General features: G+C 35.6%; 5 protein-coding genes across 7 annotated transcripts; 2 read left to right on the top strand and 3 right to left on the bottom strand.

Moving 5' to 3' along the window:
• Positions 1-35,106: 35,106 nt before the first annotated feature.
• LOC139698778 (uncharacterized) lies at positions 35,107-55,020 on the bottom strand. Its single transcript, XM_071597688.1, has 10 exons — positions 54,750-55,020; positions 54,546-54,611; positions 50,122-50,223; positions 47,709-48,021; positions 46,514-46,711; positions 43,940-44,059; positions 43,007-43,165; positions 41,889-41,978; positions 36,916-37,004; positions 35,107-35,792 (listed from the first exon to the last, which is right to left on the bottom strand). Exons 1-10 carry the CDS (start codon positions 54,765-54,767, stop codon positions 35,580-35,582), a joined length of 1,368 nt encoding a protein of 455 aa, XP_071453789.1. The 5' UTR covers positions 54,768-55,020; the 3' UTR covers positions 35,107-35,579.
• A 1,252-nt stretch (positions 55,021-56,272) lies between these two features.
• Positions 56,273-61,552, top strand: LOC139698631 (solute carrier family 25 member 3-like). 3 transcript variants are annotated; one of them, XM_071597484.1, is made up of 8 exons: positions 56,273-56,404; positions 56,494-56,650; positions 58,868-59,034; positions 59,226-59,300; positions 59,380-59,541; positions 59,643-59,821; positions 59,976-60,163; positions 61,003-61,552. In XM_071597484.1, exons 2-8 carry the CDS (start codon positions 56,512-56,514, stop codon positions 61,161-61,163), a joined length of 1,071 nt encoding a protein of 356 aa, XP_071453585.1. In that variant the 5' UTR covers positions 56,273-56,404; positions 56,494-56,511; the 3' UTR covers positions 61,164-61,552. The 3 variants fall into 3 exon arrangements, with proteins under 3 accessions (XP_071453585.1, XP_071453586.1, XP_071453587.1); XM_071597485.1 differs by having other exon boundaries at positions 56,278-56,404; positions 56,508-56,650; XM_071597486.1 differs by lacking the exons at positions 56,273-56,404; positions 56,494-56,650 and adding an exon at positions 57,325-57,349.
• A 2,888-nt stretch (positions 61,553-64,440) lies between these two features.
• Positions 64,441-65,413, top strand: RpS26 (ribosomal protein S26). The gene is made up of 4 exons (XM_071597672.1): positions 64,441-64,497; positions 64,798-64,975; positions 65,058-65,188; positions 65,274-65,413. The coding sequence occupies exons 1-4, from the start codon at positions 64,495-64,497 to the stop codon at positions 65,307-65,309; spliced, it is 348 nt and encodes a 115-aa protein (XP_071453773.1). The 5' UTR covers positions 64,441-64,494; the 3' UTR covers positions 65,310-65,413.
• Positions 65,414-70,622: 5,209 nt separating this feature from the next.
• LOC139699112 (proteasome activator complex subunit 4-like) lies at positions 70,623-119,695 on the bottom strand. The gene is made up of 33 exons (XM_071598139.1): positions 119,364-119,695; positions 119,037-119,177; positions 118,809-118,925; positions 118,683-118,727; positions 118,365-118,578; positions 114,217-114,408; positions 111,518-111,666; positions 110,928-111,134; positions 107,249-107,570; positions 104,819-105,034; positions 102,947-103,045; positions 102,732-102,869; positions 102,040-102,258; positions 101,642-101,799; positions 101,469-101,558; positions 100,581-100,767; positions 98,573-98,836; positions 97,717-97,845; positions 97,436-97,627; positions 97,159-97,346; positions 93,249-93,378; positions 90,723-91,024; positions 88,463-88,658; positions 85,846-85,960; positions 85,600-85,742; positions 84,118-84,206; positions 83,734-83,865; positions 79,638-79,969; positions 78,007-78,212; positions 77,053-77,163; positions 74,105-74,224; positions 73,276-73,506; positions 70,623-72,398 (listed from the first exon to the last, which is right to left on the bottom strand). Exons 1-33 carry the CDS (start codon positions 119,579-119,581, stop codon positions 72,264-72,266), a joined length of 5,727 nt encoding a protein of 1,908 aa, XP_071454240.1. The 5' UTR covers positions 119,582-119,695; the 3' UTR covers positions 70,623-72,263.
• Positions 119,696-125,346: 5,651 nt separating this feature from the next.
• On the bottom strand, positions 125,347-137,853 carry LOC139699088 (maltase A1-like). The gene is made up of 10 exons (XM_071598096.1): positions 137,194-137,853; positions 136,859-137,035; positions 136,616-136,779; positions 134,754-134,879; positions 133,901-134,127; positions 132,446-132,644; positions 131,731-131,905; positions 130,390-130,582; positions 126,301-126,450; positions 125,347-125,544 (listed from the first exon to the last, which is right to left on the bottom strand). Exons 1-10 carry the CDS (start codon positions 137,717-137,719, stop codon positions 125,460-125,462), a joined length of 2,022 nt encoding a protein of 673 aa, XP_071454197.1. The 5' UTR covers positions 137,720-137,853; the 3' UTR covers positions 125,347-125,459.
• Positions 137,854-144,179: the final 6,326 nt, after the last annotated feature.

The following is a 144,179-nucleotide window of genomic DNA, read 5'->3' on the forward strand; positions in this document are numbered from 1 at the left end:
TCAGCAGGACATTTACTTTACAGAGGACAATCAAATGACTGACACTTAATTTCTACTACATCTCTGCCCCATGCGTAATTTTGCGGAACACTACATACTTTCTTTCAATGCGACAAATTCAGCTTCCACGACCGTATTCCATGGTACAATTCCAAATATTGTACCATTGGACGAGCACGATGAAATTGTAACGCCCGTTCAATATATCCAATTGCACCACCTTCCGGTAAAACAAGGGTAAATACCGTGAAATGTACTAAGGTAACTCATGTTCCACATCCTCTACAATATCAAAATGCATAGGATTTTCCTGTCACATCAGAAGGGAACTCCTATGGTAGATTTGAAACATTCAACTGTACAGGAAAGATAGACAAACTTTTGTTTGACCAGCAATGTATAAAAACACACTCCTTTTCACGTAAATACATGGAATTGAAATTTGGATACACCAGGATAAGCATATATTTCGAATATCTGCGGTGGATATGGGTCATTTGCGAAGTGTTTGTGGCATTAAATGTGAGGGATAGGCTGAGGGGTTAGTGGGTCATGAGAAAATGCGGATTGGATGTAGCCTACAATAGACAAGAATTCTATAAGTGTACCACTCTGCAGCGTACTAAGGAGCTGGTTTGGTCAAGGATAATTAAATATTTTTATTTACATATTTTGGAATTGTTAGGTCTGTTCATGCTGATAAAATGAATGATAGTCGAATCATCAAACGGGAAATAATAAATGCGAGAAGAAGAAAAGTGAACTAGCTTGAGATAGTGGAAAGGTCGTACCGAGGACCGAAAAAGTGGTCAATGAATGTGGTCGAAGAAAACTTGTCAAGACAAGGAATATATTATGAATTTCAAGAGCAGAAGAGTGTGTATGAAGCAAATTATGAATAAGACAGAGGCAAAGGTATGGAGGTTAGGAGGAAATCAGTGAAACGTCGTAGGTCCCCTGATATAATTAAAAATCAGGATTATTGAATTTGTTTGTCCTTGAAGGGAACGGCTTTAGCTTATGAAACTCTTCAGCAGTTAATCTCAATTTGTATGAAGCACCGTCTGCGATGTATTAAGATTTAAGCATTACATGAGTGCAAATGAACTCCCATCCCGGGTTGGTTCCTGGTGGCTTGGCGAAAAATCGCCGCCGCAAGGAAATTTTCCAAGAGCCTCTTTCAGTGGGCAATTAATTAAAATCTCTTTAGCGTCGAAATGGATGTTATCTACGCGATCAATATGGAAAACCGAAAAACTGCGCAAAAATATTTTATTTGGTGCGTGCGATCCTACACTGGCTTGGTAGCAGTACGATAGAGCTTAAAAATGATTTGAAAGATATCAAACACTGTTAATTCCACATAAAAATCTATATCACACAACACAGGTTCCATTTCTGTACAACATATTCAGATGTGAGGGATCCTCATGAAGTTGGACTGATTGCCGTTTGCGTCCAGCTTAGAGGGGATGGATTTGTAAAACGTTATTATGATGAACTGAGAAGAGTATCAAAATTATTGAAGTAGCTAGACTGGGTATCACGAAGCGAAGACTGAATAACAGATTAAATCTCTTGCATAAATTGGAGGGATGTCTCTTTAGCAATGATGTTGAAAATGGTTTATTATCCCCATCTTACAATGATAGGCGAGATCATGTCAATAACATGAGAGAGATTAAGTGCAGAACAGATAGGTTTAAGACGTCATTTTTCCACCAACGATAAGGGATCAGAATAACTTTGTCCGAAAGGGTAAAACCATTCGGATCAAAATTAGTCTGTGTATATTCACCTCCTACCACACACCCTAGGGTACTTAAAATCCTAAATTCAGAAAATTATCCGTAAGTTTATGTACCCAGTTTTTGAGAAAGTGGAGTGGATGAATGAAAGTGGATGTTAGTGGAGAGAAGGGGATTGGTTATAATGTTGCTGTTGGGGAAAGTGTGGCGAGGGGTTGTGAAAATTGAAAAATAGGGAGCGCACAAACTGAACTTGGGTCGTGTACTTATGATTTTTGTGCGGAATAAACAAAGTTTTTGAGTTCTTTTTAATTCATGAAGCAGTTCCAAGGAATCACTCAGGAAACAATTTCCTGAGCGGTATTGAATGGTATAGCGCTAAGCAAATGGACCGAAAGTCTCAGGTTCAAGCCATGAACGACATAACACATCTAAAAATCATGTGGTGCGATTTCCTGGTATCTAGGACTTCTAGTAAAACTTCTTGGGAAAGCGAAGTTGGCAGAGGGAAAGGAAGTGGCTTCCCTGCCATGATTGAGTAAACTGAAAACGCCGTAGGGTTTAAAATTAATGGAGTCAGACGTAGCTGCATTACCAACTACTATGGATGATGGATGGATATTCATAATTAACGCACTGCCTCAAGAGGTTCTGCAAGTTCTATTGGTGGGACAGAAAAACGGATTTCGCATAGCTGACATGTTAGAGAGTAGCGAAACTCAGAGTACTGTTGCCTTTAACTTGTGGAATATGCAAAGCCAGCGTTTTAATTAAGGCCCTGGGATATAATTCGGGGTGTTTACTATTCTCGTGTATCAACGCCGACCTTATGTTCAATTAATGTGAAAAAAGTGCATCAGTTAAAGTGGATGGAATGCAAATTGGTGTAGCAAGGCGCTGCGTTGGGCAAAAAGCATGTCAATCGCCTTCCCAATTTTCGCTAAGAAAGCAAATCATTTCGATATCACTATAGATTCTTTTCAGTTTATTTTTTCTCTTGGCTGCATAAATAGTCAACAAATGGATTTTCAACTGTTGATGGAAGCTATCCTAGTCCTAAATAATCTATAATAATACAATGAATATGTTCTCACGATTCTCACTCATAATAAACTACATTTATTTCCGTCCCTAATTTCAAGTTTTAAGATATCCCAATTGCCTGAATGCCCTTACTCACGTGGATCTTATTTGGCCTTAGGTGTGAAGTGGAACGACCAGGATTCGTCCTCTTAAACAATCGGTCGGAGACGTGGTGAAAGATGAGGTCCAACGTTTCCTCAACGGCATGGCGGCGAGCTGGTACTCTATCGACACAGGCATACAAAAACTGCCCCAGCGCCTGCAAAGATTCATCGACCGAGACGGTCATTACGTGAAAAAATAAATCCAGTTCAAGCCATAAAATAGTACACAATTATTGAAAAAAAACGTTTCTTTCATTTTCTAAAAAATGTAGACCTTACTTGTGGGATTACCCTTGTACATATATTGAATCTAAAATGGCTGGTCGTCCTAGATTTAAAGAAGAGCGATAGCCGCAACAACGAGGAACATTTGACGTGCTAAAATTACTTACATCTAGAATCTTATGTAGGATCCTAGAAAAATTCATTTTAGCAAATTGGTGTTCCAAATAGTTACGGTCATTGCAGTACTTTTTACGTAATTTATCTTGCGTCAGGTTGCAGCAACTGCCTCTCCTTATTATACTTAAGAATTTCCTGCCTGAGGAAGCTGCAGGAAAGCTACAGTTTCCTCAGAGCTGCAGTCTGCAGGGTAAAAAAATAAAGCTATTACTGCTAACAGAAAATAAATCACAAAATTTTCTGAGCTCATTCATTTTATCGATATAAACTGCAGCAACCTACATCAGAAGTAAATATGCATTACAGTTATTCCGCTTATTTAACAAAATTGATATATCATTCATCATTGAACATCTGAATGTTTCCCATGGATAACTTGCCGAGCATAAATTAGCATATGCAGCAGGTGAGATATGTAGACGGTGTTTTTACAGGAGACTCGGTAGGAAGAACGATTGGAGAATAATCACGCCGAAAAACGATGATCTGAGGAAGAGGACACATTTAATGAAGATAAGCAAAGACAAGACATAAAGAAAAGTTGGTAAAGACTTAATTAAATGTAGAATCTGAGGTGAGAACGTCGAGGTCTGATCTTTGAGTGATGAGGATATGCGTAGATAATTACGCAAATGGGCTTTTGAGATTTCGGTATGTTTAAATTCCTTCTCTTCCTTTGCCGTAAAGGAAAAGGGAGAGAAGATTCCAAGTGATACTCTAAGGAGGAGGAGAAAGCATATGAAGAGAATAGTGGGATGCTGAAGATGTAATAACAGACAGAGTTTTGGATAACATCTACATTTTAGCCTACCAACTGACAGAAAGGTAATTGAAAGACGGTAGTAGGAGAGTAGCCATTAGAGTGAAAAGCGATTTTTGACATTTTATGAATCGTTTTATTTTCGGACACTTCGAATAGTAGCACGTGATTTTTTCTACTGGTGTGGTCACGGATTGGGTTGGGTGGGAGAGGGGTTCACTAATTCCTCAATTTGGTCGATTTGGGACTCATTTTCCGCTCCCAATTCAACTCGAGGCTAGAATTTTCACTTCTGCCTCAGCGATAAACGCATATAATTTATATGTATCTATCACCATGAGTCGTGCATACAGTATTTACACTCAGAGTCGGTCCCGACCAAGGCTTTACAATAAAGTGCGACACTTTCTCTTTGTTCATAAAGATTTTTCACGAAATGGGCACCTTCGCTCAACATCGTGATCAATTCAGAAATTAGGTCCTTCTGCGCAGGCTCCCAAATGCTCCATGCTTGTTCAAGGTGAGGTCAAATTAACATTATTAGAAGTGAGGAAGAGAGAGATATTAGGTACTCGGTCGACATGATAGAAGGAAGGGCATATGTAGAAGTGAAAAATAAAATTATGCAGAGCCAATAAGGTTGGATAGGAAGGTAAACCAAGAGGATGTAGGCTTTCTTTAACATACATTCATAGGCCGCTCCTACCTCTCAATAATCAATAGAGACTCCTGTACTTAATTTGTGGTCTCTTACCTTACCCAAAGAGTAAATAATTTCTCAACATAGGTGTGGGAGCTATATGTGGAACGATATGGTGAAAAACAACATCTATAATTATTGAAACCAATGCTATTTGTTCGATTTCAGAGCAAGTACGATATTTTTCGCCTGTCTTCGTGCGGCAATAAATCAATAATATAAGTTTCATCAAGCCTGGATAAAATTTGGAATGATCTAACAACAAATATAATATAACATCGTTTTGCGAGAGTTTCAACTGTTTTAACGAATAAATGAGTCCCATACATTCACATAATACATAATTAGAGGACATTCGTGAACATAAATGGCAGGAAAGAGGAAGGGTCATTGTTCAGAATTAATCAATTGGAGATAGAAGATGATATAGAGAGACCTGGACGAATTGGATTAACGGTAAAGATTGAGGAGGGAAGTAACTTCTTCGTGGGTAAAAGGAATAAGAGAGGAAGGGAGAGGAGGTCCAGGGTCTTTCATCTACGTCTACATAGTACCCCGCAATCCACCACAAGGGTATGTGGCAGGTGGTTTTAGGTCACCACCCATAATGGAGAATAAAACCGCATGCAAAAATCATAAATTAATGCCAATCTAAATACACAAAAACGCATACATGTATATTCATCCAAAAACCTTTATAACGCACACATAGGCTAATATAGGATAATACATATGATATCAACTAACGTACTCATACACCTACGAATATACCTTATGTCTACGCAAAGTTTAATCTTGTAAATTAAATGTCTTAAATACTTCTATAGTGACTTCGGTTTTTTACTATTATGGTTCATTATTTCCCGGGGAAAGAATGAGTATTTTTATCTATCTGTACTGGAATATATTTCCCTTATCTTATCTTACTGGTCTGATCTACCATAGTAGAATCGGGCCATAATAATAATTCCTTTAGTGTCATTGGCTAAACTCGTTTGTTCTGAACCTTTCTAAAAGTCTCAGTCTGGCTTGTTCTCTTTGCATCTCAAGTGGCTCCTAACCTAATTCCCCTTAAAGCCTTGTCACACTCGTCTTCTTGCAATAACAATTGTTCACGAATCTAGCGGATTTTCTCTGAACTTTATCAAATACTTTTTGCCAAATTTTCTCCCGTATATCCCAAATATATCTCAAATATATCCCAAATGACGTCTATCTAAAACAAAATAACAACTCTCTTTTACTTTCTCATTACATTTTCCCACCACCCGTTTAATGAAGTCCGAGTTTCTTTAAAGCGGATCCGCATATTGTCTTGATATGTGCAGCCCATGAAAGGTGTGGTGTGTTAAAACTACCCCCGAATATTTAACTTGATCGGTTGAACTTAGAAATTAACCCTCTATTTCATAATTTACGTCCTGTTTGCCTCTTCTTCTATTCGAACATTTCAATACTGCGATTTGGCTATGTTAAGCCCTAATCCCCATTCCTTGCACCAATCCGATATTGTGCCTGTCCCTAGAGAGTAGCTCGCAGTCTGATGGACGGACCTTTCAAAGAGATTAAATGGAGGAGAAACGGGAAATTAAAGAGCCCTATAAAGCTCTTCGTCAGGAACCAAGGGAAGTACACCCGAACGAAATATTTGCTCCAAAACAACACAGCTCTTGGAACAAAAAATCAAAAAGATATGACACGTTGCAATAGTTCAGGGAATAGAGTATGGAGTAGGTTAATGATAGCTCTCCTTTGACTTAGCGAAGCATAGCGGCCGGTCCCAAGGGCGAAATCTTGGAGGGAAAGGGTGGTGGCTTAAGTCGACATAAGTGCGAGTGCAGAGGAGACCGCAGATCCGGGTCCATTGGCTGGCACTAACCGGAGGAGGGGTGAGAGATATGCTCGGATGGGCAAGGATTCTTTGGATTTACATGGGGAAACGGGATAAATGAATTAATAGCTGAGGAAACCGACGGGGTAGACCCGATCTGGAAGGAAGATCCCAAGTTCTTAAATGGATGGAGTAGCTGGTATGACTCTTTTTGGAAAATGAACCAGAGCGGCCAAACTAGAAATTATAGCTCGTGTCTCGTACTTTCGGAGAATTATACAAGATAAGTAAATACACAAACAGTCCAAATGAAATTTTTCTTGTTGGTACCTCTGCCGGTCACGTGGCTTTCAACGTCCCCTCGGCTTCTTCCTGAAGCTTCCGTGCTTGTTTCCCCAAGCTTTCCTCACTCCTTCGCTTATCGGAGTGATTCCAGTTTTACATATGTGCAGGCATGGCTCGCATTACCCGGAATAAGAGGTGGAGAGGAGGTAAAGGGCCCTTCGTCGGGGTTAATCAGAAGAGAAGGAGAGAGGAGCAGTCTCAAGTCATGATTGCCTGTTTGTAATAAGGGATGATGAGTGAGATTTATGGAACACCCGTCGGGATTGAATGACGGACTTAGGTTGAAAACGGAGGGAATGGAGGAATTTTTGAACGGTTGAGTGACCACAAAGAGACTCTATCCCTCTCCATCCCCTGCACCACTCATCCTCAATCACCACGAATCTGTCAATAAAATTATCGCATCCCAGAGCTCCTTATATCCATACGCCCCGTGGTCAGAGACGTGGACGGGGATGGATCTGAAACGGATCAATCACGAACTCGGAATAGGTCCATATTAAGGGGTCATTCGCTAGTGAACTTTGCTGAGCATTGCGGGAAATATTCGTGGAATGAGTGGGATAGGAATGGGTAGGGGTACGCAATGCGAGGTGGGATTTTCTTTGATGAAATCGTCCTATTCATTCCCTGGCCCTCGTTTGCTTGAAATGTATATACAGGTATATATATATATATATATATATATATATATATATATATATATATATATATATATATATATATATATATATATATATTCTCCTATTCCTCGTTCCTTACTCACCTAAAGCTCTGTTCAGTCTAATCCTTCACGACCCTCTCCACTTTAATTTACCTAAGTACCATTCACTTATTTCACCCACTTCACTCCACATTTCCTTTCATAAGTAGAGTAGGAGCCCAAAGACGCATAAGTGTGCGCATATCCTCGTAAACATTCATGAGTAACGTGCAATGCATTACCTTAAGTGTCAAATTAGTATGGAATCACCGTTGTAAGAAAGTGTGACTTCCTTGGGGAACCCGATTCCTGCCTGAGATATCAATTAACTTCGCTCAAATCAACTATTCTGTGAATGAAAATAAACAATGTATTTTATTTCCGCGTAAAATTTACGCGATATCAGTTTTCCAAACTTATCACCGATTCCCCATTTTGCTTGAGCGAAGTATAGACAATTTAAATGTTTAATAATGTATTTTGTTTCATGCTAAACACTGTAAACAAAAAACTGGCGATGTCTATCGCCCCATGGTAACTGATACAACAAATCAGTGTTCATTGGTGATTAGTGCTGCAAGTAAGTCGTCACGTTGGTAAGATATATTTGATTGATATTTAACAGAATCATTTCATAGTGTTCTATCTAGTTAACAAGGTTTATGAGGTGATAGGAGGTTCAAGGAATGGGAGACCGCCAAATTTAAATATCTCTTGGTATGGTACAGCCTGGAATAGCTGTGATAATGGAACAAGTTTTGCGTAGCTTATTATTAATTAGTATTTTCAATTGAAGAAGATGAATTTTGATATATATAGAGTGCATGTAATTTATAAAGACCAATATTTATAAGTAATCATCTTATAGCCACATCCATAACTATCCCAGAAGCGCAAACGTAAAAAGATAAAAAGGTTATTAATGTAAACGGATGTATTAGAAAACAAAACATACAGTGGAAAACAACAAAAATAAATAGTACCTACCGGTAAAGGTAGGTTTATGGATGGATTCAGCTACCAAATAAATATGCTGTGACTCCTAACAAAACACAATCCAGCAACCTACTCTTCATCACGTCCCTCTTCATCTCCAAGTACTTCCTACCTCTCTTCATCCCATCCAGCACCCCTATCCTGTTCCTGCCCTTTCCTCGTTTGCCTAACCTACTTTAACCGGTAGATTACCTTATTATAAAATAGTACCTGCGTATTTTAATGGTCATCATGCACTGAAATGAAGCTTTTCTTTCTTATTCTGACAGAAGATGAGGAGACAAAGTTATAGCGAGGATCATTCAGAGGTAAGGAGGTAAAAGTTTATGATTAATGTTAGGAAATCATATGATTGATTTATTCTGTAGCCAAATGCAAGTAGTAAATAGGTTTCTTCAAATATCAAATTCAAAACTGAAATGTTATTTAACCCCTCAAAATATGCACCGAAATTAAGCTTTTCTTTCTTATCCTGACAGGAAGTAAGAATGCAAAATTTTGCTGAGGACAACTCGGAGGTAAACGAAAATAATTTACTTTTAAATCATATGATTCATTAGATTTTGATAAAATAAAAACTAATAACAAACAAATTTATTCAAACATCAATAAATAGAAACAGAATTCAATCTATTAACTGAAAAAATAATGCACGGAAATTGAGTTTCTTTTTCTTCTTTTGATAGGAAATGAGAAGGCAAAGTTATGCCATGGATCAATCTGAGGTAAACGGCAATAATTATTTTTTATCATAGGATTAATTAATTATGAACAGGAACAAATTTTAATTAGGAAAGAACTTACTGCAATTTTCATACAAAATCAAAACTGAAATTATATTTAATGTAAAAAATGTTTAAAAAAATAAAACCACTGAAATTAATTTCCCTCTCTTCTTCTGACAGGAGATAAGAAGGCAAAGTTATACTCCAGATCACTCCCAGGTAAAAGGAAATAATATTATATCATTATCAATTTATTATTTTATCAATTATATTATTCAATCAAACATTTTATTATTTCATCAATCATACTATTTTAATATGATTGAATAAATTTTCATCTATGAAAACGCAATGAAAAATAAATTTCCTCAAACGTCAAACAAATACAAAAATAAAAGGAAATTCAATCCAATACCTTAAAAAAATAATGAGCAAAAATCATTTTTTTTTCCTTTGACGGGACATGAAAAGGCTAAGTTATACATAGATCACTCTGAGATAAGCAACAATAATTATTTTTTTATCTTAGAATCAATTCATCATGTATTTGAATAACTTGCGATTAGAAAATAATCCTTTTTCAACTATCAAATAAAGTCAAAACCGAAATGATATTTAACATGTTGAGTGATAAAAAAAATAATACCTGCACTGAAATTAAGTTTTTCTCTCCAATCCTGACAGGAGATGAGAAGGCATAGTTATAACCCAGAAAACCTTGAGGTAAAAGGAAATAATATTTTTAATCATATGTTTGATTAAATTTGTACTTTAAAAAAACATAGTTTAGAATAATGTCCTTCTAATATTAAATAAAATCAAACCTGAAATGGCATTGGACCTATAAGGTCTTTCCTTTGATCCATTTAGTTGGTGTTCATTTTTTAAATCCAACTTTCATCCACAGAGAAGAGATTTATCAAAACCAAAGTAAGTATTAAAAACATCTAAACAAATGATGTTTCATGATTAAGTCATGTGCTTACAAAACATGAATTCTTCTTCTTAAGATCATCCTACACTTGGTATGACCCATTTGTGGCAAGATTTCATCCAAAGGAAGACCTTCTTACGTAAGTATATGGATGCATGCATACTACTGAGATGTTCATAGTTACAGTATTTAGAAGGGTGTCTAAGAATCGCTACCCACGCAACAAGGTAGCATCTATTTAAAATTCAAACATTATTTCTCTTGAAAATCTAGACAGCTTCTTTGCCCTATGGGATTCTTCTTTTATGTCCCATCTACCTTTGACCTTTTTGGTCCATAACACCTCCAAGGTAGTATAAACTGTTCCACCTGCTCTAGATATCCCTTTCTTTGATGTTCTCATTTTGGCTCTGGAGTACCCAGCTCCATTTCCTCTCTCATGATTCTCTGTACTGCTGATACTCCTATTCTGGTTAATGCTTCTATATTCCATTTCATCTTCACTGTTCATCCTTTTAAATCTGATGTTCAAAAGGATGAAAGAGTGAAGATCAGAACTGATTAGTTTTTGGAATCTGCTCCAGGGAAACTATGAACTAATTATGCCATTCCTAAATCTGGTCCTCTCCATAATGTAGTCTAACTGATATACTTCTGAATCTGTGGGCATTTTCCAGGTATACCTGTTGTGGTATCTAAATTCAGGTGTTTGTCATTATTAAGCCCTGTCTCCTACATAACATGCTTCTTTCACCTGGTCATGTATTGTTCTCAAATTATAATCCCCTATGAACCCTTATCATTTAAATGGTAGGTTGCTTTTTTTCTGCTCCACTAGTGATCTTCTTCACAACATTATTGTTTTTAATAAGGTTTTTGAAAGATGTAAAAAATATCCAAAATGTTTGTAAAACTAAGTACTTTGTGCTCTGTACTCTTTGTACTCAGCTGGAAACAGCCCAATAAACACCTCTGAATTATTAATTGAAAAACATTTAATTAAGGAATAATGTTGAACCATTTCAAAAAGAGAGAGGCACATTTGATACTAAGGAAATTAGATAACTGAGGCCAATTCTAATTCATACAGTATAAGAATCATGATGAGAAATGTAAACCCAAAAACATCATCAGCGGAATTACAGTTTCTAGTGATATATCCAAATGCTTTCAAAGCATCTTTCGTGATTAAATTAATATGAACTTAATTGGAAAATTTAGAATCAAGGTTAATAATTACTGATGGTCTACGCAGACAACTGGAGTTTACATTATGAACTATTTTCAAATTCAAGTAACAGTTATGAGGGGAGACAACCAACAGCTAAGGTCATTTATGCCGCAAGGGTTATTTGGATAATTTTGGGTTAAGATATTCAGGGAAAGGAGGAAGCGTGGATAAAAACTTAATGCTCAAAATGAAAATTTAATGTTCTTTCCAACGGACAGCATACTCCACTTGAATCTTTCTCCAAATAGTTCCTTAAGTAGGGATCGGGATACCAATGAAAAATCCTGTTGCCTCCCCCAGAATTGGAACCCAGGCCCTCTGAGGGGTGGAAAGCCAGTACGTACACCAGCCATTTCACCATCCCGATCCCTTTTTCAGAATCAAATGGGAGAAAGTGGCGACTGCACACTCAATAGGTGTTCCTGCAGACAACACTGATATCTCTATTAAATAAAGATTAATTGAGCACAATAACTGAATTATTGTGCTCAATACCTGATACAACTACTGGAGTTGTAGATAAAGAACTCAACTTTTATGTCATTCTTAAAAACAAAATAAGTGTAGCCTAGAAAAAGGAAACTGTGGAATTCCATGAGAAAAGTATGAGTGTTACCTTACAATGAGGCAATGATGAACTAATCTACAGTGAAAGACACTATCTTAGTAATCATGGAGTCCAAAAACCATCATCAACAACAGTATTCGATCCTAAGGTAAGTATGATAGAAAGGAGGGAAATTTGTATTACACAATTACCTGTTGGTCAAAGGACATATAGAATTCATAGTTTCAGAGCATTGGGCTCAGATTCTTCATCCATTCTGAAATTGCCCAGAATTCTAGCAGAGAGAAAATCACACGCCTTGGTCTTGGCTGAGGATGTTACCTGAATTTGAACTGTAAACCTTTCAATCAGTCTGTGTAAACTAGGTTGTCCTAAATAATATGCATATTGTTTACATATTATATCTTTATGTATATACACATTGAACACGCTGTCAGAAAATATGAAATTTTTTCATCTCATATAAATGTTTTTCCACATTGAAAAATTTGCATTTTACCCAGCTAAAGAGTCCAAAAAGTTTTTAAAAAATTTTCTTCATTTCAGCGACATTGAAGTATTTGTTATACTAACTAAATTGGTGAGCGGTTTTAATTTCCTGGCCTTCCCACATGCATACAGCTCATCAGGCATCACATCTGGTTTATTTTTAACCATTTTAACAACTATAGTTACAGTACATGGTAACTTTTTGTGGGTAAGTATAAAAAAAAAGATGTTTTCGAAGGAGTTAAAATTATTTAAAAAACACTTATTTGGGGGTGCCTTTACAAATTTTATTCTATGGGTATAAGAGCACGTGAGGGAAGCATTTAGTATGAACTTTACGTCAGTTTTTGCCCAACTCTTCAATCGATTTTCATAAATTAATAATTATATATCAATTATGCACCTATGCATTGTAGTTGTTTGATTTATGAGTACAGCCCAATATGTATCAAGCATGCATTTAAGTATTTAAAGTTCATTTGTTAAATTGGCTGCCAGGTTAAATGTTCACATGAAATGTACTATCGCTGCCGGGTGCCACAGCTAACTTATGAAGAAACTGTTATCCTAATTTTTACAAGCCAACATAAATGGCTGAGGCGATTCACTTTCTTGATAAAGTAAGTTTTCCATTTAGTATTTCAAACAACAAATCTATAATGCCCTTAATTTTCTTTAAATTTAAAGTGCCTACCTAACTACTTCCAAATGTTCACAATAAAATGTTATTGAAATTTTTCAGACTTTATGTGCAAATTTTATTGGTCATCACATACTTTGCTATGTGCATTTTGTACCTTGAGAAGGCCAGCACCAACTTAAATGAAGTCATTGCATTTATGGTAATGTATTTTTCTCATTCACTGCACAAATTTTGTGACCAATATTTGTGATCACATACATGTATATCAGATATAAAATATCTCATACTGGAAACCACATCCAACCCTTATCCTAAAGTTTAGCCAAAGGACCTGGTGAATGAATAAGTAGATTATAATCATATCATAATGTTCAAGGACCAGATTAACATATCTCTCCAATTGACTCTCCTTCCTGCTAATCTCATCATGAGTTCATATTTTACTGTCAATAATCTCATTACCAGTTTCATCTAAAATCCATTTCATACATTTGGAATGCACAGGCTTCCACTATAATTTTTCTCATTGACTTAGTCTAATTGACACTCATCTTCAGTAAGATTTCATACTTTAAAATATGCCCGATTGATTAACCTCTCCTGTGTTTGCTATAGGTTCATCTCTTGATTCCTTTTTCATAAAACTTATTAGTAAATCGCTACTTTCATTTTATCTTTATCGGCCTCCCATAGCATCAAATTTCCATTGATCCCTATATTATTTTCCCTGCTGTCACCACCATTCATTCCTCAAATCCATCTTTCCATCATTGGGAATCTAGAGTTGGACAAAACTCACCAGATTTATGAAAAAAAAGGTTAGAGGAAATAGAAAGGTGGTGACAAACAAGAATGAAGCAAAATTAGATTTAATGGCAACTAAAGAAATACTGCAAACAGAACAGATAGTGTGATGAGAGAAACCTATGGATGTCATTTACAAGAAGAAGAGATAAACTTAATCAAGAAAATAGTTTACTGAACATGATCAAAGGAAACATAGCAAGGAAATCATACAAGAAGCCCAAGAATCAATGACAAGGAGAAGGAAGTAACTAGCTCACCACTTTTTTGTCCCCCCTTCATTTTTTTGTTCCTCAATATCTTCAACTCTACATCAAGTCAGCATAGCATGTTTTATCTTAATTTTTAAAATTTTATTTTTGATACATGATTTGACCTTCACTTTCTCTTTCTCCTCATTCTCAGACTTTTGTTGAATGTATCAAATCACCTAGCACTGAATTATGTAATGATGAGTTTTGAATAGGCATCTCACTACCCCATTAGAGTTTTGTTATGATCTAGTAAATCTCTATTGTCCCTAATTGGGCATGCTTATCATCTCCCTTCTTTCTGGGAATAGGCATTATGGCATTCTTCTCGAATTTTATCACTATATTTTACATTTTGAGTCGGCATCTATCACCCATTAGAGCAAGCAATTTGACCAGTCTTCTCTCATAACTTTGTGATTAACTTAATATTAATAAAATTAAGTTCAGATACATTATTGAGACAGCAAAAACCCCTTATTTATAATTTTCAATGCAATATTTCATTGAATAAAATCTTACTGCAATCAGATTTACAACTTTTCCCAACAAATAGGGCTTTTAATTAGTAATTAATGATAGACTGACATTTCTAAAGATGCATAAAGAATAAAAATTAAGCCTTTACTATGTATTTGAACATGTAAGTACAAAGCACTTTTATAAACAATCATTTCTTCTTTACAGATTCAATGTTTTTTTTCAATTGACATTGAAACTTAATAATTTCTATTTCCTCCTTTCATTGAACACAGGGATTAGAAGAGTACAATGCAGCCCAAAATATTCCCACAACTATCATCCTATCCACATTGGTTGTTTTGCTGGCATTCATACCAAATTTGAAATTAATATCCAAATTTAGTATGTACAGCTTTGTGGTGGCTGGCATTTGCTACCTTTACATACTTATTAGCATAATGTTGGAAGATGATCCCTATGATGAAAACCAAAAGGTTTATCCACAGTTTCAAAATCGTCATTTCATTTCTTTGGTAACGAAATCTCTTCTTTCGGTTGGAATTGTAAGTGCATAATTCTCTTTTCAATAGTGTTCTAGTATATCTTGCCTTTCAGCAATTTACTTAAGGCATTTTACTTTGACATGACTTAATAATGATTCCAATTCACTAACATTCATTTAATTCAAAACCTCATTTTAGTAGAAATAATGTACGAGGGTCATCCGGAAAGTAGTACCCGTTCGTGAAATAAAGACACAAAAGTAAATATTAACAAACATAAAAAATTTTATTTGAAAGAGGATACTTTAAACTACTTCTCAACATAATCTCCAAGCAAATTAAGGCATTTGTCATAACGTGTGACAAGTTTCTGTATTCCTGCTGCATAGTCCTTCGCCGCCAGCTCATTGAGATACGCGAGGGACCCATCTTGCACAAATTTTTGCATAATGCAGATGGTGTTTAACAATTTCATGAACAATTGTTCGAGAAACATTGGGAAAATGCTCACAGATGTCATCAATTGTGACGCGCCGATCGTTCCTCACGAATTCGTCAACTGAGCTCACCAGTTGGCCTGTAATGACAGACGGTCTCTCCGAACGCTCATCGTCGTGTGTGTTCCCCCTCCCCATGTTGAAGTTGCGACACCACCGCCGAACAGACGACTCGTCCATTACATTGTCTCCATACACCTCCTTTAATTGGCGATGAATATCACATGGGCGAACGTTTCTTGCATTGAGGAATTTAATCACTGCCCTCACTTCACAACTGGCGGCGTTCTCAATTTTTTTAAACATTGTAAACAATCACAGAAACAACACAGGCAATGCTAGCGTCACGCAACTTGGCTCAGAGAAGGCAGACAAGCCACTGAAGCTATCTGACCTCGTCCAGCGGCTACTCGCGTCGTCAGCACTTCATGCGGCACGAACGGGTACTACTTTCCGGATGACCCTCGTAGTTCTTAAATAAGTAAGTTATGAAATGGCATATATCAAGTTGCTTAATATTGTGCAAAGTGTACTTTTTAAATTTATTCTTTATATAAAATTGAAAAATTTATCAGAGTGGGATTCATAAGAAAGGTTCATTAACAAAGCCCAACATTTTAACTACGCTATAAACTATGTTTCAAACAGAATGAATGATTGCATCAACAAATGCATTACCCAATATATGTGTCAACAGATTATTACTATGTTTAGCGGGGGGTAAATGTAATTTTATAACCATGAAGCTCTGAATTCCCATGCCTCCACTGTATACTGGAGGAATAGCAATGAAACTCCATGCTTCAATGCTCTCCAAGCTACTAGATATGGGTGACCTATCAACGAATAGTATATATAGAATGGGCGTTGTAAGCTCTCCCTTAAATTATTTCCCGAAACAACAATGTACACATTACAACAGAATAATTTCATCCATTTCAATCAGAGGAGGAAGTCTCGAGTTCTCACCAATAATTTATTCAATTGTAAATTCATGACATAATTGTATACAAGAAGGCAGTTTCAACTGGAATATTTTCACAGCTTGTGCCATAATATACATAGTACATGGGAAGGCCCAGAAGTAACCAATCTGACCTAGAGATAGCGGTAGTTGTTTGAAACAGATCACTGTATTAAAGAGTATGTAATCTATAAATCATATGTTTCAAGTTTGAAGATGCCACGTTGATTAGTATTTGTCTGGCAGCCATCTATAGTGAACATTGGAGAGATTGGGAGAAAATTGGTCATCGTTATGTGGTACAATACTTTTACTTGAAAGGCCCAACCAATATAAAAGCTGAACAAGATTCTACTCTGGGTGAGTCTGTGCCTTTGTTGACAACAGTATAATATTGGGTAGCAGAGTTTAAACGAGGCCATACGAACTGTCAAGACAAGCATCGCATTGGTCGATTAAATGAGTTGAAGACTCCAGAAACGGTGAAAAAAATCCCTAAAGTGATACTGTGCGCGAGCTAGCACTCATAGTAGGCATTTCAATAAGTGCCGTACATTGCATATTAACTGAAAATTTGGACATGTGATAGCTGTGTGCAAGATGGGTGTCGCGTTTGCTCACATTCGAGCAAAACCAGGGTCGCGAAGATGTTTCAATTGAGTGTTTAGCAAAGTTTCACTGCAACAAAGCATAATTTTTGCACCATTTCTTAACCATGGATAAAACATGGGTTCATTACTTCACACCCAAGACAAAAGAGCAATCAAAGCAATGGATTCATAAGGGAGAACCAACTCCAAAGGCGGCGAAGACAGTTTCATCTGCAGGCAACGTCATGGCATTGGTTTTTTGGGATGCGGGTGGGATAATTTTCATTTACTATCTTGAAAAAGATAAAACTATCGATGGCGAGTATTATGCAAACTTATTGCAACATATGAGCGTAGAAATCAAGCAAAAGCAACTGACTGCATTTGACTAAGAAGAATGTGTTGTTTCATTAAGACAATGCCCCAGCTCCCAAATCCGTTATTGCAATGGCCAAAATTCATGAATTAAAGTTTGAATTGCTACCTCATGCACCATATTTGCCAGATTTAGCCCCCTCAGATAATTTTCTGTTCACAAACTTGAAAACATGGCTTGGGGGGCAAAGATTTTCCCACTTTGAAGAAGTGATGTCGGCAGTTGATGGCTATTTTGAGGAGCAAGACAGTTCTTATAATAAAAAGGGTATCGAACTTATTGAACATTGCTGGGAAAAGTATGTAGTGCTGAAAGGAGATTATGTTGAAAAATAAATACATTTTTTCCAAAATTTTTGTGTTTTCTTTGTTGAGTTGGTACTTCAGGGATTACCCTCGTACATATCAAGTACATACTCAGGAAATGATAAAGGAATCCATAGCTAAGTAAGTTTATTAAGACTTCTGACCCAAGTAAGCCAAAAATTAAAGTGATGCTTTTACACTGCATAAACCTTTTGGGATTATATACCAGTCAATGGAACTTTCCCCTATACTCTTCAGAAAGGTTCTCTTTCTAATACTATAGTGAGCTCAGCCAGAAAGCTCTCTCGCTCTCTCTACAGCTACTGGCAAGATAGTCACCATGTGCCAAGATTTCAATTTGCATTGCTATGTACTGGTGATAATTCGAGACAATATAGTACTCCAAATCTATGGACCATATTTTCTTATCAATTGAGTTTTAATGCAAGTTGAGGGTATCTTGAAGCATTTTCTTGACCTTGAGAACCTGACCTCACCTCTGTTAACACGATAGTGGCATCAAGATTCCACCTTCTGTTGTATTGTAGTTCATACTACTACTCTAGTTCCCCTGGGATGGGTACCATGACTAATACCAATATTAACCAGGGTTTCAAGGTCAACATCACATGGAATGGATGCATAATCAAATCAAGGATACCAGATAAGAAGAAAGAGAAGATAGAGTCCAATGACAGAATAAATATGATGGAATGTTACAAAGTATCAAATGAAAAGTAAAGAAAGAAAATATTACTCCCACAATGTTGGCATGATGTGAGGTAAAAGACAGTGAAGAGAAAGGAAAGTAATAGGAGAATGAGACAGTGTTGAGCAAATGAAGAGATGGGACTGAGGATTAGGAAGTGCCCATGGTTTCAGAGTGAGGAGTGACTGTAAGGAGAAAGCAGAGTAGAGTTACATGGCGCCAAAACTCATTACAAGTCGAAATAAATATGATAAAAATTTTTTATAGCTTCCTTGAGATTTGTGTTAATTTGGATAAATGAAAACAGTTCAAACTCCATCTAAAGATTTCAATAGCGTGGCAATGAAACCCAGTACTTGCTGAATACTCAGAAAAAGGTTGTTGGGAGAAAATTTATAACAGCAACCAAAACTCCTGCCAACAGATTGAGTAGTTTCAGGTGGAAATCGAACATAATGAATAACTGATAGTAGCACTTTTCTACTGGATAACATTTATTCCGGTCATTATTATATTAAACTTTTGAAACCCATTGTAAAATAAATTTTATCCAATGGAAAAGTGCTGCTATTAGTTATTCATCCTACCAACAGATTGAATCTTGACATCACTAACTCTTTCTTTTTGAGGATTAGATAATAGCAGTTGCCATGCATTCATCGTCCAATAAAAACTTATCTATAACTCCCTCACCAATAAACTCATCATCGCATAAATAATGCTTGTCTTCCCTTCCATATTGCAAAAATATGTAACATTTTTTAAGGAAATCAATGCTATAGTTTTTTATGCACCTGAAAGTTTATGCTCTGAACTATATACCATTCAAGGGTATATTTTGTACACATTCTTCAAGAAACTGTTCTGAAAGCAAGGTATTTATAGCTTGACAAATATTTAAAGACCCCAAGGACAGAGGTTTTTTTTTAATCATGAGGGTAAAAAAGAAACTTTACACTTCCACAATAAAGATTTAATTTTTCACAGCCATGGTTTCGATGATGCACATCATTGAAACCACGTTCGTGATATATTAAATCTTTATTGTGGAAGTGTAAAGTCTATTTTTTACCCTCATCATGAAGGAATTCCACAAAGTTAAACCTGAAACCGTTATATTTATAATCATCTTACCTCAACAATCAGTTGTAACAGACATGATGAATTTTCTACGAGATAAAGAGGTAAGAGAAAGAGCATGAATTGAAGGTTATTGAGAAGAGAGTATGGATAAGAATGGAGACATCAAGATGAATTGAGAAGAGGGCAAATGAAAAGTTCCTTTGATGGTTTAGGAAAATAGAGAGGTATAAGAAAAATTTAAGACAGAACAGGAGATTAAAGATAATGATAGTTTGCAATTTTGGAGACCATGATGGTCAAATTTTAGGCATTCCATAATCAAGGATAAGAAGTGGTTTGAATGGTGTATAAGTCCTATACCAAGTGAAATGTTTTTCAGGGGCTATACAAAATCTATCATGATAGACTATAACAATATCTCTAGCTAATTGTAGCCTATGTAAGATACTGAAATGTAAAACTTAAGTATTACAGCATAATTTCAGATCCAGCCAATGGAAAATGTGATGATGCATCCAAATCATCTCATTGAGGGATTTTGTCTATCTGGAATCAACAGCATCAGTCTCACTCTTATTTCATTCATTAACAGTGTATATGGAATCATAGGATATGAAAAATTTGGACATCTGGCATGCATGAGATCACTGAAAAATATTCTTCCGTATACCGACTGGTGATGACCTTCTTTTTTAAAGTTAGACCTTTCTAAGAATAAACAATCAATGACCTATAACCTACAAACTAGAAATATCTGACTAAGATTTCTCCTTAATATTTACTTCATATTTTTCATTGAATTCCAAGCATTGAGGTCAGTGAGTGAAAATTCATAAATTGACCCAAGCAGAAATGCTGAACCTTTGACTTACTTATTATAAATGGCTCAAAAGAGTTTGTCCTCACCGGGAAATTTAAATAGGAAGTTAATTGGATTTAGAGTACAACTTTGACTCGTAAAGATCACAAAACCCCCATTTTTACATCTTAAATGATAAAACTCAAGAATGATGCAGTGGGGTGAAATAACAAGTCAGCTTCACCAGGTTTCAACCAAAAGTCAGAAATCACACTGGATGAGTCATTCACTAAAGTACAAACTATAGTTATTCAGTTTAGTTTCTATGATAAAAAAATGAGTCAGCTATCCTTTATTAAATCATCTTACATTATCTCACCATAAGATTACGGGCAGCTTATATTATCCCTCATTCAAATATTGGTATGGGATGAATAAGTATTATTATTATGCAAAGTGCTTCAGTTGTTCAATCACACAAAATGGCATTATCTAAAACTTCATGTCTGCAGCACCAGCCTGCTGCCTCAACCATGATTTAAAATGCTGGTTTGAAAACATTCACACATTATTTTGGGCACCAAAACTCTGCTGCATTCAGGTTAGAACCCATGTTATAACTCCTCTAAATAATAGCATCATAAAGCATGATGGCTCACTTTAATGCACGCAAATTACTTTGGCGCTAAAACTTTTCGGCTAAATAAGGAGTCAATATTAGTTATAGGATTCAGGACTGTTCATAAATGAATGACTTTGTGCTACCTGTATTTCAATGCAATAAGGGAATCAGACAAATAATCCTCATAACCCAGCCTTCCCACATTGATTATTTGGATTTTTTTGTCGACACAAAAAATATGCCATCCTTGTTTTTTGTTTCACATCCAAACTCAACATTTTTTCACAGGAGGTATAATGCTATTCGTGTGCTGATGACTTCAGCAATCATGGGTTCATTTCCTGTGCCATATTATATCATATATGACATACTGTGGAGAAGCTTCCATGAAAAATTCCTCAGATGTCCACTTTTTGGAGTCATAATCATTAAAGCCATAGTGACAGTAAGCATTGGTAAGTTGGTCATTATTTACATATTCACTCATGCATGTTTTTTTATAATCAATTGGGTTTATAATTTTTTTCTTCCAAAAAATCCATCTATACAAGCTTGGAAATGAGTGTAATGGATATCAAGTGAAAATGATGATGACTGGTATTAACTTTTTATGTACTTGAGCATCTTTCACACAAATGAAGGTTTCAGAAACCAAACTTTCCCTGAAGGAACTACATTGGTTTGAAGGTAGCAAATAGGTTCAGCTAGATACAATCTTCAAGAGAGCTTTAATTAGATTCACTCAGATTTTTAAAATACATATGAGTATTCATCCCTTTGCCTCCCTCTGACGTTTATGACCCATACTTACACCTAGTTTCAACAGATGTATATATTATAGATTTGTAACATGTAGTGTGATTTTTTTTAACTGAGTGTATTCGCTACATTTTTCATGCAAACTAAATAATTCATAAAAATTATTGTGGGGAACACAATTAAGACAATTCATGTTGGTATGAAGGATTGAAAATACATTAATCGAGCAGAGCATTCATGTGGTAGATAGGCATGTGTTCAAGCATTATAGCGAGCATAGCATGGATACACTCTTTGTGGTGAGACATTCATATAAAACTTTGTGGTTAGTCTTCCCTCTTGGTCCAACTATTTTCTTTACTCTTCTCCACGCACAAATTCAAAGAGATCCAATCTACATATTCTCATCTTCTTGCCTCAAAAAACCAGTAACAGACCTACACAGTTCTATGATCCATATTTAAGTCTTTACAAATATTCTCTTTATGCTTTTACTTGCATACATCTATCATCAATTCCCTTCCATTTGCAAAGGCTCCTTTCAGAAATACAAGTCTCTTCATAGCATCCTCACTACTATGCTGTTTTTTACCCAAAATTCTATCCAAATACCCATGTTAACTGTTCCACTGACTCCAGTTCTTCCCCTCTTTTCTTTAGTGATCAACTCAGCATTCCCTTTTCATGAGAATCATATTATTTTCATTTTCTCGTGATTAATCTTCATCTTATATGTTGCACATTGATCCTATAAAACACTCAACAGTAAATGCAATCCCTTGATGAACTGGCAAACAAATAATTGGTAATCTGCAAACTTGATGACTTAATCACATTTTGAGGTTTCAAATAAATTCTTAGCAGTCCAACATACTCATATTTTCTACAAATATTTCACACACCCATTCCACTCTACTGAAAATCACAATCCAAAAGAAGACATCCTGTTACATTTTACGAGGGCGATTCGAAAAGTAAGGTCTCCTATTTTTTTCATGAAAAATCCAATTTATTCTCGACTTTGCGCTAATCGTTGGAAAGGCTGAGCATTTAGCTATTTTTCTAAATAGCCGCCTTGCCAATCAATCACTTTTTGCATCCTTGTAAGTAGCTTTTTAATACCGGCGTCTTACCTTTCTCCCGCCGCGTCGCTAAGCCAACTGACGACTGCTTCTCCGATTTAATTCGCCATTCAGTGGAAGTGTACGGTGAGAAGTATATGGACAAAAAAGTGTGCAGAAGTGGTGCAGGGAGTTTTTTGATGGCCGGGAAAACATCCACGATGAGCAGCAGTCGGGGAATCCGAGTTTGCCGGAAGAAACGGTGACTCCAATTGATGAGATGGTGTGCAATAACCGGAGCATTGCCCTTCATGAGATAAAGAAAGGCCTTAATGAAGAGAGTGGCTACTTCTCCATGCAGAATATTTTATCGGAGGTTCTCAGTTACAACAAGGTGTCTCACCAAAGGAATGTGTTTGCATCATGACAATGCATGTCCACATGTGTCACATCAAACGACCACCCTATTCAATGAATTTGGCTGGGATATCATCGACCGCCCTCCTAACAGCCTGGACATTGCCCCCAGCGACTACCACTTGTTTCCCTCTCTCAAAAAACACCTTGGAGGACAGATTCAAGGCAGACAAGGAAGTGCAAGAAGCAGTGGTCAGTTAGCTTCATGACGCAGTGGGAGAAGAGTATGACGCTGGAATTAAAAAGCTGGTTACAAGGATGCAAAAAGTGATTGATCGTCAAGGCGACTATGTAGAAAAATTGCTAACTGCCCAGCCTTTCCTACGATGTACACAAAAATAATAATAAGTTTGATTTTTCATGAAAAAAAAGGAGACCTTTCTTTTCAAATTGCCCTCGTATATTGCTTTCCATTAATCCTCATTACCGCAAAGCATCATATGTTCTCATCCTTTTCTAACTCAAATTGATCTTCGGGTAGAAGCTTATTGCCCTAATATTCAACCTTTCTATATAATATTACTGTTGTCCCAATTCATGTAATTACCGCAAAACATTCACCCAAGGCATTTCCTGGACCACAACCAGAAATGGTCAAGGAAATATTCACTGACCAGGTAGTTGCCAAGATTAATAGTGATCTTGGGATCACTATTGCATGGGATGTTGATGAACAAAGTCTCTCATTCCTGTTCCAGACCTGACCTTTCTGGATCCTACAGTTCAACAAACTGATCATCTGAACAAGATCTATGATATCAATTCTATTGAATTTGACATATTTTCTCAGGTTTATAACTACTCTTACTTCATCAACATTTTCTCTGTAACATACTTATCAAAGAATATATGCAGCTTCAAAAGTCACTACTTTTGGGATACAATATACCATTAACAGACATTATTTCAATGTTGAAGAAGAGAGAGAGAGGAATTGTTCAAGTTCAGATATTTAAAGTGATACCATTTATCATTTAAATTCAAACCCAAATTTGAACCATTCCAGAGGAGAGCACAACTTGTTAATTGATAGACCAAGGCTTATAATTCTTATTCTTAACCAGGGCTTCTATAAACTTGTAATTTCTAGATGAATGATTTGACTAATATTCATAAAATAATATTTTCAGCTAAAATCAGATGCATTCACCTGATAATTAAAAAAATACAAAAAGTTCAATGGCTCTTTCAGTTGTCACTTTCGCCTGTGCTGGGGGGAAAATGGAAACCATCGCAGCTATTGCAGTATGTCTTTGTGCAGCAACTATTGGTTTAATGATTCCAGCCATATTAGAAATGATCACATACTGGAAACAACCAATGCACATTCCATATTTCAAGACATCTGTAACATCTGTGCATTCACAAAGTGAAATGAAAGAAGATTTTCGAAAATGGCACCGCTGGTGGCTGGTACTGAAAAATGTGTTTATAATATTTTTTGCATGCAGTTACATGACGGCAACACTGTTGGATGAGCTTGATACACAAGAGCCATCATGTTAGTGGTATCTAAACGAACGCCCCACACAGGTGCCAAATAAACATGTACATATATTCAAACCATTGTGACTTTAAATTATGATTGACACCCATAATTATTTACAAATGATGCTAATTTTTTTCATGCTTTACTGTTGAAAAGCACATCTGGCTTTCTTTGTGGATGGCCTCATTTCCAATATCAGATGTGTCTAACCACAGAATCACAGATCAAGTGAGTTCAGTGCAAAATAATAAAATTGTACTTTTCCACAGCTATCATTCCCTACTTAATTGGACATTTCGACCGAAGCAAACTAATATGAATGATGTTGATTATCATTCTTTGGGACGATTACCAACGAAATTTCCTACCTTTACCCCAAAAATAAATACAAAGTGTTCTTTTATTCCCCACAAGTTACACTAACAGAGGACAAAGTTGATCATTCAAGATTATTCAAAAAGTGAACTGTACCATTTAAAGTGAGCTTTTCATGAAGCATTTTACACCAGGCAGATCGGAAGAACTTTGAATATTTTAAAGTATTTTTATTGAAGCACATGCAATCGGGATTACCTCTATGAGTTACATGAATTATTATTCTTATAATCAAGCCAAACAACAAGTACCAGAAGTGAGGTCGGATCTTCATCACTTTTAGTATGATGTATGATAGATTCCTCACACACAACAAATTTTGTAGTGAGAATCCTTCATTAAGAATTTAGAGGCCACAGACTCAATGTCCTGGAACAATTGAAAATTGTGGAACAGATTAAGACAAGAATAATTTTAAATCATACGGCTTCTCACAATTATTCTCCACTCTTAGCACTAATCTTCCATACCTTCAATCAAAACTATCTCCATTCAAACACTGACATCATCCCTTCCTAAACCACCTCCCCTCTGATAAGTTTGAGGGCTAAGGAAAATAGTAGACGGTTGCAGTTACCTAGAGAGTGATAGTGATACCAAAATTAAGTTCACAGAAGGCAACCAAGAGAATGAATGTTTACATCAATGAAAGGAATAAGGAAGATCATAAATGGTATTGCTCCCAATTTTTCCCCAGCAGCAATTGATTGGATTTTTGGGAAATTTGAGCATTGTGGAAAAGAGAAGAACCCGGGAACACAAAAAAGCTTGCTGTTTCACAGACTATTTTAAAACCAGGCATTAGGCCATTTCATATCCTGTCAATTACAACAGTAAACACTGAGTGAATTCTTCTCGGGTCTTCCACCGGGTCAATGGCTCCACAGCTGCCGACGTTTCGATTCCCGACTCAGTCATCGTACTTTTTAGCGGAACGGCAATCAGCCCTGATGACGATGACCGAGTCGGGAATCGAAACGTCGGCAGCTATGGAGCCATTGACCCGGTGGAAGAACCGAGAAGAATTCATCCAACTAATACGCCAGGAAAGCACCAGATCTTTCAGTAAAAACTGAATCTAGCAAAATTAAATTAATGGTTTCAGTCAAATAGGACCCTGAATCTGTGTTTCCATGACACTATAAAGTTTTGAGGCTATTACATTGAAAACAATTCCAGAAGGTAGAAAACAATGTTTGGATTAAAACACAAACACCAGCATTCTTGCCATAGTCTCAGCCTTGGGGCAGAAGTCGAAAGATTATAATTTCAACCATGCACTGTAGAGCTGTAGGAATAAGAACCCTGTGTATTCTATAAAGTCTCTCAGGAATCCTCCTCTACCAGTATCAAAACTGGAAGTTGCCATTCTGTACTATTAATGTTTATATCAATGAATGCAATTTAAAAAAAAAACAATTAGAAATATTCCACTCTCATAAAGACCCTAAATTAGTTCTGATACCTTCACATCATCTTCCAGAAGTAAAAAAACTAGGGACATTCATAGGCAGGGAAGAAGGAGTGAGAAAATTAGGTACAGGGTGGGAAGATGGAAGAAAGACTTAGGAAGGGGAGGAAGTGTCATACTTTACTTAGATGAGAATGCTATTGAAAAGCAAGATTACACCAAAAATCAAATGTCAGACATCAATAGTAAAATATAATAAAATCCTGAGACTGGGTGACATATAAATAATTCACTATTTTTTTATGTAGTTGTTTTAAAATCCACAAATTCTGAATAATTGCACTTTTTCCTGAATTGTAGGGAAGGTGTATGTAAAATAATTAATTCACCATTAAACCCTGCATTTTCCTTTCCATGAATGAATATTTAGACGAATCAATAGTGTTGAATCAACATGAGTGCAATAATCAATTCAATTACCATCACTTTTCAAAAATATACTGTCAGAGTGTCTTATAAGTATTACCACTATGATTTACTCTTTACAATTACCTACTTGCTTTTAAATGGCTGCATAAAAGGTCAAAAACACACAATATTAAATTGAACATGCCTTGGCTGACGAAACGCCTTTGCCAACGTTTCTTCAATCTCTCGAACCCTGCCTGGTAAGCCGTCTTGGGGATCCTCTTCAGGTCTGCCGTACAATTAGTTTTAGTGTCCCCAGTAGAGTCGAATCGGCGCCCTTTCAAGGTTGATTTTAACTTTGGAAACAAAAAAAAGTCTGATGCAGCCACGTCTGGAGCGTCGGGTGGCTGTAGGATCACGGAAGCTCCGGCGCTCGCGAAAAACTGTCACGATCAGCGCCGTGTGAGCCGGCGCGTTATCGTGGTGGAAACGTCATGCATTGTTTCTCCACCTCTTTCGGCTCACCGTGACCTTCAGCCTCTTCATAGCCTTTAGTAGAAATCTTTGTTGACGGTTTGATCTTGATGGACGTATTCGTAATGAATCAGCCCTTGCCAATCGAAGAAACACACAAGCATGACCTTCACATTGGACCGGGACATGCGAGCTTTCTTTGGTCGCGGAGAGAGAGGACCTTTCCACTGAAAAGACTGGGCCTTTGACTCGAATTCATAACCGTAAACCCAGGTTTCGTCACCGCTTACGATGGTTTTAAGAAACTCGGGGTCGGCATTGGCTCGATCCAGGAGTTCCTGACAAATGTCCGCATGTTTTTGTCTCTGTTCATCAGTCAGCACCCGCGGGACGAATTTTGATGCGACGCGCGACGTGCCCAAAATGTCTGTCAAAATTGTCTGACAGGATTCAAAACTAATGTTCACTTCCTCGGCTATCTCCCTAATAGTTAAACAGCGATTTGCCCGCACCAAATCGTTCACAAATTTGACATGATTGGGGTCTGTCAAAGTGGAAGGCCGCCCCGTTCGCGAATCTTCATCTGGCGAGGCTCTGTCCGATTTAAAACGACTGCCGCTCAAAACACTGGCTTCGACTCATAGCTTCATTAACAAAGGTTTGCGGAATCATTCTGAATGTCTCCGTAGCACTTTTGCCAAGTTTGAAACCGAAATCCGCACACACACCCTGCTCCTCTAGCTCCTTCGTTGCTGCCGTTGCACGCGGCGACGAACAGGTTAAGACACGTACCGGTGCTGCTGTGAAACGACGTCACGTAAACAAACGCAACAGCTCTCGTTTAAGTTGCCAGATGTCGCTGGATGGCGAACTGTGTCTCGTTTCAATTCGTTGAACGTTTTGCGCATAATAAAATCAGTCCGGTCTATTTTTGATCACACCTTGTATAACTAGTACTCCCGACACTTCCAGCATGCATATTTTCTACTGAGTGCATGCACACGAATTTTTTTCGCTCAAATATCACATTCTGCGATTAAATATAGAATGAACTCGATTCGCAATTTTCCAAACAGGTGAAAGAAAATTCTTAATTCTTTCACATATATTTTGTTAATTCTTAATTTTATATATATATATATATATATATATATATATATATATATATATATATATATATATCAATATATATAACACACACAGATGTAGATAATTAGACTATAGAGACACAAAGAAAAGACACAATATTTTATTTGACGTTGCGACGGTTCGGCCGTCGTTTTAAGAATGGCGGGGGAAGGAGAGGTAGGGGGTCCCTTACCTCCCCTTCATCCCACCTCGCCCCCACCATTCTGAAGACGAAATGTCAAATAACATATTGTGAGTGTCCTTTCTTTCAGTTCCTTTCCCTGTGTATATATATATATATATATATATATATATATATATATATATATATATACACATATATATATTATATATTATTTATATTATATATATATACATATATATATATATTTTTTTTTTTTAAGGTAATCTACCGGTTAAGGTAGGTTTTTCGATGGACACAACTACCAAACAAATATTTTGTGGCTACTAACAAAACACAACCCTAAATTCTACTCTACACCAGGTCCCTCTTCATCTCTGAGTACTTTCTTCCGCCCTTCATCCCGTCCAACATCCCTATCCTGTTCCTTCCCTTTCCTCTTTTGCCCAACATTCTACCCTCTATCACAGTCTTCAACATCCCACTGCCGGTCAACACCCCCTTCATCCACTTTTCCTGCCTCCATAGGATTGCTCCCAACAAACCCCTCTCTTCGCCCACCATACCAAGTACTTCCTCATTTGTTTTCTTCTCTGTCCATTTCACCTTCTCCATTCTTCTCCACACCCACATTTCAAAAGCCTCCAGTCTACGTCTATCCTCCTCCTTCAATGACCACGTTTCCGCGCCGTACATAGCTACGCTCCATATCAAAGTTTTTACGAGTCTTTTCTTAACATCCTTACTCAAAGTCCCCGTCATCAACTCCCTCCTCCTCGTGAAAGCCTCTTTGCCTAGCGCAATTCTTCTCCTTACGTCCCTACTACTTTGACCGTGTTGGTCCAAAACACTACCGAGATACGTAAACTGTTCTACCTGCTCTAGTTTTTGCCCTCCTATTTTAATGTTAAGCTTGCCCTTTTTCTTTCTAGAAAATCGCATAACCTTTGTTTTATTAATGTTGATTCTCATCCCATACCTGTCGCACTGAATTTCCAATTCACTCAGCAATGCTTGCAGCCCCTTGGCTGACTGACAAACTAAAGCTTGGTCATCAGCAAACCTAACTGATTTTACGAATTCCCCGCCCACTTTCATTCCTACCTCTAGTTCTTCCCATGCCTCTTTGATCATTTCCTCTGCATACAGGTTGAACAGCAACGGTGATAATGGGCAACCCTGCCTTACACCCCTTCCTAACACTGCCCATCCTGTCTCCCCGTTTCCCACCCGCACCTGAGCAGTCTGAGACATGTACAGGTTGCGGATTAGCCTCCTTTCCCTCCAATCTATTCCTATTTTCTGCAGAATACTCATTAGTTTTCCCAATTCACTCTATCAAACGCTTTTTCGAAATCTACGAAACAGGCAAATACCTCCTGGTTGTGTTCTATATTCCTCTCGATTAATAATCTCATTACTGCAATGGCATCACGCGTACCTCTCCCCTTCCTAAACCCAAACTGATCATCCCCTAAGTAATCATTTGCCCTACTCTCTATCCTTTTGTTTATGATCCTGAGAACAACTTTAGCTGCGTGGGATATCAAACTAATTGTCCTATAGTCCTCACATGACGTGGCCTTTACCTTTTTCGGAATCGGAACTAAAACTGCTCTCACAAAGTCTTCCGGCCAGATTCCCTCCTCATAAATGCTACGGATCAGCCCATATAGCCTCTTCCTCCCACATTTCCCTAAGCATTTTAAAAGTTCCACGGGAATGTTATCTACCCCCACGGCCTTATTTAGTTTCATCTCCCTTAATGCCCTTTCTATCTCATTGTCTAGTATGCCTGGACCTAAGCTGTCTTCCTCTACGTCATTTTCTTTTTCAATGTCTAACTTTGTAGGTCTGAGTTCTTTACTATACAGTTCTTCTATATACTCCTTCCATCTCTCTTGGATCTTTCCTGTGTCAACTATTACCTTACCTGCCTTATCTCTAACTGCAATCGTTGATCTCCCTTTCTTACTTCCCGATAAAGATTTAACTTTGCTGTACAGCGCACCGATTTAACCCTTCCTCTGCAGACTTTCCATATCCTCGCCCTGCGTCTTCCGCCATGATTCTTTTGCTTTATTTGTTGCCCGCCTCAATTTATTGTTCAATTCTTTGTACTTAATTTTGCCTAATTCTTTATTTACATTCTTCCATTTTCGCCACTCATCCATCTTTGTAATCATCTCATCCGTGATCCACGGTTTCCTAATCCTTTTAGCGTTAACGGTTCCAATAGTGTCTTTTGCGGCTTTAGACAACCCTTTTTTGATCATTTCCCATTTTTCTTCGATAGTAATAAGCCCTTTACCATCCTCCATGATTTCCTCTACCGCCTGTTTGTACTCCTTCCTTTTCAAACCATGTAATGCTTCTACATTCCATTTTCTAACTCGCCGCCCCTGCCTTATCTTTTTGAAACGGACGCTACATTTCATAACAACTAAATTGTGGTCAGAGTCCGCATCCGCTCCCGGGAAGTTACCACAGTTAGGAAGCTGTGCGAAGTTACCACACTGTTCCTAAATTTGTGCCTAACCAGGATATAATCTAGCTGATATCTTCCTGAGTCACCTGGAATTTTCCATGTATACCTGCGTCTTTTGTGGTATCTAAACCAAGTGTTGGTGATGACTAACCCCTGTTTTCTACAGAAATCAACTGCTTTCTCCCCGCGGTCATTCCTCTTGCCTAAACCGTAGTCCCCCACTTCAACACCATCTCTTCCTTCGCCTACCGTCGCATTCCAATCCCCCATCACTGTCAAATGTTTCCCAGCGGGTACCCACGCGACTATGTCCTCTAACTGATCGTATATCGACCTCTTCTTCCTAATGGTTGCTCTGTGGCATGTATACCTGAATAATAACCAAGTTCGTCGGTTCTGCTTTTATCTCTACTAGTAGTATTCTATCCGTTACCTGCTCTATGTTGACTACGCTTCTCCCTACCTCTTCATTTAATACAATGGCAACCCCTCGTTGGCTCTCGTCCCCGCCGTTGCATATTATTCTATAATTATCACTCCGGTAATCCCCGCTATCCTTCCATCTCACCTCGCATAGACCTAAAATATCTATATTTCCCCTTTCCGTCTCTCGCTGAACATTTTCCAATTTCCCTGTCCTCATCATCGTCCTAACATTCCACGTTCCTATTCTAACTAATTTGGTCTTCTTCTCCTGCGTCTTCTTTCCTGCTGCTATTTTATGGGATAATGCTTATTAAATGGGAGCCTTCCTAGAGGACTCTATACTCGCATTGGAAAAACCTATGCATGAGGTTCTTATTCAGGCTTTTAGTTAGTATTTTCTCGCTAAAGCTACGCTCATACCGCAGTCGAGCCTCTGACTAAGTGGTACACCAAATACGAGAGCAATTTTTGTAAGGAAATGGGGGTCACGGTAAATGCGAATGTCATTCATTCAACACGATTCCACCACGCTCGGAAATATTCACTTTAAACGTTCCATACCTTAATATTGGATCCTCATGCTTTCCAAAATTACGACAAATACTTCAAGGAATACCACAATGTTGTGTAAAACATTCGACCAAAAAACAGTAATCTCGTCTTTGAAAGGAGGGACTCCGGAAACCTGGCATCATGTGTATGATGGATTATTAAATGAGGCAGAGAAGAGGAAAGCTAGCGATCGGCCACCGTGGATATAGCGATCATTCAAAAGTCAGTGGCGCAAAATCTGGTGAAAGCCGTGATATTATCGGCCCGGAAGGGATGGGAGACCACCAACTTCTTTGCGAGAAGCGATGTAACTCTTTCATCTCTGAATACCTGAGGGAAGACAATTGCTCAAGTAAGTTTTCATATAAATTCGTAATCGTAACAAAATCATTTGCACCTACATGATCAAACGGCTGGTGTCAAGCCACTCTGAAACAAATGAAATAAATATGTGTTAAATTCATGACTCGGGAATTACCGATACTGACTCTTGCAAGTCCGCCGCGGACGCTGCGGAGGGTCTAGTGATGATTTTAGTAAATAAGTCCGGAAATATGCTATTACTTTCCGTGCGACTGTAATGACACATTTCCGTTACCACGCCTGAAATTATCGTACTTTATCGCGACTTTTTAAAGAAAGATAATTAGCATTTCCATCTCTCATAAGAAAATGAAGTTAATGAGCTTCTCAATAAATAGACTAGACTACGTAGACTCTTTCATAGGCCATGCATGAGACATAGTCCTATGGTTTGGGTAGAATGTCGCCCATCTTCTTTACACAGTAAAGCAGATGACGGCATCATACTATATAAGTATCCAGGTACTCTTCTCTGCACTACCTGCCTGGAATGGTATTGTGGTTTATCTCAGTGGATTAAATCTATTTCCTTCTCACAGATTTTTTTACAATATATAAAGTTCTTTTCCCGGGAAGTAACATTTAGAATTCTCTTATCGATTCTTACCCATATTCAGTGTTCTTCAAGGCAAAAATCAGGTGTTTCTCCTTCAATAGGAATGGTCCACCATCCAAGATGGAATATATTGAATGAACCAATTTTTTCACCAGAAATGCCTTTTTTGTCAGGCAGTGGAGAGAAGAAGCATGAAAGTATGACCAACTTCAATTTATCCCATTACAAACAAACGTAAAGCAACAACACAGGAATTGGGATGGTGCAGAAGCTTTCGAATTGGATTACCACCAAGAGGGCTGGGGCTCAAATCATCGTCATCGTAAGTATTTTTCAGTGGTATCCCAATCCCTACTTGGGGTGAAATGTGAAGAGCATTTCAAGTACAGTATGCCATCCATTGGATGGGACATAAACTGTGGATCATTGGCACTTTCCATTATGGATAGACAAATGCCAACATCAGGTTTCTCCCCACTCTTCCTCCATTCCATTAGTAGTCCAATGCTCTACCCACTGGAGTACCACTGCCTACAATTCATTACAATCCTTCATTTTATTAAATGTTTAATTTCGTTTCATAAAAATGAATCAATAGTGAAAAATGTTTGTTAAATGAGATGCAACTACTTGAATTTGTTCATCCAACATATTCAGAACAAATTTTTAAAAACTTTGTCGCAATACTGCAGTAAATGTATGAAGGTTGAGTACTCGACATAAATAGGAAGGTATCAAGAAATAGAGTTCATTGCACAAGCTAACATGCCAATCACAAATAAAACAATGATGACCATTGTCTAGCAGGAGCCATGCTAGTACAAAAGGGTGAATACAAGTTTCACTGCATATTGTAACTTCCCAGAAAAACTTAATAATTTTTTATTTCTACGGAAAGACAGGTAACAAAATTTACGTCAATAGCTGAACTTAAAAAAGGTACCCTTTTTTTATCTATTTGATGGTTTCTTGCTCAACTTTGTGGAAGTTCATGCTCATTAAATGAAGAGCACAATGTATTTTTCCACTGTTCTTTATTAAGAATACATTGTGTTCTTCATTCAATGAAGATACCCTTTCCCTTAATAGATCAAATGGGTATAACTAAGCTCATTCAATCTACTTCCACCCTTTCTCCTTTTGCCTTTAGCTTCCTCCGCACTGAATATTGCAAGGTTTCACCACATTTTCTCTCTACCAAACAACTTAGTTCCCTAACTTGAGCACTGCTTAGTATGACTGAAGGCCTCTTTTCCTTTACACCATGAATGTTTTTAAAAAATTAACCAACTAAATGATCTACTCTCCAACTTAGAAATTACCTTAAGCGCTTGATGGACGAATGAGTCCTTTAAACCAATGTCTCATAGGTGAAGTCGAAGCTTAGATGGTTCATTAAAGCACAGCAAAGTCATGACACAGTCATCAGGCTCAGGGGCTGAAGAAAGCAATGATTCTAGGGCAAAAGATTGTTTGCACAGTTTAAATTATCTCGAAGATTATCTACACACCCTTTTCAGGGACAGTCTAAAACTTACCTCCATTAATACACTTTATATATAATAATCTAGGAGTTAGCGCCATCTCTCCAGTAATCTCACGACTTCACTCCTCCAGAAATCCATGCAAATTTGGATATGAACATATGCAAACATCACCAATCACATTCTGAATCATTTTGAACTTGTTAACTTTCAAGATAATATGTGACTCAGGTCTCAATTGGCCACAATTTTCGTTGCAAACTTCATTTTGACTGAGCTTATGCGGATCATAGTATACCTGTGGAATAGAAAACACACCACAAAGTATAATTCATAAATTTTAATTTTCCAATAGATAGAAAGTTATGGAAATTACATATATGCATCAACTTTGAATGCATACAGTGCATTAATTATTTTTCTGTAAAATACCTAGAAATCTGGCTGGTGGGTAAAGGCATTATTAGTGCTTAAAAAATGTCCTAAGTTGCATGCAATGCAATTTCATTCAGAAACTGGAAGGGAATGTCTTTCAACTTCACCCTAAAAAAAATCAATTCATAAACGCACCACCACAATTCAGTTGACTGGGTATTCCATGGAACAGATATAACTGCTGGAACTGATTTTAACTGCCATCAGATCCCAAAACTTCAAGAATCACACATGATTCCTGACCAAACATTGTATGAAAAATAAGGGCTAACACCTAATATATCATTGACTGGTACAGTTTTCCTCCAAACACTAAGAAGGGCTATGGAGTTGTGACTGATCACTCACTGTAATATTCACACAGGGAATCACTGCTTGGTCACACTATGTGGTCACCACAGTCTCAGTTTGTCCTTCATCATCGTCCATTACATTATGAACCACAAAGATCTGATGATCATCCTGAGTCATGAATATCTGTCCTTCACCATCAAGGGAGGGGTCACAGATGTAAAGGGGCTGCATCTCCATCCCCTGCTCCCTGCTCTCTGCTGCTGCCAACAGCAACTCAATCTTTCTTTGCATCATCGCCGCATCCTACAAATTATTATGATATCAATGAAAAAAAAATGAAAAAATTAAGTTCTTCCATTATTTATTTTGAAACAATACATGGAGCACTTCTTTGTAGTCTTTTTATTTGGATAGTTATTGAAGAAATCAATAGAAATATTAAAATTAATATTATAATATTAATATAATTAGAATAAACGTTTTGTACTCTTCTATCTTAATTGGAAGAACAAGAGTTGATTGCATTCTCCTAAGCTTACAGCCAGGTTTGTTTTTCCTAAGGCATAATTTCTGATGGCCTTCTTTCTTTAGTCTTCTAGTCAAACCTAAGGCCAAAAGAAAAGGTCCATTGCCTACTTTAAATCATTAGAGATCATATGATTGTTCTGAGGCCATAATTATCGTCAATTCACCCTCAAGACCAGTTCACAGGAGTTCTGGAATATCCCTCCGAGAGTACTACTGTGAATACCAATCGAATGCTTTTTTAATATTTTAAAATTCTGAGTTATATTTGAATTTGCAATAGAATGTGTACGTTTCAATTATTCTAGGGCCATTATGTACTTCAACAACTGGGAATACTCCCATGAAATAAATAAATGAGCATACAAACAGAGGGATATACTGCTCACAGTATGAAGAAAGGAAGTCAACCATCACATAGTTTAGAAACATTTTATAAAAATGTCCAAATTGGTGATCACAGATACCCAACATCATAATCAATACTATTAACCACAATTACAAAATACAAATAAAATAACCATAGTTGTCTTTAATGCAATATATAATTAATTACTGAATGCTTACAATCATTGAATGATAAGAACTGCTCAACTAATTTAAAGGACCATCATTTTCAGGAATTAAAACCAAAACAATCAATAGAACTCATTTTTCAACATACCAAACCATATTTGTTTGTATTTTAAATATTTATGGCTATAATGTGAGTTATTTAAACAACTAATGAGTTAGCAGACATAAATTTTCACCAATAAATCCATAAAATGTAATATGAAAACACGAGTGTATAAAATAAAGAAATGAAAAATTATGATAAGAAGTGAACACAATAAAATCATGCAACTGAACTAAAGACAAGTGATCATCAGTAACAACAATTATGCAATGCAAAACTTACCTCTCCTTCTTTTCGACTTCCTATCAAAACAATTTCACGTCCGTCAGTTAAGTCTGAAGTGCTTCCATCATGAGCATACATGGTTTCAACTGCAAAAAGAGGAAAAAATATAGTAATTTGTATCAAGGCTTTATTTCAAGCCAAGAAGGGCATAAAATAATTACATCATCAACTCATATCCCAAATGGTAGGTAATATCATTTATTTTAATTCAAAGTAAGCATTATAGGCCATGACTAAATTCTATAAAAAATATCGAAAAATGTTGAAGCTTTATTTTAAATTAAAAATTTTTTCATTTAAAATTATTTCTGCATTTTTTGCATTCGGGCAGACAAGGGTAACATCTAATGGGGTGAGAGGCATATACGTACAGCAAAATCTTGAATTTATGCTCTTGACGGGGCCTGGCAAGGAATAGGTAAAAATTGATAAAAATTTAAAATTGAGGTTTGGGGGAAAAATATTTTAAAAGGCAATTTTTCACATATGAAAACAATGAACAAAATAGAAGCTGTGGACCAGATCCCAGACAAATGATCCCATAAAGAAAGGTTTAGCAATTTTCCTCACTGTAAGGTAGTTTAAATTGTCTTCACGTTAGAAAATAAAGTGAATTCAGCAAGTGAATGACATTGTATACGTTTAAAAACCACACAGTTTGGATTTTAGGCAAAATCCAACACACAACAAGGCAGTGAATACAGAAACTTCATCATCCTAACATAGCTGATTCAAGCTAGAGTATTTCATTATATCATACCATGAAAAATTATAGAGTTTAAATTATGGTTTATCAATAAAGTTATCAATTTATGTAAAAAAATCCAAATAAATAAGTTTTTATGAAAAGAAACTCCAGTTTTTCATTGTAGTGCCACGCTTAGCTAATTTGGGGCATTTAAAAAATTGAATCCCGAGTAGACTACGGCAATCGAGAAAAAAGCACCCGAGTGAAAAGGGTTAATACTTTCCAGATAAAATAAATGCCAATATTCACCCGTCTTACTTAACCATAAATAAGTGTTCTATAAAGATTATTATAAGAAAACAACAATTCGTCTGTGTTATTTCACATTCTGAAACCATCAACAATTATTTTTCTGCATTCAGTAGCATATTTTCCTTCAATATAAATATGTAATTCCATCAAAGGTGCAAGTAAGATCACTTAATTAAGATGATACAAAAAAGACAGGTCCTCACAGATTGATACCAGAGGAAAATGAAGCATTTCCTTAAGTATTTTACGTACATATTTTATTGTGATTCTTCCAAGAGTAAGTGTTCAAGGATACTGTGGGAGTAAATTCTTCACAAGATATCAAGATAACTTGTCAATAAAAAAGTTATTATTTCTCATTTGTTTTCCATGTTTAAAGAAAGATCACTCTCAATTAGGGCTACAGTCAAGCATCTTAAATCCAGGGACCTAAGTGATGCCAGATCATAATTTTTTCCAGAAAGTGTTTTGAGGTAACTTAAGTATTTTTTTACTCCATGGTACGTATGGTACGATTTTCTAACAAATTTTGTTAATTTATATCATTCTTACACATGGACACAAAATAATACAGAGTTATTTGTTTACCGATTGAAACAAAATTTCTTTGACAATATATGCATATTATACATGGCACACAATGCATATAAAAACATGTTTTATTTTTACTGGAAATAAAAAGCATTCAACATTTTAAATGAAAATAGAAATTTGGACACTTGACATTTACACTGCCACTGTGGGCTCCAAAAAAATGTCAGCAACTACTTTAGTCATAATGGGCTTAGAAGATAAAAAAACTGGGGAAGAGAAGTCTAAGAAATTGAGTGGTGGGTTAAGGAAACAAAAATGAATTACCCAATAGTTGTGACCATGAGCATTTAATGAAATAGGTGTTGTAGTGGAAGGGAGAATGGGTTGGAAGCACTTGTTCATTAACTAATTGAATGCCATTCATGGAATGCTGGATGATTTTTTCTCAAAGCTATTTTCGATTTCACTCTTGGATATTGATAATTCTTTCTGTCCTACCGATATATTTTAATGGGCGATTATCACATTGGATTGAATAAATATCACTTTTTTGAGTGGGAAGAAAGGAGTCCATAGCATTAAACAGATGTGTTTTCAGGGTTGATGGTGAGTAGTGGACTTTTTTAGATGACATGTATTTTAAAGACTCAAGAGAAAAATGCAACATGTTTTTCTATTTTATGTGATGCACAAAACCTTTCTTCTCGGAAACCCCATCCCTTCATTCTCAAAGTCCAATCTCATAATACCTCCTTTCACCCCCATTAGGTTGCCCCACCATGACCAAAGGTATATACAAGGGTTGCCAAGACAGAAACAAGTTTCGGCATAGCGTGAATGTGAGTAGGCTTAGAGCCACCATCTTGGTGTCTAAACGACCCTACACTCAGTATGCACCCTGCTGTGGTAGTGTGCAGACTGTGATTCTTCTACATTGCTCACTGCAAACTGTTAAAATGTGTACTGCAATAGAAAATCCCAAGAGTCATGAAGTGAGATCTGTGATGTGGTTTTTACCGGCAAAAAACCACAAGCCAATTTAAATTCATAGGTTACTTTGTAAACTGTATGGAAACTGAATGAGTGAAGGTGGTGTGAGGCAGTGGTGCATTCAGCTTAAAATTGGTCACACCAATGTTCACGATTAGGACTGCAGCAGTTGGCCAGTTATTTGACATCATGAACATTTGACTTAAACTAACACCAATAATACTCAACACTGTCACTCATCACTTAGTCGGTGTACAGCAAAAATTTCCCAATGAATGTCATCAGGTTTGAAGTTTATTAGCAGTCAAAATCTTATCACTAAATGGATTTTACATTAGGTGGGATTTCCAATTGTATTGTTCATCTTGAAACACTATGGTAAACAAACGAAAAGCAGCATGGCCTTCCAAACACTGCAGATTGAGGCGTACTGCAAGGAGGCATATGTGTGTCAATACAGTAAACATTCGGCTACCTCTAATACTTTGCTCAGACAGTCCTCTTACATGGAAGGTAAAGCTCAAAAAGTTTCTGATGATGATACTATGCATTGAAAACAGGTCATAAAACTAAAATATTAAGCGGAATTAACATAGCTGTTTTTTCTTTCCACAATGATTTATATTACGTACTGCCCAGATCATGAACAAATCATGTAAATTCTAAGAATATGTGAATTCGGGGTAAATAAATTCAAATTCTCACTGCAAATGAATAATTCAAAATGAAGAATAACAAAGTTCAATGTCATTTGAAGATAGTTAAATTAAAATGATTTAAAACCAAAACAAATGAAATTTTCAATTGTTCCCGGCCCAACCTTGTGGAAATTCATTCTAATTAAATTAAGAATGCAATGTATCTTTCCACTGTCCTTTCCAATTTAATTAGAGTGAAATTTTAATCAAATCATAGGTTAGGATTGTTTTTTTTTATACCTTTACGTAAATCCAATTCCTTCATATGGTTCCTTTCTTCGTCGCATTTATATTAAAATTGGTTTCAAATAATTTCTGCATTTGCCACAGCAGCAGCAATTTCAAATTAGCAATAATGGAAAAAAGCTCTTTTACACAACTAGAAGAAAATTTTCACTTGAAGTGTGTTTACTTAATCAAATAATTTTCATTTAAATACTACTATTTCCAGCTTAAATTTGCAAAAATCCATAATTGAATTAAAACACAATAGATACTTCATAATTTTCAAAGTGTTTATTTATAAATGACCAGTTTCATCTCTGAGGCAACATCATCAGGTACCTCAGTGATGAAACTGTTAGCAAATAAACACGGTGAAAATTAGTTTCTTTTGTGTTTTGATTTAATTTTTTAAAATACAGTAAAACCCTTTATTTGCACTTATTAAGGGACCCCAGAAAAAATTAAGAAATGTAGAAAAATGCAAAAAGTAGGAAAAGGAAAATTTTACTTCCAAGAAACTGTGGAAGATGCCGCAACAGTAATGGAGTCATCTGCTAATATGCATTTCAATACAATGATTTCAGAGTGTAAGGCAAATGATTTTTATGCTCTGAAATTGTTACAAGAAATTTTCACTGCTGAAAATATTCTTTTTTTGCCTCGTATTCTTATTTTCAAGCTGAATGATATTTACTTTCCCAAGTAATTGAGAGACACGTAACACATGAGAATCTGAGATATCTTGTTGTTCGACTAGGGCAAACAGTTACCCAACTTCAAAATTAGTTTTGATGCGATAAAGCAAGTCCAATACTTTTTACTATTCAGGAGACCACCACTGTTATATAAGTTGCATCGAGGTAGTGTAAATGATCCCAGATGTCAGTCACCAGTTCTTACATTTTTCACTCTTCACCATGATTGAGTCATTCATTCATTAAAAATCATTTTCGTTCCTCATTATTTCATCTTATGTGAAACATGAATAGTTCCCCTAATGAGTTAATAAATGCATAAATTACTTAGCTAACTCATAGTTGAACTATGTGTTCCTTTCATAGCACATAGCTTTTCTTGGAAGACAGATTATGAGCTTAGGTAGTTCACATTTCCGTCGTCAGTAACACTCTGTACTGCCTAACATACCTGTAATATGCCTGTATTCAAATTCTTCACTAAATCCATTCACATTGCTGCTCTCGCGTCTTTTTTTGGTGCAACAGTACAAAATGCAGTCAAAAAAGTTTCTTTATACAGACTGATGCATGTAACTGTTTTAGAATGTGAAATATTTTTTTAATCCATCCCATAAAGATGCAAATAGCGAGAAAATCAAAAATGAAATCTTGTAAATGCAGGGTCCGGTGTCCATTGGGAAAATTAGAAAATTGTATAGGATGAGATAAGAATGTTGTGAATAACAGGAAAATATAAATTGTAATATGCAAATATAGATTTGACAGTGTAACATAAATATACATGAATTGATGTTCATGCATTCCCTGGGCACCTATGATACATACCTCGCTCAGAAGTTTCATTACCAATAGAATCAGTCTCAGCAGCTTGGATAAGTACACGAAGATTCCCACTCTCTTCATCGACCAGAGTTCCTGCAGTTAGAACATCACAATACGTTAATATTTCAGAACTTGGTGGAATAAGTACCTAAAATGATACTAATTACCTTAACAAATTAAGCACCTTAAAGACCCTAGAATTTCAAAAATTGAATACATTACAATGCATAGCTTGCAAATTAAAAAAAAAACACTAAATGCCATGGACTGCTATAAAACTGCAGAGACCACAGCTCTTGAGGTCCATTATTCAAGGTTCGCTGTTATGATAACAAATTATTTACATGCTGTCCATGAGATGTTTTATACTTATATATTAAGTGCATTCCGTTTAAGATAAATAATCTAGTGTAATTTTTATATTTTTTCTTACCTTTGTTTTGATATTATCAATGAATTTGAAATCATTATGCTATTGAATAAATGATGTTAACTCACTGATGCATGGTAAACATGAAGGAAATGAATTTTAAATGTAAAATTGCCCTTTTCCCTTAGTTATTTGGATAAATATTAAATTAAATAAATAAATAAAGGATAGGCAAGTCAAAGCAGGTGCAACTGACTTTGTCCATTACTGTCCTCTGTTCCCTACAGTCATTATCTATCATCTACATGAAAACATACTTATTTCATTTGAAAATTAAAAAATATTGCTTTAAAAGGTTAAAAAGAAAATGAAACAACACTGAAAATCAAATCGAAGGCAGATATTCTGCAAGAAATATTTCAGTGTTCTTTTCATTTAAATTTAATGCATTTGATTCTTTTGAAAAAGGTTATTATCCTTTAATTTTTTATAATGCTACAAGTTATTTAATTTATCAAACAAAGTGCACTTTTGAAAAATTTTTCCCTAAACTCAATTTTTCATACCTTGATCTTGCATACTTTTCCAGTGTTCTCTTCGAAATTTTAAATCCAAGTTTTCATTGAAAATATTTTCTTTATGATATTGAGACAAAGCAAGCTTTATTTATGTGACTTCGTACATTTTTATCAATATCTTGAAACTTTTACGACACCACCACATGGCAATTTAAAAAATTAAAATACATTACCTGTGTTTTCCAGAAATACTGCTTCCATATTTTTCTGACTCTCAGCAACAAGATTATCAAATGTTTCTTGCATCTGCTGCTGTGACATCCGCCTCTGGTACTCCTCTGCCTCGGGATACCTCCTTCGGCGAGTTATTCTTTTGATCTTTGAAGGGTCAACTGCAAGTGCACGATAAGTACATTATTACATTTTAATATGCATGTGGTGACTTTTTCTCAGGCTATGATAAAATACATTTTAATCTTATCCTAATTATATCAAATAAGATTTTACTTGGGAATTAGAATTTGCAAATTACAAAGTCTATATTTCTTCCGGAATAAATCAGTCTCAAGGTAAGAGTTAAGCCCGACTTTGCACATTAAGAAGTCAATGATGTAGTAAGTTTATTGAAATGTTTGACTAAAAGTATGAAAAGTGCAGTATCTATTAAAAATGAAGTCCAACTCCCAGGACTAACATATTTCTGAATGTTCTGATAAATGCAGGCCAAATTTCAAATGTTCTACATTAATATTTCATTTCAAGCAGCATAACAGAGTAGATGGGGTACTTCAAGGCTCTTTCACTCAAGTATAATTTTAGCAATAGTGCCAATACAATGCAGTAAAATTGCAGGAGTTGAAAGTATTTTTTCATATGCATTTTTCATTTACAAATTCCAAATTATTCAAAAAGTAAACATTTCAGACAAATGACACCAATGCTGCCTCTTCTCAAGATTTTACACCTAAGATTACACCTATATTTTCCTTTTTATTTCAGTAAACTTGCCGAAATTTCAAAATTTGCCATGAAATTTTAATTTTCAATTTTCCTGATTCCTCCAATTCGAATAATTTTCCAGCCTTGCAACAACCCTGAATTCTAATTTTCCATTTATGAGCTTTGACAATTAGTGTACAAGATGAGTAAAATTTAAATTAACTTACTTTGAGGTTTATAACCAATTGGCAGGAGTTTCATGTCATCCAGAGGTTTGCATTCCTGTTTCACACTGGTCAACTGCCTCTCAAAGTGCTTGAATACTCTGTCAGATTGAATAGATTTACCTGTAAAAAACGTGAAATATTAATGACATGAATATACATTCAGACTTGGGTATACTCGAAAAAAGAGTTTTTCATGGCTCCATTCTATTATTTATTGATCTTTCATATTCCCTCAGGGCGATTTTTTTGGCCAAATTCAGTCAAGGCCAGTCTAAATATCACTGTTCAATAAAATGTGAAGGCCTCCTCTGGTTGGAATGTAGATAGGAGCATGGATTTTTCACATCCTGTGAAATGATGAAAAACTAGCTATGTAGTCACAAAATCTGAATATTTTCTTATATCACGTGAAATCTCATATTTTAATAATTCTGTGAACTTTAAAGTTTTTTTCCAAATTTGAGCTTTGATTTGAAACGTCTCCGCTAATCAAAATTTTGATCGACAACAAGGGAGAGTTCAGACTAATGATTAAAATGAGTTGAAGCACTTCGCTACCTCTCTTATCCTCAAATCAACAAGCTTCTAACCTATCAGGATATAACCTTGGAACCCCACAAAACAAGCACACATTCTCACATCTATTCAATGAAGTGCTCCAGCTAAAGTTGTCGATGGGCACACTTGAGACCTGTGATGCAGAAACAAAACCATAATTTCATGCGCTGGAACTCCAAAAAACTTTAATCCAGGGTAGCTATGAAATGTACACACTGCTATTCTTTTTTCCTGAATTTTCTTTCAACTGACATGTATGTTTTCCCAATTTTTCTCTTTAATGCTTTAAATCTGATTATGTAAGTGGTTCTGGTGAATCATTCCTCACATAGGCCCTTGTCTAACCCACTGGTATCATTGAAGTCAGTCAGGTGAATAGTTTGGCCCTCTGCCAGAGCCTGTATGGATGAAGCCTTATACCAAACATGAACTGGTCTCATAACTAAAAGGAACATACTTGTATTCATCAGGAATTCCAAATTGGTGTATCATATACCTAGCTTTTTAAAAAAATCAGCCCTTTGCCTGATTTTTTTCCCTTAATTTTTAAAGAAATTCAGTCATTAGAGACAGCCCCAAAGGAGTCACCCCATGATAAAGTGAAAATTGAAACACAACCCTAGTTTGCTATTCATGAATATAAATGTAATTAACACTGTTAGTCATATACATCAATGAAGTATATACACTGCCATGGTAGCCGAAAAACATTGAATCATACATGTATATGATCCTCATTACATTGTTCATGTATGGAGTAACATTATTTCTTTTTGCTAAACTGTTAAAATTATAATTTTTATTCAACAAAATTGTTGTCATCTTTCATTTCAAAATTAACTTTGAAGTAACAAAATATGTTCACTCTGATTAGCATAAACACTTAACTCTTAAGTATTGGGGTCAGCAACATTAAGCCCAACGACTAGATTTGGCCTAAAAAGGTGTTCTACCCAGCGACCCACGGTAAGTTGGGTAAAATCCTTTTTTCATTAAGAAAGAATACTGCCAGATGCAATAAGAGATATGGTGCCAGAGTACCCCAAGAATCAAAATTTAGTCACATTAAATCAAATTATTAAATTCAGAAAAGGGATTACATGAAAAAAAAACAGTAGTAATTGATGAAAACATTAAGATACTGAAGAATAATCAACTCTTCCAAAAAATTGAGTTACATAAAACCAAAATTCTATTGCGTGCAGGCAAATTTCCCCATCAGATCTTAAACTGTAACTAATGTAATCAAAATACACACTAGCAAAATTGACATTCTAATGCAGTCAAACTGTAACAATTGAAGTATGTTTTAATGTACCTTGCTCATTTTCAAGAGTTCAAGATTAATGAAAAAGCAAACATTTTGAAGAGAATGCATCAACAGCATACCAATTAAAGATTTCAAACCCAAAATGTGAGAAGTACTTTGTGTGTACTATAATAAACTTCCCAAAACTCTTCGGCATATAGGCCAGTATGTTTCAGAAACAATTACTCCCATTTAGGTCCCCAATTGTCATTGATGCAAACTGAATGGTATTGAAAATTAATAAATTAATTTATACTGGTATGTGGTGAAACCATATGAGAATACAGTTAGGCAACTTGAGAATTTCAGAGCGCATAACCAAATTGAACTTCAGAAATTGTTTATACAAATCTGCAGCCATTGCTGACATTTTGCTTGATATACTCACATAAATGGTCTATACAACTTTCACATTATCAATTCAAAGACTACATTAGATCTGACTCGACAGATCGAATTAGGCCAAGAGGAGAGTGCTTCATGTACTCATAGGTCACACATTCTAGCCCCACCTCATACACTAAATAATGTTACACTGATTCTGGAGATTGAGCTTAAGTAAAACTGAGTGCATGCAAAGGGTAGCTTATCATGATAACAGTGGTTCACTGACCATTTGAAATATCTAAAGCAAAATGAAAATTAAATTATCTTTTTGAAATATTCTTAATGTAAATTATTTAATGAAGTTTTAAAAAATTTTGTACCCGGATAGGCAAAAAGTTTCCCTACTCCTTTTGTGTTGTAATACTTGAGGCTTCTACTCCGGGCTGGGGCCAGCTCTATTGGTCGAACTATGTCTGAGACGTCATTCAGCTGGGCCTTAAATTCTGACACAGGAATTGCTTTGATTTGGTCAATTATGACTCTCCGCCTCTTCTTTCTTAAGTAGGAAGACTTGGAAACTGTAATTAAGGTGCAATCAAACATTACTTTTACGATCCAAATCAAATCTCACATTTATAATTTATTTGCTAAATACATTAATTTAATATGCATGCATTTTCCAGATTAGAGTGCACGGGAATTAAAATTCCAATGCCAAGAAACCCTAGTATCTTAATAAGATATCTCTAAAATTTCTGGAAAGCCATAAAGGATATAGCAGTTAAAAATGCTAATAATATATAAATTTCCAGTGATCATTAATGCGCAAAATTAGTTAAAATATGCCTTTTATGAAATACAGAATATAAGCAAATATTTGAATTTGGAATAATGATATAATAATAATTTATTTCACTGGAAATGGTCATATAACCATAGATATTATCATGAACACACACATATAGACATTACAAAATATTAGTATATACAATATATTACAACTTATCTCCAAGTATTCATCATATTGTAGTTTTTTTCATAGTGTATTTTATTCTCCAAGATTATATTTAGCTTTCTTTCAAAAAAAAAAGATCATGATAAAGAGGACCATATATGCAGAGTAATCTTATGAAATATAAAAGATGTTGAGTAATGTTATAGTTTTGAGTACTAGCATTGATGGGAAAAACGTGAGGGCAACTTTTTACAAAGAGGGAAAAAGTAAGAATGTCAAGTGAAGGAAGAGATAAATTACTACAATAATTAGTTAACAAGGGAAGCACCTTGGTGTGCCATATGAAATTGAAGGGCTTCATATGGTAAAAAAAAACTAATAATTAGGAATCATAAAAATTAGCAGAAATATCAAAGAGCAAAAATCATTTGCTTCGACTGGGACCCGGTCAAGGCAAATGACATAAAAGTAAAACATTTTTTCAGCTCAGAATTAGGGCCATAATCTCATGGATAAACTATATCCGAACCATGTTTCAGTTAAATGAGACCCTAATATTGTCCATATAATTAGATGATTTATTATTCATTGATAGTAAATAGGGGATGACTCAATTATACAATTAGATGATGAGGACTGCGCTCCTTCATCTGAGACCTCCGCATCATTTGGTGAGCTGGCCATCCCACTCCTGGGGCCACGTCTCCTTGTTTGTCGAACATTGTCCAGGATAACACCCACTTTTGATTTGTTCAGATCAACATTTGAATTCCCCGTTGACTTGATCACTGACACCACTTTATAGTTTTCACTGGCCTTCTTCTCCGAGCCTGCAGCTACTTCCACTGCTGGAGGCTCATCAACATCCGATGCAACTTCTACATTTTGCACATAATAGTTCTCCAAGCCTGGAATCGATGATAGCACTAATGGCTGAAAGAGATCAATATCGGAACACTTAAGCACACCATAACCTCACCAGTTACAAAGAAAAAAAATGTAATTGGAATTAATTCAAATTACTTAGGCAAAGAGATAGTGTTTTTCAAGTAAAATCTGAATATTTAATGACCCTTGAGATTTCTTCACAGATATCATTGTAATTTAGGAAATTAAACCTCTTCATCTCTAAGTACTTCCTTCCTCCCTTCATCCTACCCAACATCCATAACCTTTCCTTCCCTTTCCTTGTTGGCCTAACATTCTCCCCTCTATTACAGTCTTCAACATCCCACTATCGCTCAATATGCCTTTCATCCATTTTTCCTGCCTCCATAGGATTACTCCCAACAAACCCCTCTCTTTGCCTACCATACCAAGTACTTCCTCATTTGTTTTCTTCTCGGTCCATTTCACCTTCTCCATTCTTCTCCTCAAACATATTTCAAAAGCTTCCAATCTACATCCATCCTGCTGCTTCAATGACCACCATACATAGCTACGCTCCATATCAAAGTTTTTACAAGTCTTTTCTTAATGTCCTTACTCAACGTCCCTCTCATCAACTCCCTCCTCCTTGTGAAAGCCTCTTTGCCTAGCGCAATTCTTCTCCTGACGTCCCTACTACTTTGACCGTGTTGGTCCAAAGCACTTCCGAGATACGTAAACAGTTCTACCTGCTCTAGTTTTTGCCCTCCTATTTTAATGTTTAGCTAAGCTTTTCATTTCTAGAAAATCGCATAACCTTTTTTATTAATATTGATTCTCATCCCATACCTGTCGCACTGAATTTCCAATTCACTGAGCAATGCTTGCTACCCCTTGGCTGACTGACAAACTAAAGCTTGGTCGTCAGCAAACATAACTGATTTTATGAATTCCCCGCCCACTTTCATTCCTACCTCCAGCTCTTCCATGCCTCTTTAATCATTTCCTCTGCATACAGGTTGAACAGCAACGGTGATAATGGGCAACCCTGCCTTACACCTCTTTCTAACACTGCCCATCCGGACTACCCACTCCCCACTCGCACCTGAGCAGTCTGAGACATGTACAGTCTGCGGATTAGCCTCCTTTCCCTCCAGTCTATTCCTATTTTCTGCAATATTCTCATTAGTTTTTCCCAATTCACACTATCAAACGCTTTTTCAAAATCTATGAAACAAGCAAATACGTCCTCATTGTATTCTATATTCCTCTCGATTAGTAATCTCATTACTGCAATGGCATCACACATACCTCTCCCCGTCCTAAACCCAAACTGATCATCCCCTAAGTAATCATTTTCCCTACTCTATATCCTTTTGTTTATGATCCTGAGGACAACTTTAGCTGCGTGTGATATCAATCTTATTGTCCTGTAGTCCTCACATGATGTAGCATTTACCTTTCTTGGAATAGGAACTAACACTGACCTCACAAAGTCTTCCGGCCAGATTCCTTCTTCATAGATATTACGAATCAGCCCATATAGCCTCTTCCTCCCACATTTTCCTAAACAATTCAGTAGTTCCGCAGGAATGTTATCCACCCCCACGGCCTTAATAAGCTTCATCTCCTTTAATGCCCTTCCTATCTCCTCATCGAGTATGCCTGGACCTAAGCTATCTTCCTCTACATCATGTTCCTTTTCTATGCCTAACTTTGTTGGTCTAAGTTCTTTACTATAAAGTTCTTCTATATATTCCTTCCATCTCTCTTTGATCTTTCCTGTGTCAACTATTATCTTGCCCGCTTTATCTCTAACTGTTAGCATAGATCTTCCCTTCTTACTTACCGATAGTTATTTAACCTTCACCTACCAAACCAAAATATAAAGATACACATTAAAAAAACCATAAACACCCTAAGCAACCCCAAGGTTGGTTAAGCAGGTGATGGTAGTTTTTTTTCAAATAATAATCAGTGGAACTTACAAATTTGTTATTATTCACTTTTCATCATGAAGTTCAATCAAGTTGAGCCAAAAACCATAGAATTTATAACTTTGTCAGTTTTTACTTGGAGAGCAAGTTAATCTCTTAGAAATTCTTAGTATATCAATGTGAATAATGGGAATGCATGTATGTATTCAATCATTATAGTTAGACTCACCTCGCTTTGGATCTCAATTTGAGAAGTTACATGCTCCCCAACTGAGGAATAGTCTTCTAAGTGAATGGGATTTTCATCAGCATCTATGTGGTCCACAGGAATCTGTACCAAAAAAGTCAAGAAACTCAGAGAAACTATGATACACTGACAGATAACATAAACATTTCATCACATGATGGTGCAGTACAGTTTTCTTTGAGTCCTATGCAAGCAATTCATATAATATCATAACTCTATTTCATAAAAAAACATGACACAATACTTCATTTTACATTCCAGTTACAATAGGGGTTTTTAAAACATGACCTAAGGAATACCAGGCAGCCATCGTACAAATGCATACAACATAAATCACTTCAATGCTAATGTTTTTCATTCCAAAGTACGTAAACTATGATAAAATGAAATGTGCCAGAATTCTAGCAGGCCATGGTACCTCATTACTTTCTTCTCAGATGCAATTCAGCCAAAACAATAAAGCATCAGAAAGCATGAGACAACAGTCTATGCAACTTTTCAAATGAAAATTTTGAAGCTGCTATCCCTAAATTATTTGGCACACTATGGCTGAAGATAACATTCTCAATTTTAACACTAAAAAAACTAAGGAAATATGAAAAATAAGAAATTGATCTCAATTCAGCAATATATGGCATTATAACACGCAACATAGGTTTACCTGTGGGAAAACATAGATTTATCTGAAATAATATTCTTAGTATTCCCAATGAAAAACTTTTTTAATGTAAGGAACCCAATTAGCGAGTGTAAAGGGGCAAAAGAATAGATGGATTAAAGGAAACAGTATAGAAATGGAGACAGCTTGATTTTGTGAGATTATTACATCACCAATTTTGGTATTAAAAAAAAGGATAAGTACATTTCACAAACAAAACATTAATTACAAATCAATCACAATTTCCCTCTTCTTAGAGCAATTCAATACTTGGTCACCTCATGATTAAAAAACATAATTTCGTTAATGAATGAATAATCCTTCACAGTGATTCCAAATTCTTCCCTATCAATTCTATCTTCTTTCCTACATCATTTCTCCTCTCTCTCTCAGATGCATCTTTCTTGATTTCATCCAATATTTTAGGGCTACTCGCAATTTAAAGTGCATACAATAAATTGACCTACATGACCTACATTTTTTCTCAATGGTCACCACAAAGCAGAAAATTTTGATCAAAGTAACATTTGGTCCAGGGATCCAAGTTATCAATGAAGGGTAGTCTATTGCCACACACACTATTGTCCCCATAGCTATCTCTATTTCTGGTTCCAGTGTACAGTAACTAAAGCCCTACAAAGTAAGCCTCTTACTTGCTCAGTTAAATCAGCCCAACTATTGCCATGCAAGCTGCAAATTGTGCAGCTCAAAACATATTCATGACAAAACAGACCTATCATTTTTGAGCCAATGTATTTAGTCGTGCAGTTTTTACTACTGGCAATGCAAAGGGAACTTGGGTAAAAATGACAGAAAATCCTAACTTTTGACTGGCGGTTCACTAAATCTAATTAAACAATTGATAATTGTACAAATTTAACAATCAATATATTAGATTATTAAAGCTATAAAATGTAGGAATAACACAAAAAATATGAATAAAAAACCAAATTACAAACATCATACTTACAGTACAAAATAGGGCAAGGTAATTGGCATATTTTAAGTAGTTAAATCCTGGTGGGTAGAATGACTTAACTAGATAATTGATAATTCCAGTTTTTATGCTGTATACTAGATACAGAGGGAGGCATCAAGCGGTGGATAGAAATGGCAAAAATTATCAAATCACAGATTGTGGATGAGGACATGTTTTGAGATTGGATACTGTGGGGAAGATGTTCTGTCGATGTTAATGCAGAATTGAAATGGAAGTACAAGGTTCACCTATGTAATTAAAATGGCACTGGTAACACCATAGTACGTTTATAACATTTTTTTGTGCAGTTAGCAAGTGATTAAATCAAAAGTCGGCTTAGACTGTTTGGGCTGGTGAAAACTGAGAGGGAGTATATGGGAGAGCATGTTTTACCGAATGACCTACAAACTAGTCTAATAAGCTCAAGAGATGATTTTTCATTAAAAACAATCGGTAAAAAGTAATATCACAGTACATTTTACCATGAATAACAATTACTGAATTGACAACCATAAACTATGCCTATGAAGTCTATTATCATATCTTAAATATTGGCAGGTCCTTTGTGTATGTAATCAAGAATACATATTCAATTGTTTCCTGCTCAACTTTGTGGAAACTCATTTTAATTAAATGAAGAATACAATGTATCTTTCCACTGTCTTTTATTCACGTACAACCAGTTACAAGTTACAACGCTCAGGAAGAATTTAAAAAAAGGATCATTTGGTTAATGATTTATTGTTTGAATACCTCTCCCCAATCCTGGAAGTACCCCTTTCCTTCACAGATAGACCCGACAAACCCCCCAACCCACTGTAAACCAACCAATCACCTTTCCTGATGCTTAACACCCCTCTCCCCATCAATGCTGATCGCAACCCTATTTGCTTTCCCCTCCTTCTCCCCCTCTCTCACCCACCCCTCCTCTCCCTCATGAATGGAATATAAATGGACTGCGTCTTGATTAATTTGTACCTGATGATGACGCTTGAGCATTGAAACTGGTTGTACGTGAATAAAAGACAGTGGAAAGATACATTGTATTCTTCATTTAATTAAGAATACGTATGACCAAATTGGCAGTCCCTTAGTCGAAATACCATACAGACATCCAATATAGAGTGCACAGTCAAAGGAAGCAGGCAACGAGGGAAGCTTATGTCAAAAAAGCAAATAAACACCAGGCATGTAATTCCCACACATTGGGGCACCGGCCAAAATTTAATAACAAATGTATTTAATGATTTAATAATCAGCCACAATTGGCTGAGACATATGCAAGATATCAATGCCAAGAGCCAATTCCAAGAGCGTACAGAGGGAGGGGGGTTTCTAGAGTGTAAGATGGATGGGAGGGAGTTCCAAGATTAGTAAAATTACACAACAGATATGTACTCTAATTTTAGTTTTGCATCGAGTTAATGAGTCTCCAGGGTCTCCCATCATATATGGGTCACATCATATAGGTTTAAAATGATATGGAGAATGTAAAACAAAAAAGCCATCGAATTTGAGAAAAAATAATATTTTTAAAATATCTCATGGAATTTAAAGGTGGAGGTGTTCTGAAAATAGAACCACTAATTATTCACAAATTACTGATTGATGGGAAACCTTTACCGTTTACATGGCAACCAAGTCACATTACCCAGGCTTCGATACATTATAATATATATGATAATTTGATTGATACTATTTGATTTATACCATTCACTTACAATCGCTACTCAATTCTGTCATCAAAAAATACTAAGGAAACAGGATTGTCTATCTCATCATAGCTATCAAGCCTTTTCCAAATATCAATCAATATATATCCAATTCACTTGATTGGAGATATCTCGACATGAGTGATTGAGTAGCCATTGGCCTTCATATTCTCAGGACCTCTTGATCATTGACTTAACTACTGCACTGAAACCACATACTAAACAAGCAATAATTAGGGACATTGGTTATTCATAAAAAATTACCAAATGTAGAATAAATTACTAGCTTATAATCAGTCAAATATCTGTCAGCTAGCCTTTCCTAAAACCTTTCACTCCACTGTGGTCTTATGTATTTGAGTTTGATCATACTTTTTTCCCTTATGCAATTTAGACCATAATAATTTCTCCCATATAATTCTTCCTTCGACCTCACTACTGCCCACTTCCCCCACTGCTTGATTTTCAGCGGTCGATCAAATCACCATAAATAGAAATGACAATATATAACGCAGCCTTGCTTGTTGACAAGAATATCCTCCAGCCTGATGACATGAGTATTCAACAGAGCTTCACTTTTGCTGCCAAGAGTAGTCCATTCATTGATATCTCTACATGTGCTACTTCATACAAAATAATTATATGCTAAGTTGTTTATCCGTCATTGGAAATTAAACACTTCCAACTGTCATCATAATAATCATTGAGATGCTTAAATCCACCATTAGGTTACCTTTAACGTAAATAAAGTTAACTTTTTGTATCAGTTAATGTTTTGCCCTAAATTTGCACATGCCATCGACTACTGTGATATTATTAAGCAAGAGTTTCTACTGAAATAAATTTTGACAGTTAATTTATGATTTGATACTCTGGAAAATAATTGGAATCCATATTACTGATAGCGATAATCTTCATTGTAACAGTCACTATATGAATGCTATTTCAACAGAACTCTTCATTAATATTTGGCCGAGTTATACGTATTTTCTGATGCTAATAGGTCGCAGTATTTATGAGTGCAAGTGCTCTCCCTTTTACGATATTAAAAACTCACCTCAACTTCCTGCACGGTGACAGGTAGAGTCATGCGTTGTCCATATACTGGCATGCCTTGAGTTACCTAAATATGAGATTTTAACATTGGAATAATTCTGAATATGGTGCAGCCGGACTTGTTTAAAAGACAAAAATTCTTCCATTTCTACGTAATGGCGAAATGTTATCATAACATTGCAAAACCTACAACACGAAATCATACCTTTCGATTGTGTCCCATTAATCATGCATGAAAATGTATTCAGATTCTTAATAACGTGGGGAATGTGTCCCCAATAGAACAAGCACGTTTATTTTACATCAGGCAAATTGGCCATGGTTGACCCACCTCAGTGACATCTAATAAATTAATTGTAAGAAAATCCTTCACTATTTACAAAGCCATACTCTCGATACTATGTATATCGAAAGAAAAAAATATGGTACACCATCGCCATTATTGACCGAATGTAAGTCTCTATAGTATATTTGAGTCTCCAAATGATTTTTGATCAAAACATGAGACGTAAGTTAGATACCATTGATACAATTAATTTAAATTTCCCAAAATACATAATACTCACAATTATCGTTTCCGTAAGATGGCGAAAATACACGAACAGATGACTAAAGAATGCGACGAAAACAAATAGCGCGCGGGAGTATGGAATCAATATTAAATTGAATTCTAAGAGTACGAATGTATCTAAAGCTATCCGAAAATTGTAATTTATAGTAGGTAGTAAGCCCCATCTATTTTTCTATATTTACCTTTGGACTTATTTCAGATAAAACTTTTGTTCGCTCAGGGCGTGATAAATAATAGAAATGTTATCGTCATATTATCACTTGTCACATTTTCTACTATTGTTGTTTCTGGTTCAACTTTCTAATCCACAAGCTTTAGCACAATCATTTGTGCATTAAGAGTTTCTTTTTTTCGTTTGAATATTTCGTATCTCCAACAGGTAATTTTTGCAGCATAATTAATTGCTACTCTGCACAGTTTAAATTTCACGATATACTGAAAGCCCGGCACAGTTCGAACTCTCGGAGATCTTATTTGTGGATGGAGGAAGTACGGTAATCTTCGATTTGCCATAACAGTTTGGCCTATATTTATTAATATATATCAACTTCGCTGAGATATGTATGAGATAAAACTCGCCAGCATTTTTTCCATTGTTTGACTGATTTCGGTCTTATCTTCTCTCAATCACAAGTATTGCATTCTGGAAAATATGAGCCGAGTGGAGTGCTTCGAAGATATCTTTTAATGGTCAGAATTTCATTATTTAGGAATACTGTTAGGGTTTTTTTAAAGCTCACAAATAATATACTTCGCCGAAAGATTGTTATCAACTTATAGTCTTTCTATCACACCCATTTTTAAAACAATTGATGACGAATTAAAATATCATATTTATCAGTTCAAAAAGAATTTCTCCTGGTCACACTTTACTCATATAAACAACGAATAGTCTGGTTGCCCAATTTCCTCACTAAGCTTAATTCAAATGTTTTTTTAGGTTTTTAAATTTGACAACGCAGCGATTGCATCCAAAATTTTGTTGACCGGCAGTGCTGAAAAGTCAAATGAGCTTTTTATGTGTAAAATTTGTCACTTAAAGTTAAAATTATATTTATTTTCTAGTTGAAAAATTCTGAAAAATATTTTTAAAATTAATTTTATTTTTGAATAAATATTATTTTACCTTTCATAGGAATATATGTCTACTTGGACTGAATTCCGAGAGACCGACCAGCCTCTTTTCTCCCGTGGAAGCAGACGTAGCTGAAGTGATTAACGTTCACTGCATTTCGTCGGCTTTTTAAGGCGTGATCACGGGCCAGTCATTGTACATAAGATATTAATAGGTAGGTCCGAGTGTTATTAATGGTAGTGAACGTGAACTTTATTTCTATATTTAATTCTATAGCTGAAATAATATTTTTGAAATGTCCAGATTTAACATTATAGGAAGATGTTGCTATCAGTCTTGGAAGCAGCGAAAAACAAGTCCTTTAGGAGCCCTTTCCAAGTAGCTAGTTGTGATGCTCCAACATCTAACGTGGATAATCAATTAGTACCTGGCAGGGAAATAGCAGCTGCGGCAACTGCGGGTAAGATAGCGTAGTTATAAATGGAGGATTAATAGTTTGAATTCAGCGCACTAGGAAAAGGTTTATTGCTATTATATTATTTAAATACAAATCTTATGCAGCCAAGATTTTCCCTCATAACTGTCGGTATTTTTATGATATTTAGTATTAATGGATAATTTAATTATGTCGAATCAATCGCTAATTAGTTATACACGGAATTACTGGATTAGAATATTTGATCATTATTCAAAGGTGAATGTAAAGTTATTTTTATTCCGTATCTTCTATGTTATATGTATTTGTCTGGAGATGTAATTTTCAGTAATTATTTTGTCTGGTGATGTGTTAATTGTTTCCTCACGTCAAGTAAAACTCATTTATACAGTAGGTCATTTTGAATGCATTCAGCTTGGAATGAACTATAGTGTTAATCCGAACTTCACATTCATCATATTTTGTTCTAATTGCTGATTCATCTTGTTGATAAATTTTATTAGTGAAATCTGATTGTCGAGCAGTGGACTAGCTGAACACCTTGTTCTATTCATGTATATTTGTGAATGTAATTACTTAAGTTTTTATTTTTTATGCCTGTCTCCACAGAATTCATTTCAGATTAGCCATTCCTTATAATCTTAGCCTATTTACAATTTTCAGGAATGGAAGAAGTTAGTTACCTCGAAAACTATACTTGGGGCGAGTAATTCCACAACCTAGGTAATTTGAGTGTTGGTTTTGCAGTGTTGGGTTTCCTGTTTATTGGTTTGAACTAATTTTTCACATCGTGTTAGCTAATTTTTTTGTGTAATTTAACCCTCCAATAATTCCTTAAGATTTGCATGAGATGTTTCAATAGTTTTATGAGCTGTAATAGAATTATTATTACTGTTAATTAAAGATTGGATAATTCCAGTCCCTGTTCATTTCACCGGAGACTTAGTGGTGGTCTACATTCATGGCCGAATCGGAAGACACAAAGCGTTTAACCCATATCTACAGAGTTACTGAAAGCTGTTTTACTAAAAATCAATAATGAGCATTTTAATGACCAATTCCACTCCCCCTGTGAATCCTCCCCTTTCATCATGTGGCCTCTTCATACAATTGTTAAAACCTGGTCTGTAATCTATTATTGTCAGTTCCTGTAAAACCCATTTTAATTTGCGGTTTGCTTCCCTAAGGTAGTCTAATATAGAAGGAATTCCATCAATCACAGGGAAAGTATGTATTCCTAATTTTTCCGAGTGTGATTTGTTGTGAAGTTTTTATGCCCTGCATGTATAAAGTCATGAAATGAAAACTTATTTCATAAAAGTCTCAGAAGGGGATCGAGATGGTGCGGGGGCTAACGTACTGGCCTCCCACCATGAGGGCGCGGGTTCAAATCCCGGCGGTGTTGAATATTTTTCAGAGGTATCTCGATCCCTACTTGAGGTGCTTTGTGGAGGGCACTTTGAGTGAGTACGCCGTCCGTCGGATGGGACGTTAAACTGCGGACCCCTTGGCGCCTTTCGTAAAGAGTAGGCTAATGCCGACGCCGGGTTTCTCTCCACCCTTCATCCTTTCCTATCCATCCCCTATGGCGCAAATGACCTTAGCTGTCGGTCGCCTCCCCTCAAAACTACTACTACTACTAAAAGTCTCAGAAGTTTAGGATTCAACCTTATCAGCGAATTTATGAATTTGTTGCTGTGTTAAATGAACATTGTTTTGGTATAATTTAAAAAAGTGGAGCCCATGGCCCGACAGTGTAGCATTGGATTTCACATTAAACAATGAATTTTAATATTTTTGCCCTCTTTTAAGTCCCTTGATCAGGAGGAGTTGTATTGTAGTCTGTGGCGAACTCATTTCTAGCTTCTTGTTATTTGTTTAAGCTGCTGGAAATTGTTGAGGGGACTTAAGTTTTGTTTGATGTAGTGACCTTCCATTTTGGTAACATGACTGGTGTTATGTTGACCTAATTTTCTCCTCATTCCAAGCCTCTCTCCCATACTACACAATATTTCATTAACTCATGTATTGCTCAATACATCAATCGCTCAATCACCACCAGTAATGATTCATTATTCTGTGGATATAAGCTTGTATTTCTGATTGCCCTTTGGTTACATAATATTCATCTCCTGCCATATAAGCTGCTGGAAGTATGGTGATCTCTTTGATTTCACTCGTGAAAAAAGTTTTGCCCTTGAAAAAGTGAATAAAATGTAATGTCATGTTTTATTCCGTCAGATGAAACCAGCTGTGAATTTGGATCCACAAAATATTTTATGCTATGTGGTTTTGGAGGAATCCTATCATGTGGACTGACACACACTGCGGTTGTGCCTCTTGATTTAGTCAAATGCCGAATCCAAGTGAACCCTGAAAAATATAAATCTATATTCAATGGATTCCGGGTAAGAACTCTCTTTATGATCTTCATAATATGTAGGCATGTAGAACCTAAACCTAAATATTACAATGAAATGCAATTTAAATTTCCTTTTGATGATATGATAAAATGCAGAACAATTTGCATAATTATCCTGCACTCCCTCATTTAGAGTAATTGCCTATGGTATAATTTTCCTTTATTGATTATTATCAGGTTACCATTAAGGAAGATGGACTTAAAGGCCTTGGGAAGGGATGGGCACCCACCTTCTTTGGTTATTCTGCTCAGGTATGTTTTTTCATGCATTAGTAGACTAATTTGTTGTAAAATGCCCAAAAAATGGTATTAATAATTCTCTTCTGTATAGGGTCTGTGCAAATTTGGATTTTATGAAATTTTTAAAGTTGTATATTCTGATATGCTTGGAGAAGAAAATGCATACTTGTGGAGGACATCTTTGTATCTAGCTGCATCTGCATCGGCAGAATTTTTTGCAGACATTGCTCTGAGTCCCATGGAAGCCGTAAAGGTATAAACTTCTTTTACGTGGTGTCGATTTTTTGTATTCAATTTTTAGTCTATATCTTGCTTTGAAACCTTAATTTTACTAATACTTATTTTTCCTTTTAGGTTAGAATCCAAACTATGCCTGGATTTCCTAGCACTTTGAGAAAAGCTGCCCCCACCATTTTTAAGGATGAAGGCCTTTCAGGATTCTACAAAGGATTGGTTCCCCTCTGGATGCGGCAAATCCCATACACAATGATGAAGTTTGCTTGCTTTGAGCGAACAGTTGAATTGCTATATAAGTAAGACATCCTCTCTATCTCCTCATTGAGTTCTCTTAAATTTATAACTTTGCTATTTTTTCACTGTTGTTAAAAGTCCTACTGAGGGTTATATTGTGTTTGAAAAATTACTGAGGAATTTTCAAGTTTTACTAGATCCAAATTCACTTTGCAGGCATGTTGTACCAAAACCCCGTGCTGATTGTACAAAGGGAGAGCAGTTGGTTGTCACATTTGCTGCCGGTTACATTGCTGGCGTGTTCTGTGCCATTGTGTCACATCCTGCTGATACAGTTGTGTCCAAACTAAACCAAGATAAGGGCTCAACAGCCATTGAAGCCGCCAAGAAACTGGGAATGGCAGGTTAGTAAAATAGAAGTTTTTCTAGTTATGCTGATTGCATCTTGTATATTTTGTGTGTTCTCTTGTATTATTATGTATATGTCATGTGTACTCAATTTCTGGTGCTTACTATTATTGATAAGGTGTCACTCTGTGGAAGTTAAATAGTGAAACAATTTTGTTTAGAGGTCTGACATTTGAGGCTATTAGATGAAAAAATTCTGTAATGTGAAAATGAGCACACCACCAAAATTCTTTTTCAATTGGAATAGAATGATTTGCTGCTGGCTCAGGAGAATTAAATGGCATTATCCTATAAACATATCCTTCTGTATTTATTCTTGTCAATGCTAATTGCTTATCTTTGTTGTACACAACAAAGCAGATTTGTGTGTTGATATTCCTACATATAGATATAATTGTTGCCTTTAGTGTGCATTAGCTAGCGATAGAGATGCGGTATGTCGTAAGGATAGATATTTCTTTATTTACTGGGAATTCTAATGAATGTAATTGACATTGAGAATAGTGTTCTATTTTCTGTCTCTCTTCTATTTTTATGGTTATCTACACCACTGGCTTAATAAATGAGGGGACAGATGTGCTTCATTTATCTAAACTTTGTTCTAATTCATAATTCTGTCATTGCCACAACTCTTGGATGCTATCAGAATAATGTGAAATGTTTGATTATTTGAGGAAACTATTCAAATGATGCACTGTTGGAAATGGTTCAACATTGGGTAGTTTTAAGTCAATTGTTAATGCTGTTATTGTTGATCAATTAGGTTTATGTAAGTAAAAAATGTGCATAATAAGAAGATATAATAAAATGCCCCTGTTTTACCCCTGTTAATTAGGTCTGTGGAAGGGTCTTACTCCCAGGATCATTATGATTGGTACTCTCACAGCTGCACAGTGGTTCATTTATGATGCAGTTAAAGTATGGCTTGGAATTCCTCGACCACCCCCTCCTGAGATGCCGGAGTCTTTGAAGAGGAAACTTGCTGCAGAAAAGTAAAAATGGTCGAATGCTTAACAGAGGAGGAGCATGTTTAAGTAAAGAAAAGTGGTTACATTCCAATTAAATCAAAAGACCATTGGTTTTGTGACATGTTTTAGGCTTGTAATGTTGACACTATTTATGAAGCTATAGTATTTTGAGACTCACAACACAAACTTCCAAAACTAATATTTTTATCGTGTTAGTGAATGTCAGTGTGAAAGTTCATTAATGTTAATTGGATTGTCAATTAAGTAACTAGTATTCACCCTTCTTAAATCTGTACTAGTGAGATTCCAATTTTTTTACTGTTTTCATTTAGCCTGGGGAGCCTCTGTGAGTGTACCCTAAAATGTAAATCAAAAAGTTGTAGAAAGTGTGGGTCAAAAGAATAAATAGCTACTAAATATAGTTGTTTCATTATGATAAATGTTACTCCTCCTGAGCCATGTCTTGAACTTTGGTATTAGGCCACCAATTTCATACCTATTGTTTGAGAAACAATATGAAAAGACTCAATGAAGCAGGAGCTCTTATAGGAATTTCTAATGGTGAATGCTTAATGAAAATTATTTGAAAGCAAATTAATGTATGAGAAGTTAAAAAAAATTTAAACTAATAAAAACATGTCTCCTACCCAAAATGTACTGAAAATAAAATTACTAGGCCTGTCATGTCAAAGTACCTGCAACACCAGGATCATGGTCAAGGCAAAAGATTTTTTACCCTCTGAATTTGTTGCATTGTAATTTAAAGAAAAAAGTTTACCTCAGGGGTTTGAGATATAAGCACAAAATCCACAGGGTTGCACCTTACTATATCATTATGGTCACAGGAAATGGCTAGCGGTAATGAATGAATCATTAGGGACATATGGCAGACATTTTGAATAAAATGCCTGCAATCAGAAGAGGAATGAACAGTCGGGAAGTAAGTGGTTTAGGGGAGGGAGGAAATAATGTTATAGAGCAAGAAAGAGTTAATCACCCAAAATAATTGACCGTTGGTGGACCAAAGACATGGCTCTCTACTTCCATTTTAATTGGTGGTAACCAAATTGTAGCATCAAAGCAAATACTGGCATGGTAAAATATCCAGCGCTAAACTTCTACAGTTGCAGCTTAAGAACTAACTGTTTTACTTTGAAGCATAAATGAATATTCATGGTTTGAAGAAAAATATAGCAATGAATTATATATCTCCTCAAAAAGATAGTTGAATTTGCCTTTTTACTGTATCGCCAAGCATTTCCTATATGATCACTCAATATGACCTCAATTTCCTATATGACCTTGCTGGGATCAGACTCGGCGAGACCCACTGAACTACTACTTTCGTCTGGGTCCTACATTTTAATGTATCTGCCATGGGTGATACTACAGGGAGCAACCATAATTGTTCCTGCTTGCATTGCTCTAGTGGTCAACAGAACGTACAAGTCCATCCACCCTTATTGTTGTCAATGGGGAGTGGCTGTGTGGTTAAATTGGTGATGAGGGAATAGATTTTATCATGAATAGAAAATAAATACGTTCTATTTTTTGAATTTTCATAAAGAAAATTTAGCTGATTCATCACTGATATCAACCATTTGTCAAGGTTTTTACTCTTTGCTTACTGAAGAACTTAAAAATAATTGAGAAAGTTCGCCTTAACAACTTTAAAAGAACTGCAGGCCTACTAAATTCAACACCACTACCTTTTAATGCAGTCATCTGCTAATATGTATTAAAATGTAGAATTTCCAGGGTTAAAATCATCCTGGTCAAAGGGAATGACTTTTACACTTAGAATATTCTGAATTTTAGCAACTCGGCTGAAACGTGGCATGGGCAAATCATGAAAAATAACTGATATGGGCTACTCTGCAATTCAGAATGCAATGCATTGACCTAAATGTTTCCATTAAGTACAATTTTCAGATGTGTACAAATGTTTTACCGGTGACATTTTTATGGTGTTCACAATAAATACCTGAAAGTTGGTTTGATAGATGTGGAGCTTTATGGTGTATGAAAATAACACCACATTGTAGGCTGCTACTTCTCTCCTCGCATTATTGATTGTGGTTCCCCTATTTCGTCTGGCATCTGAGAAAAATCACAGTATAGGTGCAGCAGTATGTCTGAAGAAAAAGAAATATCATAAAATAAGCAAATAAATAGATTTAAAAGATATTTACTATAGTTTTAAGGTAAAAAGCCCTCTCCTGAATGGGAGGACATTAGGTAAGCAAGATAAGAAATGGAAAGTGATATTGGATGGAATAAATAAAGATGGAATGAATGTGGAATTGAAGAACAATTAAATATAACTGGTATATCAGCTTTTGTCTTGTAAGGCAAGGCTATGAAATGCAATCACCATCTAAAATAATAATGAGCATACCTAAAGAATTAGAATACCAAAGAATATTAATCAGATGAACAGGAAGAAATGTGATCATACTGAGTTTTTTTGGATGGCGTATAAATATTGGAATGGACATGTGAAAAAAATCCACACAAACTTACCTCCTTAAATTGAACCAATGGTCAACTTGAAAATAAAACTGCTACGCTGGAATGGAAAAGCTGAAGTTAAGTCGACTAAAAAGGGAAAAATTAGAGCCAGGGGAATTTGTATAAGATTTTATAAGGAACAGATGAAAGAGGCCTAAGCTACCACGAACTGGATATTATTCACAAGACAATTTTGATCGATAAGAAACTTAAATAAATTATTGATTCAATAAAGAAACAGTTCTGTGATCATTGACATGTAGGTGAAGTGTTACACTGTATGGATCAGAATAGGGACTCTTGGAGAAACATCTCAAAATGAGAAGAGACTTTCGCTGCATAAAACCCCTTCATGAGTATAGAATCACAGTTAACATTTACATTGACTTATTTGAGGCTATGTGGAAGACTTCAAGTTTATTCACGTTAGTAAATAAATTTTTCGTAAAGTATAAACACTATGGATGAAGAGTTATATTTCTAAATCGTTAACATGACAAGTAACTCTTCATTAATGTTTACCATTACAAGTTCAGTTGGATATATTGAATTGTATATATTCGGTTGGCACAAATTCCCAGGATTTCACGTTAACAAAAAATACTTGTTACACAGAAACGATAATTATCAAGGTTATTCTCTGCTTTAATATTGCTAAAATTCGGAAATTGCCACGTCAAATTGGGAAACCATTACGTTGCCCAGCGATCTTCCTACTATATTCCCTACGGTAGACATTTCGAATGTCCCGCACTTTTAAAATCTTCCCCCTAGATGTCGTACTTTTCGTCGATCTTAACATTCTCTTATTCTTTCACTTCCGGTTTCCAGTCATACCACGAGGCATCATGGTGAGTTTGTTTGTAATTTTAATTTTAACCATTAAAGGGCTTATTTTTCCAAGTAAATTGCATGTAATTCTACATAGACTAGTTCTTTGGAAAACCCAACCAATACTTATTATTATTTAGTAAATATTCGTTGACTGACATTCTTATATGCGCTTGTTTGAAGTAATGTTGTCCGGGTTCTATATTGAAGGTATTTTTACAGAGTACAGATTTTACAGAATTATTGTTGGATTGTGTGCGCCTCAGTTAATCAGCGGGGGTTCTTGCACGGCGTTTGCTAATTTTGATTCTAATTTTCAGACTTGCAAAAGAAGGAATAACGGACGGTCTAAACATGGTAGAGGCCATGTCAACCCCGTACGCTGTACAAATTGTGCCAGATGTGTACCTAAGGACAAGGCAATTAAGAAATTTGTAATTAGGAATATCGTCGAAGCTGCTGCTGTTCGAGACATAACCGAGGCTAGCGTGTACACATGTAAGTTAATTGTTACTTCAAAAGGTCAATTCCTAGATGTCTGAAATGTTGCCTATTTACTGATAATATACCTTCATTTCAGCGTATATGCTACCCAAACTGTATGCCAAGCTGCATTACTGTGTATCTTGCGCCATTCACTCCAAGGTAGTGAGAAACAGGAGCAAAACCGATCGCAGGAAGAGGCAACCGCCGATGAGAAATTTCCCTAGGGTAAGCAGGGTGAGATCCCTCTTGGTATTTCGGTGGATGATAATGGAAATAAACGGACAAATGAATATATCAATTTGATTTACAGGAAATGCGCCCAGGTGGTCAGCCAGTAAGGAAATAAGATAGGCGCCAGTGGTGGTTGTAATTTCCAAATCGTGAATCGCACACCTGATTCAACGAAACTGCTGTAACCTTGCTCTAAATAAAAATGGTGAAAATCTACAAGTTTTATTTTTTGCATATTTTCCCTACCGGAGCCTGGAACATATGGTTAGCGGTTTCAATATTTTTATAGTGACGTCTCTCATATGGGTGTGTGATGTGTAAAACTTGTCCTGGCGAATTTTTCATAGAAGAAGCCTAGTCGCATGGCTCCAATTCTTTGATTTTACTCTTGCTAGAAAATTGTCCTTAAGCATTTAATGATTCATTACTTTGAGTATATAAACAGTTAAATCATGCAACTATTTGCTATCAAATAATTTAGTGTGAGGCCAGATCCAATAAAACGCCTACTATCTTCCAATGTGCTTCGGTAAAAGTTAGCGATAGTATAATTTCCTTGTAGTGAAAAAACAGCTGTGAAGGTTTTGAATTGCTGTAGGGCCAATAATTGGAGCTTTAAGCAAACCTTGCTACAGTAGCTTCATGAAGTACGTTGATGGCCTCGTATTATTTTTTAATTGGGAATATTCGGTTGGAAGAACTTGAATGCTTGCCTTATTTTCGCATGTTCTTCCATGGGGTGCGTAATCACTGAATTTTTATGGCCAATTATTTGGAGAGTAAGCTATTGATGGAGATGAAAGTTCATCCTTTAATTATACCGGTTTACTGAAGGAGCCGGTTTAGTAATTCGCGTCACCAAATAATGGTAATAGTAATATTTAGGGGACATGCTTGGATACTTGTTAGCGGAACCTCTGACTCCTAGGAATTGGTTCAACGAATTTACTGCGTACACTCGATCTGCAACACTCACTAAACAAGATGTGACAGACCCATGTGGTTTTCTCAGTATTTTAGAAGTCTTGTGCATTAGAAAGTGGTAGTGAATACGTCTCTGCATTGGTGAAAGATAAATGTTATGGGAAAAATAACTTAAGTTATTAAAAACTGGAATTAGTTAATTCTAGTAACTCGGAATACTTTTTCTTCAGGATTACAGCAACAAGTAAGCTATTTGCTAAGACCATATAGAAAGCACTTTCACCTTGGTGCTTTGTTGAGTTTACAAATCATTACAATTGACAAAGGGTCTAAAGTCATTCCTGCCCTCCAGATAGGGCATCTTATACTACAATTTCAGAGAAGCACACATAGACAAGGATTATTCTTTGAAGAACTGCACATAACTCCCAGAGGCAGCAAGGCTTGCTTATAGATCCAAAAGTTGTAGCTAAGTAGAAATATCACTGACTAAATTGGTTTTTTTACCCAGAAAACCTATTATTATACTATCTATTCGATGCATAGGCGACATTGGGTATCGTTGATGTCGCCTATGCACCAAAACAAGTAGTATTATGATGAGGTTCTTTATGTGAAAAAATATAGTTTATTTACTCAATCATCATGAATTGCCACTAAGTAGGGCATAGATTTCAAGTTGAAATAATTGGGAGGATTTTCTTGGAAATTATTTGATTTTGCCCAAGTGGGCGAATCGTGTATCATTTAAACCCAAAAACTATCGAAATAACCAAAACGGCCTTGCCAATAAAGAAAAAAATCATTTCCGAGCCTTAATTTATTTTCAAACTCTGTAGGTCAGTAAGCATTATTAAAAATTTAATGCCTGTAACCACTTCATTAAAAAAACTGACTCCGAAGTTAACATTTTTTCACCTCAACTCAAGTTAAGCCTTTATTACAATGAAGAGGAGGTGGCTTTGAGGTAAACATTTTAGAATGTCACTTCAAGAGCTAAAAGATTGTTTTTGAATCATGTCTCCAGCTCTAATAATTTTTTTAAATATCAAGGTTCCTGTAAACAGTTTCATGAGGGTGAGATACCATGCCCAAGAAATGGTCATCCATAGTAATGCAAGGACAAGAATTTAAAAAAATTACTGATATGTAAGACTTGGCTGGACCCACAAACCAAATGTGTTTAAAAAAATGCTCCTTTCAAAATGGATCATTTGTTACAGCATGATCGATCTGCATATGCATGAAAGGTACATTAATCATAATGGATTAAGAACATAACTGCGACAAACCAATGTATGCACTGAAAAAGATCACTTAACCCAAGTATTACAGCTCTCATGAAGGAGGTTTGCAGAAAATCTTGGGTATTTTCATAAAATATTTTTTTTTACCAAATAACATTTGTTGTAAAAATGGCCAATACTATGAGTCAAAAGTTCCAGCTACGTGGATGCACACAAGAAGGGGGGTAAATAAAGTGAGAGTATTGGAATATTAATTATTGAAAAAAGGGAAGTTTTCTGGAATACAAAATTGGTTGCTGGAGTTGGAGACCAGAGTAGAGGTATAATACCAGGGGTCAAAGGTGGGATATCTCTGGACACACCCGATTAAACCGATGTGTGTGTAATTTCCTAGGTACCAGTTTCCTATGGAAATTGCAGGTGGCGAATAAATCAAAGTACCCATCCCCACTCCTTTACGTGTTAAAACACTTGTATGAAGTAAAATTACCCTTAGTTCAATCATACAAAATTAATGGTTACAAACTACAGCAACTCGGAGGTTGGTTTGATAGGTGAGGAGGGACCTCACCTAATACCAAACCCTACAGCATACATCAGGGAAACAAGGGGGAGCCAGTTCCTATCTATGTGTCACCGGTGGTTTCCTAAAAATCACTCTGGATGAAATTGAGGGTGCCCAGAGGCATACCCGGGATTCGAACCCAGGCCCTCCTGTCAGGAGTCTTAATCACTGAATTACCCAATGACAAAATTATATTGATTAAGGATTAGATTTTCTCATAAGTAAATAATAAATATTACACTTTCATGTTAACAAATGAAATTCAGTTGCTTCATCCCTGTTATCGACTACCGGTCAAGGTTTCTGCTCTTAACTAGCTGATGAACTTTGAAATATTTTTGAAATTTCACTTTAACAACTCTGTTCAAAAGGGGTACCAAACATGGTAGACCATGAAAAATTGTTCATAAGGTCTATGCTGTAATTAGGAATTAAATGTGGTGACCAAAATGTTTCCGTGAAGAACAGTTTTGAGATACAGAAATAAAGGTTTTACCAGTGAATTTTTTTATGGTTTATAGAACAATTACCTGAAAAATGGCAGCATGGGTGAATCCAGGGGTATCCTGAGTTACCAGGAATTGAACTCAAGCCTTTGAGTTGTGCTCTAAATGCCATCACAGGGTCGAGATACACAGCAAATTTCAAATGCATGAAAGTCCTAAACAATCCAAGATGAGCCAGCTAGAAAACAAAAAAAAGTAGCTTCCCAGCATTTAATCTGGCAAAATGGATTCACAAATTTTAAATTATCCCCTCTTTCCCCCTCAACAGTGGCATTATTTCACTTGCCATTGGCCACACCCCAACCTTGCTTTCTTGGCCTTGACCTTGTCTGCAGCTTTAAGCTAGTCGTAGAAACCTTCCCTATTCCCTTTCTATAAAATCTCATCATCTTTTCCTCTTCTAACATCTCCACCAATTACCCTAACCCCTATTTTGGCAAGAGGTATTTTAAGTGCTAGTCCCTCTTTTTTTGAAAATACATCAATAATAAAATATTCCTTTTTGGAATGACACTTGGTAGTTAATAAAATTACCGAGAATAGTAACATGACATCAATTCTAACACTTACAGTAAGTTCATGTCAATATTCAGCAATAGAACTAGTTGAGTCTACTTTATCTCTGAAATTGGGAATGCTGCTAATAACAATTAATCCTTTTGAGTATCATGCATAATTGCCTAATATTGTGCAAAAATTGCCTATTTTAATGAGAAATGCAAGATTTATAAAAAATGTCTGTAAAAAGATTATTATTTAAAATAAATTTCCAATAGTTTTGCAATTTTTAGGTAACATGCTATCCCTTTGGAAGAATTGCGCTTTGAACCAATTTAACAAAAACACGGCTGGAAAACTATTATACTGCACTAATGAGACTAAATTTCATTTTCTTTACAACCCTCAAGGGTGATACTCTCACAGCCCACTCAGGATTTCTGCAAGAAACAACATCCCACTTGCTAGGAAAGACTGACTCATTGTCATAATATATCAAGTCCGTATCTCTCCAGATGAGGGGGTCAAATGTTTCCAGGATGGCCCATGATATCATCGCCGAAACACAGGACCTAATAAGAAGCTGCACTATAAATTTTGGAAGAAAACAATGTCCCCTCATGGGAAAGACTTGCTCATTTTAAGATGATACAATGTCCAACACTCCAAGTCATATCCATAATAAGTTTCTACATTCCCAGATGATGGTATCAAATATCTCAGAGACATCCACATTTCCATAGTAGAGCAATTGACCTACCCTGCAGAGATGAAAGATTCTTATGCTATACCAATAACAAAAATTTCCATTAGCTAAATATCCCTTATTCTGCAAACAGCATAAGAGTATTTAATGAAATCCAAAAGAAGAGACTAAAGCATAAAAATAAGAATTATTCAATTTTTATTTACATTTATAACCATCAAGAAGAGTCTCCTAGATAGAAGCTGGCATTGCTGGGAAAGTTATCAGCGTCACTCACAGCAACTTTGGCACTTTTTTGGCAAGGGTTGTATTTGCATAATGCTTCTGAATTTACCAGGGGAAACAAAGGGAGCAAAAATTAGCTGGAAATGAACATACTCTCAGATATTACATTTCTAGCATGGAAATAAAATTAAAATTTTCTTACAAATAAACAAAACACCTTCATATCAATTATTCATTGATTGGCTGAAAAAAATATTTCAAGTTTTAAGAATGTGTCTTCAAGAAAGAAAATTCTTGGCAAGAAGTTCCTTTGTTAGGGCTCATTTCGGCTCTGAAGATATCATTTCAACCAGCTGGCTATGCTTAATCACAGGATTTCATGAGCAATAGACTTGCACAGGCGCTGAGAGAACTTGACCTGCCCTCTCATTAGCCTTCCCCAAATGGAACTGTTCTTCGTCCAGAATGCTGTCTATGGTAGGAGCAGAGCTCAAGCCACTTTATTTTGTTCTCTTGCATTGTGCCTAACAAACAAAGAATAAAAACTTCATTTTGATGTCCGAACTTCCTGCATTTTGAATCCATCCATTGCTTAGATATGGTGACTGGCCCATTACATTAACAGACTGATGTTCTGGATATTGTTCCCACCAACCAATCAATCCACTTACAAAAACTGAAGTATAATTCAGGGAATTACATGGTTCCAATTCAGATATCCCTGCAACATCTGCAGATATTTTTCAAAAAGACCATGTTTTAAACTTGTATTTATTTTATTTTGGATTTGTCATCACACAAGGTTTTCATTTGTACACATTGATCAGTCACATTTATTCCCTGAGGCACACATCTGGCAAGAGCTTGTAAGTGACACCCCGAGCTCCCAAGTATTCTTTGCCAATCAGCATGTTCATCAGGGAAGTTCAGGTAACTTACATTCACAACTTAAAAGTTCAAGTGCACGTTGCCACATCAATTTATAAGAGGTAGTTTATAAACCAGTATTTTCACAGCAAACAAGCCTTTCAGAAGGATTTTAGTAGATGATATTGGCCAAATGTTATCATTGGTCCATTGGACCATTATCAATGGTCAAAAAGGTGTTATATAACTTAACTGGTCCAAACTTGAAAATAATAATGTGTAAAATTCATTGCTTTCCAAGTTGAAATTTAAATACAAAAAGATAAACGTGAAACATTCTACAAAAACCACAGTAATCACAACTACCTAGTAGCTTGGAGTGAAACATTTCAAATAATATCCAGCACAGGTGACTCTTGCCAACATTACAGCACCACAATGGCCACTTCGTCTGGAATGACTTTTATGATAATTTTTAAATCCAACCCAAAATCATCTATTTAATCAACAATTACATTAGAAAGATTTCCAGTTGATCACTCAAATGATCACCAAAAAGTACTTGAGGAGCAAATCTTGATGGAGTCTTATCTAAGAAGTATTGCAACATTTAATCAATATGAAAGACTTAGGTAAGTAGTAGTCATAGGACTTCACAGAAAGAAACTTAAAAAAAATGTAATTCCATCCCCACTTACAGTATTCATATCTCAAATGAAACCCTTAGTTTCTCATGAGAAAAAATGCTTCAAATATCTAAAATTTCATACACTATCGTATAGTAACCTGATTTTGAAGATAAATAAATTGGATTACCATCCAAGATACTCCTTACAACTTGTCCAGGGGTAGTTTAAGGGGAATTAAAATTCATTCCTATATTCCTTCAACTCATGAACACATTCATAACATTACTAAACAGTAAATGAAATTGTCAGAGTCAAGAGAATAATATTTTGCACTTGGTTGAGAGAATAACTACCTAAGGAGAAAGTTTGAAATTTGAATAGCATTTTAGCTCACTTGAAAGGCAATCAAAACAAGATTTTGTAAAATATAATTAAATCACTTGCATCCATGTTTATATAAAAGATGATAAATCAGGGATTACATACATTAACAAATAAGTGGACATAAAGATTCAAAACCATCACCACTGCAAACCTTGCGTCACAGCCAACCTTAAATAAGTTTAAATAAAAATGATGGCAGTAGTTTTCCCTATATACTTTCAATGCCAAAAACTCTTAAAATTGATTGAAACACAACCAAATGTAAATTCAAACACAACTTTGAAAAATATGAATGTATCACTCATGCACACAAACAGGAGAGGTGAACTATAAAGATGTGAAAATAATCTAAACACAGAATCAGATGTGCAAGTTGATCTTGCTGATTCACAATCGTCCAAACCATTGACTTCCACAATTCTTTGTTCAAATTTGCAACAGTACTGATAAAAAACAATGTGGCGAGAAAAGGCCTTTTCATAAATAGTATTATGAAGTTTATTTTAAGGAAACAATAACTATGCATAATAAGATGGAGGAACAATCATTTCTGTAAGAACTGTCAACTGCTCCTCAGAAAATTTCTCTTGGTGCTCCAGCCAATTGTCCTGATGTGTGCGCTTGAAATCGCACAACGTTTTGCGAATGGTGGACTGCATTTGCAGAGGAAAGAAGTGAACAATAATTAATTCAATTATTTTCCACAAAACATAATATAATCATCAAATGACAAAGAGCTTAGAAAATTTTGCAGGCTTTCTTCACAATTTTACTTACACTACTGTGAAACGAGAAAAATCGTCTGAACAAAATTGAAGCACCTTTTAAGATGCAAAACAAGTGAAACTTACAAAATAAGAGAGCATAAAAAATTACCACATTTGATGGCATAGAAGGTGCACTCTCATTTCAGTAGGGCACACACAAGAAAAAGGTTTCAAAAATCTACACAAAAGCATGGGTTATTAATTAGGGTAATTTAAAAAAAAATTCACAGTAAGAAGAGCAGATGCTATTTTACAACAATCAAACTGCGAGAAAATATGACCAAGTTCATTTGATATTTCCCTTACACCTCTTTCAATGTCCCAGAAGGGAGCAACATGACATTCACCTCATGTAAAATGATCTTAATAATTACAACCTCTACTACAACATTCTTCAATGGAAATAATGTACATGAGTAAATGCAATCATCTAAATAGGTAGTACTGACCATCTGGGGTAAAAATAACATTCAGCACTGAACATTAACCCATGGAGTTCGCACTACCACATATAAGATACGGGTAATTTTTTGGAAAATTATTTTGAAAAAAGGTGTGTCTTACATGCCATCAAATACAGTAATGCACCCGGTAGTTATCATAACTGGGCAGCACCTTCATGTTGACCAAAATATGAAAATAGGCCAACAAATGCCTGGAGTAGCATTTAAATGCTAAAGGAACATTTTGAGGTGGCAAGTATTCTCATGAAAAATAAGCCAAGTGGTTTAAAAATTACTGAAAATATGGGTCAATTGCTTACCGGGATAGGTTGAGGATCACTTAAGTGATTGCCCAAAATGAGAAAAATGTCCGGAAGGAATTCTGGGACATCATAAGGATGAGCATTGATGAAGGCACACAATCCCAGTATTCCGGAGTGCCGCAATAATATTGCAGATGAAGCCTTTTCAGCTGAGCCCTTTGATCCTGCACCTCCATCCCGTTTATTCAAACGAACCAATTTTGTGGTACACTTTTTCTTAAATAGTTCCTGTAAGGAAAAAATGAAACGGTTATAGAGTGGCTACAAATATTTTACCGCAAAGTGACAAAAGTTAGCAAAGGTAAATACTTCAGTTTTAAACAGTGGGGCAAAGTTGCCAGGGAAATCAATGCACGGCAGAGGAAGTGGGTGGAGAAAATCCTGAAAGGTTGTATCTTTGAGGTGGGAGGATGAGTGTAGATTGGAAGTTTTTGACATGCATGTTACACCCACACACCATCCCTTTCCCGGATAGCACACTTACCGATAAAAAGTATGGACACATCTAACCAAATACAGTGTACGCATGAAGTACGTGATTAGGAGTACTCTTTGTTTAAAAGAATTTCATTCATTTGTAATGATTACAAAATGGTTCCTTCCAAGAGCCAGCTGCATAGCCACCCCATTTTGATTCAAAGCATTTGCCAAATCTTTTATGAATTTCAGTATAATTTGTCACCAGTAATAAATATTTGAGACAAAATATAAACCAGCCACAAAACAATAGATTGCTGAAAGGGTACTATCACTTTAATTAGCTATGTCTAATGCATACATGCACATAATGTCCTGTATAACAAAAAATGACTATGGATGTACTTACAAGTAAAGTTTCCTTAGAAGCCACAAAACCACAATGTAGCAATCCACCAAGTACTTGTGCAGCTTTCTCACGCACCTCAACTCTCTCATCCTCTAATGGCTCCAGCACCAAATTGGTCACCTGTGAAAGAGCATCCCTAGCAACGTCAGATGGCCATTCCATGATAACCAATGATACCAACAGAAACTAATCTTAAGTATTTGTCCACTTTCACACAGTAGAAAAAAGACCACAAATTAGTAATGGCATCTGCGTTAACATTTCATACAAAAGCCATTTAAGAAATCATGTTCAATACATGGGTCCTCAATGATTCCTTAGAAAATTAAACAGATGGTGCTCATAGTATCAGAAAAGCATCGCTTTTACTAAGCCTCATGTCTTATTAGACTGTGTTAGAGTTTCAATTGTATCCATCAAGTGGTTTCATTTTTATAATTGATTGAAGCAATAAACATTTGTTTCTTTATGACAATGGAAAAATATTAGTATAGTGCATTGATTGAACAATGCTTTTTAAAAGGCTTAACATCAAAAGAGATAAAAGTTGAGTTGGGTGAAGTTCATGGCACATGTATATGATGCATGCTCCTGCGTAGGCGATCGTTTACCAATGGGTAAATGAATCTAAACATGGCCATACAACCACAAATGGTGACCATTGGTAGGATGTCCAGTGAACGTAATTTCCTCCAAAACGAATGACAAAATGGTTTTGAGTGATCAAGGAATCATAGTTTGCCGAAAATGTAGTTGAAGCCACAGGCTACATATCATGAGGTACAGCGTTTTCCTTTTGCATAAAAAATTTGGTGTGAAAACAATCTCGGCAAGATGGCTGCTTGCTCTCACAATAAGTTTCTGCATCAATACATAACTGTGGATGAAACATGGATACATTACTACACTCTATAGACAAAGGAACAGTTGAAACAGTGGATTTCTAAAGATGATTCACCACCGAAGAAGGCAAAGGCAGTGAAATCTATTGACAAGGTGATGACCACAGTTTATTGGGATGCTCGTGGAATCATATACATTGATTACTTACAAAAAGGACAAACGATAAATTGAAAGTATCATCCATCATTACTGCACTGGTTGAGTGAAGAAATCAAGAAAGAATTCATTCTCTCCCCATAAGACATGGGTGCACATGCAATTTCAATGGTAAAATTATGAAATTAAAGACTGAATTATTACCACACCCACTGTATTCACCAGATTTGACCCCCAATGACTTTTTCCTATTGCCAAACTTGAAAAAATGGCCCAGAGGAAAATAATTCACGTCAAATGAGGAGATCATAGCAGACATAGATGCCAATTTTTGAAGACTTCAAAATCCTGATCTTTGAATGGCTTAAAAAAATGAGAAATACTGGGAAAAGTAAATCAAGCTTCTTCAATCAAAGGATATTATGCTGAAAAATAAAACAAAATCTACCCTATATAACTATTTTAAATATTTTTTCCAAAGGACTTACTAAACAACCCTCACAGATATGAATATGAACTTTGGCTGAGGGCCATGACCTTTAACAGACACCTGAATTTTGAAAAGTGACCCTGATTAGTAGTATAGAATCTATTATTGCATCAACTGGCTACAAAATATGGCAACTGGCCACTTTTTTCAGCATCAGGCCAGTGGCAACTGGCCACTGTTTGGGCCTCATGGCCTCTTAGGGTAATAGTGTACTGTAAGTTATTACACCCTATTTTTAGGATCTTGCCATGCATACTTTTTGAGCATGAGTTACCACATTCAAACTGGTGGATTTTGAAACATTATAATTGGCATTCTGTAATTTTTATTGCAATACAAACATTTTATTTCCAATTATTTATCTTTATTTAAGATATATTTATCTAAAATCAGAGAATAACATAATTTAATAGCTTCATCTTACCTTTATTTACTTTAAATAATTTATCTTTTTCAAAACCAAAAATACTATGACTAATCACATAAAACCTTAATCAAACTAAATAAAAACGCAAGTTAAGATTTTTACCCAACCTTCACAATGAGAACTACATGTGATCTATGGTGTACAATAAAGTACTGAGGTACACATTTAATTTTTGTATCACACAATGAAGTTTTCTTGATGCTTCGATGAAATAGTAAAGGAAGTATTTACTTATGGAGGGTGAAATGAAGATTTGCTATACCATTTATAATTCTTGCCAATGCTAAACACGGTTAAGAACTTCAAATGCATTTAAATCTGTCAGAAACTGTATGAGTTGAGGGTATGCGTAGTGAAAGGTTATACCAGCCCATTTTCTGAAATCTTTCCCTGAACTCATCCAGATGTAAGGTGGCCAGTTATTCTCCACATTACAATTTCTAATTTTCCACATGGACACGCAACCTATTACACATAGTGAAGAATATAGGAACTGCTGCCATATTTTTTGCACTTTTGTGCTTACTTCACTCACTTTCATCTATAGCCAGCTGCGACACCTATGGTTGTAAATTAAAATAGAGGTAGGAGATAAATGCTAAGTGTGATGGTATAAAAAGGTCCATTTCTGTTCAAATACAAGGAAGGTTAAAGTTAACAAATAAACAATAAAATTACCCAATAAACCAATTCACAAACTACAAATACCATGATAACACATACTATTTGAAGGATAGATGCTGCAATAAACCGCAACAATCAACCAAAAGTTGGTTTGGGAATCTTGAGTGGACCATACTTAATACTACACATGAAATTACTTGAAATCACACCGTGACAATCATACATTTCAAAATATTTCCAGTATTAAAAAAAAGTTTCAGCTTGGATGAAGTTATCCGGTACAATCACCTGGCTTTGAATCTGGGAGCCTCATGCCAGAATCCAAGTCCTTCACCTTGTACGTCCATCTATGACAGCAATAACCAGGGAGGAATAATTAAATCGGTTTAAATATAGAGTCCAACTTACCTCTTCCACCCAACTATCCTCACTCATTACAGTAGCCATGTTATGAAACACTAATACTTGTAGGTAGTCTAAGACAGTTGATCTAGCCCACCATGAGGAGCACTGGGCCACCTGGAAAGACAATGTAAATTAATAAATACATTGGTTATTGAGTAAAATAAAATATTTCTATCATAGTAATTAAAATACTTTATACTTATAAGCATCAACTACAAATAACATCGGTGTTCACAGGTCCTTGAAAATGCAGAGTTCTAACATTTCATCCACAACTGGAGTGGCAGAACTTACAGTCAAATATATGTATTCTGATTGCATTTATTTATTTAATATTATATTTACTACAAAAAATGGTAAAAAGTTTTGCACTTAAATACATTTCATTCATTCTTGTTTACCATACATTACTGCAATTAGCACCATTTTTTCAATTGCCTTATAATTTCAATGAGAATAATAGCATCAAAACAAAAGTATAAAAATGTACAAATAGAAATCATAGATAATTTAGCATGCATATACATACATGAAAAATTATCAAAATTCCTTTTTCCTTAATACCAAATATGCCTAGGAGATAAATACAATGGTATCCCATGATAAATCTACATGTTCACACACACTGTTGTATTCCTCACACATTCATACAAGTAATGAGTCACAACAAAATTTGGTTTTGGTAAGCGGAATAAAGACATTTTGCTCAAACCACAGTTTAAATTGTGTTACATACATGTTGATTGATGAAAGATTGCACTTTTGTTTCCATAATTTATTATTTCAAATAATAACTTATAACCCATGACCTTTCTTCTTACACAAAACACTTCCATTCCAGTCCATAGAAGTTTGACAGGCTTATATATGATATATAATTTTTGTGAATTGGGTACACTTAATATTTCCAGTAGAAAAGAATTCTAAGAAATTATTTTTTAAGTTATTAATGAATACCTGTCGAATTGATGAGAGAGCTACAGGAACCAGACTTGGTAGAACCAGAGAGTGGCTGAGGTGGGCCAGAGTCACTGTGCACGTTGAGACAAGATCTTCATCAACATCATAACTCTCCATTTGGCATATAAGTGGGAAGAATGAATAGAACTCACTTCTGGCACCATAAACAGCTCGACTGGAACTGCCAGTTATCCACTTGCAAACTTGAGATATGCAAGAAATAATGCATCATCAAATTCTCTTGTCTCCTTTACTTAGGAAATTCATAAAAATTCTGAAGAAAACCAAGGTCACCATATAATGATGGACAAATTTTGCTAAGTGTACAGCAACTTTGCAATTTTCAAAAGAAAATAAATTTAATTAGACGTAACTTCATCTCAGTTCATTCAATACTACACAAAAATTATTAGTGAAGTCAAACTTTCTACAGGCTGAAAGCCAATAATTACATTACTTAGGTAGGTAGCCATATTTATAAAGAATCTCAAAATGGATGGCTATGAACTTCAGAAAGTTACAATTTAAAAAATTAGATTTACTAGTCTTCCTGTATTAAGCGAGTGCTTGCTGTACAAACTTATTTTATAGCTTTTTTTTTTAAAGAATTAAACTGGATAGAATCAATTAATCACCATACAAAATTTCTTCTATTAATTAGATCAACATTTAAAAATGTCGTAAATGACAGCATCTCAAAATTTCCAGAAATACCAATGAATATTTCACTTGCAATTCTATACCAGACATATGGTTTTACATCTGGCATAAGATGATGCATGAGTTAAGCAAAGAAGCATTCACAAGGAGGACAGAATTGATGGTAGGAATGGCAAATAAGGATGTTATGAAAAGATTAGTGAAATTAGTAAATTTGGAGCATGGTTTTGAGCTGTGCAGAAATATGGTCATTGAAGCAAGGCATAGGGTGGTGGCTTTAGATTGAAAAAGTGAAATGTAAAAAAAGGAAAAACTGAAAAAATACAAGGCATGGTGGGACAGAAGAAAGAGTTTTTGGGAAAAATCTGAAGGAGGCACGAAAGGTGGAATCAGAGCAACCTGACTGGCAATGGGATATGGAAGAACAGAGAGAGGAGAACTTTTTAGAGAAGAGTTATTCAGAGGAAGGAAAAGGAAAGGATATGATGGACATAATGAAGGAAGTATGCAGCATCGAAGAAGGGTTTACTGAAGTATCAAATGTCATGTTGCATTTCGTTAGGGGGGGCTGAGAAATGTGTCAGTGTCACAGCTGTGTTAATTTAAAAATTGCATTAAAGGGTACACTATCAAATGATGATAATAATATTCTAAAATAAAGTGTCAGAGATGAGTATGTACAGCTATTTTTATGCAAAATTCTTTCTTGCACAAGAATGCTAAACTGCCTGATATATAGGATAATAAGTCACACATCAAAATTTAAATGTGTACACCCTCACTTTCTCTCATTAATTTTTTCAATAGCCAATTTGATCATCAAACATTCTAATTTTAACTATGTACAGTACAGGGGCTTAATCTGGACATAGATAATGAGGTGGACTACCCATTAAATTCCCAACATCATTCCTGATTCCGTTCAAACCAACAAACTATAACAAGCCAAAATGTTTAAATGCAACAACCTGTTTTCAAGAGACGTATTGCCTTTTCCTTCTCTGGATCCTTGGGAGATGATGAGTTTACAATTTTGTTGCTCACTTGTACTTTCTTCATCATTTGGGTAGTCTCACCGACCACATTAGCACCAGCCACAGTCACCTCAGAGGCCTGCTTTGATGGTGACTCCGCCTTGAAATGATTTGCAGTTTTGGGCAACGTTGAGTGCTCCAGGATGACATCATTCAACAACGTTAACTTTGGCAAAACTTCTGATACAAAATCATCAATGTGAGGTGAGCGAGTACGATTTCCTTTCCGAAACACGATATCTGGTTGAAATATGTTCGTTAACATACTGGAAAAAGGTAATATAGAAAATAAAGGACATTAGTGGGAGACTTAAAGAAATCTTATGAAAAGGTACACACACACACACAAATATATACATTTGATAGGATTTAAAAATGAATAATTGACAAGGTAACATCAATTCTATTTAGAAGAGACATTTATGACAGGATCAAAAACTCACATTATTGCTCTTAAGTACACCTCATTTGATGAAAAGATCACACAATAAGTGAATTGCATTATGCATTATAAGTTCACTGTATCAAGATTGATTTAACCCAAAAAGCCACATTAATTCTTGAAAAATTCCCTGTGATAAGCGTCAAAGAGAAATATTTGCTGAAGAAGAAGGGTTGGCACACATTGGAGTTATAGGATGTATTTATTTACCTAGCTAATTAATACAGCTTAACGTGGAACCTCCTACAACAAGCATAATTTGTTCTGCAATCTTTCTCGTAAATGAAACATACATTTAGTGAAACAACTTTTTGCAAGTAAATCAATGTAAAATATGATGATGCATTCCATTCTGAAAAAAATTAATTATGTACAAGGTTTATTCAAAGAAAATTATATATACATTGTTTAGGATTGAGGATCATGTTCATCTTTTCTTCTATCGTGAAATGAAGCAATCTGGAATGCAAACTCAATTTATAAAAGCAAAAAATAACCAAAATAAAGTATATTATTTATGATACATACATAGTTCCTATTTACAAGAAATCAGTCTGGACACATTTGATTTTGGAAATGCTTTAAAATTTTGTGTAAAAATATTTGGGAGCATTACTCCATGGAAAATCATTTGCAAGAATAACTTTCTCGGATTTTGGAAAGTTATAAAACTAAAATGGTTCAAAAATATGAGGCATATTCATAAAGTAAGGGCCATTTGCTTATATTTAAATATTGGCACTTCAGAACACAGTTTTACTAATGCAGCACCATCCACTGATTCATTGAGAAGCTATAGCAGCATTTGTTTTGTTTCAGAAGTCGTTTGATTGCCGGTGCATGCAAACAACAATGCCCGCGACAATCGTTCATCCCGGCAGCTGTGAAGTGCGTTCTGTCATAAGATTCTTGTATGCAAAAGGATTGTCGGCTGCTGAAATTCATCGGGAGTTATGCCTAGTTTACGGACCTACAGTTATGAGTGAAGGAAAGGTTACGACAATTGTGCCGTGATTTTAAAAATGGACGAAATAATATCCATGACGAAGAGCGAAGTGGCAGGCCCAGTATTCTGACCTATGAAATTGTTTCAAAAGTGGAACAAAAACTGTGATGTGATCTTTGATTGAAGATTAATGGCCTGGCTGAACAATTTCCTCAACTTGGACGCACTACTGTCTACAATATTGTCACGGAAAACCTCGGATACCACAAATTGTGTGCAAGGTGGGTACCGAAACACTGTTGCCTAAACCAATAAGAAAATTCAGGCCATTACTTCATGAGCATACCTTGTAGTAAAAACACTTTGGAGGGAGTTCAAAATTGAAGAAAAATGCTTATAGCATTTAAATATACATCATTTAATTAAGTATTATTCCGTCATGAGTAATAAGGGTAACGACTTTAATGAAAATCTAGGACAAATAATCAATGCAAGTTATTACTAACTATGGGTTCCAGTAAGAGTTTTCACTAGACTGAAATGTATATGATAGCATGAGTGCCAGATAATTTACCGTAATAAACAATCCAATGCTTTCAATTCAGTTCACCATGGCCAATGTTACCATCAAAGATTATGAATAGATAATATAGTTGACTGGGATCTGAGATTAATGTAACTGGTGCTAGCTTCAGCCACCACATGCACCCCAACTAGAGTATACATGGTAAAGTCTGATTTGAACTGTCACTATTGTAAATATACCTTACTTAAATTTTTACTAAATTTCCTACCAGAGTAGCCACAGAATTGGTTCCCAGCATGCACAAAAGGACAGTCCCAAAAGATACTTCAAAATATTGATATGCATTATCACAACAAAAATATATGCATCCCTTCCACAGAAATACTATATTCATTTTAGCAACATAGTTTGAACTACCTCAAAGAATGACTATATGAGATTCAGACACTAATGCCATGATTTAGGAAATGAATTACTTACATGGCTGTCAGAGTAACCAATTCATAAAATTATTCACAATATTTTAAAAAATTCACAATATACTACCTTGATCAAAAAGTTCCCGGAATAACCACCGTGTGCCGCTCCCATCGTTCCGATTTGAGTTCTGTTTTTTTTGTTAAATTGGTACATCTGTTGTTGATATTCCCTTTAAATCTTAGTGTCATAACTTGACATTTGCAAAAGTTACGTAGCCAAGAGTACATCTATCTCTGTGTGTGTTGGCGATTTTTTACAATTTCAGAAATGGATTTAAATTTGCAACAACGAACTTGTATTAAATTTTGCGTAAAAAACGGATTTAGTGGCGCACGGACGTTGGAAATGTTGGAAAAGTGTTTCGGCAACGATTCTCTAAAAAAAACGGTCGTTTACCAGTGGCACGAGCGGTTCAGAAGTGGTCGTGAGTCAATCGAAGATGATGAACGCAGTGGCAGACCATCGACATCGAAAGTCGGTGAAAAAATTGATAAAGTAAAAGAAATGTTGGTCAATAACCGCAAATTAACCATCAGAGAAATAGCGGAGGACTTGAACATTGCCTATGGATCCGCCCAAGACATTGTGGTTAATGATTTGGGTTTCCGTCGTGTAGCAGCAAAGTTGGTGCCAAAAGACCTCAATTTCATGCAAAAAAGAGACCGTGTTGACGTCGCAAAAGACATGATTTGCGAGGCTGAATCCGATCCCACATTCATCAAAAGGATCATTACTGGAGACGAGACGTGGGTTTATGAGTACGACACGCAATCCAGACATCAGGCAAGTGAATGGCGTTCACCAAATGAGCCGAGACCAAAAAAACCACGTCGTTTTCAGTCAAAAAAGAAGGCAATGCTGACCGTTTTCATGGATTACAACGGTGTAGTGCATCATGAATTTTTGCCAGAAGGCCAGACAGTAAACAAAGAGTATTATTTGGGCGTTATGAGACGTTTGCGTGAAGCAATTCGCCGAAAGAGACCAGAAATGTGGGCAGAAAACTCGTGGATTTTGCACCATGATAACGCACCGTCGCACAGTGCTATCATTATTCGTAATTTTTTGACGAAAAATGCAACAAATACCATCCAACAGCCACCGAATTCACCTGATTTGGCTCCCTGTGACTTCTTTCTGTTCAATCGAGTTAAAAAACCATTACAGGGAACGCGTTTTAGCAGCCGAGAGGAAGTAATGGAAAAATCGCAGGAAGCACTGATGGACATACCGAAAACCGAATATAAAAAATGTTTCGAGGATTGGATCAAGCGCTGGCATAAGTGTGTTGCAGTCGATGGGGATTACTTTGAAGGGGACAATATAGATTTAGATGAATAAACTTGTATTTTTAATTTTCTGAATAAATTCCGGGAAATTTTTGATCAAGGTAGTAATTCACAAAATTATGTCATTTTTAACAGCAAACAATATTTTTTATTAAAAAATCATGCATATGACTGTTTATATTAATTATTTTTGAATGAAAATAGGTTACTTTCACGGCATGAATTGGTTCTAATATTATAGAAAGATGCATTATCTCAAAGTTGCTACATGCTCATGAGCAGCAATATCTCATGTAAGAAAAACTTAATGATTCACTATGCTCCCTCAGCTTTTATGAATAACTCACCTTCCTAATCTTTCTCTAACATTTTGAAAAGGATGTGTTAAATAAGGAAAGAGGTATATCAGAAGCCGATGAAAAAGTTCAGAAACTCTCCACTGCTGTTGATTCAATGCTCCTTGCAATGTGTACAGCCGCCTTGAGAAAAACAGAAATTATAAATTTCAGTATACATTCATTCATTTCCTTATTAAATTTTATACTGAAAATAAACTCATCATTTATTTCCCTGACAATTTCAATCTCATAGGTAAGCCAACTTGATAAAATAAAAAGTTTTTCATCTGAATGATTTATGAATGTATCTTAATTACCAAAATAATGCAAAATGTCACAAAATAATGCAAGTCATTTATTAGTAAAAAATTAATCAGAAAATAATTTTCTTACCCACAATCAAGAAAAGAGGCATCTTCCCTTAGAGGGTCTTCCATAAGAATTTCCAGTAACCAATGCAGACGATTTGGATCTCTGCTTTCCTATGGGAAAGTACAGCAATGAGAACATAACAAATGCATGTTATACAGTCATAACTATAAGTTACACAGCAAAGAAAATAAAAGTAGTTAATGGGGGAGGTAAGAGCACAGAGGCCTGTATTAACATCCTATCAACTTTTGATATCTACGAGGGTGGCGTGATGAGTGACTTGGCTCACATACTAATAGATGGAACCAATCACTCATACATTTTAATCCCAATAGTTGAATAATCAATTGGTACACTCTTTTACAAAAACACCAGTTTGTTTGACAGCATTTTAAACAAAATTTTGCTGAATGCCAATCAAAAATAGACAAAATTGGATTTAAAGATGTGATTTTCAGAAGGGAAAACAGCAATGGGTCCCCATGAAAGGTTTTCCCTTACGTGGATGATTTATGCCCTTCACACGAAGTTCTTTGGCTTTGGGTCAACAAGTTTAAACATGGCAGAAAAAGCATTGGAGACACACTGCATCCTGGAGGCCTGAAAACAGCAATCATTGATGAAGTACATATTGCTTTGGCTGACAGACGGATAAAAGTGCTTGAGTTAGTAGAGGCCATGGCATATCCACCAAAATGCAATTCATTTTGCCCAATGAATTGAACAAGAAAAAGTTTGATGCAAGATGGGTGTCATTCTGTTTAAGCCGGAACAAAAGCTGACATCAGTATACTGAATGAAGGTGTTTAAGAAGAATTCAATATAATTTTTTGGACAATTTGTAACAATGTACATATAACGTAACATATAATGTAACAGTGGACATATCCCCACTTACAGGAAACAAAACAGCGATCCAAAAGTGCACGGCATGAGGTGAACTGTTTCCTAAAAAAAGCGATGACCATCATCTGTCGTGAAGGTGATGGCCTCAAGTATATTTGGACATAAAGAGGACCTTTTCATTGACTACCTTAAGAAAGAAAGAACACTTTCTGGAGAATATTATGTCTTACTCTTGGTAAAATTGAAGGCAGTACTAGTGGAAATACATCCAGGAATAGCCAAAAGGAAAAGTGCTCCATCCATCACCAAAACACTCTGGTTTTTCGAGACAAATCTGCTGAATTTAAGGTTTAAAAGTATTCCACAACCACAGCATTCACCCAATTTGACTCCCTTGGACTTCCACCTATTCCATAAAACTGAAAAATTTCCCAGTGGAGTGTATACACATATTTTGACGGACTCTAAAAAATTCACTGCTGCCAAAAGATGCAAAATTTGAAGAAATGTTAGGAAAATTGTACTGAATTCTGTGGGAAGGGTGGGGGGAAATAAAGCTCTTGGTCTGAAAAAATTTTGTTTTTAATATAAAACCAAGTTACTAATCAAACCGCAGTCATAGTTAAGTTTTATACCAGCAGTTCTAAAGTTACTTACCAATGCTGTGGCAAAGCAAACTCCCCAATCACCATTAGACTCCACTGTAAGGTTAGTAAGCGCAGTTCGAATGATTGGTCCAAGGAACTCCCACAATGCGACTACCTTCTCGAAAGGCCAATGCTTGCTTCCCCGAGCAAGACCTGAATTAAATAGGATGGATAATGAATATTTTCATTACATGAACAAAAAACTTTTTTCAACTGAACAGTAATATTGGTTACCAATCAAAAAATACCCACTCACCAGCAATTATTTCAGCAGCACATCTCTGGTTACTCTCTTGTTTCTCAGCAACAAGCCTGTTGAGATGAGGTTTGAATAGTTCCAAAACTGCATCGCCATGATTTCGAAACAAGCCCTACCATAAAAAATTAGAAGCTTTTATTAGACCACAGAGAGAAAATGAAACTAGATGGAAAATTGTCATCTAATGCATGACACATATTGAATAAGAATTGTTAAATAAGTATTGGTAGCTTTGTAAATAAATATTGTTTAATTCAAACCATATGAGTGGTTTGAATCTTTCTTCTTCCAATCATGAGAATCAAGGCACCCTTTGGACACTTTAGCCCTAATTAAGATATGTTTTACAGGGTGAAGCACTTGTTTCGCTCAAAGCTAAGTTGAAGCACCATAAGAGGTCCGGAGGGGGAATAAAATATCACTCTAAGAAATAAGTACCACCCTAAAAAACTTTAATTTTCCCCAGGGATATAAAGAAAATTAAGTGTTCAAGTCGCAAAGCAGCCAATTCTGTCCATCATCATCTGGGATTTGAATCTGAGACCCTCAAGTTAGCAGCCAAGGGGGTATATACCAATGAAGATACCACAGGACTTCCACAATAAATGACCAAATCTCAACAAAGGGGTCATTCTGAGAGACGATTAACTTCCTACTTACACTTCCCCAGATTTCAAACAAACCCTTATCAATAATTTTGTTTAAGAACGAACACAATGACCCTGTCACCTATACCCTGGTCCCAGTGATTTAATTTTCTCTATATGTTGAACATCAACCTGGAAGGAAGCATTTTTTGGGTGTAGTGGCATTCAGGATTCTGTTGGTATTTTTTTTTTTTTAACATGCTGGTGCGGAGAATTCACTTCTTTGCAGAAATATTAAGCACCAATGAGATATGCATTAGAATTTATTTCAGGACTACTTGAAACATTGTGATATTATTTATATATATTTTAGCTGTCATTCTTTTAAATTACAAGGATCAATATAATTACTATTGATAATCTACTGGTAAAAGTAGGTTTTGGATAAACACAAGCTACCAAACAGCACAATGACAATTCCCTTGCCTCTCCAAGCAAAAAGCAACCTGGTATCCAACACTACATCATGCCCCTCTTCATTTTCTCCTCAATTCCATCCCAACTATCAGTCTTCAACATCCCACGGCCAATCAAAACGCTTGGCATTCATCTTTCCTGCCCCTTTCGGATTTCTCCCAACAATACCCTTTCCTACCCCACCATACCTAGCCCTACCTTGTTTGTTTTACTTTTGGTCCAGTTCACCATTTCTATCCTTCTCCACATCCACATTTCAAACGCCTTCTACGTCTATCATCTCGCCTCATTGACCATGTTTCTGCACTGTACAAAACTACGTTTGACATCTAAATTTTGATGAGCCTTTTCTAAACATCCTTACATAACATCCCTCTCATCAACTCCCTCCTCCTTGTGAAAGCTTCTATGCCAAACGAAATTATTCTTCTTATGTCCCCACTACTTGACATTTTGGTCCAAAAAACTTTGAAGATAATCTAACTCTTTCGCCTTCTCTAATTTGTGAACTCCTATTTTAATATCTTTATACTCCTATTTTAACCTTTTAATTTCCTTCTCTTCAATATGGATTTGAAAACACAGTGGGAAGTGTCTGCAATACACAAGATGATGCACGAGCATCTTGCAGAGATAGCAACCAAATATTTATTGTGGCTTTCATTTATAACATTGACCATGTATGAATATGTTCTTGCCTGCCTAAAACAATATTATTGTGTTCAGTACTCAAGCTCTTTAGATATGATGACAAAAAATTAAAGGGAGAGCAGCAGGATGCTGTTAAAAGAGAGGCTATGATATCTTTTACCTGTTCAGAATAGCAATGAGGACTTTTTCATCTTTGAGAAGGGGTCAAATTTTCCACATGTGGATCATGTCTCTATATACTTATAATCCCCAGGATATGTTACACAGATAACCATTGACATTAAAGCCATCTATTTAAATTAAATAGAGCATCATTATCTGTGTATTAATTCAAGTTGTTTAGTTGTGGGACACAAACCTTGCAAGATTCAAGGTGAAAACTATCTGATGAAAAAATTAAGGTTCTCATTAAAATTAATGAACTTTCTTCATGTACAATCTCTAAATTAATTCCAAAGATTCAACTCTTGATATTAAAATTGCATTAATCTCCAGCAATTGGAAAGCAGCATACCCTTAGGCCAAATAATTAATGGTTTATAATTAATTCATTACTAGAGAATGCTAGTTTTTCCATAATTTAGGGTAGTAACATATACATAATCTTCTTGCAATGTAGATACTACAAAATAAATATGCACATTGCAGTAATTACATTATTGGAAAAATATCTGAGGCTTATTTGGCACACTTTAAGGATAGTGGAATATTTCAATGAATTTTAGATGCATTAAAGTTATTCCAAAATCAATACTTAATTACATTAACTTTTCAAAGCTTTTTATGTCCTATAGTTTGGTAGCGATCCTGATGAAATATCATGGTATTTTCAATATGAAATACGACAAAATGCTTGATATAAAATAGTGTTAGTCATAATTCAAGTAAATTAATCTTACCTTAAACATAATGAACCTCAAACCGTTGAATTTATCCTTCCCTTTCTTCTCTTCGAGCGATAAATAAGTGACTAACTTGTCTACATTCTCTTGGCTAGTGAAAAACTTATAAATTTCTTTCTCCTCAGGAGTCATATCTTCAATGGCACGGTCAAGTTTTGGCTGTGCACTATAGGGAGCATAAACCTGTAGCTCCCTAAAAATGGAAGAAAAAACTTAGGTAATTAATGCTGAAACCAAAAATTAGCAACACATTCAATCCAAGGAGAATAAACATAAAATATGATGGGTAGAGAAATATAAAGCTTTAACCCTTTCTAGTGACATGCATTATTGCTTAATTTCATGAGAAAATTGACAGGCTACTTTAATGGGAAATGCAGAATTTATGAAAAATGTCCATAAAAACATTATTATTTATCATAAAACTTAATTACCTTAGTTTTGCACTTTAAATTTTGAAAATGTTTGCAATTAATAGTAAACTAACTATCCTTTTGTAAGAATTGTGCTTTGAAGCAATTCAACAAAAAACTTACTTCAAAAAATTATTAAACTGCACTGATGCAGAGGGACACTAACTTTTGTAGTGTCAAGAAAGATACCCTGAATGCCTATACATACTGCACTCAGCATTACGATGATGCTAGAGCAATAAACGACAACACCCTGATTCACAAAGTCTGACCCACTGTCATAGGATATTTGGTCCTTATCTCTTGGGGTAAGAGGTCAAGTGTCTCAAAGACAAACACTCCATGTTTCCATCGCAAGAGCATTAGACCTACTTCGCTGAGAGACTGGAAAAAGTTCTTATGATACACCAAGAGACTTTGAAAACGTCATTTTATCAAAAGCAGTCTTATCATGCAAACTGCAAAGAGTTTTCACAATTATTAAAACGGACAGTTTCATATGAAAGAAAAATTATAGCAAAATTAATACGGCAGTATACGACTCAGCGTATAAATTCAAAAATTGGATCAACATGAGAAAAATTTAATGATACTTATATAATAAGATATAAAGGAAGAGAAAAAAGAATAAAAATAAGAATTATTTACTTTTTTATTTACATTTATAAACATCGACAATAGAGTAAGCAAGAGTGATATGCTGGCATTTTTGGGAATTTGAGGTTTGTTCAAACATCAAAATGTTTCCAAACTTTATTTATTGCAACAAAATACTTCACTGACACATTGGTCAGGACCCCCTTCAAAGTAGTCTCCTCCCCAGCTTATACATTTATCCCAACAGTGTCTCCACTTTTTGAAAGAGTCTTAAAATGCTTCTTCCAGAATGCTAATTAGATCCTCCACCGAATTTTTCTCTATCTCTGGAATGGTAGCAAATCTTTTTCCTTTGAGCAGGGTTTTTAGTTTGGGGAACAGGAAAGCATCACATAGGTCAGGTCTGGTGAGTACGGCCATAGGGAAAGCACAACGGCCTTGTTTTAGGCTAATATTTTATGAGTTCTGGGAGACAAATGAGCCAGCGTGTCTTCATCGTTGAATAACCACTCACTGTTCCTCCAAAATTCAGACTGTTTTTACCTCATTCTCTACCTTAGGTGTTTCATAACCCCCAGGTAGTAGTACTCTGTACTACTACCTGGTAGTAGTACTCAGTAGTACTCTGCGCTGACATTCCGGCCTTTTTAGCAGGTATTCCTGATGCACAACCCCCTTAAAAAAAGTCAACATCACCTAGACGTTTGAGCAAACTTTTCAAGCTTTTTAAAGGCATGGGGATGCTCATTGTCTTCTACTGATTGCCACCCCTTTTTGAACCAAGCAAACCACTCATAACACAGTATGTTTCGTAGCATTATCACCATAAGCTTTGGTAATAAACTCAAAAATTTCCATGAAGGATTTGCATAGGTTTGCGTAGAATATCATTGAAAAATATTGCTCCTTCAAAGAACTCAATCCCGCAGATCATATTTTTCACTGCACATAACTAACCAACAAAACAAGACACCAAAAGTGGTTGACGGCAGTTATTTGGAATGTTTCCACAGACAAACACCTCCAAACTGATTAAAACTAACCAACTGGAGATGTGCTATTCCAAAAGTTTTAGAACTTTTTGGACAGACCTCATATTCATTGGCATTGATCATGGTGACTTTGGCATTTTTTAGAATTAATTATAGAAATTTAAAGTTTGCCTCCTCAGAGGAATTTAAATATTACGTCTGTAATTATTTTCAATCATTGAGGCCATTCTATAAGCAACACAGCTTGCTACTCACTTGGGCCAACAGTAAAATCCAGAGTACGTTTTATGAGCAAAGGCGGTAGAATCCCACTCCGATGCTGTGGTTGGGATTCTTCGATCAGCTTCACCCTTCAAGCTCCAACCACTGCCATACTGGACCCATTCATTGTCAGAGCGATCACCAGGACAGATCACTTTTCTTTCTGAAGAAGAACATTCATCAATCTCTCCTCCAGTCTTGCTCTTCTCCTTGACAAATTTGTTCGGATTGATAGATAGCTTAACATGGTTTCTTTTGGACTGCCTCAGACAAAATACCACGGTCCTTACAGCAACCTGAATAAGTATTAATTAAAGAAATAAGTATTTACATCAACTTTATACATATGGGCTGCAGTACTTGTATTTCGCAAAATCAATTTCGAATTTCTGAGGCCCAAAATAGGATCTTTCAAATGAAACTACAGTAACTATTTTCTTCAAAACCATAAAAAGTTGAAGAATATATGTGCATACTTGTACAAGTCCTTTGAGGTTTATTATCAAGAAGTTTTTTTATATTTACCAAAAACTAATCACCATGTTGATATGCAAAAATTGCAACTTGTTTTATAACGAATGATCACACAGTTTTACATCTTAAGGCAATATTTTTGACGTAAAAAAAGCATTCCTATCCAATCTTCTTGAGCTTGAAGACAAAACCTTCAATAAGGGCCTATAACATGTTCCTGATGAGTACAACAGAGCTGTAATCACTTGTTGCTAATAGCATTTAAAAAATTGTACAAAAATTGTCATTTATGGCCCTTTGACAAAGATATGAGTCCATTATTGCTTTGTATATGTATAAAAGAGCAATATTTTCATGACCTTAGCCAAACAAAGAAAGCAGTTAGATGGACTGGACATATTTTGTAAGACAAAGAATACATTATATGATGCTTTTAAATAATACTTCATTTTAAAATTATTTTCACTCATTTTTTTATGGAAAACAACCATAAAGAACTTTGTAATGAAGAACATAAAAACTTTTAAAATAAGGATTTTTATTAACTTTTAGCAATAAAACATTTGCAACTTTTAGTTATGAAGTTTTAAAAAGGTTTCAATTGTTAAAATGAACCACCTTATATTTACAGCTATCAGAAATAAGTATCACATCATGTAATTAACTCAAAACAATCATGCTGACATCTCATGTGGCTTTGCCTTAGCAATGAAACATAAGAATGCGACTGAAGCAGCAGACAGAATTGTTTAAATAAGGAGGTGATTTGAGATAATGCAAATGAATGAATAGGGTTAATCCTGTTGGTATATAGCGAACCTAAATTATGCCTTGGAACTGCTGTTTAATAAACTCACAAAATCAGGAGCACAAAACGTAACTCCAAAATTATTTCCTCTCACAATAGAGCATATTTAAACAAAGAATCACCCCCTCTGTCACAAAGTACATGAGTTCAATAGCAGGCGTTAAGAAAACAAAACTATCAAATAAAATAGTAGAATGCACTTAGAATTGGATTTTTCAACAGTTGTTATCTTATTCTACGAGGTGCTTTTGAGTTATACTGTGTAATGATGTAGTGTTATAAACATGAAATACTTTTTGATGGTTTATACATTCAATTAAAACAAGAGGTAAAATATTACGGAAAACTTATGTTCCTATCTAAAAACACTACACTTATCTCTAAAAAACCCTCTAAATTGTTGCTGTAATTATCTAACTATAACTTGAAAATGTTTCATTTCTTTTTTGATTGTGAATATTGAAACAAAGAATATTTTATAACAACACCATTTAATTCATAAAATGCTGCATTGCAATAGACTACTAAATACAACATGTCTTATACAGATCATAATCGTTATTATTTTAACTATGAAAAAATAAATCCCACCCAATACTACAACTGGAACATATAGAAAACTCTTATTCCAAGCTTGTAATCAAAGAATATCACTTGATTTTTATCCAAGTGAACTGAATAGTTTGGAAAACATTGGTAGGCCTTTCTTGTATAATACAAAATGTATGAATCATTCTCTCAAGTCGACACAGATGAATTTACCATCAATATCGCTATCATAAGCTAAAATTAATGCTTTTCATCACATACTCATTATTTCATTTTTTATACGATAAATAAATTGTGATTTTTTTTAACGCCTTAATTATTTTCTAAGCAAAGTGACAGAGAGACAAAAGTGGAAATTCAATTAATTAATAAGATCTAGAGAAATATTTAATAGAAATATGGTAATTTTAACTCTTGATGATAAATACATGATAAGGAATGAACTCAGCACTAGAATAATCCATCAGTTACACTAAAAAAACTCTTAATTGTGAGACTAGGTTTCTTCTCTCATATATTTTGCACTTGATTAACAGCCAACTCACAATAAGTACACACACAGGGAGAACAATCCACGCTGAGAATTCAGGCACATGTAAAAGCCCTGATTATTTTCATTGAATATTCAAACCATCCAAATTTTTAAAAATTATTGAATGTAATTTTAGTAGATATTCAATCCCACTCACCTTTCTTAATTCAATGGAATCATGTATTAGAAGTGACAAAAAAAATTTCACCGCCCTTGGAGGATAAGAGACTGAAGGATGCACCAAGTCACGGAGGAAATTCACTGCGAGTGAGTAGTACCGCCAATGCCTGTACAAATTGAAATGATATTTTTCTCAAACAAATGCACATTAGTTTAACACCCTCTCCCCAGGGAGGAGGAACAGCAATCTAAAGAAGACATTTTATTTGGTGAATTTGTTTTCCAAAACCATGCATTGATCAGGAACAATATTTTCAAGGGAACCAGTAGATATGATGAAGAGAAATGAAATTTAACTTAGCACCTTACATCAAAACCGTAATATTGGCTGGAGATAAAACAATAAAACACAGAGTATATTTTTGTGACTATTCCATGATGTAACATACCTATTTGTCTACTGTAAATATAAACACATACTTAATTAAAAATGCAAATTTTTGTGAGGTGATAAATGAGGGATAAAATAAATGAAAAGCAATTATTCCAGTAGCTCAGAACATTGTAGTTTTGAATCATACAAAGGGAAATTACAATGAGAAATTGCTAGGCGATGTTGCACATCAAAATCAAGATAAGGGGTGCACAAAAATCATAGATGCCTATTAATGTTGGATTACCTTATTATCAAACATAATGGGAAAAGCTTTTTATCAATACATTTATCAAGATGGTTCAGGAAAAAATTGAAATTTCTTCCTCCCCTCCAGGGACAAGAAAAAGTCATTTAACTATTGAAATACTTTAAAAATTTAGTTGAGTTTGGGTGGCTTTAGAGATTTTACAGATTAAAATCAAATTGATTAAAATTGAAAATCAATCAAAGTATGCCCATTTCACATATTTTATCAAATTCCGAAGAAACTGTGGGAGATACCACAACAGTAACTTTTAAAGGAGTCATCCGCTAATATGTATTTCAATGCAACAATTTCAAAGTGTAAAAATCATTTGCCTTGGCTCATCAATTACAACAGGCCCTTTGAAGATTATTATTCATGTTTATATATTTAACATTTTATTGTAAGACCTTTGGACAAATAATAAATGGGAACTCTTTTCTATTCACTCCACAATAGCACAAACCAGAGGAATTCTATCCAACTTATCTTAGCAATTGTCAACAGGAATAAATGGTAATGTAAATTAAATTTAAATTAATCCAGACATTCTCTTTCTTGAAGAGTCCAAATTTGTGGGCAGAGTACAAAAAATTTGATACTATGCATGTTCATGATACAAAACTTGTGTCGCCACTGAGACATGACCACAAAAATGCTTACAAACTATAATAATACATGCATAACAATTGTGCCATATCATGAAACCGTACAATAAATTACCAGTGATGGTTTCCTAGTTGATATTCTTAACTGATGATAAAAAATATCCCACATCTATGGCTACACTAGCGTGAAGACTCACAGAAATTTGATGATAAAAACACCATTTGTGATAAGGAGAACTTGATATAGCAAGCATTTTGTAGAGACTGTAAGCTATTGTTACATTTAAGATTCCACGAAACATAATTCTTCAATATTTACCTGCATTAAACTGACAGAACTTATACAACCAAATAATAGCATATGAATTTGGTCCCAGAAGTACCCGGCCTGGCCTAGAGATGGCGGTAGTTGTTTGAAAAATACCACTGTATTAGAAAGTATGTAATCTATAAAGCATACGTTACAAGTTTGAAGACGCTACGTTGTTTAGTATTTCTTTGGCAGCCATCAATAGTGAACGAGTTCAGTGAATTTGTGAAAATGAAGAAAATTAGTCATCGTTATGTCATACAATACTTTCATTTGAAAGGCCTCAGCCCAACCAATATAAAAGCTGGACTGGATTCTACTCTGGGTGAGTCTGCTCCTTTGTTTACGACAGTAAAATATTGGGTAGCAGAATTTAAACGAGGCCATATGAGCCGTTAACATGGGCATCGCATTGGTCGACCAAATGAGGTGACAACTCCAGAAACAGTGAAGAAAATCCACCAAGGGATCCTGGATGTTTGTTAACTGAAAGTGTACGAGCTAGCAGACATAGTAGGAAAATTAAAAAGTGCCGTACATTGCATATTAACTGAAAATTTGGACATGCGATAGCTGTGTTCAAGATGAGTGCCGCGTTTGCTCACACTCTAGCAAAACCAGTGTCGTGAAGATGTTTCAATTGAGTGTTTAGCAAAGTTTCACTGCAACAACGCAGATTTTTTGCCCTGTTTCATAACCATGGATAAAACATGGGTCCATTACTTCACACCCGAGACAAAAGAACAATCAAAACAATGGATAACGAAGGGAAAAGTGACTCCAAAGAAGGCGAACACTGTTTCACCTGCAGGCAATGTCATGGCGTTGGTTTGTTGGGATGCATGTGGGATAATTTTCATTTATTATCTTAAAAAAGATAAAACTATCAATGGGGAGTATTATGCAAACTTATTGCAACATATGAGCATAGAAATCAAGCAAAAGCAACCAACCGCATTTGACTAAGAAGAAAGTGTTGTTTCATTAAGACAATGCATCAGCTCACATCCATCATTGCAATGGCCAAAATTCATGAATTTAAGTTTGAATTGCTACCTCATGCACCCTATTCGACCAATTTAGCCCCCTCGGATTATTTTCTGTTCCCAAACTTGAAAAAAATGGCTTGGTGGTCAAAGATTTTCCAACCATGAAGAAGTGATGATGGCAGTTAATACCTGCTATTTTGAGGAGCAAGACAGTTCTAACTATAAAAAGGATGTCGAAATTATTGAACATCGCTAGGAATAGTGTATAGAGCTGAAAGGAGATTATTTTGAAAAATAATTACATTTTTTCCAAAATTTTTGTTCTCTTTGTTGGGTCAGTTACTTCTGTGACCTTATACATGAATAGCTCGAAAAGTTTACAATCAAACAAAAAAAACTTTTTCCTAAAATTTATTTTTATTCTTCAACATAGTCTCCTTTTAAGTCAATACACTTTTTCCAGCGATGATCCTTTGAACTTTTTTAACCCTTCCAAATAGTAGCTGACATCTTCCTCCGCAAAATAGGCACTTAAGTATGCCGTCCATATTAAATGAGTTTGTAATTTTCCACAGACTTTATTTGACAGTACAACACGTTTCACTGACCTGCCGCATTATCAGGTACAAGTTACACACACAGCTGCTGAATATGAGGAAGAGTATTCAACATATCCAATCAAGGATCCAAGGTGAATGGTTCAGCCACATCAAACCTTAACATTACATTTGCAATTCATGGTTTAAAATTAATAACCGATTACTTCGGTTCCATCGATTTTCTAACGATTAAAAATTTATTTAACCATACATTAACAAAATCATAAATTTAGATTGACTATAAAGCCAAAGGATAAGGAATATTTATACTTTACTGATAATTTTTCCATAATCCTAAATTAGTCAGAATGAATTAAACCATTAAATTACTTATTGTTAATGAGAATATAATATACTAATAGATATTGTTTTTTCTTATTTCAGGGAAAATTAAGCGACACCATTATTTTTTTAAACTCCTAAGATACTTTCTTTTTCCAATCATAATACATAACCAATGACTTCATGGAAGTTTTAATGTATCTAAATAGAATACCACAAGAACCACACCGCATCTAGGTAGTAGGAAATGATTTTGAAGGATGCCATTAGAGCATGACTATTTTTCAAATTAACATTTGTTTCCAAATTTTAACATATATCACTGATACGTATATAGTAAGGTAAACCATATATCAATCATTCTCCATACAAAGCATTCAGAAAACAGTATGAGAGGCATTAAATGTATGCGGATATTCAATTAAATAACCTTGCAGCTAGCTGCAGTACCAAACAAAGTAATATTGAACTATACTCACAGATTCTCATTTTCTATTATATCCAATAATTTTCCTATCACTCCATAATACAGCTCCAGGTTCTTTTTACTCTTCAACACTAACTCCTGTTTGGCTGCCTCAACTAATGCCTTCTCGGGTTCAACTGCTAAAGGTTGTGGTGCATTCTTCCACAGTTTCCTTCCGGCCTCAACACAACCATCGTGAATCTGTCAAAAGCCAAGAGCAAGATATTCCTGATGGTCTCTCCCGCAGTATCAAATTATTTAAAAAAATAACTGATTATGAAATTAAATACCTCAAGTTCAATTGTTATGGTGGGAAAATGCTTGTGCATCGTATCCTCAATTGTGTCCAATAATTTCACCACAGAGAGCTTTTCTGAAGGTTGCATCAGAATAATGGTAGGCCATAATTCAATTATCATCTCCCAGTTGTGTTTAGTTAGAAGAGGCTGCTGCTTGGGTCCAAGGAGGACATAGAGTGCACCCTGGGTAAAAAATGAACACACCCATAAGTAAATCGATCTATCAGGATTTACTGACTTGAGTAAATAAAAAGAGTAGCCATGGAACTTACTTTGAAACGCTCATGGTTGATGTTTGAATCTTCCTTTAATATTTTCAATAACTCTGGCATGATGATGGTGTATGAGTAGTAAAAATACTGCAGTGACGTAGCCAATACACTTTGCGCTCGGCACCTAACCTGTAAGGAAGGAATACGTCAAAAAAATTTATGATTGATACCAATCAGACATTATTGTTTAAATATTTAAATCCTTATTTACGTTTTGAGACAATGATAACCTTGAAAATAAAAATTCTACAGCAATAACTGCTACAATAATTCGGTAAAAAGAATATTTTGGTTTACAGAATGATGCCTGGGAGTTCTCAAAATTTAATGATTATTCAACTGGTAACTTACAGCCAAAACTTTATGGACTCGATTCACATTTGAATGAAAAACTATAATGTAACAATTCCACAATATTTCATTAAGAAACGACCTGGGTCTTGATGCTCAGAATCATCTTCTGGATGACATTGAAGCTGAAGATAAAATTGAATGTTTAAGCCAATATTTAATTAAAATACTGTGGAATCACAAAAGTATCTTTTCATTCATAGTTAGTTTTCATAACAAAGAAGTTTTCATTCATAATTTTTTTCCAAATCAAAGCCCCAATTTTCCCTTACTTTCTATTCACCAACATACTCTGAATAATAGAATTATCATTGCATCTAAATAATCTGCAAGCTACTTTCAAATAATTTACCAAGGTTCAGGGATTACAAAAGGCCATTTGAAAGGACATTACGCCAATTAGATTAGAGTACATTACATTGAGAGTACAATCATGATGACAGGATCTTTTACCCTTAGGTGGAAAACTGATATAAGGGTAATTCCAAAACGCATGATAGCCCACCTCGCTGTAGTGGCTGGTTGCAAGGGTGAAAAGATGAAGCATCAACCGCTGATGTGTCTGAGTGAGTGGGCTTGATGAACTGCAAGCAGCCTGCACCCTTGCCTCATGTTGCAACATTGTTCTCTCGATTAGCAGAGCCCGGGGATGACGCTTACCACGTACCAAGCGCTCTTCCAAAACCTTCTTCTCATTGCGGAAGCCCTTCCACTCAGTATCTATGTCTGACCGAGTTTTGAACCGCCCAAGGAGAAGGTTTTCGTATATCTATGTGAAAACAATTTTACAAAACAAAAGCCGAATTAATTACATGGATAAATTACTAATAATAATTTCACATTACATTAATTGAAAAGCCATCAGAATTGAAAATGTCATAAAATTTACTATGAAAATAATGAAGGGAGGACATAAAACTTTGGGATGAGAGACTACAATTATGTTAATCAGAGTTTTTAATGAAGTGATGCGATGGAGAGTTTAGCATTTTCATCTATAGAAACCTAGTAACATTTCATGAGGGTCCTTTAGAAATAAATATCTGCAATCAACATGGATAATTAAGATTACCCACAAAACGATACATTTATGCAATAATAAGATCAAGATACTTTTCATCCTTTCTGAGGTGGTCAACGGCAGTTTTCAATTGGTCAGGGAAGAACAACATATTGAAACAATCATGATATACATATTTACAATCAATTCTTGCTTAAAAAATAAACAATCATCGATGCTTATTATCATAATGTGGCAAAAGAAAGGCATTGTTCTTTGCAAACACTGTTCTATTTTTCTATTTAGAAGCAGAAAAGATATAAACTCTCCAATTACACTACAGAGCAATCCCTTCCTCTAAACATTTCCATCATATATTTCCATATGTATACACAAACCTTTTGGTTACATGGGATGGAATTTAGCACACAAAAACTCTCAAAACAGATATTCTGGGCACAAATGTAAGTAAATGAATGGTATTAATTTAAATGAAGTTAAATAAATGAATAATTGACATTCTATTTTTCATGCAAACAGTTGTTTATGGATATCGATGTTCAAAGAACTTCTGGATGAAGCATAAAACTGAATTACTTCAAAAAATTAGATGAAAAAGGTATGAAAATGATACTATGCTACACATACCACAGTTATCAACCTGAAGGGCCATTTGATAGGCGAAAGTAGACCATGAGGCGAAAGAGTTCACCCAATTCAGCCCTATGGCGTGTGAATTGCACACATCAGGGTAGGGGGGTGCCAGATCCTTTCCCCGTGCCAGCTATAATTTCCCAGGAAGTTCTGGTACCCAAAAAATCACACACTTTGAGTGAAACTGAGGGTGCCCAGAGGCATGCAAGAAAATCAAACCCAGGCCATCTGGTCAGTAGTCCAGTCCTCGAAACCCCTAGACTACCATACCCTACATGCTAAATTACATAAATTCCCATCTTACTAAACTATAAGTGAGAGTGATTCCATTAGCTTTCAATTGCACAGCTAAGTATTTGATGAGATTTTTTTTAATAATGCTTACAGCTACTGATTTAGCATTATGCTCACTTTTGATTTCATCTAAAGGTTAAATGAAACGCAGTAATGGAATAATATCAAAAAATATATACATAATAATATTTTTCCTCAAAATCTGACAAATATATCCATACAGCATGGAGTCCTTTGCGTTAAATTAAGCAATTGTATGAATATTTAACTGTAAACTTTAAATAATGGTTGACAAGAAACACTTATGAGGTACTTAACATTTCATACATCAATTTAATGAGCACCAGTCTCTTGAACTAGAGAGACAGTAAAAAATTATGAGTTTAAATATGACATTGATTTAGAAATTGCAGTGGTTTTCTTTTAGATAAGTAGGTAAAAATAAATAACCCCGAGTGGGTTGTCATTTAAGATAATTGTAACATAAAACTACTTTTAAGTCTATGATCAGTGATTTTTTTGTTTTGCCTATGAATAGCAAACATCAATCACATAACAAACTCACAGTGATAAGATTAAAAACTGATTTGGTATCATCTTCCGCAGATCTCAACAACTTGTCCTGCAATATCATTACTGTTTCTGCAATTGCCTTGCGAACATTACTTCCATCAGGCATGGTAATTTCTCTTGGCTTATTTGTAGTAACTATCTTAGTATATGTAAATCCTGTAGGCACACAACTCTTCACACTGAAAAAAAAGATGTATAATTAAATAGAACAAATTTAAGAAAAGTAAGGGCTGTTTGGTAATAAAAAAAAATACATTTGTAAGAAAAAGTTTTAATGACTTTTAGTTTCCTAAAAAGCTAACTTCATTTTTCGAAACGATGCAACAGCTTCTTTATTCCCTCGGCATAGAAGTTAGCCACTTAGGAATTGAACCAGTTGACAACAGCAGATACGTGGGCCTGACACTCCACTCTTTATCATGTACATTTGTGCGGTCACAATACCATTGTCAAAAACTTTTCCTTCACTCGTTAATGTAGGAAGAAAAACTAGGCATGACTCCCAATGAATTTGGGCTGCTGATGATTGATCCTTATGCATACATAAAAATTGAATCACAGCAAGCACACTTGGCAACTGGCAATAGCAACAATTTTTGCAGACATTGTCACGACTGAATCTAAACAGTTAACTAGTATGTTTTGGAAGCAACCAATAGATGGCCCTGCATTTGTACAACTTTGTTCTAACCCACTAATATTTAAAAATAAGAAAACGGACCTTACTTTACTAATATTCCTCATAATTACAAAATCTGAATGGTTTACTTACACAGAATGTACTTAATGATCAAAGTTTATGTGAAATTTTGAATAAGGTAAAACATGAAAAACCAAGATGCAACAAATTTAACACAGTTTTCCCGAGTGCAACACTTACAGGTCAACAGGAGGCTCGTTCCAGCTTGGTAGAAAGGGTGTACAACCCAAGAGATTCAATACTGTATTTATCGAGCACTGCAACTCCTCCCTAAAATATGTACAATCGAAGAAAGTAATAGCTGAGAGTCATTTGATAGTTCTGCGCAAATAAGGTCTTTCATTATAGTTTACCTTGTCAATGTCACTTCGTCATTGCTATATTTTTTTACCATCTCAAGTTGTGGGGGTAAATAGTGACATACAAGTTTCTGGGCATATTGAAATTCTTCATCTGAAGGCAAATGCCAATTTATGTTTAATTTAAAAATATTTCCAGGCTTTCCCCAATCCTAGTAAATGAAAAAAACGTCATCAACACTATGAAATTAAAATTAATACATAGTTATATAAAATGAACAAATACTATCATGCAATGAAAAAAAAAAGAATAAAAGAAGGAAGTTATTCAAAAAATTAAGTAACATTGTACAGGAACTCCATTATGAAACATCAAAAGGACACATGTAATCCTGTAGCTTCTAACAAATACATTCACTGAATAAAAACTAAATATTATCAACAAATAGTACCCTGATGGGAAGCTTTTTACTGATGGGTTCTTCATATGAATAAGGAACACTCCTGAAATCAATAGGCCAAACATGTGAAAGACCAGCAAGGACATGTTTTAGTGTCAAACCAGCCATTTGGTATGCCTCCTTGCAGTTTTTCAGCTTCAATGTACGATCCAGAACCTTCATTAGTTGAGGAATATATGGCACTAAAGCATCTCCATGACAATTCACAACCTAAAAAGTAAATTCAATTTTATTCAGTAAAATGGAATTCAGAACTATTAACGATGATACTCCTACAAGATAGAATCTACAAGGTACATTGTTGAAACATTCTAATTATAATAATATTCTATAATAATATTAAAATAATTCTAATATAGTGAGGTAATAAAATCATACTATTTTAAATGCAAAGAATTATTTCCAAGACGCAGGATGTTTGAGACATAACATTCCGAATTGTATTTCTGCGATTTAATATAATTTATATCTACCTTCTAAAACAGCATAGAAATTGAGGCCATTAAAATAGGTTCTAAAAATAATTTTTTTATTTCAGATTTAGTTCGTTTTACAAATGTATTACATCAAAGACTGGTTAACAAGAATCTTCATCTTTTTATCTTTTACTTCAACTTTATGTCATTATATTTGAAAGATTATATAGATTTCTCATCTTGAATTACAAATTAATTCTTTCTCACCTCAGAGAGCAGAAGCATATTGAAGAGCAGCTCATTGTCTAAAATTTCTTCTTTAAAAATCTCGTCTGATTCAGTTAAAGACAAGATTCTCATGCATAAGTATGGCAAGAGAACTTTCAATGTCTCCTTGGAATTAACCTAGAAAGAGATAAAGTAAAAGCTGTTTAATTCTGACATTTAAATCCTTTTCAAATGCAAAAATGCTTGTGAAATACCTTTGCAAAAGCCAAACATAAAGTAGCAGCGAAGTGGCCAGCAACTCTGGTCTCAAGGATTCTCCCAGTTAAGAAAGAGTGAAATTTACTCAGAGCAGCCTGAAAGTTAAAAAAAAGTACAACATTTATACTTACGGTATCAGCCAAAGTGATCCTCAATTAAGAGTTAATCCCATTGGAATGACACCTTGAGTTGATGTTATTGAAGGAGACAATTGAAAAAAGGAACAAATGTAAGGTTTACTTCAAATTTACATCTAGGGGAGCAAACACTTCTAAAGTGTAATTTAATGTTTTTAAAATGAAACATACAACAGGATTACAATGAAATAAATGATATAATCAACAAAAATTGGTTTACACAATTATTTCAAAAGATATTTTATTAAAATGGTCAAAAGACATGTAACTCATAAATACTGAGCTATTTACCATAACAAAAAGGAAAAAATTCAGGAAATAAGAAAATAAATGCATACGCATAGGAAATAAAAAACAATATCACAGATACTGATAGCTGAAGATTCACATTTTGACTTCATCATGACAACTTGCTTTGTAACAGTTTACATGCTTTCATTTCGAAAGTGGTGGGGGAAATTATAGATTATATTGATTTTGGAAGTTAATTATATATTGTTTTTATAATGAGAATGCTTTAAGAGCAGCCTTTGAATTACCCCAGAAGACCATGCCAGACAAAAGATGAGAATGAGCATTAGCATAGTAAACCATGTTTAAGGGATTAATGGAGGTTATTTGAACTACCTTCCTTAGCATGTACACAAGTACACAGAGTTTGTTAGTGAGATGTGGGTGGTCCAATCAAGATCCTCACATAAGCAATGACCCAGGAATTTGACTGCCAAAGAATGTTGGATTGCATGGTTGTTAATTATTCATATTGAGCTATTTAAAGGGGGAGATATTTTATAATGGAATAGCATGATGTAGGTAGCATACCAAAAACTTTATTCAGAATTTCTGGTCCCAACTTGATTTTCAATGGTTTTATTTATTTTATCCAATGTAAAAGCAATATTAATCAACCATAAAATAAACTGCAATTGAAATCAATCGACAATTGAATTTTTATCGAAATCAATTTAAAATAAAAGATTCCTCCAGCACACAGAAAACAATTATGTTTTCCATACTTCATATTACCAGGCCTGCTGATAACTAGATGACTAACTAATGATCATTTTAACATTTGCCAACACACAATCAATTTTTCAGCAAGAAAATAATTTTGATACATCAATGTCATAGTTACAAAATAAAAACTTCCAGTTAATAGCAAAACCTGGGAAAAAATAAGATAATAATAAGGGTGTAATTATTATTTCAAAATAATATGATTAACATTGCTTGGGGCAGTGAAATTTAACGAAAGTCTACACATCCGGAATGAAAAAGTTGAGGTAATATGTCATTGATTTTTCAATGACAGCCATCTTGACCATAACATAATATGAAAATTCAAAGATTATATGTACATCTAAGGGTTCATAAACACTGAAGTTTAACTGCATTAGGAGTAGAGATTCAAGGTTATGACCATGCATCCATTCAATTTATTTTATTTACACAAAAAATATGGTCGGAGGACATTTAAGCTTCTTTATAAGATATGCATAACAGAAATTCATCACTTTCATAACATATGAACTATGAAAACACTTAATGGTATGTAATTTTCTGGGAAAATTTTGAAACATGGGATTTTCAATTTATCTGTACCAAAAAGATGAGATTTGGTCAGAGATAGCTCTTGGCGTCCTACTTCACTTGAGTGATTTCCTGCCCCATTTTTTCAACATTTAAGTAATGCTTGCCTTTTGCATACCGTTGTAAATTATAATTGCTTACCTTAAATATGGTAGGAGACGTTTGAACAAGAACTATAGCACATATGGATTCCAAAGCTCCTTCAGCCATATTTTCTTGTTTACTTCGCTTATCTGATTCACGCTCAAGTCTAGTTGTTTCCATTGCACTACTATCGATGAGGGCAAAGCATCTGTCCATAAATTGCAAAATAAAATCCTCAAATTCAGCTGAGGCAAGACACAGAGTTTCTTCTACCTGCAATCAAGAGTAGGTATTATTAAATTAGTTTGTAATCAATTAACATAACACGAAGAATAATAACCCTTAGAATTCCTTTGATGATAACCAAGGATGAATTGAATAGGCAGAAATTTCATGGGACCTTGGAGAAAAATATTTACACATAGGTAAACATTTCTCCTGCACTTAAAATAATGTATCTGCAAATAATTCCTCAGAAACATTCTACCAGACTAATCTACTTAAGAGCACTATGACAATTATGTCATTCAATTATCTAAGTTGCTGATTAGAGAAAAATTTAACCAACAGAACTGAAGCTACAAAATGATATCAGATTGAGTGTAATTTGGGACTACATATAAACTGATCAGCTACATTCACATCAATTTTGAGCTGTGAAGTAAATGAAAAAAAATAACCAGTGTTGACAAACATTAAAATTCTAATAAAAAAGTAGCTTTTTTAACATTTGTATTAGAGATAATTGAATTTTCAAAGAAAATTCTCTCTTATCAAAAACATATGGTCAATGAAGAAGGAAATCATAATCACAGTCTAGTTATTTTCAACACTATCCTGTAGCAGAAGAATACAAAAGAGATTTACCAATAAAACTAATAAAAATAATTGACATACGTCCACAAGTACACATAAATGAATAATATGGTATTTTTTCTGACCCTAAATATTTGTCACCCAGGTTCTCACTCCCTCAATTAACTACCATTTGGTGCAGGAAACTAGCTTTTTGCACATATACATTTTAGGAACTAAATAAATGTTTATGATAGTGAGCTGTGAAGAATTAAGAATATTTATCTAAGCAAAGAAACCATCAATTATTATTAAAATATGGTTTGGCTTGGGTTGGGAGCCACTGGAAACGTTAAAATTACTCGCACAATTTAAAATATTCAATAAATATGAATAATTTTAATTTAACTCTAATGGGCAGGGGGATAATTTTTGTCAAACACTATTTTGGTAGGCTCAGAGTACACAAGGGGAATCAACAGCAAACAAAACAATTTAAGGACACTTTTTCTTTGCACAACTTGCACGACTATTACAAAAATACACGGCCACAAAAATTCCAGCTTCCTGAAAATAAAACTGTCCAAAACACCAACAACACTAATTTCCAATGGCTAGTGACCTAACAACCCTTCACCTTAAGGCTTTGTGGAAGATTTTTGAGCAATGAGAAGCACACTCAACATGAAGGGGTTTGCTAGAGAGCAAAATTTAATCCACGAGGACCAAAATTAGCCACTCATTTTCTATATTCCCATTATCGGCCTTTCCCCAACAAATCCATTCTCCCCTCAAGTGTTTGGAATCTGTTTATTTCTTTAATGATAATCTTTTCAGATTTTTTTCCTTGAACCTTTGATTGAATTTTTTAATATTACATAATTTTTGCCAAACTCATCAGAACATATTCATTCTTCTTCATTATACATCTCAAATAACTGAAAATCATATTCAGTCATCAGTAATAGCAGATCTTCCACATATGGATCAATAGAAACACTATCAGTACATGGGAGATACTTTTATTGAAAATATCATACTCCCTCCAAAAATCACCACTCCTTTTAAGTGACGTTCCGTGCATGGTAGCGCCTGGCAAGTTTTAATTTCGTCTACAAGCCATACATACATACATAAGTCAATAAATAAATAAATAAATAAAAATAAATACATTCCTACATCACATGATCATTTATTCACACACCACCTAAAGATACCTTCTTAGTGTTTCATGTTCCTGTTAACTTTTTTATCCAGAACCTATCTATTTTCTGGAATTTTACACCAATCTAAAAGCAAATAAATTACTCGTAGCCTTCTTTTTTTCAGATCAGATAGTCTGTCGAGGGAAACCCTACTCCTAGCAGAAATCTCTTAATCCAATTTCTCAAGAAATTTCACCTTATTATGAGTTGCAAGGGTTTAGCAGATCATAAACAGTAGGATATAACAAACTCTGGACTGACAATAAAAAAAAAACAATTATATCTGAACACATTCAGAAACATTAAACGAATCAAAGAAGTGATTGACATCTTTTACCACAGCTGTGAAGACACCACTTCTCACATATTACAGCATTAATAGCAATAAAATAAAAGTAATGCATACCTAGGATTAAACAGGCGTATATGCATACTCGACAAAATTTACAAACCCATATTAAAACAAATGATTTACTTTTAAACTTACCGGACTGAGATCTTTCCAATGTTCTCCTGCTGAGGAGCAGTCAACAAAGGGCACCATTGTAGCAAAAACAGAAATGAACTCCATGGTCACAAAACATTTGCGAATATCATTAGGATCAATTCCCGGGAGCACAGAATTTAACAAGGGAATTATGTGCGTGGGACCTTCTGGGAAGGCCCACCTCTCCACTTCACCTTCGCTTTCACCCCGTCCACGTTCTCGACGACCTCCCGTCACCAACGGTCTCGCCACAGACACGAGACAATGAATAGCTGCAGTCAGCCGGTGTGGTTCTGTGGGCCGATCCAAAGTTGAATAAAGCCTGTGAATAAATACCATTATCAGACACACTTTTAACCATTTGCATGCTCCCTAATGAAATTTTGGATTTTTTCCAAGGTAAAGAGGATAATCATGAACAGAAAGGAAGTTTGAAGACACTTAAAATGAGGAAAAAACATATATTCTATTGTTTCAGGCTTCACTTCGTGGAAGTAATTGATATCCATTATTGAAATAGAAAGAAAGACTCGTACTTTTCCACAGATTTTATTATACGGCACGACGCGTTTCACCGACTTGCGGCATCATCAGGTACCTGATGATGCCGCAAGTCGGTGAAACGCGTCGTGCCGTATAATAAAATCTGTGGAAAAGTACGAGTCTTTCTTTCTATTTCAATAATGGATAAAATAAACATATAATACACTCTCAAATACTCCATAGTTTGGAATCAGAGAAGGTGGTCCATGGAAAACTATTTACAAAAACTAATCACGCGTACCATAGTTTTTGTTTATACTTTGGCCGATGAGGGTATATATTTATGAATCACAATGTATGTATGTACTCGGTAGATAAAAACATTCCATTCACTGAACATAAATAGTCTTTGGAATCTCAAAGATGATGCCTGAAACCCAGTTGTACTCACATCATTTCATCTACCCTGTACATGATGGAGGTATTTATGAACTTATCACACTGTATGCACTTCATGCATACAAACGTGCCACATACTGTATCTTATACCGTAGATACTTGACGCATAGGTCAACCTTAGAATACAAAATTTCAATAAAAAAATTCAAGAATTGGCATGTACATGTGAAGGCCTTTAATAATAAGTAAAAAAGGATTTTATTTGAGATTTGAGTTAAAACTTCCACAAGGTTGCATTCCAAAATTCACCGCCATTACCACCATGTAATAATAATGTCACAGTGTCTTACTAAGAAAACTACTGCTGTCTGCTTGGTGCAGTACAGCAATAAAAGCAAATAATTGTAGCAGTATCATTTCGGCAGGACTTACAGCACTGGGAGTGAATTTTGGAATTCACTGAATATCTTACTACTGATGATACTAGTCAATACATTGAAGTAATCAAAATAAACATCAATTTCATACAACTTACTACTGTGAAAAGTGTTGATGTTACAGATACTTTAGTCTGTATGACCTGACAGCATGCAGTACATAAAATGCCAGAAGTTGCCATTAAAATTATTTAATTGGAATTCACTTAGCATCATTTAGTGGTTATGAAAAATCTAAAGTTGACTCAAACAAAAGATTTTAAACAAAACAAATTTAAAGCAAAAATTTAGGGGTTTCCCTTTACATGATATTGATACTATTATGACCACAAAAACACTAGGTCATAATAAGTCATTTCTATGCTGAGTATTCATTCGTGTGTTGAGTATTCGTATATTCGAAGTCATTCGTATGTTGAGTAATAAATCACTAACTGTTTGTCACTAAATGACGAAGCAAGAAGGGGATCGAGATGGTGCGGGGGCTAACGTACTGGCTTCCCACCCTGAGGGCGCGGGTTCAAATCCCGGCGGTGTTGAATATTTTTCAGAGGTATCTCGATCCCTACTTGAGGTGCTTTGTGGAGGGCACTTTGAGTGAGTACGCCGTCTGTCGGATGGGACGTTGAACTGCGCGCCCCTTGGCGCCTTTCGTAAAGAGTAGGCTAATGCCGACGCCGGGTTTCTCTCCACCCTTCATCCTTTCCTGTCCATCCCCTATGGCACAAATGACCTTAGCTGTCAGTCGCCTCCCTGCCGTGCTGAGTATTCATTCGTGTGTTGAGTATTCGTATATTCGAAGTCATTCGTATGTTGAGTAATAAATCACTAACTGTTTGTCACTAAATGACGAAGCAAGAAGGGGATCGAGATGGTGCGGGGGCTAACGTACTGGCTTCCCACCCTGAGGGCGCGGGTTCAAATCCCGGCGGTGTTGAATATTTTTCAGAGGTATCTCGATCCCTACTTGAGGTGCTTTGTGGAGGGCACTTTGAGTGAGTACGCCGTCTGTCGGATGGGACGTTGAACTGCGCGCCCCTTGGCGCCTTTCGTAAAGAGTAGGCTAATGCCGACGCCGGGTTTCTCTCCACCCTTCATCCTTTCCTGTCCATCCCCTATGGCACAAATGACCTTAGCTGTCAGTCGCCTCCCCTCAAAACTACTACTACTACCCAACACTAGGTGGACTACATTAGTCATAGTATATACGGTTAGTCATTAATTTCATAGCAGGCTGCTGAAAAATTATGAGCAAAGTCAGTCCTACTTATTTTGTAGCTTGGTTTCTAAATTTATTCTTCACAACACCTGAAGGCACCAACCTGACCTTACAGATGAACTTAACAGCAATTGACAGCTGGTTGGCATATTGAAAAGTTGCCAAGTTCAAACTCAATACACCCCTGCACCGAATAGGTGCTTGCTCTTCATTTTTCGTCATGGTGGATTTAAGTGAACAGCACAACGCTGTGAAATTTTGCTTCCTGCTTGGGAAAAACACTGCAGAAACTGTTGTGATGTCAAAAAAACATCTCAAAGGGATTGTGCTATGGGGAAAACTGAAGTGTACAAATGTTTTTCTTGTTTTAAAGATGCTGAAAAGTTACTTGATGACACACCTCGTTCAGGTTGTTTGTCAACTTCTAGAATTGACAAAAATACTAAAAATTTCGTGCAATCATGCTAGAAGACCGTCAACGGACTATTGAAGAGATAAGCAAGCTATCTGGAATAACATATAGTTCAGTTCAGCAAATTTGTCGCAAGATTTGAAGATAAGAAGGGTCAATGCAAAATTTGTGCCTCGGGTCCTGACCGAACAGGAAAGGAGAATCGAATTGAAACTTGCCATACATTTACAGACCATCTCCCATATTTTTTTTCCAAGGTATTTACTGGCAATGAGTCATGGTGCTATGGTTACGATGCTGAAACCAAACAACAGTCATGCCAGTGGAAAACTTCACTGTCGCCTCACCCAAAAGAAACTCGTCAAGTGAAATCAAACCTCAAGGTGATGCTGGTATATTTTTTCAATGTGAGAGGGATAGTCATATTCTGAATTCATCCCACCAGATCAGACAGTAAATCAGGCTTTCTACTTGGGAGGCTTTAAAATAATTGTGTAACAGTGTGTGACAAAAAAGGCCCGATTTTACATGCACAGTAAAATGTCTTCCTTCTTTCCAATCACCTTTACAACAAAGCCTTAACCAAAAAATCACTAAAATGAACGAAGGAGGTATGCCACCATTAACACGATTTATACAAACATTAATAGCCTAAGAGAAAATTACACGAGTACATACACAAGGCACATTCTTGGCATTTACCATACGCTTCAATTCAAGAATTATTACCTGTTTAGAACTAACGGTAAGATAATCTTTGGCCGTAAGCTAGCCAGGTGCTGAAATGCACTGCTCACTTCATTGGCTCCAACTTTGCAAAACATAGCCTGGAGTGCTACGCTTTTGACAGACTCAACAAATCTAGTGATGTCATCTTCAGTCAAGAGGTGGCTGTCTGGAACTTGGTTCTCCCATGATGGTTTTTTGTACCTTTCCCTGAAGCATTAATTTCATAATTTATTATACACATATGCAGTTCTGTAAACACTAAATGCAATAAATGTGGATCTTTCTCTATTTATTAAATACTGGCATATCTAACTGGAAAGAATATCAAAATGCTCACTAGATGAATGCAGAATCATACATTTTTTTTAGTTACACATGAACCATTAAAGAAAAGAGGGAAAATATTAATGATCACTATTGAATTGATGACAGGAAAAAATTAAAATGTCACACAATAAAATTTAAATGATAGAAAATTGCAAATATCAGTTACAAATAGTATTGTATAAATAAAAATTTCATATACTGTAGTTTCTTTGAGTTTTGCTATCATTTGGTGTGTATAGATAAACCAGTAAAACATTACATACGTGTGAAGACGTTGAATGAAATAAGATGGAAGCTTTCGGAGGAGTTCTTTCAATTTCCCAAGCCATCTTCCAAAGTTTGCAGGGTGGAAGTATGATGTTAGGGCCTTCAAAAATTGATCTAAATACTTCTGTGCACTGCTATTGCCTCCCTGGAATAAGAAATATGGCACAGAAAAATGATATGGTAAAATCACAAAATTAAATTTTAATATGCCTAAGGTTATGAGTTGTATCGAAAATAGAGGCAGAATACCTATACAATATGAAGCTTGCAAAAAACTGTAACATTGCTGTCATTTCTTAACTCCAAACTTGGGAATGCATATGCTATAGCATACACCACAAATCAATTTTCCACCGATTAAGTCTCATAAAACATTTTTCGCGCTGCTTCAAAGTCATTTAAATCCCTACAGATTTATACACTCTTCTTTCTGGTACAAGATAGTTTAGATATAAGGAGCATTTTTCTAAGAGATATCAAAACTAAGCTGTGAATTTTCAGAAGATATTTTAAAGAAAAGAGATTGAAAAATAAACATTTTTTACAGTACTAGTCTCAACATTTGCCCTTGATAAAATGGCCTGCATTAGTTTGTCAGCAAAAAGTAAGAATGACAATAAGCAGAATGTCTTTAAGCTAACATTAACATTAAATCTAAGACTCGTAAATATACATAGATATATAGGTGGGGAGAAGAAGGGGTTTCATCCAAATGGAACACAGCACCAGCAAAGTAAACGGCATGAAGTTGAGCAGGTAGGAAGGATTAAAATAATAAAAATGCATTTATTTGTCCAAAGATTTGTTGCATCTTTATACATACACAAATATAGGACACGTCAGATATAAACTTTGCAATTTTAGAAAAAATACAATATATATATATACACACATATATACATAAAAATATACTACATTTATATATTATTTAATTAAGTCGGAATAGATGTGTAGTGACAATTCCAGAAATTCATTTACAGAATAAAACATTATTTTTTAATAGGTTGAACAGCTTTTTTTTGAACGCGTAATTTTGTTTCATACTTGATTTCATGGGGAAGCTTATTGAATAACCTTCAGCTCTTTGCTTTGGGCCCATGAGCAGTATTGTGTTCTGACAAATGGCTGGTGTAGGTCATTGCAGGTCCTTGTATAGTGACTATGGTAATTGTGGTTGGACCTGTACTGAGAAATATTACCCTTTGCATGCAAGATGACATTAAATAAAAAAATGCAAGATACTGGTAATAAGCTAAGTCTTTTGAAGAGAGGTTTACAAGGTGCATCATAAGGAGCATTACTTATAATACATACAGGGTTCGTCCGGAAAATAAGTGTACTGATTTTTTCCCACCGCTCCAGGCACGCCCAGCACTGCTCTGACGGGCTGCGATTGGAGGGGGGTATGTTGGCAAGCGACGCTGAAAAAGGCAGTTGGCTCTGAGCTGTGGTGTAGTGAGGAGCTCTGTTAACGCGAACCTCCACGCTCGACCCACGTCACGGAACGCGATGCCGAAGTTTTTGGAGCAGCGTTATTCCATCAAATTTGCGGTAAAGCTTGGGAAATCGTCTACCGAAACTGTCGGTATGATTAACCAGGCTTACGGGGAGTCAGCCATGTCCAGAAACATGATCTTTCGGTGGCACAAGATGTTCGTGGAGGGCAGAGAAGAGGTCGACGACGAACCACGGCCTGGACGCCCATCAACGACACTCACCGACGAAAATGTGCGAAAAGTTCGCGATGTACTGAACTCTGATCGTCGTCTTAGTGTTTGGATGATAGCAGAGCAGTGTAATGTGCCAAAAACAATAGTGCACGAGATTATTAGGGATAAAAAACATCTGGCGGCTGCATCACGACAATGCGCCGTCTCACACCGCGCTTGTCGTGTCGGACTTCTTGGCCAAGCACGGCGTGGCAACGCTGCCGCACCCGCCCTACAGCCCGGACTTCTTTCTGTTCCCGAAGATAAAGAGGAGTTTGAAAGGAACGCGATACGGGACTTTGGACGCCGTCAAAGAGGCCGTGACGACGTGTCTTCGAGAGGTTCCCGATGATGCCTTCGCGGGAGCGTTCCAGGAATGGGAACGCCGCTGGAACAAGTGTATCGACTCACAAGGGTCCTATTTTGAGGAATATTAGCTTAAGATATGTAAAAGTGTAATAAATTTTTTTTCCCGAGCTCAGTACACTTATTTTCCGGACGAACCCTGTATAATCCTCTTTTGAATTTTAAAGATTGTGACCACATTGGGAGAGGATATCCAGAAGTGAATACCAAAAGTAAAACGAGAATAAAATTCACCATAGTAAATGGATAGGACCTCTAAATTTACAGAATATCTAATATTTCTTATGAAGAAGCATAGGCAACTTAACTTTCCACATAATTTGAAAATGTGTTCCTCGCATGATATGTTTCTATGCAGGATCTCTTTCGACGAGAGAGAAATAAATTTTTTGTGATGTTTTATGCATGTTAAAGCCTTTAAGGCATTACTATCTCTCTTCGGTTACTTCAGGAAAATGTGAATGTAAATAATGTTACAAACACATTGAAAACGGAAGCTCCTTAAGATGAAATAAATGCATTTTCACAGTGCCTTCATGCATCCTCTCTATAAACAATCTATTTCATTGGATTTACATTTAACTAAAATACAAAAAAATTGCACTCAAAACTGTACTCACTAAAACTGACACAATCCACAAACAGATGGCTGACATGTCCAGTTTATGGTGCTTGGTCGAGGGGGTTTGCTTGTAGAAAACAGGTAGACTCAAGCTATGCATGAATCGAGAGAACATGATAGGGATATATGGTTCCCAGTCAATATAGCCAATATTGCTGCTAGCAAGCCTGGCCATAATCCACATTATATCCTGAAAGTCAATAGCACATATCTATCAGTCACCCTGCAAGAAATGAAATCAAATTAAATTATCAAAACAGATCATGAAGGCATGGCAATATTATCTCCTTGAACAATGATAACCCTTGGGATCATCACATAAAACACTGGATACTTAATAACACTATCTGCTATATTATGATGGCTACATTGTACAGTCACAGGGTTCACATAGCACTAGTGTGAGAAGCATTTTCAATATTTAAAATGGTATCATTTTAGCCTAGATTTACGTCGACTCATTAAAATCCAATTGTTAGCTGATGTGATATTAATTGGAGATTTTTAATAAATCAAACCTTATAAATAAAAAAGATTGTTCATTAGTGAATGTGAGCTTGTAACCAAAATAACATCGTCTGTCAATTATTGAGGATTTTAACGATCGGTTTCTCAACTCAACTAGCAGTCATAAAGCTGAGTTGTGTCCTTAACCAGAGGTAAAAGTTAACCTTCAGTTTAACGACACATTATAAAACATGGTCTTACGGTACAAGAACAGCTTGTCCTTTGTTTTCTCCACTTGTGCATTTTACTACCTAATGAAATCCAACAACTAAGAGAGTCAAGCGGTGATCATGTAATTGATGTGAAAAATGCACATGCACGGGGGCAGCCATTCAAATAAGGTTTAATGCTTTGTAACAATGAATTCAAGAAGCAATGCCCATAAGCCAGCAGGTTTTCCCACTGGAAAAAAGAGACAACCCCACCATACAGAAGCATTCTCAACAGTTATGCAATTGTGGCATCACCATTGAAAATAATGTGTACATCTAGATGGAGATTATGCCGTTAAGTAACCAAAATTTTAACATTCTAGGGTTAAGTAGTGAGTCAGAAAAAATTAGGAGATCTTAATTTTTGCTTCTAAAACCTAGGCTCCTACATTCTAGTTTTTCAGATAAGAATTTTAGGTAATCTGCGAGTTGAAGTAAAATTTTGGACAGTCCTGAATAGCTATCTTAGATTATTCATCACATATACCTTCTGCCTCCAGGCTGTATTTGCCTAACATTATATCCTTCCCCAGCTCTCTGCCTCCACACTATCCAGAAAATACTTCTTTCCTCCTCCAGCTAATCCAGCATTCTACCTCCTACCACAGCCTTGGACATTCACTACCTCATACCCACTTAGCTGTTCCACTAATCTTTTGTCTTCGACTTCCTTTTAATGTATGTAAAACTACACCATTTTTCTTCCTCTCAGCCCAATTTATTTCCTACATTCTTTTCAATTCCCAAACCCTATTATCCTCTAGTATACTAAATCTCCTTTCCTTCTAAGATCAGGTTTTGGATCCCTAAAGCAATATGTATACCCTACATTACCGTCTTTACTGATTATTACTACACACCTTCACTTGGCTTTCCTGTAATCAATTCCATTATATTTACAAAGGTCTCTTTCTGCCAACAAAGTTCTTCTCTTAGAATATCTACTGCTTAAAGAGATTTTCCTCCAAATAACTGTCCAAATACGTGAACTATTGCAAGGAATTCACAGAGTGAAGGAAAGGATCAAGTTCAAGTTTTAACCAAGGGCTGCACAGGGATGGCCATTCCCTCCATATCATAAATTCCCAGTCAGAGTATCTATAATGTTTCATGCAAAATTCACCATTGGTGAATGGTGAATTTCCTCCTTCCCTTTTAACTTATCATGCTTGTAAATTCAAAGAAACTGCAGGAGATGCTATGACAGTAAACAAACAGAGTCATCTATTATTATGCACTCTAAAAATACTTCTGCAAATCAGCATATTTTAGCATTTTATAACATGACTGTACCCCAACCGTTTTTAACACCAACAGAGTTAAAAATTTAATTTCTTGACGGACATCTTAAAATTCCCATACAACTTTTAAAATTAGCAACATTAATCAAGAAAAAGTAGCGCTCATCTAGTTACATTAAATAATAATTTCCTTCATTCATAAGACATCCTTGAGGGTACTGACTCTTCTACGAGGGTTGTCCTCCATTATGACTCATCATATTTTGAAAGGTGAAATGGAAAATGTCACCAAAAAATCACAACATAAATATTGAATGGAAGTACGTTTTCTCTTCTGTGAACACCTCAATGTGATGACCAATTATAATAAAATATAAATAATTCACACTCCCTCCAAATCATACACAGACACTCCTCTGTTAATGCACAAAATAGCAAGCAGCAATTAAAAAATTTTCAAATTTAAAAAGCTTGATTTTCATTTTAAAAAGACACACATGTAATTGGAAAAAAATACAAAGTGGTCACTCATTTCCTAGATTCTCATTCCAGACTTTATCCCAATTTTCCCAATGAACATGCAGTCCTTTTCCTAGTTCATTTTTCTCTTAAGTGTTTGGGAATCTGTTCAGGTATTTCTGTGGAGCCTCACTTATCAAATTGCATGCCACTGATATCACTCTAGTTTCGGTTCTTTTGACAGAGCCTTTACGAGGAATATTATATGGTGTCAAGTGAAACATGCTGTTCAGCAAGGGTCTATATTTCTGTCCTTTGTTATTCTGCTCATAATGCTACCTTAATAAATAGACACACAAAGAGCTTAAAGATGTACATAATACAAGCCAGTGACTGCTTCTCAGATAATACAAAATTATTAAATTATGAAAAAAACAATACCTTCTTAACCTTAAAAGTGCTTATAAAATTGAGGAATCTGCCAGGCTACTAATATTTAATGTTGACTATAAGCTACCTGAAACTGACATGTATCAGCTGTTTGCCAAAAAAACTTTCTAAGGGTCTATTCCTAATCAGGAGACTTTTAAAACTGTGTTCTTGAGGAATATCTTAGGCTTACCTACTTTGTCTTTTTTCAAAGTCACCTAAGCAATGGCCAATTGCTTTGGAGGCATGCCAGTGATGATAAATCTCTGCTTATGTTACAGAGAAAGAGGAGGATCATAACCAACTCTACTGTAATCCCCTCTTCATCAGGTCAAGAGTGATGACACTATTTTACTTTTTCATTTGTATCTGTTTTATTCATGTTGGAGAAAATTTTAATAAATGCACCTTATGAAGCATTCAACACAGTCATGATAAAAGGTCAAAAAATAGTTTACATAGGACTCAGTGTATATTACCCAAAAACCTACAATTCAGAAAATCTGGTTCTAAAATTTTACAACAAATTTTCACACTAGCTAGTTGCAAGAAGTTCAAAAATTTAACTGGGGATTGGTTGAGGTCAAAACCATTATATTCTCTACATGAATCTTTTGAACTGAATTTTTCAGGGGAAAGCATATGTATGGAGTTGGTTCTTTCCCAGTGTTGACAGTATGTTCTTAATAAATTGGCCTTTGTATACATGTCCTTGGGATGAGTTGGCAATATTTAATGTATAAATTTATTTTCTTTTTTTGATGAAATCAATAGCGTTATGAACTGCTCTTTCATGAATAAAGATTGATATTACCTGACAACTGAAGTGAACATTGATTTTATCAGAAATTCCTGATTCACATCATATCTGATTAAAAAGCCAAAATCCCAAATTCCTTATTAAAAAATGTGCTCGTTTCCCCGAAGGCTTGATGAAATAGAGTGACTTCCACATTTTTTCAAAGTGAGTGGCCACCCAAATAAAATCACCAACGAATTTGAACCCGACTCTCTCAACTGTCATTTAATCATTATTCCATCAAGAAATTTTTCTACTAAGATAATAAGGGGGTTGACATTAAAAAATATTAATTTCTACCTTCTGTCCAGGATGTGGGAGGACAATGCATTAAACTGTGCTTAATATGATCCAATCATTAAGCCAAACTGACCAATTGTTTTTAAGAGTGAAACTAAACAAAAACAATAGAAATAAACGATTTCCATGTACGACTATTTAAAACTAAGAATACACACATATCATAAGCAAAAATAAGTAACAGAAAAGAATGACTTACACCCTCCCAAGAAGTTCCATTATGGCAGACTTCCCATAGTGTCATTATTTCCTCAAACCAAAGTTTGTATCCCATATGTGCTTGGCTTGGCGGAAGAGTAACAGGAAGGAACCACTCCAGATATGCCATCGTATGACAAAGGTGTGAATCGTAAGGGCATAGTAGAGGTCTCCACTCATCTAACATTTCTTGGGTGGCTTGTGGAGGGAAATACCTGAAATTAGAAAGAAAATACACGTATATCAAGATGTAAAACAGAGATTAGCATAAGTGGTATGACACAGTTTTTATGCAGGGATATAATAATTTAACACTCACAGTTTTGTTGCATGAATCATCGCATCCAGCGTACTATCGAGAGTGCTGTTGGAAAATACAAAATATATAAGCTATATACTTGAGCTAAATACGTAAAAAAAATGAGAAAACTGGAACATAACTTACGTAAAATATCGGATGATTCCCAAAGTAGTGTCATGAGTATTTAATATTCGCTTGCAAACACCGTACAAAGGCCTCCATTCAAGAACCAAGTCATCAGGTGACAGTAAATGCCGTTTCCTGGAATTGCAGAATTAAGTCCAAAAAATGAAACCAATTACCTTATGGTCTAATGAGAGATTATAGATGTACCGAAAACAATATAATCCCAAGGCATATGTTTCCACTTACTTCAACAAAATTATTAACACTTGTGCAAACTTATTCAGGATCCAGGGCTCCAAATCAGGTATTGTCACAAGTTCATACATTAATTTTATCAGGATAATATGGTCCTCTTTTGAAAATTTCATGCCATACAGTTTGATATACCTAGAAGTTAAAGAAAATCGTTGTCAGCATACGGAAAGTTTAGTAAAAACATCTTAATGTATAGTCGTTGAAGGCTTGAATTAAAACCATACGAAATCTATTTCCGAGGGTCGGAATATAAAGAGCAAACAGATTTGAAAATGTAAGGTCTCAATAGAATTATTAATTTAACATCCGTTATCTTACTTAGCTAGTTGAGTGCACCAAATTCCACAGCCAGGTTGAATTTCACGCAGCATTACACATCTACCTAAATTAGCCTTAATTTCTGCAAACATACAGTTTGATTCTTCATCAAGTTTATCAGCATAAGGGAGCAATTTATTATAAATAATTTCTTTCTGAGGCTTAAAGCCAAGAATTTTGATGCTATTTGAGTCCGCATTGTCATCTAATTCTTCCATGACCACTATGTTTCACTGAAAATCCTATTCACATAACGTGCGTCACAAAATCTTTGAAGTCTTAAAAACTATAAAAACTACACTGTACATTACAACTTGCTAAATTTAAGTCCCATGTTGCGCATGAGACCATCATGGAGGAAATTACTGACAAAGCAGCATCTGAAAGTTTGTTTGACGTTCAATATGGAATAATATACTTTTTGTGTGAGCGAGAAACTCCAAAAAATATTTATTTCAGAAAAAAAGTGTCCGAACATAATAAAATGGCTATTAATTCATCCATATGATCAGGAGGAGAGAAGTGCAAACGTCATACTCGATGACTCATAGTTTTTTAAATCTAAGTTTACTATTAATTAGGAAAATTCATGGCTCAAGAGGTCATAGCTACCAACACTAAAGTCGTTACCTATTGTATTTCGAAATGAGCAGACACATGTTTTTTCCTTGACTCGCGTCTGCTTTATCTTATACACATCCCTAATGAGCCCGCCATTTCCCTCACGTTTAAAAGCCTGATAAGAAGGGACTCCCTATAAATATGAAAAATAAAAACAAAGTCTCCACCACAAATCATCAGGTGGTGGTACGCAGGCACACCAAAAATCTTTTTCTCATTTTAAGAGGAAAAAAATTACCAATCATGCTCCTGAAGTGCATAGTTTCTTTTGTTATTCTTCTTACATTAACATCGCTCATATCCGGCGGACCAGCAACGATAAAGCCTTCAAGATCGGAGAAATCATTTCCCTTAAGATGTAAGTGACAATTTTATTAAATTATACAGAATGCAGTATTATGACTGATAGCCTTATTCTGGGTTGGATAAATTAAAACATGACATTCTCCATGTTTGCACATGGAAGCTAATACTTACTGGAATAATGAACAGGGAACCTAATCATAAATAATATCATAATATAAATCTAAGGATGAATTAAATAATATGATTCCGGTTTTCAATCTGGGTAGTATCAATTAGTCTGGATTAAGGGATATGGTAGTACACTAACAAGACATATTATAGAAATGGAGGAAGCATAAAAATAAAGTTGCTGGAGAAAATTACAGTTTGCTCCTCATCCACTTCATTGCATAATAAGTATGTGGTTAGTAGTGATATGATAATCTGGCTTGTGGGAATAGCAGTTATCAAAATATTCAACTTATGATAAGTCTATATAATAATTTCAGCCTGGCAGATATTTCATAAATATATGTACTCTGTCCTTGGGGGTAAAGAACCACTCCCCAAGAGTTCGCCAACTCAGTAGCAGGCTTTTGTTTTCAGGCAATTTTCTAATTTTTAATTACCCCTAATAAGACAGTTTTTGCAAGGCTCTATCATCGCTCTTAATCCCTGATGTTAATTTTGGTACAAGAATTGATATTAAATTTTAAAGCTTAGATTATAATGTGTGGCAGTAGATAATACATACTCTTTTTGGTAGCATTTCCAATATCAGTGACACATTTTTCAACCAAAATTATGACCGTGGTTCGCATTATTTTGGTGATTATTTAATGCAAGTTGCAAGATTGAGTATTTGTAACATGTCAATTTCCATGAATTGATTAGACCTTAAGCTAACCCAGTACTACGGTCATAAGTTTTATGGCCTTTTCAATGATGCAGAGCATATTTTTGGGTCAGGCAGGCTTTCAGTGAGAATATGGGCCTGACCTTGATGTTTGCATGGAGTTAAGAAGTGAGGAAATATTTTGTGACCACTAAAGTTTGGCACAATTTTTATTTACAAACATTATTTTTAATCTAATTTAGAACGTTTTTCTAATAAAACAGCAAATATTGATAAAAGATGAAGACTTTCTTACAGACAATCAATTGATTATTTTAAATTATATGAAATGTTAATTGAGAGTATCATTGGATCGACTTTTTTCCTGGTTGGCTTAATTTTCACTAACAGAAAATCAACTATTTCATTTGACAAGATATAACATTTCAATAGAGGGGCCATTGATTAAATAAATAACATATCAAAACAATGATGGAGATACTCAAGTTTCATATTAGTCACAATGCTAAAAACTGGCTCGCCCTGCAAAGAAAGCAATGAGGTGCTGTTTTGTTTGCAGGGAAAACTGCAAGTAACATTGGTTTAAATGATAAATACCAACCAGAATATACTACCCATTATTTTCCAGTTGCTCTCTAGATCCAAATAAACTTCTCTAGGAACTGAATGGACAGAAAGAAGGGTGTGGAGTCCTTGACCAGCAATACATTCACGACGAAAGCAACAAATTTTTATGGGAGAGACAGCTAGACATTAAGGAGTGTATGAAAATGCAGATTTATTCCCACTTCACTTGGCTTTGAGTCAAATGTACTACTATTCGGACAACAAATAAATTTTTGACTTGCTGCAAATTGATTATGTATAACTTTAGCCTGGTTTTTAAATTTCACCTTCGGTCCACTTTGGCAGTTTCAAGTTACACCATGGAGCATCTAAGTCTTAGCATGAAGGGAACATTATGTGCCAATCCTTTCAATATATTTCCTCCTTAAAATCTGAAACAACAAAACTTTTCCATAAATTAGGCATTGGAGAGGTAATGAACCTGGTCCAGGCCACCCTACTGGATGACTGAACCACAAGCTGTTTGTGTGGAATGAGTTGTACAGTAATTGGGTATTCTCTCACCTTTCTTTTACCCCATTTTAAGCTATTGGTGACCTAGATCAGTTTTTCAGCCATTCTTATTTCCATGTCAAATGGTACTCTTCACGTAAGGGAAATTACACATTTCCTGAAAGACTAAACGGAAGTTTTTAAATAAAAAATATAACATGCTTGTCATTGCTGCAAGAGACCAATATGTACTATGTATGATTTAGAAAAATGATATCATTGAAACTGGTGTATGAGAATTAATTCTATATAATGAAATGTTTCTGCTCATGATATTTTCTTGCTACAGTTGGCATCCCATTTGGCTTGGACCTAGCAGTCTCTCAGTGTGGGATTAGGCTTCTTCGATGTCCATCAAACTGTGCCATTGATCCCGTGCTTATACATGGCTATTGCTGTGAGTGCCCTGGAGTTTATGGTGAGCTAGCCTATGTAGAAGGCATGTATAATTTAAGAATAAATAGTACTGAAATACATGGAAGTACATTCCTTACGAATTCCTTTTAACAGGATATCTGCCGGTGCACTGTCCATTGGATATCATATGTCCATTCCACCCTGAACCATTGTGTTCTGACTTCAACTATCTTCTGGATTGTTGCTGTTAAATCCAAAATGATCAATGCATTCTGCTAATGCAATATACATCTTTAAATGATGATGTTGGATTCTGGTGTCACTAATGAAGGAGACTTTGAAGATTGTAGTCAATGTAAATAAATACATGTATATTAATAATTCTTTTTATAAATTATGAAAATAAAGTAAATTTTTAAAACTGAACTTATTACATGAAGACAAAAACACAAAGTTGATGGTTTTAAAGGGAATACATTTTGAATACCAACATGCATTCTATTTTTTCATCGACAAACCCCAATATACTTCATCAGCTGAGCCATAATTGCTACCAATGAAATTTGGATATATGGGTAATAAAATTAAGTAATGCATCAACAAATACCATGTTTTCCCGTTGATAAGGCACAAGAACTTTGTAGCTATCATGAATTTGCATCGATACTGCGTGCCCAGGCTGTATATATATGCGCGTAAAAATTACAGTTCAATATTATTACAGTTTGTGTAAAAATACATCAAAATTGGATTGTTTTCAATTTTCATTACATAACGCACATCACTTTTTCAATCATCTGGACATTTTTATATAGATAACATGTGCTTTATCAATGGGAAAATACGGTTATGTTGCATTTCATTGGGAACGACAAGATGATTCTTCCTTATGAAGCTAGGCGAATAGCAACTTAGCTGTTCTTCCAGGCATTATACCCAGATGTGGTGAAAAATATCATATTTCAAAGGCTAGATGGGTGAAGTGATAAACCTAGGGTGGCTCATTGCTGGTGATTAGATCTGCAGAATAAAACTCAAAGCATGTCGCCTAATTACCATGATTTCAGCGCTAGTTGCGTTTTAAGGAATACTTTCCTTAAAAATCCAAAATTATATTTAAATTTCCAGTCACAAGTGGAAAAATACTGGTATTATATTAAGGTCAATAAGCTACTTTTAAGACAAAATACTACAACTCTAGGGCAAATTTTCAATATTAAAACATCATTCTTATTATACAACATTTACAGAAAATCATGATTTCTGTTAAATAAATAATTAGGAGTCAATTATAATTTTTTTTTGCAATTTTCCTGAAAAAACAAGTATGTACACTAATTACCATGCCTGGATGTCATTAAACTTATGTAAGATGTGTTATCCAGGGTTAGAACACTTAAAAGGAGACAATTTCACATAAAATTAGTTTTATTTTAAGCTACAAAATTAGGTAGTCTAGTGCTTGTCCTTCATGCGACTCCTACCATAAATAAATACATGGGTTTGTGTCCTAAGTCTTATCTCACGCACATGCTTGACATTGATTCTAGTTCAAATTGAAAATTAGAAAGATCAATTAGTCCATTCTTCTTTACCTAATTAACCCTAAGAAATGGGGAAATAAGTCGAGGATAGGAGGCAAGTTTGAAGGGCACATGTATAGTCACAGTTGGGTTTAGGCCAGCCCAAGTTTAGAGTAGTACTCATCAACAGGAATGCATTTTGAAGGGACAAAAGCAGACTTAGCAAGCTTGGCTGACCAGGTGGAGAGGTACCCCATACTCCCCGTTTCCCTGCATTCTTTCCTACCCAGATGACTCTTCGTTCCCCCAAGAACTACTTCCCCTATCAGCAGAAATGGATGAGACTCACCTGTACATGAGGCTAATGAGTATTGGCCAGCTTATCTAGAACAGACTTATCCATAGGACAAATCTAGGCAATTCCCTTAGGGGAAGGTATAATAAAATTAAAAATATATGGGATGAGTGGGTCGCAGTAGTCCAGGGGGTAGAGCATTGGACTACTGACTGGAGGATCCTGGATAAGTCTCTGGGCACCTGTAGCTCCACCTAAGCTATGGGATTTTTCGGGTACCAGGTCTCCCTGGGAAACCATAACCGGCACAGGGAAAGGAATTAACCCCCCTACCCTGATATGTGAATTTCACACGCCATCCAGCTTAGTACTGGGTGAATTCTACAATCACCTACCAAACTGACGTTAAGGTTAAGTACTGTGCTTATGGTTTTTTTTAACATGGGATGAATACTAAAACCTATAAATAAAAGGGCTCATATGCCTCGCCAATTATGCCATACTTTAACCGTATGGAACTGGCTTAACTCACGATGCGAAGCAAAGAAGCTGCCCAGGCATGTTCAATTACACCTAACTTCAGGATAATTTCATTTCAGCACACCACTATTTATACATTTTCTCTTCTGCCGTCCCACATATCAAATGTACAACTACATCTTAAACATTTTCCTAACTATCGACCATTGATTCTGTACAAAGACATGCTTTGTCATGACTGTAACATACATGTTACTTGTAAGCTATTGTTACAAAACTTTCAGTATGAAAACCATCCACAATCATACTTGAGAAAAAATTAATAAAAAGGGAGTAATTTTGTCATATTGCTTCAAAGAAGACATTTTGACCTTGTCTTTCTCATTTAAGAACTATGTTAAGGGTACATGCACATATACATAGGTAAAAAAATAAACACTGATGCAATTAATGCTTAAGCGTCATTTATTGTTGCTAGATGTCTCTTATACTGAGATTCTTCTTGTCATTTAAGTTATGCATTTAGCCATACTTCATTAAATACTGACAATTATTCTTTTTTATTCCATTTTATCATTTGGAACATATGTTAAAACTAATGCATCATGCGACGGCATTGGAACCGCATTGGATTGAAGTTTAGTTCTGAAAATAAATAAAAAATATTTTGTCAGACCACAAAATAAAACAATTCAAATCATACAGGGAAGTACGTAAAGAGAAACCTGTAGTTAAATCATGAAACAAGCAGAACATCTCGCATAGCAATGAGTAATTCATACTTTCATTTCGATAAATGTCTATATCACTTGAGCTTCAACCATTACGATGTCCCATTACTAATTTGGCTATATGACTGGGATGAGACAAGCCAATATTCAGCAATACACTTATAATTGAACATACAACTGACCAACAATGGCACTGATTATGTAAGTTTTCCATCCATCCATCTAATAATAGCAAAGTTATGTTAACACTCCTGGTATCACTTGAATTATTCATAGATTTGGTTTTAAAATTTATGAAAATTGAGAAACTTAGCACATTTTACTGAATTTACATTCATGGAACAATTCTCCTAATTTTCTGGCGAAAAGTTTCAGAAGTCATCAACAGAAAGAATACAAAGACTGGTGCTGTTAAATTGAGAGGGAAGGAGTTCTGGGGCATTTGTCAAACAAACAAGGGAAAAGAATTTTAATATGACAGTGAGAAAGTTTCCCTTCTGTTACCATGAAAATTTCTAACTTCACATAATTTGGCATTGGAATTTAAAATATTGCCTTTTAACATAATTACATTATTATATATTTATTATAATCTAAGGCAGATAAAAAGCCTGAAAATACTATGCAGCATTATATTCTCACACGAGGAGTTTTTGAAAACTATACTCACTTTATTTGAATTGCCTCATTGGCGAAGCCTACACTTCGTATAAGTACTGTTACATCTTCAGGCACATCAGGAAAAACTGACAGGTTTACTGTCACTTCCACTGCACCCGTGTTAAAAAGAACCAGATATCCTGGACTTCCACTCTTTACCCTGAAATACAAAAATATTCCAGTTAGCTGATGTCTCTTGCATAGGTGGTTTTCTTCAACTCTAGGATTAGGTGTGAATTCCTCGCTGTTACTTCATGTTTACAATCAAATGTGAAAGGCCAACCAATATCGTACATACATGAATTAGGATAAATAAATAACAATATTTGCCATGCATTTAAGGAAATTACATAAAGGCTAAGTGCAAGAATATAGATCTTATTTGTTTGGAGAAAAGACAAGCACCACCCTTAGAAGATTATATAAATTCCCTCACAGAGGAGGAATGTACTGCGAAGGGGATAATAAATAGAGCATGTCTGTAAACATGTGAAAAACTACAGATAAAAATCATTATCAAATGGAAGAAAATAATGTGAAATAAGTAAGGGACAATGTTAAGAAAATAGAATAATTTTGAAGGTTAAGCAATATATTCAACCTTAATGGAAGAAGCAAGAGGGAGGTACATGATTAATAAGGAGGATAGATCATATAAAAGATGCTTAAGGTATGAGTGCGGAAACAAATATACTAAGCAATACTCATAGGTAACATACTAATAAGTAACTAATAATAAGTACATACTAATAAGTAACTAATACTCATAAGTAAATGTTAGGTAAAAACTTACACATGGATTAACTTTTTATGCCAATGAAAAGTTAGCAATAACAGCTTCAGCAAAAAAAAAACTTATATGAAATGGAAATGTAACATTTCAAAAGCATGACTGAATAAGATTGATAGGATAAAAGAATGACGGAGAGGTCGAAAAAGAGAATCATACAAAATATTAACAGAAGGAGAGGGAAACTAATACAAAAAGTTTCAGGTATAATAAATAACTACAGATGAGGGCCAAAGATGAATTATTAGAATAAAGAGATGGGAGACAGGGAACATGACACCTTGAAGAGAGGCTACAAACCAATCTTCTCACTGATAACTCATGTTGATGTCAATTAACATACTCTACATTCTATAACTCAAATGATTACAGCCATACATAATTTATTCGGTGTATGTATCGTATTTTACTGATAATAGTTTATTATTGGATTCCAGACTGAGAAATTCATTAGCACAGCTATACCTCATTTTACTTATTTAACATACATTAATACTTGATTAATAGTTACCACTATTGCTAATAAAAAGGTTGAAAAAATGTCTCGTAAATAATGTCAGTAATCTTCACAAATATGCTACAAGGATAGTGTGATTTTTGAGATAGGGAGAAGAATATCTCATGAAATTATCTTGTATGGACTCATTTAAATAACAAACATTTATAAAATTTATTATCCTCCTCATTATGTACAAGAGAATATTAGGGCAAATTGGTAATACACATAATTCTGAAACTGTAAGACCAGGTAGAGTTATCTCTGTTGACTTTTTGGGAGCTATCTAATCCCTAGGTTCTGATATTATCTTACTAAAAATTTCAAATTCTGATCAAAAGTTTTATGCCGGGAGATAACACAGTTCAGTGGCTGTACAATTGATAATAGAAATAATATACACTGAGAATGGAAAATGAAAGTATTAAACGCATTTCCAATAAGCAGAGAATGATAGCACAGCGAAATACCACAGTATTGCCACACAATTTAGGAATCTGAAAAAACCCAAATTGTCCAAATTGATTTGAATGATTAAATAACAAGTGATGTGCCAATTACAGTCCACAATATTGTACTTAGATTTGAGGGCCAGATTCACAATCAAGAACTTCAAAAGTTGATAAGTATATTCTAATTCCAGTTGTACTTCTAAAAAGGAGGTGAAACCTTTTTTAATCCTATGAACATACAATTTTGTGCCATGAAATGACAAAATTAGAATCAGCAGTGTTCCACATTTAGTCAGATGATACAAAAACTTCAGCTCCTCTATACCAATGGAAAATTTAAGCATTCTCAAGCACAGGTTACATGTGTGTAATAGAGTTTATTGGAGGAATTGGTCTAAACATTGTGCCCACGTAGTAGAAATAAACTTTGAATAGAACAAAATATTGCTTGAAATTATGAAATAATTTCATATTTCTATAATGTTCAACTTATGCTGCCATGAAGTGCAATAAACAAAAAGGTAAGGAAATTAGATATACTACCTTGATCAAAAAGTTCCCGGAATAACCACCGTGTGCCGCTCCCATCGTTCCGATTTGAGTTCTGTTTTTTTTGTTAAATTGGTACATCTGTTGTTGATATTCCCTTTAAATCTTAGTGTCATAACTTGACATTTGCAAAAGTTACGTAGCCAAGAGTACATCTATCTCTGTGTGTGTTGGCGATTTTTTACAATTGCAGAAATGGATTTAAATTTGCAACAACGAACTTGTATTAAATTTTGCGTAAAAAACGGATTTAGTGGCGCACGGACGTTGGAAATGTTGGAAAAGTGTTTCGGCAACGATTCTCTAAAAAAAACGGTCGTTTACCAGTGGCACGAGCGGTTCAGAAGTGGTCGTGAGTCAATCGAAGATGATGAACGCAGTGGCAGACCATCGACATCGAAAGCCGGTGAAAAAATTGATAAAGAAAAGAAATGTTGGTCAATAACCGCAAATTAACCATCAGAGAAATAGCGGAGGACTTGAACATTGCCTATGGATCCGCCCAAGACATTGTGGTTAATGATTTGGGTTTCCGTCGTGTAGCAGCAAAGTTGGTGCCAAAAGACCTCAATTTCATGCAAAAAAGAGACCGTGTTGACGTCGCAAAAGACATGATTTGCGAGGCTGAATCCGATCCCACATTCATCAAAAGGATCATTACTGGAGACGAGACGTGGGTTTATGAGTACGACACGCAATCCAGACATCAGGCAAGTGAATGGCTTTCACCAAATGAGCCGAGACCAAAAAAACCACGTCGTTTTCAGTCAAAAAAGAAGGCAATGCTGACGGTTTTCATGGATTACAACGGTGTAGTGCATCATGAATTTTTGCCAGAAGGCCAGACAGTAAACAAAGAGTATTATTTGGGCGTTATGAGACGTTTGCGTGAAGCAATTCGCCGAAAGAGACCAGAAATGTGGGCAGAAAACTCGTGGATTTTGCACCATGATAACGCACCGTCGCACAGTGCTATCATTATTCGTAATTTTTTGACGAAAAATGCAACAAATACCATCCAACAGCCACCGAATTCACCTGATTTGGCTCCCTGTGACTTCTTTCTGTTCAATCGAGTTAAAAAACCATTACAGGGAACGCGTTTTAGCAGCCGAGAGGAAGTAATGGAAAAATCGCAGGAAGCACTGATGGACATACCGAAAACCGAATATAAAAAATGTTTCGAGGATTGGATCAAGCGCTGGCATAAGTGTGTTGCAGTCGATGGGGATTACTTTGAAGGGGACAATATAGATTTAGATGAATAAACTTGTATTTTTAATTTTCTGAATAAATTCCGGGAAATTTTTGATCAAGGTAGTATAGTATAATAATAAGATTTTGTAGAACTATGGAATAAACTCATAACTAAAACTAAAATCATTTCCACTGCAAAATACCATACATAATGAGTCAAGGGCCCAGATGAACGCTTATGTATCAATGATAAAAAATACTCTAGGTCATGCAATAGACATGTGTTAACCATGCAGGAAATATATGAGACTTTTATCTTACCAAACCCTTGTAAGACATGTAAAAATAACCAAATGATTAGAAAAATGCAAAGAACATGATCAAACTTCAAATTGTAACAATCAAACATTTGAATCTTAAGCACACCTTTCTGATAAAACTTAACATTAAGATTATCAATTAAAGGGGATTTTCAAGAGGGAATTGAGCTAGTCTAAATACTCAACAATAAAAATAAATGTATAAATGAAGGTTTAATTTATATCAATTGCTCAAAATGGAATTATAAACATGGACAAAATAATAAATGTATCTTTTAGACTTAAATCTTTTTACCTGTTATATGCCAGGACCGTTTCATTTATTACATGCATGCGCCTAGATCCATACATGATAGATGGAGATGTCCTGGCTTCAATTAATGCCTTGAAGACCTTGTAATGGCTCTCAGAAGCAGCCTGCTCCCTCTCAACGTTGGTCCATGCATAAGAGTCAGCTGGAACGTTATAATCTAATTCATCCGAGAAACCTGAAAGACAGAAAATTTGTAAATATCTTTGTTGTTGATTTTCATTCTTCCTGGTCCATAATATGCACTTTTTTACATGGACTATAAAATGAGGTATTCATCTCATGGGCTGAGGGTATACAGATATGACTTTGTCCTATTAGTTATAAGCTGATTCACAAGGAAAAATACTTACTATTAGGTATTTTTTCCCTCCTCTGGCCAATGAGCATAATCAATCAATATGATTTATTATGCTTTTTTGGCCAGAAAAAAGAAAGGGCAAAACTACAGGAAGTATGTGAAGTTGAACAATGGTTCATTGTAATGCAGAGGATTAGCATGGTGTTTAGTTTCTTGTAAGGCAAGGCTTAGAAGTGTAGTAGGCATTAATCTTGGTGTTCTTCAGGAATCCCTCTTAATTTCTAGACAACCATAGATAAAACTGACCTAACAAAAAGTAGTCACGTTTTTATGGACAATATCAATTTTTCTAAAAAAGGGAAAGAAGGAATTTGAAACCTTTAAATGTACACTCATAAATATGCATAACACAAATGTGTAATTATGCATAATGTTAGTGAGAATGATTACCTAAGGAAACAATATATTCAAGAAAGACCAGTTCAAGATAAATTTCATTTTAGTCGAATTTTCATTAATCCAGGCTAAAAATCATGATCCTAGCTTTAAGCATTGGGCTACTTTCAGCTGATAATCTCTTGCTATTTTGAATTAAGCACGATAATGATACCAAGGTTTTACAACACACACCAAATGACTTTTCCTCTGCGTTACAATATAAAAAATTTCAGAGAATATTTCTCAAGGAATTCATATTTTTAAATGTCAAATCTTCAGGGTCAGCAGTGCCAAAATAGGCTTTAGATGATGGATGGCATGTCATTGTATTTGATGCTTACAATAATTGCCCAAATCTAATTGCCCCTTATATAACAGTAAATTTAAAAGTTGCTTAATTATAAAGCAACTTAAATCCCACACTTAAAACAAAATTATTCCTGTTCAACATAGCACTGAAATATGAGATTTTTTTAAGACACTTTGTTTGATCGAGGAATGCCAGTTCAAAAACAAAATTATTCCTCAAAAGTTGTTTATCATAAGAAATTTCATTATGTTTAGGAAAAAAACATTCAGCAGCTAACCCCAATTTGTTGAGTTACTCCACGGCATCCGAAGATGAGCATCTCCCTCCAATGCCAGCTCATCTCCATAATAAGTGATAGGAGTTCCAGGGAGCAGCATAAATACCATATGCAGCCCATCAACCATTTCAGGCGAGACCCTGGAGGCCAATCTGGAAACATAGTCATTCCCCATCTGAAAAAGGTGATAAGGATTAGATAAATATATCCTTCAATTACCAATTGGCACTTGAAATGAATCCCAGATAGGTTTCCTAACATTAATTTGAGGGTACTTTGTTTATTAGCACTTAAATTTTTGTATTAAGAATAAGCTTTTAGATAAAAAATATAGTATTTGGACTGCACATTATTTATTGCCTTGAGGATTTTGAGTCTTGCGCTTACTCTGATAATCCCACACAATTTCCTTTCAAAAACTAATGATGGTCCATTTTGGTATGCATGTTTGGCTCCTCCATAAAGGTTCCTAGAGAGCATAAACCCAGAGCTGACAATGAAAATTCACAAACCCGGACTTGAACTGAAGGCCTTAGGGCTAGCAGGAGGGTATATTACAGCTTAAACCTACAAATCTGAGCTATGAACCTAATGCCTTGGACAAATATTTTCAATTCCACTGTGTCTAAATGTTTGAATAACACATTGCTGTCCGCGGCATTGAGTTCATAATATACTGCTGTCAAATACAAAGAAGAAAATGTTTTTATCTTACCTCCCAATTTGGCCAGGTTTCGTTGGGAATTGCGAAGAGCCACTGATCAATTTGGTCCCTTAAAATGGACGCGTCAATGTTCTTGCTGAGAGAGGATGTGATGCCATTGTAGAATGGGAGATCCACACCACTTGTGCCATTCTCACCATAATACCGTATTAAATTGTTCAAGGAAACATTAGCTGTGATACCCATCATCCTGCAAAGAAAATATGAAATAAATAAATTTTAAAAAATGTCCAAATTTGAGAGCTAGTTGAGGGTGATACTCCGTAAAAATACATTACACTGCGTGAAGGAAGAATCAAAAAGACTCTGCTTTCGTATGAAAGAATTTATTACAGTTGGCTAGTTTTGCTACACTATAGCATCACCTGAGGAATGATGCTACAGTGCCAGGTGCTTCACCAGATGATGTTAAAGTGTAGATAAACTAGTTGACAGTGATAAATTCTTTCCTGTGGAAATGCAGTCTTTCTGATTCTTCCTTCGTGCACTTAAATTGCAAACTCAATGAGATTTTATTAAACATGAAGGAAACAACCAGGAGAAGCTTGAACTTGTTGGGTGAATGACCAATCATTTAAAGAAGGATGAGAAGAATCCCAAAAGTTCAGGAATTCCACAAATGAGACCTTCCCGAGAGTTGAGCTGGGAAAGAACTTTCCTGAAATCATAAGTTTAGGAAATAATTTGTTTTGCCATACTAACAAACAGAGGCAAGATTAGAGGTATATCAGATGGGAGTGCAAAGAAGGATAGAAAGTTAAACAAAGAAGTACTAGCCATGGCATAAGAGGAGGAGATAGAGAGACAGATTGTTGCTGGGAAACATCCAAAGGAAGCATGAATGGAGAATGGAAAATATTTTGATTGGTCATGCAATGTTCTAAACTCAGATAAAAGGGGAGAGTGTTAGGTGGCAGGGGGACTAAAAAACTAAACATGCAGGATGAAAGAAAAGAAATACAAAGACGCAAAGAAGAGTTTCTTGCAGTGCATACTGCCAGGTTGTATCTCGTTAGGTGAGGCTATGACTAGTCTTATCTGGAGAGGAAAGACCATACTGGTAAGACAGAGCTACGAAGGCATTTTTCTAATGCAGGAAACCACATTCCCTTTTAAGCTGCTCTAGCAAAAAAATATCCTAGAGCCTTTCTCAAGTGACGTTGGGACATTTATGACTAGGCTGAGAAAAAATCGATTTATTTTTCAGAGATTATGTTTGGGTATGTCTCGGTATATATGTTTATTTAATAATTATGACGTATTAAAGGATGAAGAGCATTTGACAAGTATGATAATGCCAGATTAAAGGGAAAATGTGGGATATGGATTCTATTTTCCTGTCATGACTAACAGCTGAGGCAGACACATTACTCATAGAGGGTCAACTGATTATACTTAGCATTACTATTATATAATTATTGCATCAGAATGAGTTCAAAAACTTACCCTGAATCTGTGAGATTCTTAATGTGAGTTTTGAATGAAGAAAGGAGATCAATCGTTCCATTGAGATTTCTTGTTTGATAATGGCTATAAAAGCCATATTCAGCATGGGTTTCTTTGGAATGGGTGTTGATGGCTTCATCCTTCAATTCCTTATCTTCAAGGAGGAAGTCAGCTTTGTCTAATACAAATCCACTCACACCTTTATCAATCCAGAATTTAAATATCTCCTGCACAAAAACCAAGAGAAACAAATGTGGTATGACAAATATCTAAAACATCTACCTGCCAATGAAATAAGGGACATTTAGGAAAGGCTTTTATGGATCAAAAGTCTAGAATTTTTTACGTTTATGGGGAGGTCATGATACATGGTAAGAAACCACAAAAAGCAATGTGACCACAACGGTGCCTTATGTTGGATGCTTAAAGCTCATGAATTTCCTTACTGCAATACCATTTTGGGGACAAAAAAACTATCTCAAGTTACTCAAACATTAAGAGGATTCAGAATATTCCATCTCAAATACATCTTTTATAATTTAAAAGAGACCAAAACCCAATTTAGCAGTTTTATTAGGGACGTGAATACATGAATAAAAATCTACAATTTTTCCTCATTTCCAAAGCTGGATATTTAACTGAAAGTATGGAGTAATACCAATCCATTATCCAGCCAATTTGAATATATTGAAACCTCAAAAACATTTAATACAATCCCAATGAAAGAACTACAAATATGTATATATATTATTGTATGTGAAGTTGAATCAGTCACTCGCAGTTCATTCAGTAACGAAAGATATTTAGAAGGATAAGGACGAGAATTTAATAAATGTGACAAGATTTTACTTACCTTAAATTCACGAATAACATTTTCATTGTGGAAGTTCAAATCTGGTTGGTCAGCTCCAAATTGATGGAGATAAAATTCATTTCTTTCAGAGTTGAATTCCCAAGCAGAGTCTCCATTCACACTGACCTATAAAATACAATTTAAAAATCAGTACATTTTTTCATTACTACAATCACAAATTATGCCACAGCCATTAGCAATCAACTCAAGACAAGCATAGTTGACAAAATGCCCAACTCACAACCTCAGGTTTTAAGTTAGATATAAATCTCAACCCTCTACACAGCTGTCAGAATCAAAACATATAAGCCATCCACCATATTAATGAAGTAGTTCAAGGAAGGGGGTAATAGAAATAAGACAAAGAAAAAATAAAATTGTCAAAATAAAAATGGTGATCGCATACATTAAAAACTAAAGCTAGGAGAAAGCATTAGTCATTGCATTGCATAAGCGAGCTTGTTACCTTAAAGCCTTATGTAATGGCATGCATCAATTATTATTTCGTGTTGTTTTTAATTGCAAAGAACGTCATTCTATGAAGTGTAATGGATAGGGGAAGGACTATCATAACACTGGTCGGGGTTCACAAATGGCATAAAGTACGTAGACTAATTGGGGACAGAGGCAACCAAATTGACATGTAGGAAATGAGCCAGAGTATTACTTGCAAATCACAAAAATATCTGTCAATCCGAACCGTACCCAAATTATTTAGGAATAGTCCTCCACTGAGAAATTCAAATAGGTATGCAAGATAATCAAGCAGCAAAGGTGCTGAATTATACACATCAAATCAAGCCTGCAATAGGAATGTCACGCCAATGATATAGCCAGGCAAAACCTAATTTAAATTATATCAACCCCAGACTGCAAAACACACCCTTAGAAATGTTTTTGACAACCTTGCAAAAACTTAATACAATAGTATGTGAACTAGTATTACATAAAACTCATGATTATAACATAGAGAAAAAATATTTAATACATAAATCAATGCAGGTTAACTAAATCCCAACAATACAGTTCAAACATAGGAGTTAAATTATTTAATTATCTACCACCACTTGCAAGCAGAGTTAGCACTGCCAAATTCAGATCAGTGATGTACGCATGACTATCAAAATCTTTATAATCAGTAGATGATTATTTCTTTCAATGCTACTAATCTTCCTTTTATAAACCTGTTTTTCTTGTATTGTGCTCTTGATGAGATTGATTATACACTTAACAAGTAATTAATATTACTATTATTACAATATAATCAGAGGAGAAGATGTTAACCATGGAAAATTAGGGACCAGTTCCAAACAAGATGTAATGATTTTCAAATTTCTGGATAACAAAAAGCAGATCACCATGAAACCATGCCCTTCAAAACAATTTTCATGAATTATCGAAAGTTCACACAATGGACTCATTATTTTTGTTATTTCATTCATAAGGTTTAGATATAAATCAATTAACTACGCAATTAACTTTAATTATTTGCAGGGTAAAAGGGTATCACTTATTTTCCCACAACCATATTTTCAAACCTTGGCAATGCTATTCAGGCAATAATAAAATTCAGCAAAGAGATATCAAATGAGGCCTCAAATAAAATTGGAATGGAAGGATGGAAATTGGATGCAGATATTTTAACCATTAAAATATAACGGTACCACTTTTGGAACTTGTGTGAGAGATATGACCATAATCAATAATGTCCTACATAGAGATGATGCAATCCAGTGCACCCCTACTTCAATCATTAGAGAGCCATCTTCGGTCACACTTTCGCCATCGAAATTGATTTGAAAAACCACTTCTTGACATACATAACATCCTTAAGCTACGAGGAATGGAACATGAACAATTACCCAGTTATTAGGAGGTATTGCTGTATGGCCATCAGTGTCAGTGCCCTTTCTTTCAGCCCAGATGTAATAATCGGTGTAGGGGTCCTCCTTTTTCAACGACTTTAGAAACCATGGGTGTTTGATACTGGAATGATTAGGCACAAACCTGATTGCTACATGGATGCCTGCAATGAAAAATTAAGAGTAGTGTACAAGCTCTGAACAATTATGAAGCACCACATTTTGGCCTGCCTAATTACTTACCTTTTTCCTTCATTTTTGTTGTAAGAGAGACAAAATCGTCCATTGTGCCAAACGCGGGATCAATATCCATGAAATTCTCAACATGGTCAGGAGAGTCTGCACTACCGGTGAAGATCGGAGATAATAAAATTCCTTGGATTCCCAAATCAACGAAATAATCAATCTTTTCTTTGATGCCTGGAATAAAAAATTTCAGTTATCAGTCACCCAATTTTTTACTCTCAAATACAAAAATACAGCCAAAGCTAGAAGAGGGAGAATCTACAATGTAAGAACTATGAGGGATGGGGAGGGCGTGATAACAAAATTTCAAAATCATTGATGCTAAATTTTACCTTTGAGATCCCCTTTATCATTACTGTTCACACTTCCGTCCTTAAAAGATGGTACATGGATTTGGTACAATGGGCTTTCTTCCCACCAAGTTTTGGGAGCAGGTGCAGCACATTTAGGTGCCATCACTATGATAGCGATCGCTACAGCTAACATTGCTGCCCACAAAAGCCAAAATAGAATGAAAAGAAACCAACGGAGACGAATCCAGAATGGATCATTGGCAAACTTCATTAACTCTTCTTTTCCCATTCCGGTGAATGCCAACTTCACAGCTTCAATACTGATGTTTGCGTCTCCATTGTTTTGAGTGTCTCCCGAAGCAGAAATGAATTTTACTTCAGTGGCAACACCATCTTCACCAGTCAAAAGTTTCCCACCTTCAGGGGAATTTTTTTCCTCTGCTTCATTTCCCTTATGGCCTACCATGTCGCTTGTCGCAGTTTCTTCGGGCAAATGATTGTATTTGCCAGATTCAGAGAGCTCAGTCGCATCTGACTCTTTAGGAGTAATTTTATCTCCATCCATTATCGCTCTTACGCTAATCTGTGGTCAACGGGAGATGATAATATCCTAGCACCACGGTTATCGCAGTGCTAACAAGCTTCAACCTTGCTCCGCCCAACTCTAAGTCAACCCAAAAATCCAATACGGAAAGTACGACACATCCGGTGGCGCTCGTGTGACGAAATGGCTGTTACGTCGATTATGCACAACCCCCTCTCCAGTTCCTAAATCTCCAAATGTATGGCATGTTAAATATGTATATTAATTAAAGAACATTGAAAATTTCGAGTGTCTTCATTTTCTGAGATTCTTTCTTACCAACCCATCGTTCATTTGCTTTCTTCAACTGTTTACTTAACTATCAGTGCGATGCATTTCTAATTCCCGTAAAATTTTACCCCATGGCCAGGTACCCGTTCACTCTTAATAGTCTTGTTAATAATCATTATGCCAGAATTTTCACACTTAATTGCGATTGTGAAACGTAAGTTATCACCTATTTTTATTTATTAGCGATTGAAGTAAAACAATTTTTCGGGTCCTGTAGAACATTTCTAATTTTTCATTATGTTTCCTGGGTTACAGAAGGTAGGCAGAAGTGACGATGAATTGAAGAGGGAGATTATGTTGAGCAAAAAAATAGGAAGTTCTCGCGATACTGAGAAGTAAATCTTCGTCAAAGACGTACCTTTGAAAAAGGTTGAATACCTTGAATGAAAGTCAAGCGAACTTTTATATTCAGACTGCAGATCATATAAGTTGTTTTTTTAAATATGAGAAATATTTTTCCTTCGTTCCCAATGAGTTAATTTACGAATGTAAAGGATACTTCTTCTATTGACGCTCAAAATCTTCCTGCGACATGACGCAAAAATCTGTATTACTGTGTCGCCGCTGATTGTCTATCCATTTAATAAAGTATATTATTTCAAAATTACTTCTGAAATGGTACAGCCTACGTATTTGAACCCTATTACTTCATTGTATGACATTCCGTGCGTACAGTATTTGTCCGGAATATGGTTGTTTGAGGAACTGTAAAGGAATTCCTCGACTTTCGTATCCACATTTCTCTCATTCGCTTGCTCAACGGACTATCGAGGGAGGCCATGGATTGATAGACGGTCTAATAAAATGATATTCGTAACTTGATTTTGTGTTTGTTGGTAAATAGGTTTTGCTGAAAGAAACCTAAATTCCGCTAGTGTTAAAAATCTATTAAGACCAATCCGAATCCCTCACTATTCTCCCAGGCCGTTCAGTAGTTAGACAAGGGGATACGAAAAAAAATTCCATTTGTATCTGCTTTGAGAAAATCTTCAGCGAAGCGGAAAGGTATTTGAGTGTTTCAAACAGGTAAATCCCCGCGATGACAGTGAGTTCGATGCCCAGCTACTTTTCACAAACTAAGCTTTCATATAACCCCGTATAACGCAGATCGCTACGCGACTTTCGGAGCAGCACCACAGTGCATAGTAATTTGCGTTGGAACGGTGAGAATAGAGCAGACCATCTCGACATGCACCACCTTGAAGATTGCAGGGGCTGATCCAAGTGATGGGCCATGATCTCCATCCCTCCTTTTGGGGAGTATTTTTGGCTTGAATAAAATTCAAAATAAACATGATTTATTTTGCCTGACAGTATTTTTGAGTCCCGGCTGTCCCACGATCATAAAATTATCTAGTGCAGGACACGTTTCGGTCCATAACCTGCTGCGTATTGAGCGTTTTTTTACATGACCAATCGTTTCGTTCTTTCGACTGACAACGATGTTCGGAGCTGACCGAAGAGTTCGTTTTATTTGCCGCCATTTTATGAGTCTACTTGAGACGGCCGTTGACCTTCATGGATCTCATATAAAATATTTTTAAATACCAAGCGGTCCGTTATTACTCATTGGTGGTTAGTTGCCTCTTTCATACAGTAGTAGTAGTATTTAGGGGAGGCGACCGACAGCTGAGGTCACTTGCGCCGTAGGGGATGGGCAGGAAAGGATGAAGGGTGGAGAGAAACCCGGCGTCGGCATTAGCCTACTCTATACGAAAGGCGCCAAGGGTTCCACAGCTTAACGTCCCATCTGACCGACGGCGTACTCACTCAAAGTGCCTTCCACAAAGCAACTCAAGTAGGGATCGAGATACCTCTGAAAAATATTCAACACCGCCGGGATTTGAACCCGGGCTCGGGTGGTTGTCTAAATGCGCTACTACAAGGTGGTTATGATTAGAGGCCGACTTGAACTAAACTCCATGCTATGAGAAACTCAGGCAATCAGGGTAGTGCTCCCCTATTCATTTATTAACCTTAGATAACAAGACGGAAGCTCACAGCCCACGCGACAGTAAACCACCCTTCAATTCTGCATGCATTCGGTCTCCCTTCACTCCATCCAACATCCCAATCCTATTCCTCTCCCTACCTTGCTTACCTAACGTTCTCCCCCTATCACAGTCTTCAACATCCCACCGCCAATCAAAACGCCCTGCGTCCATCTGTCCTGTCTCATTTAGATTTCTGTCAACAACGCCCTTTCCTCCCCCATAAATTTCCTAGTAATTATTCATTTGTTTTCCTTCCCGTTTACTTCACCTTTTCCATCATTCTTCACGTCCAAATTTCAAAAGTTTCCAATCTACGCCTATCATCTTTCTTCCGCGACCAAGTTTCCGAGCTGCACATAACTACACTCCATAAAAAAGTTTTCAGTAATATTTTCTTAGCATGCTAACTTAACTTCGATGTCATCAATTCTCTCCTCCTCATGCAAAACCCCTTTACTCAACGCAATTCTTCTTCTTATATGCCTACTACTGTGTCCATATTGGTCCATGATACTTGCAAAGTAGGCCAACTGTTCCACCTGCTCTCGTTTTTACCCTCTAATTTTAATGTTCAACTTAGCCTCCCTCCTTCTCGAAGAACTCACAATCTTTGTCTTGCTCACGGATGGAGAAAAGAACGAAAAATAGCACACCTGAGGATATTCTCAAATCACTTTGTTTCTTCATAGCTGTCATGGGATGGAGACGCTACAACTTCGGAAAATGACAAATGCTCTAATTTCAGAGACCATGGTAAAATTATAAGGGGAATTTATCTACAGATGTAAGCCATATACAGAGGGAAGAGAATAAGGGCACCCAGAGATATTTGCATAGTTATTGCCCAGGTGTAATAGTAGTTTACCTAAAGTAAAGCTTTAATCGTTTACTGTTCTAGAAACGTGTAATGAGATAAAAGGGCAGCGGGAACTACTGAAGCAATAATTGTATTTTGATCAATGACAAAGTTATATGATGAAGAAGTTTCGAGACTTCTCCGTTTTTTTATTTAATACATTGTACAATAGGCTTGAATGGTTTATCTCCGTAATCATTTTGAAGGGCGAACTTAATAATCAACAAATTAAATAATCACATAATCGCAGGGCAACTTGTCGGGGAGGGGAAGATCGTTATCGTGGATTAATCATTAAAATCTAAAGAAAATTAGTTAGGGGAGTAGTGTAAATAGTGTTGATGATAGAATAGGTAGATAGGGAGTAGTGCCCATAATTTTCATCGACAGGCCTTGTTTTCAACATTAGACTTACTCATTTATTCATCCTCCGTAAGCAGAAGGTTGTAATTCACAAAGAGAAAGAGTTAAATGATAGAAGACCATTCCACCAGCATAAAAGGGTTGAAGTTGGATCGAAAAGAGCCGGGGGGGGGGGGGGGAATAGGCAGTTGACACTAATAAGAAGAGAACGGCTGTGAGACAGATGAGATTGGACAATAGCTGGTCCCCTTGACGAAGGGAAAAGCGGGCGCCCCCTGCTCATCTTTCTGATTTCAATTGAACCTCCTTCCTTCCTCTCTCTCCCTCTTCTCTGTCCCCTTATTGTTTATTTGGCCGAAGATCCTTGATCGAAGAAGGGGGAGGGGTCATGGTTCTCAAGCAATTCTTAAACTCCCTTTACCCTCTGAAAGGAGAGGAATGGAGATAATATATAGATTGCAGACATATCTACGAGCATCAGGACGAATCCATGACCCTGAGATGTTTTCTTTCCTATTAGGTGGCAGAAGTCGGCCGCCATATTGGTGCATAGGATGCTTCGCGAAGATCTTTACCAGGCCGTGGTCCAAAATCAATATCCTTCAGACGGGACTCATGCCCGTGAGGATTCAATTCCGAAAATGTCATCCCAAACTAGGTCATATAGTTTTTCGGGTTTTTATTTCATTGATAAATATTTTACCGAAATTTTATATAAGCATTGTAGCACATGGAAAAACAACTTTGTCGTTGCCACTTCAAGATGCTTACTTTTGGTATTGTAGGATTAATTGACTCTCAGCGCAATGCAAGGATTGGATTGGGTCAAGAAGTGTGAAGAACTTTATCTCAATTTTTCGGGTCTTCACCACGTGCGTTGACATTCTCTGGTCAACTATTGGTGAGTCAACAACAATGTCAACGAACGCGGTGAAGACCCGACAAATGGAGGGAAATCCCAATGATCAACGCCGCGGAAACCTAAGAATCAAGGCTTAAGGGGTAACTTTTGTTCACTTTCAACAGCGAAGTATACGTATTACACATAAATAAATTAGTGAATATTTTACAAGATTACAATACTCAGTGGGAAATTCTTCATTTAAAAAGCGCTCCCCATTGACAGCAAACTGTGTTATTAAAATTTGGGAATGGGAAAGAAGAAAAAATCGATCCAAAATTTTAAGATAGGGGAAAACTTGATGAAAAATTAACGCACTTGTTGAAATGAAGTGTCGGAAAGATAATATGTGCATCATTAATCACATTTTACATCTGTGCAATAGAGTAATAACCTCTGTTGTTGTTAGCTAATGGCTTCTTACTTGACGGTACTTCTTAACGTGCTTCTTTGATTGATAATGAGCTCGAAAAGCAACTCGCCTACGAGCTTTACATGCAATTGAGATTAATTTTAAAATATTCCATGATTCATTCAAAATATCAACATTTATAATAGCGAAATACGAGTGGGTCTGAGTCCTTTTCAAGGAGAGGATGTGTTTGATTGGGAGGGGAGGGGTAGTCTTTGGGTAAGAGGTTACCTCAGCTATTAAAACTAATAAATTTGTACTTTTTAAAATAATAAGCACATCAATTGTAATACCAATATTTTAAAATATAAAAACTCACAAATCAATCCTTTGCTTTGATTGGTAAAGGCTAATTTGAAACACTAGTTTTGTGATACATGTAACAAAAAAAGCACTGAAGTTAAAAACAGAAAACCAGGGCAGGGCACACTCATTGGAAAACTAAAATGGATCACTAACTCTGGATTACGGGTGAAAAAGGCCTGTGAACCAAGTTCATACCCTCAAGAATCGATAGTGAAACCCTTTATTTCACATCGATCGCACGACATAGCACGGGAAAGCTGCAGTGGAAATCAATCAGGAGTCAAACATGTCATCATTCACATCATCAGACGCGAACTGACATGGAAAGACTGTGATTTACGTCAACAACGAGTTTACGTCAATATTCTTGCGTAGTTGATGAGCTGCTGGCTCAGATGTGTGAACTGAGATGTCACTATCTTCACGATAATTAATCACTACGCTGTCAATCACGAACGACTCATGTGGAGTTATAAGATATCATTGGCACGAAACCATGTGGTGTAGGTTTTTTATTTTTATTTATTTTAGTACCCTGCAAGTCATCGCTTGGGTGTCGGGCAGGGGGTGAATACACACCAGACTAATTTTGACCCGAATATGACTCTACCGCGGTCAGGCAATGTTATTCTGAACCCTTATCGTTCGTGGCAAAAATGGCATCTTAAATCTATATGTTCTAAACTTAATCTCTTTAATTTTATGGGCATGATAACGCCTTCTATGGGGTTAATAATACATTTTCAACGTCACTCCTAAGGAGACGTTCTTCCAATTTATACAAGAGATTTAATCTGCAATTTAACCTTCGCTCCGTAAGTAATTCCCAGCCTAGCTCTTCTAATATTTTCAATACGCTACTAAGATTATGGTAACAATTTTTTTACAAATCTAGCTCCTCTACGCCGCACGCGAATCTATTCGGCAATTAATCCAACTTCGTCCCATATGTTCCCATAGGATCCCATATGTTTGCAGCATATTCTAAATGAGGCCCAACAAGCGGAAGATAACATTTCTATTTTACCTTTTCATCACATTTTCCTAGTACTCCTCTGATTAATTCTAATTTTTTGTTAGCTTGTCCACATATTCCCCGCATGTGTTTCACTAAGGAGAGGTCGTGAGTGAGGGTAACGCCTAAGTAATTAATTGAATCTACTGCGTTGTACCATCTAGGTTCCGTGTTATCTTTTATTAATTTACTAGGAATGAATTTGTTGACTGCTGAGCGCGTGATCTGAAGGAAGTGATTCCACGTATCCTCAGTATTTTGGTGATGACTATATTAAAAAAAATTGCAAATTGACTCTGTAGCA

The sequence above is a fragment of the Hetaerina americana genome, unplaced genomic scaffold (genome assembly GCF_022747635.1).
Source record: "Hetaerina americana unplaced genomic scaffold, ioHetAmer1.1.p SCAF_9, whole genome shotgun sequence".
Taxonomy (NCBI): domain Eukaryota; kingdom Metazoa; phylum Arthropoda; class Insecta; order Odonata; family Calopterygidae; genus Hetaerina; species Hetaerina americana.

Excerpts from the sequence above, each read along its gene's own strand:
- LOC139698778 (XM_071597688.1), bottom strand. Across the intron at positions 44,060-46,513 it reads GAAACTTTTTGCCTATCCGG|GTAAATCTATTCAATCTGAC; the intron begins GTACAAAATTTT and ends CGTTTTTTACAG. Across the intron at positions 43,166-43,939 it reads AATTGGTTATAAACCTCAAA|TTGACCCTTCAAAGATCAAA; the intron begins GTAAGTTAATTT and ends GTGCACTTGCAG.
- LOC139698631 (XM_071597484.1), top strand. The coding sequence starts at position 56,512 with ATGTTGCTATCAGTCTTGGAAGCAGCGAAAAACAAGTCCTTTAGGAGC. Across the intron at positions 59,035-59,225 it reads CTATATTCAATGGATTCCGG|GTTACCATTAAGGAAGATGG; the intron begins GTAAGAACTCTC and ends GATTATTATCAG. Across the intron at positions 59,301-59,379 it reads TCTTTGGTTATTCTGCTCAG|GGTCTGTGCAAATTTGGATT; the intron begins GTATGTTTTTTC and ends TCTTCTGTATAG.
- RpS26 (XM_071597672.1), top strand. Across the intron at positions 64,976-65,057 it reads CGAGGCTAGCGTGTACACAT|CGTATATGCTACCCAAACTG; the intron begins GTAAGTTAATTG and ends CCTTCATTTCAG. Across the intron at positions 65,189-65,273 it reads CGATGAGAAATTTCCCTAGG|GAAATGCGCCCAGGTGGTCA; the intron begins GTAAGCAGGGTG and ends TTTGATTTACAG.
- LOC139699112 (XM_071598139.1), bottom strand. The coding sequence starts at position 119,581 with ATGGAAGAATTAGATGACAATGCGGACTCAAATAGCATCAAAATTCTT. Across the intron at positions 93,379-97,158 it reads ATAATAGAAAATGAGAATCT|GCATTGGCGGTACTACTCAC; the intron begins GTGAGTATAGTT and ends CAATTTGTACAG. Across the intron at positions 78,213-79,637 it reads AATACGTCTCTTGAAAACAG|TTTGCAAGTGGATAACTGGC; the intron begins GTTGTTGCATTT and ends GCATATCTCAAG.
- LOC139699088 (XM_071598096.1), bottom strand. The coding sequence starts at position 137,719 with ATGGATGGAGATAAAATTACTCCTAAAGAGTCAGATGCGACTGAGCTC. Across the intron at positions 136,780-136,858 it reads AACAAAAATGAAGGAAAAAG|GCATCCATGTAGCAATCAGG; the intron begins GTAAGTAATTAG and ends TTTTCATTGCAG. Across the intron at positions 125,545-126,300 it reads AATGAGGCAATTCAAATAAA|AACTAAACTTCAATCCAATG; the intron begins GTGAGTATAGTT and ends ATTTATTTTCAG.